Below are 144,179 nucleotides of genomic sequence, written 5' to 3'. Positions count from 1 at the left end.
GGAAGCAGCAGTCAAGAAATCCAATGGCGCACTGCATTGGGATAACCTGCAGCAAAAGATTCTTTTAAAGTGTTAAAAAGCAAAGATGTCACCCTGAAGACTAAAGTGCACCTGACCCAAGCCATGGTGTTTTCAATCACCTCATATGCATGCAAAAGCTGGGAAGATGAACAAGGAAGACCGAAGAAGAAGTGACACATTTGAATTATGGTGCTGGAGAAAAATATTGAATATACCATGAAATTCCAAAACAATGAAAAAATCCATCTTGGAAGAAGTACATCCAAACTGTTTTTAGAATCAAGGATGGCGAGATTATGTCTCCTATACTGTAGAGATGTTATTAGGCGGCATCAATCCCTGAAGAAGGACATCATGCTTGGTAAAGTAGAAGGTCAGCAAAAAAGAGGAAGATCCTCAAAGAGATGGATTGCCACAGTGGTTGCAACAATGGGCTCTAGCCTGACAACGATTGTGAGGATGGTGCAGGACCAGGCAGCATTTTTTTCTGTTGTGTACAGGGTAGCTATGAGTTGGAACCAACTGGATGGCACCTAACAACAACTACAACCATGGGAAAAGTTAAAAAGTCTTCGATCTTTTTTGGTAGTTGTAAAGAAAGGCTCTGAACCCTATGAGCCTGGTTTCTCACCTGCCAAATGGAGCACTAATGCCTAGGACTGTTAGGATAATTAAATGAGATAATGGTTGTTAAGAATTTAGCATATTCCTATGGCTTAGCAAGAGTTCAGTAATTAAAGTTGTGTTATTATTATTAGATATTGTAACGGGGTGAACAAAAGTCCTTAAATTCCTATGAGGCTAGAAAAATAAGAAAATCTCTTACACTTACTTGATTGATCCTTAGATAAAACAAGGAGAAAAAAAAGAATGACAAGAAAAACAACAGAATCAAAATCAAACACACAAGAAATCTTAGTTGAAAGTAATATAAGGCACCAGCAACAGACACTATACAATCTTCTTCCTAAGATTTTTTAAGGAATAGTATTAATAACCATCTGCTGTTATTATGTATTAGTCTTCCTGGAGGTTTCAGATGGCCCTGTGCTTTCTAGCAGTTTCATTTTTTATGAGTATTAAAATAATCTATTAGAGTAATTAAATGATTTGGAAAATTTGAGTGATTATACTACAAAAGAAGGTCAAATATTCTACTACAGGGTACCATCCAAGATGTTTTTGAGAAATGGACTTACAGAAATAAAGAGTGGTTCTTTCATAATTGTTTTGTCTTTAATTGCATGTTATTTATAAAACATTGTGTATCTTGACCAGCAATCTGTGTGTAAAAACTATTTAAGGAGACAGATAGGGGAGTGTGTGTGTGTAAATGGGAAATTAAGCCTTAATTCACAAATACAAAGCAAAGCAAATGGATTCCCCCCCCCCCCCGGAAGACCATACCTTACTATACATTGTTCTCATGAGTACTGCTACTGTTTTCATAGAAAATTACTGAACAAATATTAGTGCAGTCTGTGTTTCAGAGACTAAACATTAAATAGTCCCCCAAAGTATTTTCCAATTATCAATCAATATATTTAAAACAAGGACATCACACGCACACACACACACAAAGTTTTCTTCAGAGGTTAAGAAAAAATGACATATGTAATAACCAAAAGACAGGTTGCCTTTGAAAAGCGATTTATGACATTGGAGAATGTATAATTGATGTGTGTGGTTGTCTGGATGGTAAAATAACAATGGCATCCATTAGAGATGAGAGCTCTAACAACTCAGGCAGGGAGGCAGTATGTATTTTATAGGTCATCTGGGTTCCATTTGGATCTACAGGTTGCTGTTCCTTCTCCATACTTGAAAGCATTTAATGGATTATTATAAAAGGAAAAAGATGGTATGCAATAATGGTTTAAATTGAAGCTCTGTGTGTATATCACCACTGTGTGACTCCTAAATTAGAGCTTCGCTTTTAAAATTCTCATATGCCATGCTTGAAAGCTTGCCAGTGCATGAAGGAATCAAAACAATGAATTCAGCAGCAGGAAAGAAGGACACAGAGGACTGGGGAGAGGTGGGGTTTCTTACTTTCTTTCTCTCTCTGGCATCCAAGACTATAAATAGTGAAAGTTCATCAGAAATAAAATTGCAGGTACTTTTGAACTTCATATAGACCTTGCTTTTAGGAAACACATTGATTCAGAAAAGGGGGGGTGGGGGGACATAAGGACAAAGCTTAAAACTACCAAAAAAACAAGCTGGGGGAAAAAGATTTTGATAGTAATTGTGGGTGAAAATCAAATCAAACAGCAACTCATCTGGAAAATGCCTCCTCCTTTCTGAAACTGAGATAAGCTGCAGGGTGGAAACTCTTCTCTGCATTGTTAGCCATGAGAATAAAAGTTTATTTCTGTTTTTAATGAGTAGTTTTTTAGAAATGGAATGAAAGATAATTTTACTGGATTTCCCTGAAGAAAAGTCTTAGCCCAATTATATAGTCAGTCCCAGCCATTTTAGTATAATGTACACAATATACATGCATCGATATGGGTATTTTAAGTTAACAGAAAATGCAATGAAATTTGAATAATCGGAAGGCAATGAAAGCCCAGAAGATGGATCCGGGATGGTGAGATATTATTAAGATGCTTTCAGCTTATGGTTATGTATATTCTAAAACAAGAATCTCTTCAAGTTAACCACAAAAGGGTTGCCATTTCTAAACAAACTTACCATGTTGGGATTTGGAAGTAGATGGTAGGGGAAAGAGGGAGGAGTGTGCAGTATAATTAACAGTGTCCTTAGTTCATGGATGATCCAGGATCCGCTGAAAGCCTATTCTGTTACACCACGGAGTTGGCATACTTTGCATTTGTCAGTTATAAATTAGCAATTAATATTTAAGACCAAACCATGAAAGGCCAGTTCTTAGAATCCTAAGTAACTGTATGCCTTAATAGGTATTGTTAGCAGCTCTTAGATGATTATCGGTGGAAAAGCAAGCTATTTTTTTTTCCTTGGATGTGATGTTCATGAATTTAATTTTCTTTCCCCCAAAGTGTTTACTGATCTTAAACCCAGCACTAAGATACAAAAATGAGTAAGATAAGATCCATATCTTACACTCATGGAGTTCACAACCTAGAGAAGATTGACATGCTAACTACAACATTATGTGGTAAGTGATCCTATGTACAAGGTGTGGTAGAAGTATGAAAAAGCAGGTCCATCACTGTGCCAGGTTCTTCTACAAACACTGTGGAGTTCTGCGAGCTGAGTCTTAATGTGTAAATAGCCATTCATCAAGTGGGGTGGCAGAGACAGAACATTCAGACAGTGGAAAGCACAGGACACAAACACACCTGCGTGTGAGAGAGCATGGGGTGCACATGGAGCTGCAAGCAATCCAGAGTAGCAGGGATTTAGGGTTCCTGTGGGGAGTGAGGCAAAGCCTGAGTCTGGAGAAGCATGAGGAGGTTGAATGATGAAAGACCTTTGTAACTTGCTGTACCAAGTTGATACATACAGACATCAGAGAAGGGTTTTAAGCAAATAATCACATAGTTTTTTTTTTGTTGTTTAATAAAGGCAACCTTGTTCGGCAGTGCAGAGGAAGACAGAAGAGGGGGATGGTAAGGAATAGAGCAGCAGTGGAAAAAGGGGAAATGTAATTTAAAAGACTAACTGAGTATTGATGGTGAGAGGGACAAGGAATATAGAATGACTCATAGGATGGAAAAGACAAGAATCAAATTGACTACATCTATTTTTTTTATGGAAAGAGACAATGGAAAAGTTCAGTATTATCCGTTAGAACAAGGCCAGGACCAACTGAAGAACAGACCATCAATTGCTCATATGCAAGTTCAAGTTTAAGCTGAAGAATATCAGAACAAGCTTATGAGAACCAAAATATGACCTTCAGTATATCCCACCTGAATCTGAAGAACACCCCAAGAATAGGTGTTCTATTGAATAGATAGTCTTGAAGCATTGAATACTAAGGACCAAACACCAGATGAATTGTAGGATGACATCAAGACATCATACATAAAGAAAGCAAAAGGTCATTTAAAAAAAAAGGAAAGAAAGAAAAGACAAAAATGGATGTCAGAAAGACTCTGAAACTTGCTCTTTAACACAGAGTAGTTAAAGCGAATGGAAGAAATGATGAAGTAAAAGAGTTGAACAGAAAATTTTAAAGAGTGGCTTGTGAAGACAAAGTGAAGTATTATAATGGAATATGCAAAGACCTAGAGTTAGAAAAGCAAAACGGAATAACATGTTTAGCATTCCTCAAGCTGAAAGAACTGAAAAAAAAAAAAAAATTCAAGCCTCAAGTTTCAATATTGAAGGATCTTTTTTTATGGGCAAAGTTTTTGAACGACACAAGAAGCATCAAAAGAAAATGGAGGGAATACATAGATTCACTGTCCCAAAAAGAACTGGTCAGTGTTCAACCATTTCAGGAGGTAGCATATGATCAAAAGCCAATTGTATTGAAGGAAGAAGTCCAAGCTGCACTGCAGATATTGGCAAAAAAACAAGACACCAGGAATTGATGGGATACCAGTTGGTATGTTTCCATAAATGAATGCAGCACTGGAAGTGCTCACCTGTCTATACTAACAAATTTGGAAGCCAGTTACCTGGCCAACCAAATGCAAGAGATCAATTTTTGTGCCCATTCCAAAGAAAAGTGATCCAACAGAATGTGGAAATTATCAAACAACATCATTACTATCACACACAAGTAAAATGCTGCTAAAGACAGGTCAAAAATGGTTGCAGCAGTACATCAACAGGAAACTGCTAGAAATTCAAACCTGATTCAAAAGAGGACATGGAAGGAGGTATATCATTGCTGATGTGAGATGGATCTTGGCTGAAAGCAGAGAATACCAGAAAGATGTTTACCTGAATTTTATTGACTATGCAAAGGCATTTGACTGTGAATCATAATAAATTATGGACTACATTGTGAAGAATGAGAATTTCAGAACAGTTAATTATGCTCATGCTGAACATGTACACAGACCAAGAAGCAGTCATTTGAACAGAACAAGGGGATACTGTATGGTTTAAAATCAGGAATGGTCTACATCAAGGTTGTATCCTTGTACCATACTTGTTGAATCTGTTTGCTGAGCAAATAATCTGACAAGCTGGACTATGTGAAGAAAAATGTGGCATCAGGATTGGAGGAAGACTCATTAACAACCTGCATTACGCGGATAACACATCGTGCTTGCTGAAAGCGAAGAGGACTTGAAGCACTTACTTACGAAGATCAAAAACCACAGACTTCAGTATGGATTACACCTCAATATAAAACAAAAATCTTCACAACTGGGCCAATAAGCAACATCATGATAAATGGAGAGGAGTTTGAGGTTGTCAAGGATTTCATTTTATTTGGATCCAAAATCAACGCCCATGAAAGCAGAGATAAGAAATCAAACAAAGCATTGCATTGGGCAAATCTACTGCAAAAGAGCCCTTTAAAGTGTAAAAGGAAAAGGTGTCATTTTGAAGATGAAGGTGTGCCTGACCCAAGGCATGGTATTTTCAATTGCCTCGCGTATACAGCGAATAAGAAAGACCGAAGAAGAATTGATGCCTTGGAATTAGGGTGTTGGTGAAGAATATTAAATATACTGTGGACTGACAGAAGAACAAACAAATCTGAGACTACTCACGTACTTTGGACATGTTATCAAAAGGAACCAGCCCCTGGAGAAGGGCGTCATACTTTGGTAAAATAGAGAGGTCAATGAAAAGAGGGAGGCCCTCAACAAGATGAATTGATTCAGTGGCTGCAACAATAGACTCAAACATAGCAACAATTGTTAAGATGGTGCAGGACCTGGCAGTGTTTCGTTGTTATACATGGAGTAACTATGGGTCAGAACTGTCTCAATGGCACCTAACAACAATTTAATTTGGCATCTAAACCTGTAAGGTTTAGTGTAAGTGCGTATGTGTGGGTTTGTGCACAGGTGCACGCACGTACACAATTTTCCCAATTGCTATACATCAGAATTGCTAGTTCTTAAATTAACTCAGGGCTCTTGAAGTACAGATTCCATAAGAATGGCAAATGATATTCAGGATGAACCCACGCTTCCCTGAAATAAAATGTGCTCTGACTGGCCACCCTATCTCTTTTCATGTATATGTAGACTTTTGATTCTACTCCTTTCAGATTTGCTTTGAAACGAATGAATGTCCTGGGAACAAGATAGACGCCTACTAGATTATTCTGTAAGATGGCATCCAATTGTCTCATTTTTTATTAATCTAGCCTTAAAGAAAAAATTCTATTGAGGATTCTATTCAGACTGATAAGAGTTGAATGTGCTGTAGCATAAATCTCTAAGATTTAAGGTTCCCCCCCACCACTATGATGCATTTGAAAGTATATAGAGAGAAGGTTGAAATAAAGTATGACATTCAGATGCTCATGTGATCGTATCACTAACTTCTCACAGTTCTGTGTCTATGTTCAGCAGAGACTGGCTTAAAGAAATGGTTCTGTGTAATTTTAAAATAGTCTTATCTCCAGATATTTTTGGCGATAGAACTGCAGAAAAGCCTTCATATTCCTCTTTCTTTGCAATATTGAATGGATGGCAACAAAATAGAAATATCCTTTTCATTTTCTGTTTCAGTCCCCACAATGAATTTAAATTTGGCGATTCTACTTATCCATCTGACTCTCCAAGTGAACTTTAGTGCTGAAGCCTGAACTCACGGAATTGTGGCAGGTGAAGGCCAAAAGGAAGTTGTTTCACAAACTTCCAGGAGAAAGCTAGTGTTTGAGGAGTCTCCTCTTCTCTCTTCTATATTCCGCAAGTGCTTTATCAGACATTTCTTGTCCAAAGTTGTAGATGATATTGAGGAACCAACTGAGGATTCCACTTCTTTAAGGAGCCTGGTTATTCATTTCTGTTCTCCTGAGAGGTAAGAGAATACGGAATGACAGGAGTAATTAAGAGAGAGAGCATACATCCAAATACTACATAATGTAGTCATTTAACATTGTTCAGCCAGCTAGAGTTCATTCCCTCCTTTCCTCTCTTATCTCCCAGTTTTACTCACTACCATCCTTTATAGGAGTTCCAGAGGATTGCCTCTCTTCTTCTGGTTAGAAGTCAAAGTGAGTACATTTATTGATTAAAAATGGGATATAATTGGACATTTTGCTCTGGACTATTGTTGACCTTGCACATATATTTTGTGAATATACATTACATATAGCTAAATAATCACTACGTAATTTCTTTTCTGCTAGAGGAGTATTTTTCAGGCATGTTAATTTTAATATGCCTAAATCCTATTGTTTACAATATTTGGAAGTTTTAGTCATTAGTCCACACATGTATACACACACACACCTGTGTGTGTGTATATATACATATATATATTTACTTATTATTACCAATGAAATGGAAAGTTTAGAAATCCTCTAGATAATCCCTGATTATATTTCATGCAGTTTCAGCTTTCTCTTCTGCCAAGGCAAGGATGAAGTTTTTCTTTTACTTCTCCTACATTCCCAGTGCCAGAATCAGACTTGAGAATGAATTTACCAAAAGGAAATATTATGATTTCTGTCTATGAGGATACTGATCACAAAATCTCCCTGAGCAGGCTTCACATGCAGGAGGCACTTAATAAATGCCAGAGATAGTGACGCATTCAGCAATAGAGCTCAGATTTTTTGACTCTGAGAAATTGTTCTGCCCAGATATTTTCAGACCAGTACCTTGTAACTGAATCCATACCAGGTCCGTTCATTTCCCCTGCGCAGTGATAACTGAAAATGGAATGGTTGGATTATATACAGGCGCGACCGCAGCAAATACTACACTATGGGATAGGAATTCTTTTCTGAGAGGCACACATTCTTCTTTTCCTGTGGACGCTCACACTCTAGGGCGGCGTTTCTGATGTTTGTCACCTGTAGGAGTTAATGCAGTCAACACTTAAGAAGGTACTGTATTTTGTACTGATTTGCACACGTCAGCTAGAGCTTCAATTAGATCCCAAGACACATTTAGAGAAGTGGTTGACGATCTTTAATGTATGTAAGAATAAACTGATTTGCTTGCTAAAAATGCCCCTTAGGCCCCACCTAGGCACGAACTCGGATCCACAGCAGAAATTCCGATTCTCTGAATTTGCAGCCACCTTAACATTTGCATTTTAATAGACATCTCCAGGTAATTCTGATATAGCTTGCCCCTGGGTAATACTCCGTGAAAGACTGCTTTAGACCTTGCTTGCTACAAATAATCATTTGTTTCTTTATCCTTTCAACAGGGTTTTTCATATTTATATTTGAATGTCTACATACATATATATATATAACAAACACACCCCTACATAATGGAGGCGTGATAGGCCTCTGGAAACAAATAAGTCACCTTCGCTCCGATGGGCATACGACGACTGTTCAAGTCTAAACCGTTATTTAAGTTTTTGTGTTTATTTCAAAAGGACGACTATCCACCCTACACCAGGGATTCCTAAACTACTGATACCATTTTTAGAAAGCAGACAGCTGTAGTCAGTGCCCACCAAAAAGAGTTACTGTATTGGTTTTGCTCTCCTTGGGGGACAAGAACTTCACTTTTCTACTCTTTGCTCGGGGATGGGCAATAATCTTGTTTGTGATTTAATAAAAACGCCCTCACATCAAAACGTTAGAGGATGTAATCATGCATTTCACTTGATTCATTCATTAGTTTTCACCTGAGAGCCTCGGGTTGTATAATTCCCCAGGCGAGAGAACTGTGTTGCTTTCTTTTTGCATCTTCCCCCTCCCTCAGCCCAGAAAACTCAGTTTTATCAGCTCAGGCTGACTCAGAAGGAGTATTTCCTGTAAGATGCTTTGCAAGATTATCCTTCTGGCTTTGAAATATCCTCTAACCTTTCTTCTCCTTTTCTTACTCTCTTCTCTGATTGCTCTCTTCCTTTTCCCCCACCGTTCTCACTTCAGAAGCTATATTTGAAAAAAATACAGAAAGAAAGATGAAAACAAAAAGTCCTGTAAATTCGACCACAGAGTATTCTCTATTTCACAGTCAGTAGTTTTCACCAAATGTAGCTGGGTACCTTTGTGAGTATTGTCCTCTTTTTATCATAAGCAGAGGTTCGCACATCTAGCTTTGAGGTAAGGAATACCAGTGAGCTTTTGAGGTTGTTCCCAGACAGATGAAGAAAGCCCCCACCAAAATCTTCTTCACAGGTACAAACCAAAGGAGGATTATTTTAAAATAAATCAAAGAAGAATTCAAAATGGGGGAAATTGACCCTATTACTTAATGACTTTTTGAAAACTAATTTTCAATGCTAATATTAAAATTCAAAAATTCTTTACTAGAGACTGAATTACTATACAATTTCTATTTACAGAGATGGCAACAAGCTGAGAAAGGATAGGAGAGAAAGAGACAACTTCTAAACAATAGAATTTTTTACTACAAGGTACACACACATTTTTTTTTTTTTTTTAATAAAGAACAACTGTTCTCTCTGTAACCACAAAGGCTTTGCATTCTTGAGAGAGAGGATGTAAGATCCCCTACATCAGTCACACCACAGTGAACAGACATGAAGGCACTAAACTTTCCCTGTGCTTTACCAATGGCACTTGTCTTAGGCTGGGTTCTCTAGAGAAGCAAAACCAGTAAAGCGTATAAATACATATATAAAGATTTACATGAAGGAAATGGCTTAAGCAGTTGTAGGGGCTGTAATGTCCCAAGTCCATGAATCAGGATAGAGGCTTCTCCTGATTCATGTAGCTGCAGGGCTGGCAAACCCAGGATCTGCAGATCAGAGAGCAGGGGGTTCTTGCTCACAGGCTGCCAAGATTGATGAATCCCAAGATCAGCAGGCTAGGTCAAGTCCCAAGAACCAGAGGTTAGATGAACAGGAGCCAGCTGCAGGATCCAGCAGGAGTCTTGCCAGAATGTCCGCTTATAGTTGATGCAGGTCACTTGCCCAAGGAAACTCCCTTTAAGCTGATTGGCTACTTACAGCAGATCCTGTCATGGAGGTGATCACATATGGAATCTAAACAGGGAAGTGATCACAATGTTATATGACTGCCAAAACACTGAGAATCATGACCCAGCCAAGTTAACACACAATCTCAACCATCACAGTACTTGTTCATGGATGCCAAGTTTATGGCTTCCTATCTTCATTGTGTCTCTTGAAGAAGTGCCCAGAATTTTCAAGGAGCAAGATAGCAATCTAAAGACAATTAATTCTATTTTATAATTAAATTAGGTTGTTTCCTGGGGAGCTTAAAAAGTTCAAAATCACATTTTATTTTACTGAAAATCATATGTCTTTAGTATAAACTAGCTACCCTTTCAGGTAGAGTTAATCATTCTCAAAGCATTTTTCTGAAATTCTTACGTAAGTCTCACAATAATTTAGTAAGGCAGTTATTTATATCCTCATAGGTTTGGGAAAACTAAGGTTCAGAGAATTTAAGTGATTTATCCGAGGTTACAAAATGGATTTATGGCACAATCTAAACCATAAGTAGGACTACTGACTTCCAGTCTAAAACTTGCCATATCATAAGCAGAGAGCAAGAAAGGCTAAAGGGAAGGGAGAAGGCTATAAGTGGCAGACGTTTTGCTATCCTAGAAATAAGAAAGAAAACATTCTCATGAGAATAAAAAGCGCACACGGTCTCCCAATCACATGAATGTGCTTTTGAAAATTTGTTTGGATTTTGGTAATTCAGAGTTGCAAGAGAGACATTTGTGTTATAAGGCAGTGTCTTGTTCTAGGAAATGATAGCATGATGCACAAAGTTACAATTATGATTTCTCTTGGAAATACCTTCTTTGGTTCCTGGAAACTTATGGCCCTGGCCTTCCTGCAGTGCTCTTATGGGCCTGGAAAAGTCCAGAGAAGTTGTTTTGGAAAAACTGAAGGACAGCCCCAATTTTTAAACCTTTCTTCCAGGAGACTTAATTACGTGGAGCACAGGATGTGAGTAGACTTTTAAAGTCTCTTCTGGAGTTTACCATCAGCCTCTCCACACTGCCTACAAAAAAACTGAGGATAATGAGGACTTCAGAGGTTGGAGCAGCACAGTGGCATCTATCGGGACTGAGACGGGGCCTTGTAGGGAAGCTCATGGACTCCAGCTATCCACTGACTTACAGACGAGCAGGACTCATGACCAGCCCATGCTGTGTGAGCAGTCACATCTGCAAAACTCCCTCCCTTATTGTTACCTCAAGCATATAAGCCAGAAAGTAACACCATGATGTGGATCAACACCATCATTGATTAGGTGATGAATAAAAGATCCAATGTGATGTAAGAAGTGTGGTTTATGGATGTCACTTACTCTGCTGCCTATTGTCCTCCAGCCTACTCCTGCCTTTGCCATCGGATATTACTTCTGCTTAGAATGCTCCTCTCCCACATATCCTCTGGGCTATTCAGCCCTCACCTTCTCAATGAGACCTAAAGGACCATGCTACTTAAAATTGCGATCTACCCACTTGGCTACTTCAAGACTCTGAGTCCTCCTTACCTTGATCTACTTTCTTGCTTTCTTTTTTTCTATAGTACTGACAAACACCTATCATACTGTGTGTACCTATTTTTTAAATGTTGCTGTTAATGTCTGTATCTTCCTAGGAAATAAACTAAATGATTATGGGGATTATTGGTTTGTATTGTTCATTTCTGCATTCTAAATACAATTGTTGTTGTTAGTTGCCATTCAGTCAGCCCCCACTCACTGTGATCCCATGCAAAACAGAATGAAATGCTGGTCCTGTGCCATCCCCATGACGTGTTGTGGATCAGACATTGTGATCCATATGGTGATCATTGGCTGACTTTAGAAGTAGATCACCAGGCCTTTCATCTAGTCCATCTTAGTCTGGAAGCTCCACTGAAAACTGTTCAGCATAATAGCAACATGCAAGCCTCTAATGACAGACAAACAGGTGATGGCTGCACAGGAGATACATTGGCCAGAATTGATCCCAGGTCTCCCACATGCAGGGCGAGAATTATACCACTGAACCGGCCTCCTGAGTACCATGTTGTTGTTGTTGTGTGCCATGGAGTTAATTTCAACTCATAGCAACTCTATAGGACAGAGTAGAACTGTCCTATAGGGTTTCCAAGGCTGCAATCTTTACCAAAGCAGATCGCCACATCTTTTTTCCCTTGGAGCAGCTGGTGAGTTCAAACCGCTGACTTTTAGGTTACCAGCTGGGGACTTAACCACTTTGCTACCAGAGCTCCTTTCACAAAAAACTGATGCTATTAATTAATCATTCTACCAACCATTGACTTATGAATGAATGAAATTTAGTACCATACTGCTCAATAAATATTTTGTTGAATGAAAGAATGAATCCGTGAATGAAGCTATTTGCCAGTTGTACAACAATCGAATGTTTGAAAGACTAGGCTCACCTGTATGTAGTATGTAGCAGTAACTGATGCTCACAATAATTCTAAAGCATGCACATATTAAATATATTTTGTAAGTACTTTGTTTCTTAAAACAGTTAACATTTTAAAGTGGCATTTCAATTTACCTGGAAAAATATATTTTCTGTCATATTGGAGCTTTTCCTTTGACATTGATATTGGTTTATAAAAACACATTGACAATGTGATATAACGGAACATGAATTGAACTTAAAGGCATAACTGCATTCAAATTGGTCCTCTATCACTTTACAGGTACCCGACCTTGGGCAAAACTTTTCCCTTTTCTTTCTTTCTCTATTCTCCCTGCCTCTGTCCTCCCCTCGCCCCAAACTTTTTTTTCCTAACCTATTTACTGTTTTTGAAGATGCTTTAATCACTTACGAAAATACATAGAATTCAATAATATTGTAGATCACTATATCAATAGAGAGACTGATAAACAAATCAGGACAAGAAATTTTATTAAAAAGCAAAGAAAAAAAATTAGGGTAGTAAGGCAAGACAAGACAGAAACTAATTACATAAAAGGTAGGTTTTATGGTCCTACTCAGACTACGGTGGGGCATCGCAGATGGGTTTGAGTTTCAAAAGCTAGAAGCAGCATCAGATTTACATTGTCCATTTGCTAAAAGCAGGCCCAACTCTAACATTTGTGGAGCCCAGGGCAAGGCTACATATGGAAGGCCATACACCATACACCTAAATATTTAAACATTAAAATTAATCCAGCAAAATTTTAAGTAAGTTATGCCCCATTACTTTGGCAAAAATACCTTGAAAATGACAAAATTAAAAAAAAAATGTAAATGTTACATCTAGACATACGTACATACACATTTAAGAGCGTATGAATTATGTATATTTAATACTTAAAAATGTTCTTGAATCAGCAGATGCAACAGTTGTGAATATTCTGTGAATTCATGCATCTCTCCAGAACCCATGAATTGGAACATGAAGATAAAGAAGAAAATGGATTCTTGGCATTACTGGGAAAAGTTATTTTGTGATGCAAGCCTAAGGCTTAAGGATATCTAAAGGAAAGGCATTTAAAAGTTAGTTAATTAGTCTTTTCTTTTGTGTAAGTGCCTCCACCATGCAAATCCTTTCCACGCTTTTTTTTTAATTGTGCTTTAAGTGAAAGTTTACAATTCAAATCAGTTTCTCATATAAAAAGTTATACTTACATTGTTATGTGACCCTAGTTATTCTCCCTACAATGTAATAGCACCTTCCTCCTCTCCACCCTGTATTTCCTGAGTCCATTCAACCAGCTCCTGTCCCCCCTCTGCCTTCTCATCTCGCCTCCAGACAGGAGCTGCCCACATAGTCTCATGTGTCTCCTTGAGCTAAGAGGCACACTCCTCACCAGTATCATTTTATGTCTTATAGTCCAGTCCAATGTTTGTCTGAACAGTTGGCATTGGGAAAGGTGTTGGTTTTGGGCTAACAGAGAGTCTGGGGCCATGACCTCTGGGGTCCCTCCAGTCTCAGCAGACCATTAAGTCAGGTCTTTTATGAGAATTTGAGGCCTACATCCCACTTTTCTCCTGCTCCATCAAGGATTCTCTGTTGTGTTCCCTGTCAGGGCAGTCATCGGAGGTAGCCAGGCACCATCTAGTTCTTCTAGTCTCAGACTGATGGAGTCTCTGGTTTATATGGCCCTTTCTTTCTCTTGGGCCCATATTTCCCTTGTGTCTTTGGTGTTCTTCATTTATTTCCTTTGCTCCAGGTGGGTTGAGAGCAATTGATGCATCTTAGATGTCCGCTTGCTAGTTTTTAAGACCCTAGGTGCCACTCACCAAAGTGGGATGCAGAACATTTTCTTGATACACTTTGTTATGCCAATTGACCTAGATGTTCCCTGAAACCATGGTCCCCAGACCCTCATGCCTGCTACTCTTCTTGGTTTAGTCCAGTTGTGCTGACTTCCCTGTATTGTGTGTTGTCCTTCCCTTCACCTAAAATAATTCTTGTCTGCTACCTAATTAGTAAACACCACTCTCCCTCCCTCCCACCCCACCCTCGTAACCATCAAAGAATGTTTTCTCTGTGTTTAAACCTTTTCTTGAGTTCATGTAATCATGGTCTTAAACAATATTTGTCCTTTTATGACTGATTAATTTCACTCAGCCTAATGCCTTCCAGATTCCTCCATGTTACGAGATGTTTCACAAATTCATTATTGTTCTTTATGGTTGCGTAGAATTCCATTGTGTGAATACATCATAAATTTTTTTATCCATTCATCCATTGATGGGCACCTTGGTTGTTTCCATCTTTATGCTATTGTAAACAGTGCTGCAATGAACATGGGTGTGCATATACCCATTCATGTTAGAGCTCTTATTTCTCTAGTATATATTCCAAGGAGCAGAATTGCTTGATGGTATGGCAGTTCTATTTTTAGCTTTTTAGAGACACTCCAAATCGATTTCCAAAGTAGTTGCACCATTTTACATTCCCACCAGCAGTGTATGTGTCCCAGCCTCTCCACAATCTGTCCAACATTCATTATTCTGTTGGGGTGAGATGGTATCTCATTGTAGTTTTGATTTGCATTTCTCTAATGGCTAATGATCATGAGCATTTCCTCATGTATCTGTTAGCCACCTGAATGTCTTCATTGGTGAAGTGCCTGTTCATATCCTTTGCCCATTTTTTAATTGGGTTATTTGTCTTTTTGTTGTTGTTGTTTTGCAGTATCTTGTAGATTTTAGAGATTAGACACTTATCAGATTTTTCATAGCCCCAATTTTTTTCCCAGTCTGTAGGTTGTCTTTTTACTCTTTTGGTGAAGTCTTTGGATGAGCATAAGTGTTTGATTTTTAGAAGCTCCCAGTTATGTAGTTTCTCTTCTGGTGTTTGTGCATTGTTAGTAATGTTTCGTATACTGTTTATGCCATGTATTAGGGCTCCTAGCATTGTCCCTATTTTTTCTTCCATGATCTTTATCGTTTTAGATTTTATATTTAGGTCTCTGATCCCCTTTCCACACTTTAAAACAGTGCTCAGCTCCACAAATTTGTGGTCTTCAGACAACTGCCTTTTGTTTTAAAGACATAAAACAAGAGATGTGGAGAAGTATTTCCCTGAGCCTGACTGGTGTTCTAGGTCCCTAAGTGGCACAAATGGCTTAAATTCAGCTACTAAACTACAGGTTCATAGTTCAAACCCACACAGTGGTAACATGGAAGAAAAATCTGGTGATCTGCTTCTGTTAAGATTGATTAAAAAAAAAAAAAAAACTATTGCCATTGAGTTGATTCTGACTCATAGCAACCTGTGAAGATTACAGCCAAGAAAATCCTAGGGAGTATGTTCTATTCTGTAACACATTGGGTCATCATTAGCTGACGTTAACTTGACAGTAACAGGTTTCATTTGGTTTTTCAGTCATAACAGCAGACATGCAGGGTTGAATACCCATTGTGGCAGGACTGGGCATGGGATCCAGAGTGACAAAAGCACAGAATGTTTTTTGATATATTTACTATTTGTATGTTGAGGTCCAAGAGCTGGGCTTCTCTTGCCAGATTTGAAGATCATACTTGCTTAAAGACAGCAATATCTCAGGAAAGGAATAGCTTAGTTGCAGGATAGCCCTGAGTGATACAGTCTTGGGATTCTCAAACCTAACTTCTTTATTAGAGTAGCCTGAAACATTCAGATTCAGTAGACCTATGGCGGGCCCTAGGAATCTATGATTTTAAACATCTTCAAAAATGATTCAGATAAACTGCTGATGTAGTAGTAGACAATATCCTCCATGATATTGTCATATAATAAATTTAATAGCTACTTCGATATAGTTTTTTTTTTTTTTGTCATTCAGAAATTCAGGGTAATAATGCCACCTCTAATGTAATTAAAAACAAACCAAAAACCAAACCCCTTGCTGATAAATCGATTCCAACTCCTGAAAACACCATGTGTTACAGAGTAGAACTTATTTATAGCGTTTCTTTGGCTGTGACCTTTACAGAAGCAGGTTACCCGGCCTTTCTTTTGTGGTGCCACTAAGTGAGTGAAAAATGTCAACTTTTAGGTTAGGAGTTGAGGGTAAAGCATTTACACCACCCCAGGCACTTTCTTATGTGATGTTGTTATTAGGCTCTGTCAAGTTGGTTCCAACTCATAGAGACTCTGTACAACAGAACAAAACACTGCTTGGTTCAGGGCCATCCTCACAACCATTGTCATGTTTCAGCCCATTGTGGCAGCCACTGTGTCAATCCACATCGTTGAGGGTCTTCCCCTTCTTTGATGATCTACTTTATCAAGCATGATGGCCTTCTCCAGGGACTGGTCCCTCCTGATAACATGTCTAAAGTATGTGAGATGAGGTCTCGCCATCTTTGCTTCTAAGTAGCACTCCGGCTGTACTGCTTCCAAGATAGATTTGTTCGTTCTTTTGGCAGTCCATGATGTATTCACTATTCTTCACCGACACCATAATTCAAAGGTGTCAATTCTTCTTCAGTCTTCCTTATCCATTGCCCAGCTTTCGCATGCATAAATGGGGCAATTGAAAACACCATGGCTTGGGTCAGAGCACCTTAGCCCTTAAAGTGACATTTTTGCTTTTTAATGCTTTAAAGAGGTCTTTTGTAGAAAATTTACCCAATGCAATTTGTCATTTGATTTCTTATGTGATGGGGACTCTTAAATAAGAATGTGCTCATGAAAGATGTGTGTGCAACAAAGAGTAGGCACTCCATGAAAGTTATTTTAATTTCTGTATGTGAAGCATGTGAATCTCGTTAGATTTTAGGATATAGATTATTTATGCTTCACCTTTTCTTTTAGTGACTGATGAAAATTAGTTTTAGATCCTTGCTTACATCTCCTGCTTACAGGAAAAATTTCCTCTTTTGAAAAATTGGAATAGAACATTGGAACATCTTTTATATATAGCTTTTTTATTATTGTTTAATCCTCACTACTTGCTCCTACATATAACTTCATAACTTATCTGAATCTAATATGTCTAATGAAAAAATATTTTTCTTATTACAAATCCCATAGGTACTTGTTGCAGAAACATTAGATGATACAATCAAAAAGAAGAAAGAACATATCATGAATAATCTCACTTTTCCAAGATAATCACTGATATATTTTGGATAAACCATTTCTTTTTGTAAAATATTCATTACATAGACGTGTTTATTTTATTTTTTAAAGGATAATATACATATTTTTCAAAAACGTCTTCCGCTTAACAGCGTATCCAGCTATCTATGTGTATTCATGTAGCAGTGTTCATAATTTTAATGGCTACATGATAATCAATATACAGATATTCTTAATTAATTCAACTAATCCCAACTGTTTATAAATCACCCTTATATTTTTCCTTTTGTAAATTAACTCTGATCTCTTTAGTCCATTAAAAAAAGTTGTTCTTCATTGTTTTCTTTTTTATTTCTAAGATCGTTTTATATATTAAGATGTCTGCCCATTATCAGGAGACCCTGGTGGCATAGTGGTTAAGTGCTACGGCTGCTGACAAAAAGGATTGCAATTTGAATCCACCAAGCGCTCCTTGGAAACTCTATGAGGGAGCTCTACTCTGTCCTATAGAGCCACTATGAGTTGGAATTGAGTTGACGGCTATGGGTTTGGCTTTGTTTTGGGTCCCTTATCATGGATGTGAAACCATAGGTAGATATTTAAGTATCAAGAGCCCAAGCAGTATGTAGTTCAGGGCCTCTTATTTTAGTTCACTGGCCTCCCAAAAAACCCACCCATTGCTTACCTAGCCACACAAATCTTTTGGCCATCTAGTTCTCCTAGTATAGCAAGATCTACTCAAGTATCCCTTAACTTGGGCTTGGTTTGTTTTTCTTTGGACACTGCCGGCATTTCACACTGAGATTAGAATCTAAAATGAGCTCCCTGATGAACAGCTTACAGGAAAAAGTTTATATGACAGTAAAGCAAAATTTATATTTAAGACTTGTTTCACGGAGTACACCTCCTGATGGGATTAATAGACAAGCTAACCCGAGTCCATTTGGTCATTGCTGAAAAATTTGTTAGTTCTGATTGGTCGAGGACTGCCAGCACACACATCTCGTGAGTAGTGGGTCCAGTGCTCCATGTCTTCACTGCATGATTTGGTCAGATAAATCTGACAGGAACAATATTTCAGTAGTAATACAATCCAATCCAACATGAGCCCCAAAGTTAAATTTCAAGACAAGGAAATTTAAATCAACTTTAAATTAGACAATAATTTTTAGCCAAGTAGATATTAACCGAATATGTCCTTGAAACTTACTATTCTTATTGTTATTTAATAATCATTTTAATTCAAGCACATTAACTAACCTTGCTCAGCCTCAGTTTTCTTATCTGTAATATGAGGCTAATAAAATTTAACTAATATAGCATTTTGCAATATTATATTAGCTTATGTATTTAACATGCTTCACACCATGCCTAGTTCATACTTTTTTTTCAATAAATGGAAGCTGTCTCCAATGAATTTTAGGATCTAATATAAAGCATAAAGTGACTGATGTATTTTTAGAGCTTTTTCTGATGCCTTCAGTAGAGACAGGAGATTGGAGTATTTATCAAAATTTCTTAAATATGTTCTCTATCATTTTTCTGTACAAGAACTTTCCACATGGCTTTGTGTTAGAATGGAGGTACAGATAAACAGGAAAATCTTGCCCTTTAATTCCTAAAATTCTCTGCCATATTAAATGAGTCATAAACAAAGTGAAACTAAGCGAAATATTGTTTCACCACCTGAGTAAACAAAGGACTCTCAGGAAGATTTTTTTCCACTGAATTGAATGCTTTTTCTCCAGAACATTCTGCTCCAACGTGTGTAAAAACTGTCGGGAGGCTAAAATAAGATTAATACACACCCAAACAATTTAAAAAGTATAAATTCACACATTTAAGATGGCATATAAGGTTCAACCAACCACTGGTAACATAATATAAAAAAAAAAGAGTAACATTTTTAATGAATGATTTTAAATAGAACATTTATCTTACTGAAACTTGTAGTTATGACTATCTAGAATTTAGGAAACTCAGTTTTAATTAGTTACTTTTTTTGCTTTTCTATTTTGTCTCAGCCTCCCCTTTCTTCCACATTTGACATTCCCATAACTTATTCAGCTATATGGTGGTTCTGCTGATTCAGTACCACCCTCAGCAGTCCTTGCTGCCAATCATAGACACTTCCAAATAAAAGCCGACCTCGTGGAAGATAAAAATGCTTCTTAAGATGGTTAGATCTCACTATAGTATGAAGGCGGGTAATGAAATCCATTAGACAAATGTGCATGACATAAAATGAAAGCAATGAGAACTAAAAGAGTCATGGAAAGAGAAAATCTGCAGTCTTCAGAGGAGAGCTAAGAGGTGGGGTCTGATTAAAAAAACTATGAAAATAAAATACAAAAAAATAACTAGGATGATGAAAGGAACAAAACACAGGAAAGAAGAAATCCTATAGGCACCCTACAAGGTGGAATAGGGAAGACTGTATTTCTTTTTGTAGGGAAAAGGAAAGTAACATTGATGAGGCTTTTTATTTGCCTATAAAGAAATAAAGTTTACTGAGCTACTTTGTTAAGTCAAAATAGCATGAAAAGGTTGTAACCTCTTTGATCAATAGAATACTAGTTTTCCATAAAACTAGTTTTCTATAGATTGGTGACATCATTCTCATTAATGAATAAGCAGAATGTTTACTCAATGTGCATCAATACGCACTCACAGTAGTTTTGTTCCATGGTGGACACTCTTGGCCCTTGGGTAAAAATAGAACTATGAAATAACTCATTCTCATTTGCTTCAACAAGTCCCAGAGGAAAAACGGTTGTCCCGTAAAGCCCCAGAATATAGTTAGTACTCAAGAATGAACGTTCGTAATTATAGTATCAAATAAATGTTTCCAGTTTGGTCTAGGATAAATTACGCTCGGTGTAACAAAAATCCCTTCCCTTTGTCTCTGGCTTTCATTCTAGAAAATGTGAACATTTGTACAATGACCCACTGCGTGGCATGTCTGTGATCAGCGTAAAAATAACGTATTCCTTTTTCACATAGTAAGGCTGCTTTTGTGTTTATGCTTCTAGGTAACTGACACCACACAGCAGACAGGACTTGTATAACAATTGATAGCATCGATACTTGGTAAAATAATAATTATTAGTGATTTTTGTTGAAAAATACAACAAAATATACACAACGTTTACCATTTATTTAAGCATAATGCCTGGTGACATAGAGGTTTCTTTGCAGCACTGCTCATCTAATAGAAATGTGGGGAACAAAGGCAGCCAAAGCGGTATGTTACAGAAAGCCTGGTGTACGCATGCTCCAATGCTGTGTGCTTTGCTTTTAAAATGGCAACTTTTATGATATGTTGTACATTTCCTTCTAAACTGGAAAGTTCTCTGCTATAGGATTATTTTAGATGAAGTGAACCAAATGTGGAAGTCCCCTGTTGTGGGCTTAACTTCCAATGCTATTCAACACATTGCATGAATCCAGTACAGGGAGCTGGCAGCAAATATTCACTTGCAAATTTAATAATGTGTTTTATCGACCAAATACATTCATTACTTCTAAACAATTAGAGGAGAAATGGCTTTTAAGCAGTTTTATAAAATGACTTTAGATCCCAACTATATTTGTATAATGCTGCAGTTTCTTTCTGAAATTTGCATTGATATTGTCATATTTGTTGCTGAGGCCATCTTCAATGATTCACTTTTAATCTACAAAATACTATGAAAATAGAGTTCCCGAAGTAAGTAGCCAAGTTTTTTTTTTTTTTTTTGTCAGATATTACTTATTTAAAGTGTTTTGTTTCAGTCTTTTGTTGACAGGAAAATTTTCACTGTAAATACACTCTAGACCTTCAAGAGACTAAGCTTCTCTGTGAATTCAAATGGGAGAAACCAAGCTGGACGGAGGTACCCCACTCCAGAGGGTCTGGGATAAAGGCAGCAACAAAAATGGATGTGCCCAAAATTGTTGCAGTCCCTCTCACTTACACGGACCACTTTCAAAGACTGGGTGAGGGTGGCGTCTTAACATTGCATTTGCATAATCACACGGCAAATTTGCAAGGGTAATTTTTTTTTTGTATTCTTTTCTCTAAAGAAGGTTCAAGTTTTAAGCCTCACAAACCTGTATCCATCCATCTACAGGCAGAAGTAAATTTTCTTCTTTCTGTGCCGGGAAAGATAGTTTACTTAGTAGGCTTACAAGGGAAATGAAATAAACTGATACCATGATTTAGCAAACCTTCAGAAATGTGCTAGTTGTTTCCAGATGAGTTTTCAAGCTTTAGGCAATGTCATCTTTAAGAGCTAGCTGAGTCATCTGTTTTTAACCTTCAGTTTCATTTATTATTTTCTATTTTCACATGATTATTTCTGACTTAATGGAATATTTGGTATCATTTATGTCTTAGTGATAGTCATATTCTTTAGTTGAATCAGCTTAGAAATTTTGTTAATGATGAGCTTGTCTTAAATGTTTATTATGCCTTAAGATATCTGTGAATGATATTAATACATGTAAATAATTTAGAAAATGCATGCATACACACTGGAGATTAATTTTATTATATATATATAGAAGAAGGGAGGCTGCTGGTGCAGTGGTTAAGAGCTACAGTTGCTAACCAAAAGGTCAAAGTTCAATTCCACCAGCTGCTCCTTGAAAACCCTGTTCTACTCTGTCCTACAGGATCGTTATGAGTTGCAATCGATATATTCCACCACATGTCTATCAGTTTGTCGGTGTTGGAGAAGAATATTGAATATACCATGTACTGCCAGAAGAATGAACAAATCTGTCTGGGAAGAAGTACAGCCAAAAAGGGCTCATTAGAAGCAAGGATGATGAGACTTTGTCTCACATAATTTGGATATGTTATCAGAAGGGACCAGTCCTTGGAGAAGGACATCATGTTTGGTAGAGGATGAGTCAAAAAGAGGAAGACCCTCAACGAGATGGATTGACACAGTGCCTGCAACAATGGGTTCAAGCATAACAATAATTGTGAGGATGGCACAGAGCCAGGAATTGTTTTGCTTAGTTGTATGTAGGATCACTATGAGCTGGAACCGACTCAATGGCACCTAACAACAATATATATCATTTATTTATTTAGTACTGTGACCCTATAGGACTGAGTAGAACTGTCCCATGGGGTTTCCAAGGAGTGGCTGGTGGATTCAAACTGCCAGTATTTTGGTTAGCAGCTGTAGCTCTTAACCACTGCTCCGCCAGGGCTCCTTAGTACTGCTAAGAATGTATAATCAAAGTTGAAAAACATTGAAATCCTGAGTAGAGTCCAAGTACTTTCCCATGATGTGCCAGTTTAGAGTCCAGGCACTTTCCCATGATGGGCCAGTTTTTCCATACTCTAGCTTCGGTTTGCCTCTTCAGCCTCAACTTTCGTTACTGCTTTCCTTATATTTTACGTATCAGGAATATTGAACTGTGTCTAATTACCTGAAAATGCCAAGATATTTTATACCTCTGTTACTTTACTATGCAGTTTTTCTTTGCCTCAAATACCCTTTTTTCTCTTATTTGTGGGATAATCTTCCATTCATTGTTGAAAATCCTGCTTTCTGACATGTTCTCTGATTTCTTCGGCCCTCAGGGCAGATTTAATAACTTCTGTGTGTTCCTTCTATTTTTCTTATATGCTTCTAACACTGCCAATATTGCAATTATTTATGGATGTACTCTCCACTTGTAGACTGCAAACTCCTTGAGGACAGGGTCAGTGTATCAACTTCCCCTGGCACAGAGCTGGGCACTTCAATGAAAGCTATTGAGATGAATTACTTGGATCAAGGTATTCATAAAAAAAAAAAAAAGAGGAAAGAAATAATGAAAGAAGAGAAACATCTGTTCTGTCTTGTTCTCTCTCCCCCTCTCTGGTTCTTCACTTCAGAAACTAGGATCTGAAGCCTTCAGTGCCAGGAGAAGAGTGAACTGATTCTTATTGCCCTTTAGACATTACCTGTCTAGTTTGAGCTTAGACGGGTGTCTTCCTTCACTATTGACTGAATGGTATTTGGAAAGCTTTTCCCCACATCTAAATAAATATTAGAAATTCTGTTAACATAAGATGAAGACATTTATAAGAAAGGATATGACTCCATTTATTGATGTTCGACTGCTGACAATTTTTAAGCACTACCACGCCTTCTTCTTCTGCTACATATTTGGGCAAGCTGATAAGAAAGTCTGGGTCTTTTTCTTTGGCAATGGCTGGGAGTTTGAACAATATGTGGGAACCTTTAATCTGACCCCACCCTCTATCCACCATAAAAACCCCAAACTAGTCTCTTTTCTCTGATCTCTCAAGTCATTTTCATACCTGCTTGGGAGCCACCCTGCTTTCCCCAGAAATCCTCATTATGTGAGTAATTAACCTTTTCATACCCTCTTGTTCTGTGTGTGGCATTATGAGTCTTGACATCTAAACTGAGTTTTGGGTGGCACTCCGTCCTGCTTTTGCTGATTGGTTACCCAACAGCATCTCTCAAGGCTAAAATGAATTTCAAGGGCAAAGGCATTTAATAATAAATTACAGATGCTATTTTTCATCTCCTTTTTTTTTTTTTTTTTTGCATTTCTGTTGAGCACTGTAATAGGATTGTATTTTTCAGATGCAGTTCAAAATGGTGAAGTGGATTATAACAACTTCCTGTTTATCAAGCAGGGTCACACAATTAACCACACGTTCTTGAATTAAGTCATGTGATCTTGTTGCCACACAAAACAACTTTCAGTTACAGCTGGTAATTGTCTGTCACAGTCAGCTTTATTTTCAGAGAAAGGAAATATATTATAAATGAATAACCTCTCTACTAAATATTTTCATGTTTCTATTTATTAGCCTCCGTAAAATAATGTGATTTTTGGTAAAATCCTAACATCTTAGTATTTTATATTAAAATAGATATATAAAATAAACCACTCTTTCCCATTTTCATATTTTCATAAGAAAGCAATATACACTTTGAATACTTCAGCTAATGTTTGAAATATATATTTTTCCTGAGGTTAATTTTTTTCCCAAATTAAAATTCTTTATCTGATATTTCAATTGCTTGGATTTGATTCAAGCCTCATTCACATTTATTGAGTGCTGACTCTCCTTGTACTGGGCTCTATCACAAGTGTATTATTTTATTAATTTCCTTATTCAAAATTGAGTTCAATATGATGTGGATATTAAGCAGTGATATGAATTATTCTCTATATCCATCTCCAAAATGTCCTCTTCTTTCCACTGCCCTTTCTTTCTGAGAGATATGAGCCTACAGTGGGATTTCTGAATATTACATATTTTCCTTAAGAGGGCAATCTTTTAAATTTAAATGATTTTGTGTGTGTGCGTGTGGCTAGTATTAGATCTTCTTAAGGTCAAAGAGGCTATGTAATTTGGAGGAAAAAATGTGGCCAGGAAGCTAGAATTGGTAGTCCAAATCTACAAGCTACCAACCTACCTTTTTTCAAATTAGGAGACAATCCTATTAGGTAGGCACTCCAATCAGGACCAGAACAGCAGGAATTGCTCTGAACTTTCCAAATAGAAAATTATAAACCAGCAGCAGAGAGCAGTATGGAGCTATTTTTAAAGCCAGAGAACCAGGAAGGAGAGCCAAAGAGCCCAGAAAGGGCTGGGGGAAGGGGAAGAAAAGGTCCAAAGCTGTCCAAGGTCTTGAATGTTTTTTCTTTGCATATGGTTTTCTCCTACATAGATAGCCGGTCCATGCTTTGGAAGAAAATTCCTATTATTATTTTCATCCTGTTCCTATTGCTTTCTTTTATTTGTTTTTTAGTAGGTTTTTTTTTTTTTTTTTTTGGAAAAACAATATATATGTGTGTCTGTGTATATGTGTATGTATATGTATATATATATATACACATACATACATATGAATGTTATTTATTTATTTTTACTAGTCCTCAACCCTGTTTAGGAAGAATGAGTTTAGCACTAACTTGTGTTGGCTGCAGTGCAATTCCATGCAGGATATATTAATCTACATTTCTTATGCAGCCTGGCTATCCAAAGCTTTCATATTCTTAGACAAGCTTATAGATTCCGTGTATCTACGCCCTGATTTCCTTCTAATATTTTCTCTTCAATTCCCCTTGGTAACTCTTTGAGTTAGAGAATGTTATTATATTGTTGATCTCAGTTTGGTTGAATTTCTATCCAATTTAAGTCAGAATCAAATGTGATGTTTGAAGAGTAAGCAGAGCATGTGCACACAGAAAGCACTCTCTCTGGCCCGTCTTATTGTCTGTAGATGAGTGTGCCTTCATTTAATTAAATGTTCTTCTTCTTTTTTTTTATACACAGAAACATTTATTTATGCCAGTGCCCTGTCTCCAAATGACACAATCTGCCGCCCTTGTTTCCCCCACTCCCTCATCATGAAATGCCAACCTTTGAGTCATGCTAGCCTTGGGCAACCAATACAGGTGATCCTTTCAGAAAAGCAGAGGTTTTTCTTTCCTGTGTTCAGTCTGCTTGTGTGATTGCCTCTGAGCGTGTGTGCGCGCATGGACAGGGAGGTTAGTGTCGAAAGAAATGGGGGCTCTGAGAAACGAGATTTAGCATTTTTCATAATAGAACTCTCCTGTCTGGTGCTCGATTTATTGCTCTCTTGATTGTTGGGGATTGTTTGGTAAGGAGTGGGTCAGAAGAGTTGCTGGGCTCGTCATTTCTGCGGAAGAATCTTAACAGGCCGAATTTCTCGGTGGTGGGAGTGGATGAAAAGGTTATCCCACTCCTTAAGGCTACCTCTGACCCTGTGAGCACTGGACTGCTTTTCCAACAAGTGAATTTTTAGAACAAAAACGGATCATCTCCTAAGGCACAGATACTTGGATTTTAAAGAAAGGTGCCTTGGTATTTTCTATCAGGAAGGTTAAACTCATAGGATTGTATGAAAAACACCCATTTTACCCCTGCTAACCTGTAAATATTTCATTCCGCTTCATTTATCTTCTCTCTTACCCTATGCTAAACCATCCCTGGCTTCGATGAAAGGATCATGTCTCCATTCATTTCCTATCTTGCTGAATTGCCTTCACATTTCCTATCATCTCTGCACATAATCCTATTCTCTCCATTATTGTCTTAATACCAAGAACAGCACAAGATAATGGATAGGCACTGTCATAACAGCGTGGCCTGTAGGAGCCCCTCGAGGGAAATATCTTTGATGCTGGTGGAATATTAATGCATCCTAGGTCCCTGATCTTCCTCTTTCACTTCATCTTCTGTTTTCTAAACTACATAATGACTTTCATATACATGACAAAAGCATTAGAACAGAAAAAGCCTCACTGATGAGCAGCAGGGCTATGTGATATTAAGGAGTCCTATTCTTACTTCTTTGTACAATTTTTGACCACCATCCCAGACTCTATGTGCAGGTAATTTCCGATTTGAATAGATACGAGTGTAAAGAAGCATAATACCATTGTGTTAATGCAAATGCCCATCAAAAGCACTGCATGATGATAAATTAAAATATAATTCTTCAATAATGCATTTGTCCATAGGATGACTTTGGACAGATTAAAAACAAACACCTTGATATCACTTCAACAAGGGAGTGGATTGTTCCCAGGGAGGCTAATCATCAGGAGATTATGAATGGGACAGTAAATCAAAGCTGCCTACATTAAACCATGTAGATTGGGTTAGAGTTACAATTTGTTGTACATAATTTTTCAATAAAAGGCCAAGAATTGATTTTTTTTTCCCCTAAGCATAAATACACGGCCAAAGGAAATACAGTAACGAATAAGTAAAAAAATATAATTGTGCGGGGGAAAGTGACTTGGTAGCATAGAAGCAAAAGCTGTCATTGCCTTGGGTAAGGTGAGTGTCCTCAACAAACTACAATAAACACAAAGCTTTTAGAATTCCAACTTCTTTCCCATTTTGCTTACTCCTGCCCTTTTGTGCAAGTGGTCATTATATTAGCTTTAAAAGTGTTTACGTGTACACTAAGATGCTTATTCATAAGTGTGCCCAGGGAAGTTCTCTTGCAAAGGGATAAGCAGAAAATGCCCCTGACATTTCCTTGTGTCTTTAAAAGAAATATCACAAGGTTTATATTTCTGTATGAAGAAAACCAAAAAAGTTGTTTGTGGAGGCTTTTCTATTGTAAGTGATTTTCTTCCGACTTAAATGACATAAGAATGGCTGAGTTCTGAGTTTCTGTGGATTGAGCATACTGTTTTTAGTAATTTTAGAAAAAGGCCACTAGGCAAAGTTGCAGTTACTTTTTTGAGTCGGCAAACATTTATTCAGTGTTTGTTATGTTCCAGGCTCAGTGTTAGGCAGCTGGTTGAAAAGATGATCAGTATAGACTTGTTTCTCCTGCCTTCAGGTTGTTCACAGTCTACTATCTAATGGACAAAAGCTACGTTTGTTTATCTGCAGGACAGAAAATCTATCGCAAGCCGAGGACTGTGTTAGACACGGCAGAGAAGGACATGGAGAAAGACATGATTCCTGCACCCAAAGAATTTTCAGTTGGTGGAATACGCACATGTTTACACCCAAAGTCTTAATATGAAGTCGAAACTAAGATCTGCTATAAAGAATAGCAAAGAAAGTTTCATTAAAAAAAGAAAAGATGATACTGGAAAGATTGGCAGAATTTAATCTAAAGGCACTTGGGGGATGGGGGTGGAAGATGACTTAGGTAAAAGAAGCAACATGAAAAACCTGCTTGGTAGCCATGAAAGAGGAATTATCTCCTGGGAATAAATATGAGTTAATCTCAAATTCTCAGCCCTAAGTAGAAAACAGCATGAACATGTTTTGTAAATTGATCTAAATGTTACGAAGATAGAAGATAGTAGGCAATATGATTGTTTTATGCCAGATGGTAGAATATTAAAGATTTGGTATATTGTTGGTCAGTAGGAAACCCTGGTGGCGTAGTGGTTAAAAGCTACGCTGCTAACCAAGAGGTCGGCAGTTCGAATCCACCAGGTGCTCCTTGGAAACTCTATGAGGCAGTTCTACTCTGTCCTATAGGGCCGCTATGAGTTGGAATCGACTCAACAGCAAAGGGTTCCATTTGGTTTTTTGGTTGGTCAGTAAAGGGGAACCACTGAAGTATTTTGTCCACTGAGGTGTGATTAGCAGATGATTAACCTGGCAATGCTATATAGACATGAGCTGGGATAATCAGTTAGAAACTCACCAAAATAATGCAGGTAAGAAATTCAAAGTAGCTCAAGTCACAGTGGTCTAGTAGAAGAGTTAAATGCAATACTGCCAAAATAACAGCAATCAAAGACAGTGATTCACTATTTTAGAATACAGACGTAGTAAATAAAAGCAAGGTCAACCAGAACTCTAGGAAAACGATGTTAAAAGCAATATTCTGGAATTTCTGTGGGAGTTGTGCTTGAAAGTTTAAAAATTGGCATTGGGATGGACAGATTTGAGCCTTCAGGGAGCACTAAGGCATTTTTTCTCATCAGTAGATTGTAAATATCTTGGCAAACGGGAGACTTTCCTTGTTTCTTTGCCCAAAAGTTCTAGTCTCAGAAAAGCTGTGTCTTAATTCAGTTGCAGGACTACATTCAAACCTGCTTGGTAGCCATGAAAGTGGCCCTATCTCCAAGGAGGAGACATGAGTTCATCTCTAATTCCCAGCCCCAAGTAGAAAACTAGTGTCTATACAAACCTATCACAGGGCTTTTACAACTTCATTTAAAAATAGTGCAGTGATTGCTCTTTAGAAGGATTGCAAGTGTGGAAGAGTCTAAAGATGGATCGGGATAATGTGGCCTCTTTAAACCCATCTTAAAGAAGAAAGATTATTTAACATGCAACTTCATGGCGCTGAACTCTAGAACTCGAGTCCATCACTTTAAAATCCATTAGGGACAATATTATTGCATTTACTTGATATTTTTCCCATTTACAAGTCTTGCCTTGTGACCTAGACAGATATCATTGTAAAGTGAGTGATAATGGAACTAAACATTTAAGACTATGCATGGTATTTTCAGCCTAGCTTGATAGCAAAATGCTCAGAAAATGTTTCATTTTCAATGTTAAATGCTTTTGTTTGTAGATAGCCTGGTTCCTTCTGCTTCCATAGTCTCAGAGCGGTAAGAAGGGCTGACCACTCCCTTTTGAGGTGAGTGACACTCAGCTTGTTCTCCCCCCCCTTTTTTTTTCCCCTCTTCTTGTACCATCTTTAGCTAGAAGAAGCGAGGCATAACCTACAGCCCGCTTCTGTGGGACAAGACGCTTTCTTTTCTATTTCTTTCCCTTGCTCTCTTTTTTGGTGGCACCCTCTTCTCTCACAAGGCTTTGCAATGTGCAAAATAGTCAGATAGTAGATTTTTTACTATTATCATAAATGCTAAAAGTTGAGTAAGGAGATAGTCAATAAGTGAAGTGTAGGTGTACTACTGTCCCAAACTGAGTCATTTCTATTTATTTCATGACCCACTCCAGAGTCATGGTCTACATTTTGATGAATAGTGACCTAGACTGTATTTAGGAAAGGGTGGCTGAGTTGATGAATGAGGTGATTTGAATCCACATGGTTTGGAGAATGACTGAAGGAACCAGTAGAATTTAGTCTGGAGAAGAGAAAGTAAGGAGTGATTTACAACCTTCTATAAATATTTCCCAAAGGCTGTTGGTGAGTAGAAGGTGTTTAGGTTTTTTTTTTTGTGTGTGTGTGGGCGGGAGGGGGAACATAGAAGGTAGGGCCAAAGCTACAAGTAGGAAAGGTCCAGAGAAGGTAGCATGTATTAACTTAGTATGGCAAAGAATTTAACCATTAACAACTGTCAAAAAGTAAAAGGGGTTCACTCATGAGGTAGTGAGTTCTCTTTTCATCAAACTAGAAGTAAGGCACTTTTCTAGGATATAGCCATGACTGAATAGATCAGACAAATCCTATGCTCTCATGGATTTTTCTATTATTCTAGTGGAGTCAGATAATAAATATAATTAAACATTATATTTATGTTTATAAATATAAACAACTTAGATAAAAAAAAAACCAATCACCATAAAGTCAATTCCAACTCTTAGCAACCCTATAGGACAGAGTAGAACTGCCCCATAGAGTTTCCAAGGAGTACCTGGTGGATTCAAACTGCCAACCTTTTGGTCAGCAGACGTAGCTCTTAACCACACATTACCAGGGTTTCCAATCTGGAAAATATATAATATTTATATTATATAATTTAAATAATATTGCAGACAGTGATAAATACTGCGAAGTAAAGAAACAATGTAATAGAGAGCTACTCAGGAGGTATGCTATATTTATGAAGAGTTCAATAAAATCTTCCTGAAAAGGTGACATTTGATCAGAATCTTTAAAAAATGTGAGGGACAGAGTCTTAAGTTATCAAGGAGGAGACTATTGCAGGCTAAGGGAACGGCAACAGCAAATGTCCTGAGGTACAAACACTCAGTGGGTTTGAGGAACATCAAATGGCTAACAGATGGGTCGGAGGATTTAAGAGGGAACGTGACAGAAGACGAGGTTAGGGAAATGAGGGGTAGAAAGAATTATCTAGGACCTTCTAGGCGTAGTAAGAATTTAAGATTAACTGAGAAAGGAAAGAATTTGAGCAGAGGGGTGATTTGATCTAACTTAACTTCAAAAAAATCACTCCGGCTGATATGTGGACAATTGATGTAGGGGAGAAGAGTAGATGTAATAGATTAGTTAGGATATTATTGCACTTCCAGAGATATGCAGGAAACCCTGGTGGCATAGTGGTTAAGTGCTATGGCTTCTAACCAAGAGGTCAGCAGTTCGAATCCACCAAGCACTCCTTGGAAACCCTATGGGACAGTTCTACTCTGTTCTATAGGGTCGCTATGAGTCAAAATCTACTGATGGCAATCGTTTTTAGAAGCATGCAGGGCCCTGGTGTGTAATGGTTAAAGCGCTCGTAACCAAAAAGTTAGCAGCTGGAACCCACCAGCAGCTCTGCAGGAGAAAAGACCTGATGATCTGCTCCCATAAAGATTACAGCCTAGAAAATGCTATGGGCAGTTCTACTCTGTCCTATAAGGTTATTGTGAGTTGAATCGACTAGAGGGCACCCAACAACAACAACAAGGTATATGGGAACAGCCTCAGATCACCAATTGTTTGGAATGGGATGAAGGAGATTCACTGCTTTATATCTTAAAAAATGGACTAGATCACTTCTAAGGTCTTTTCTGACTTTAGGATTTATGACCCTATATTTCATTTTACATTTCAAATTATTTCCAGTGCTATAAGGTCGTGTACATAATTTCAAATGATTTTAGAAAAATAATGGTAGACTTCATGGCAACAGAGCAAAAGGTAAGACTCTTAAAGATAAATTTTGTACATTGTAATCCAATATAGGAAACCCTGGTGGTGTAGTGGTTAAGGGCTAGAGCTGCTAACCAAAGGGTCAACAGTTCAAATTCTCCAGGTGCTCCGTGGCGAATTCTACTCTGGGGCAGTTCTACTCTGTCCTCTAGGGTCGCTGTGAGTCAGAATCGACTTGATGGCACTGGGTTTGGTTTTTGGTTTTTTGATAATCCGATATATGTAAATGAGTCTAAAAATGGATTGGAAATAACTTGTCATTACTATGTAATTTGAAAGAAACCCTGGTGGTGTAGTGGTTAAGCGCTATGGCTGCTTAACCAAAAGATTGGCAGTTTGAATCCACCAGGCGCTCCTTGGGAACCCCATGGAGCAGTTCTACTCTGTCCTTTGGGGTCACTATGAGTTGGAATCAACTCAATGGCAACTTTTTTTTTTGGCATGTAATTCAAAAGTGGTCAAGTCTCTGGAAAGGTTTAGATCTATCTCTTTAGTCACTATACCTCAGTCTCTACTGAAAAAAGAAAAATGGCTAAACTCTTGAGAGTCCATGTAGTTTAAAAATACATTTTAACTGAAAATGCTTTTTAGAATTTTCCATAAAAAGCATCTAATTAATTATGTAAACCCTGATTTGGTCATTATTGACTTTTATGTCTTCGAGTCCTTGTTGTTTAATTTCACTGTCCACCTCTACATCTGTATCTATTTGTAGGTACAGGAATTCAGTAAATTATATAAAAAGTGACATGATGTCAGAAATTATTTGAAAACTTATGAAGCTTGTAATTTTATGTTTTCAATTATTTTCATGTCATTTACTCTTCAGAGAAATACTATAGTTGGGCAGCTAACAGAACTCTCATTTTTAGAAAAGAACTAGGGAATCCTATCTTACATGATTTTTTTAATTTTTTTCCTTTATCTTTGTTTGCATTACGAATGTGTGAGTGCCTTAAGATCAAAAGCCATGTCTGAATATGTCTTCCACAGCCTTCGCAAAGTTAAAGAGCATGCTGTTGTTAGCTTCCGCCAAGCTGGCCCTGACACAACATGTACTGCAGAACGAAAGGCTGCTCAGTGCTGCACCATTCCCATGATCAGCTGAAGATCAGACTGTGGTGATCTACAGGGTTTTCACTGGCTGATTTGTAGAAGTAGGTTACCAGGACTTTCTTTATAGTTTGTCTTAGTCTGTGAGCTCTGCTGAAACCTGTTCAGCATCATAGCAACACGCACGCCTCCACTGATGGGTAGTGATAGCTCATGAGGTACATTGGCCAGAAATGGAACCTGGATATCCCACATGGAAGGTGAGAATTCTACCACTGAACCACCGCTGCCTTCAGAAAACATGTAGTAGGCATTTAATAAATACTGTTTGATAGGAGTCTAGGGAGTCTGAGCTTTTCTCCTGGTACCAGCCCGTTTTCTCATGATATTACTTATTTACTACCCCACATTTGTTAATCTGTGGTCTCCTGGCTGGGATACTAGAAATCAGCAGTAAATGTGTGAAAAAAAAAAAAAAATGTGAACCTTTTTCTATCTGAGGATGGGCAGATGGGGAGCCTGCAGGGGGAGATATCTCAGATTAGTTCATTGTAATGGAAGGTGATTCACTTATCCTAATAGTTACACAGATTCAATTGGGCATGTAAAGGACACTGGTAAGTGTAAAAATTTCTTGGAGGCCATAAATGGTTTGCACTTGGCTACTAATCAAAAGGTTGACAGTTCGAATCTACTCTGGGGACCACAAAAGAAAGGCTTAACATTCTACTTCCATAAGATCACAGCCACTGAAAACCCTATGGAAAACAGTTCTACTCTGAAACATGTGGGGTCTCCATGAGCCAGAATCTACTGGAGGACAGTGGCGTTTTTTTGGAGTTTGGGTAAATTTATTTATTTATTTTTTTCCCCAGTATTTAATGGTAGTTGTTATTCTTAGCCGTCATCAAGTCAATTTTCCACTCATAATGACCCCGTGTGACAGAGTAAAACTGCCCCCACAGGATTTTCTAGGCTGCAATCTTTATGGGGAAGCTGATCAGCAGGGCTTTCTCCCCAGAATTGGTGGGTTCAAATTGCCAGCCTTTCTGTTAGCAGCCAGGTGCTTAAATGCTGCAGCACTAGGGCTCCTTGTATAATGATAGGGAAACCCAAAAATACATAACATAGTTTCTTCCTACAAAGAACTTACATTCAAGTTAGGGAAATAAGATATGCGCACATGAAAGGTGGAGTGTGCCTTCAGTAGAGTGGGCGAGGAAGAAGCCAGAGTGGGCATGAATTGTGTAGAGGTTCACAAGTCCTTCAAGAGCCATTGACGGGAAAACCAGTGATGACAAAGGCTCAGGAATAAGTGCAGATTTTTTCACGACTGGAGAGGTCTGTCCTCATTCAAAATCAGAAGAGAAGGAATAGGGAGGTGTTGGAAAAGGAGAATATGGAGATAGGAGCAAGACAATTCCCAAACTGGAAAATACCTAGCTCTGTATGACACCTTGCAGGGGAAGAGGAGCGTGCTTCCCACTGAGAAGAGAAAATAGGAGACAGAAAAATGTGTACCCATCTAACTTTGCCCAGATGAAAACGACCCCCTGTCCCTTGAAAATACTTAATGTGAAACTGTGCTATCATAACAGGTAAAAACTACTTTTTCCTCTATCAGGCACATTCTTTTATGACTTTAAAGTACTTTAAATTTGACAGCCAAAAATTCTGTTTACAACCCATATTTCTCATATGTGTTTTCTTACCAAAAAAAAAACCTGCATTGATAGGTGAATCTGCCATTTGACTCCTTAGAGTTAGTACAGTCTGTTCTGCCCTGGGTGGCATAAATGGTTTGCACTTGGCCGTTCTGATTTTTCAAGAGACACAACCCTGTTTACCGAACTTCAGAAATAAACGTGACCTCTGTGGATAGCTTCAACGCATTCAAGTGTGATTTGGTTGAGGCAGATGGGATGAGAGAGAAGAGGCTCACAAGATAAAAGGTTACTTCTCACTCATATTTTGCGTTCGTCATGTCACTCTCCCTAATGAATTCACAGAACTCCTGCTGCATTCAGGAAAACTTCTAAAAATACCATATGTTTCTGATAACCCTACTAAACTTCTTAGTACTTTTAACAGATTTGCTTCCTAACTATTGCTGCAACACTTGAAGTTCATTGATGTGTTATTTAGCCAAAGCCTCCTCTATCTGCATCACAATATCACTGCCCATCCTCCATGAAGAAACTTCAGAGAAAACAAAAATTTAGCTTATGGAATTCTTTTATCAGAGCTAAGAAATAAGCTGATTATGGAGTATATTTCCCCCTAATAAATGCAATAATGTCATTAGAATTGGCATGAAAAGACTTAAAATTATATTTGTGCCAGCTGAATAGAAACATGGATTGAGAGTTCTCCACCTTTTCCAGGCTGCCTTAAAATGACTTCCCGCTATTTCTGTAGGTAGGTCACACATGAACTCATTTCACTTTTAGATGTGTAAAAAAATTATGCATGAACAAGTCCTCTCGGTTATAGATAATGTAACATAACGATTGGAAGATGGTGTATTTTAAACCAATAATGAAGTCTCTCTGCTTTCAAACTCTTCAACCATACAGTTTCACACTGCTGATAGAGGTCAGTACTAGAGTAGAGAATATTCAGCCAAGTGAATAAGCCTTGTCTTGACCTCTAATATTTTTCCAGTGTATATTCAGTCCATCAAGAAGTGTTTTTTAAAACATCTAGTTATCACCCAGCAACATGCTAGGTAACACAAAACATATCTAGGACACTAAAAACCTAGCTGAGAAGATACTGAATAATTCAATATATAACCAAGTCGTTGATGAGTGACACAAAATCGTGGATTTTCTAGAATGTATCAACTTTCTATTTCCTTACCCCCTTGCTTTATAGAAGAGGAAACTGAAGTTCCATGAGCTGATCTGACCTTCTCAAAGTCATACTTACTTAGAACTAGAACTAGAATTCGTTGTTTTTTTTAATCCATTGTATAATGCTTCCCTTTAAAAGTCAAAGAAAGGAAATATAGGTGTTGGCCAAGTTAGCCGGAAATGAATATATGAAAGTGCTGGGAGCTGAAATCAAGAACATGTATTGAATGCCTCAAACTAGAAAACGTATTTTATTCATGAATGCTTTCCAAGTTTCAACGACTCCATGATGCAAGGTTTTTGACAATTAAAGCATTTATCATATTGCTTTGATCATAATTGATGTCTTAATGCTCTTGTAGTTTTTTCACCTGAATTTGTATGAAAATGATGAGTGAGAAAGCAGCTCTGTGCTTTAGAGTGCTTTCGTTTATCATCCTAGAGATTTATCTTTGTGTTTCTGTTTCTCTTAACTTTTGGAAAAATAATCTTTCATACAAGTTATCTATGTTCTAAGGAAATTTGTCCTCCTTTGATTATTTTGCCCTCTCATTTTCTCTGGGGCATATTCAACTTCAGAGTGATCAGATATTTCTCTGATAATAGTTTTGTGATTTATGATGCTTGGTTTTTAAATTTCATATGGGAATATAATTCTAAAATTATTTTCGGGTAAAATACTAGCCTTTGAATTGTCCCATGTTTAATTTAACAACTACCTTTAAATATGAAATGCTTTCTACTGCATGTTCTTTACCCTTTTCCAGTCTGAGTTCTGAGTTAACACTTTGATTAGTTTACTTTAAATCCTAACTGTCAGATTGGGATTTATTTAGCATAATACACATATATTTGAATCCGTCATTGTCTAAACCAATCAAACCCACTGCCATCAAGTCGATTCCATTCATAGCGACTCTATAGGACATAGAAGAACTGCTCCATAGGATTTCCAAGGCTGTAAATCTTTACAGAGGCAGACTACCTCATCCTGTCTACTTTGTTAAAATACATTTACTGATTCTCCATATAAGGTCCTTCATGTTCAGTCTCATATTATAATATTGCCAATAAAATCCAAACTGTAAGTATAGACATATCCATAAACATATGATATGTGATGATGGCTATTTTCTTGGGCATAAGACTTTTCCATGAGCTTTTTCTCATGTCCTAAGTCTTTTAGACTCATGACTTCATTTATATAGCTCCAGAAATATTTTGCCATGAATAGCTCACATGTTAACTAACATGCATTTGACTTAATTATTTTAGCTTTTCCTCTAACATCATGTAGACATACAGTTTTAACATCTTTGAGAACTACTACTGAGGGACGATGCCTATTGTTTCATGACTGCTTTCAGCCGTTAAATCTGCCATTGTACCACTAGCTCATGTTCTGTAAAAATGGATTGTCAATACCTGTGCATTGGTCTTAGCCGTTAAAGATAACCTTTTTTTGACACTTCTTTGTTCCTTGTGATTAATATTCCCCTTTAAGAGAGTGCCTTGCTCCTTTGAACCTTTGTTCTTCTCCCTAAATAAGCTTTACATTCTCCCTTGAAGATCCTGCCAATTCAATCAAATGGTGTTCCAGTAGGATTTATCCCATGCCCAAAGAGGAAGACAATGGATCTCATCTGAAGGAAAGTTTAAAACTGGGTGTGTTATGGTGGGATGACCTTTAAAAAACACCTGTTGCCGTTGAGTCAATTCTGACTCATAGTGACCCTACAGGAAAGAGCAGAACCACCCCATACGGTTTCTAAGGAGCACCTGGTAGATTTGAACTGCCAACCTTTTGGTTAGCAGCCTAATGCTTAAACCACTGCTCCACCAGGGCATCACCTTAGTGCCACTGAACTGTTCTTTTCTTTACCCTCTGTTTTTGTTTTATACACACATACTCAAATCCAGTCATTACAAATATTATGTGTGGTACCAAAATTAGCATCTGAAAGGAGCTTGGTATTTTGAGTTAGGAGTTTTCATGTCTATATCTTGCCTGAGTTTCCTGAAGGTCATGAATTATGACATTTTCTACTACTTCTGTCACCACCAGCAAAGTACTTGGTAAATAATAGATGCTTTGTAACTATCACCATTCTTATTTGTTAACATAACTTTATGCAAGAGAGATAAGATTATTCTACAAATATCATCAATAGATCTGATAATATTTTGCAACAGTACTTAGAAAAAGAGGTTGCCCAATTGCCAAAATATTGCACAGGGATCTAAACTTAGCTAAAGTGTATAGTTCAATGAAAGAACATAGTACCCATTGTATCTGTTTTCTCTTCTCCCAATGTGTTTATCATTTATGCTAACTACTCTCAGAACTTTATGTAAAGAAAACCAAACCAAACTCATTGCCATTAAGTTGATTCTGACTCATAGTGACCCTCTAGGACAGAGTATAGCTGCCCCATGGATTTCCAAGGAGGGGCTGGTGGGTTCGAACTGCTGACCTTTTGGTTATCAGCCAGCTCTTAACCACTGCACTACCAGAGATGTTAATATCTCATTTGAAATCATTCTTCCTTATTTACCCAGTGCTGCCATAACAGAAATATATTTGGGTGGCTTTAGCCAACAGAGCTTTATTTTCTCCCGGTTTTAGAGGCTTAAAGTCCAAATCAGAGTCTCAGCCATGTCAACTCATTCTGTTGGCCTCCCTCCTAGTTTCTGGTGTCTGCTGGCAATCCTTGGTGTTCTTTTGCTTATAGATGGATCCTGGCATCTGTCTTCCCCCTGTGTATGTCTCTGTGTCTATTCTACTGTTTTTATAAGATACTATTCAGAATTGATTAGGTTTAGGACCTGGCATACTCTGGTATGGAACACTGTCAATGAGGTAGATTGACACAGAGGCTGCAACAATGGGCTCAAACACAGCAAAGACTGTGAGGATGGCGCAGGACCGGTTAGTGTTTCATTCTGTTGTACACTGGGTCACTATGAGTCAGAACAAACTCAATGGCACCTAACAACAACAATACTCTGGTATGACTTCATTGAGATAACAAAGTGAAAACTTTAATTCCAAACAGGATTGCATCCATAGGAGCAGGGGTGAGGACTTCAATACATGCTTTGAGGGAACACAGTTCAATCCATAACAGTCTCTAAACTTGACATGACCGAGCAGCCTTTTTAGTAATTAAGGTTAACTTTAAAAATCTTGATATAAGTTCTCCTGGAGCTAACTGCATATTCTGTTTGCTTTGGAAAAGATTCAGTGGGTCATGTTGAGGTGCCATGATAACTAATGTAGGAAAGTTTGCTTGTTTTGTCAAGGCTCTCTCGGTGACTCAGATTTCATCATATCGTATAGAAGGAACCAAAGCGTTGATAATGCTTAAAAAAAACAAAAAGAAAACTTGAAATCTGTGCCTTGATTAAGTGTTTTCATTTCATTTTGAGGGAAAAAAATATGAAAGCCAAGCAATATATTACTATCTAGAAACAATCATTACGATTTAGTGCTTCACTAATATTTGGAAAGGAATCTGGGATTAAAAAATATCTGTATATTCCAGGCAGGCAGAAATGGGGAACTGGTTTTCTAAAAAGCTGAACATGTATACTACACAGGCCTCTGAAGAACTCAAACTCTCATCTCTCTGTTTGGTGTCCTGCTGTTTGAGGCTTCAAATCTTCTTTTAAACATGTACTTGTGTGTTTTGCCCTCAAACCCTTCAAATCCAGTCACTATTCTCTTCTTGCACAAACACGGCAGTGCAATTTTTCTCCTGTTTCCTCCTTAATGTCCTCTTACCTAAAAATAAACTTCTTTCCCCCTTCAGATAAGGACTAGCACTGAGAAGAATTCAAATATTCATCTTTTGCCACTATGTTCCACCAAAATCTTTCTTACTCTGTCAAAAATTTCTCTTTTTCTTTTCCAGAATAAAACAGCGGAGGAGCACTCATTCAATGACCCCTGTAGACAATGAGTAAAGTAATTATCATTTCTAAAAGGAAGGAAAATCACATAAAAGTGATTTGGTGTATCAATTTAAAATAACAGAAAACCACTTGAATTCAGATATGGTTTAGTCCATATAATCTGTTTTAAATTTGTCCTGTTAGAGTACTAGTTGAACCCCCTTTTTATTTTGTTATTAATTTTTAGCATGTGTTGAATGAATAAAACAATGACTTTAAACACTGACATGAACATCCCTCCAGCGGTTAGGTATGAGGATCCATCTGTGAATTGCCCAATTGTTTTGTAAAAACAGGTTGACAAAAAGAGTATTATACTGTAAGACAGAAAACAAACCTATAGACCTATAAAGTGAATTACAAGATAAGCTTTCTGTATTCCTAAAGGCAAATGATACTGGGGAATTTTTCTCAGATCAAAGTTACCCTTAAATAATTCACATTACCTGCTTTTAGGGGACTAAGCACTGGTATAAAGTATTAACTTTTGATGCTTCAAGTTGTATTTCTATGTATCATATTGTGACATAAAATATTGTTTTCTGGCGTATCTGATGGATTCAGACTGTTTTAAAATATTCACTTAAATACAGAAGTTTCCTTAGTGATTTCTCACTTTATAATAATAAATACAGTATTTATTTATAGCCAATTAAAGATGTTCATACTGATAATTTATGCCATCACCAAATACACGACTTTCATGTATTTCACATTCTCTTTCTACCTTAAACACTGCTTTAAGGACATGTTTAAGAGGCCACAAAGGAGTATACAATATTATTGAGCTGGGGTCAGAAAACCTAGCTTCTATTCTAGATTCTTGCACTCATTGAAGAAACCAAAAGCATGTTATTTCTTTCTTTCTCAGTTGCATCATCTGAGATGAGAGTTAGAACAGACATTGTCAGATGTTGTTGAATTTTAAAACAATGTGGCTCAAAGAGTACTTCCCATTTCACTATACCATAAAAAAAAAATACAGTTAAAGCAGAGGGATTACTGTTTTTATCTAGATAATCCCAACCAGTTTTTTTCTTTCATTTTATCTGTCACTACTTAAAGCTCCTTAATCTTCAGGTCCTACAACATATTTAGAGCACCTCATCTCAAAAATTGCCTACCTCCAAAATACTTTTGCCAGATTCGTTTCCCTCTGCCAAATTCTTTTTTCAGTTCTTTCCAAAAGCAGAGGGTTGGGCTTTGGATCAAGTATCAACTGCTTTCCAGGGAATACTATTAATTTTAGTTTTGCAATTCATCTAAACATACATCTTATGCAAACCACTCCATTCAATTAAGCAACAATTTCCTGAGCCCTTTCCACGAATGTGACATTGCATCTTGCATTTATATCACTTTCTTTTTAAAGCATTGTCCTGTGCATTTTATTTTGTTCAAAAACCTACTACTTTTTCATGCAATGAAACTTCACAAATCCAGATGAATCAGACTTGTGTGTAAGGGGGTCACAGAAAAGTTATAGTAACCTTCTATGTATAAAAATGCATATACCACAAGGGACGGTGGCCATCTGTTTTGTTCACTACTTTAACCCTAGAGTCTGAGAGCTCAATATATAATTTTTAATGAATGAATCCAGAGATCAGTCTTTGAACATTTGTTTACAATCTTCATGAAATATCTTATCTCCCAGGGGAAACAGCAGTGTATACCTTCTCTGCCTTCATGGAGCTTATATTCTAGTAATGGGAACAGATAAATATTCTAGTGGAGGGGCAACTAACAAATGAGGAGGTGACAAGTACTTTGAAGGAAAATTTTGAAAGATAACTAGAAGAGAGAGTCTTAAAGATGAGTAAAGAGGAGGGTTAAAATATAACTTGGCAGAGAAGGTATCATTTTTCTAAATGTGACATCTGAATAGAGGATCTGGAGGAAGAGAGGGAGCTACTCATGAGGCTTGCTCAGGAAGAAGCCTTCCAGGCAGAGGTAACAACCTGTGAAAGGTCCTGAAATAAGGGTGGAACACAGAAAGTCTCACTACTGCGCTTGGTAGGTTCCAGAAATGGCAAGGAGGCCAGTAATAACGAATGAATCAGAGAGCTAGTGAGGGCTTTTATGACCTTGGTAATGACTTGATTTTCTTACCCTGAGTGAAATGGAAGCCATTAGAGGTTTTTGAACAGAGAAGGGAGATGATCTGACAAAAAGAGTGATATGACCTGATTCAGTTTTTGTGAAGCCTCAATTTCAGGTTATAGGAACTTAAAAAAACAATACATAAATATCTTACTTTTGGAAATACCATGAAAATTTATGATCATGTGAACATATTCCCCAGGCCTTGGCTGGAGCCTGTGGAGAAGAAAGACATTGGAGCTCAAGCTTCATCAGCTTCATGGTAAATCTACCTCTAGATCTCACTTGTTTTGACAGACTCCCTCTCTTACTGTTTTAAGAATAATTTATAGGGAGTAAAAAAAAAAAAAAAAAACAACTTTTTTTTTTTTTATAAGCCTAGAGACCAGGAATCCAAACGGGAGAATATTGCAATAATCTGAATGATGGTGATTCAAGCCAAGTGAGGGTGGTCATAGCGGAAGTTACTGAATGTTGGGTATATATACAAATGGCAGAGTAGAAATAGTTGGCTGATGGATGATTTAGGCTATGGGAGAAAAGGCAAAGACAAAGAGGACACTGAAGTTTAAGCCTGAGCAACTAGAAAATGGAGTAGCTTTTTACTTAGCAGGAGAGTAAAACAGCTAGGTAAATTTGTAGGACTGCCAGGCAGCCCTAAGAATCTCACTTGAGGTTGTTGTTGTTTTTAGATGCTGTCAGGTTGGTTCTGACTCATAGAGACCCTATGTACAACAGAATGAAACACTGTCCGGTCCTGCGTCATCCTTACAATCTTTTCTATGCTTGAACCTATCATTGCAGGCACTGTGTCAATCCATCTCATTGAGGATCTTCCTCTTTTCGCTAATCCTCTGCTTTACCAAGCATGATGTCCTTCTTGAGGGACTGGTCTCTCCTAATAATATGTCCAATATATGTGAGATGAAATCTCTCCATCCTTGCTTCTAAGGAGCATTCTGGCTATACTTCTTCCAAGACAGATTTGTCCATTCTTTTGGCAGGCCATGATATATTCAATATTCTTCACCAACTGTAACTCAAAGGTGTCATTTCTTCTTCTGACTTCCTTATTTGTTGCCTAGTTTTCACATGCATATGTGGCAGTTGAAACACCATAGCTTGGGTCAGGCGCACCTTAGTCCTTAAAGTGACATCTTTGTTTTTAACACTTTAAAGAGGTCTTTCTTAGCAAATCTGCCCATTGCAATACATGGTTTGATTTCTTGACTGCTGCTTCCATGGATGTTGATTGTGGATCCTAGTAAAATGAAATCCTTGACAACTTCAATCTTTTCCCCATTTATCATGATGCTGCTTATTGGTCCAGTTGTGAGGCTATATATAGTCTTTGATCTTCATTGGTAAGTGCTTCAAGTCTTCTTCACTTTCAGCAAGCAAGGTTGTGTCATCTTTATAATGCAGGCTGTTAATGAGTCTTCCTCCAATTCTGATGCTCCATATTTCTTCATATAGTCCAGTTTATTAAATTATTTGCTCAGCATATAGATTAAGTATGGTGAAAGGATACAACTGTGCCATATACCTTTCCTGACTTTACACCACACAGTCTCTCCTTGTTCTGTACAGACAACCACCTCTTGATCTATGTACAGGTTTCTCATGAGCAAAATTAAGTGTTCTGAAATTCCCACTCTTTGCAATGTTATCCATAATTTGTTATGATCCACACAGGTTAGTGGTCATGAGTTTTAAGTGAGAATAGACAATATGATTGTATTTTTTTTCCAATAATATTTAGCTTCCCCTAGTGCGTGCTCCGAGTTTGCAGAAAGCTTCATTGAATGATGTTTGGTATTCTTCTACATGAGTATAAAGGCAGAAGAAAGGGGGAAGGGCATTGATGGTTTATACAAAGGAGCAGTTATAATGAGAAACAAGGGGCTACAAGCTGGTAAAGGAGGGTAGCAAAGACTGGCTGGTGGTGTTGGTAAGGGACAATGGATTGGCAGTTCTAGTGAAAACAAAGAATGTCAGAGTCTGAATAGAAGAGGGGTAAAACTGGAACCTTAGGAAAGTTATTTAGACAGTGATTTGTTAAAATTTAAATCAACAGAGGAGGTGAATGTATTGGTGATGGCATGGTCCACTGTGAAACCCTAGACTTTGACATCACTGATACGTGCATCTACCCTGCTGTTGAAGTGGTGCTGAGTTAGGGTGGACAACTGCGGTACTGGAGAAGAGGTCAAGAAAATGAAAGGTCATCCTTAAAAGTAAAAATTTAATCACCTGAGTTTTGAATGTGTCCAGATTCTTCTTACATATGGCCTGTGTCTGTGGAGATAGAGTTAACCAAGTATTTATTATTAGTCACACTGTATCATTATTTTGGCATATAAAAGGAAGAACTACTGCGCTTAACTTGTGCTGATTATTTGTGGAAAAACAAAATAAGAAAATAATTTACAACCACATCAATAATGTGATATAGATTCATTTTTGGATAAAGAGAAAACTTGGGATTTAAGGAATATTTTAAAGACATGGAAAAGATCTAGCTCCAGTAGCAATGCATTTCTGCATGACTTGCCATATCTAAGCCTTAGATTATTTTAACCCATGGTATTCCCTGAATCCAGTACAGACTAGAGGATTTGATGCACAAGAATTGTACACAAGTGGTGGTCAAGATAAAGGACACTGAAATCAATCACTAGCATTCATTCATTCAATCATGCAGTACATTGGTTGAGCACCTGCTATCTGCCAGGAATTTTATTTTTTCTTACTTATTTAAAGATTCTACCCTTTTTTTTTTTACCCTTGAGAAATTACCAGGCCAATGGAGGCAATAGATCCTTTAACTCGTAACTGTTCTGGAAATCCAAAAAAGGATGTGCTAAACGTCCCAGAGCTCGGGAATACCTTCCCAAGGGAGGGATACTTGAATCAGATTTTAAAGGCATAGCAGCAGTTGCCCAGGTATAGAAAGTGATGCACACTCATTCTTAAGAGAACAAAAGCAGCATGTTCAAAGGCAGGGAGCATTATATGGCATGGCATGGAGGATAGAGATGAAGGGTCCTCAGGTGCTGTTGTTACATGCTGTCAAGTTCATTCTGACTCGTAGCGATCCTACATACAACAGGATGAAACACTGCCAGACCTGCGCCATTGTTGTTATGTTTGAGCCCATTGTTGCAGCCACTGTTTCAATCCATCTAGTCCAGGGTCTTCCTCTTCTTTGATGACCCTCTACTTTACCAAGCATGGTATGCTTCCCCAGGGACTGTTCCCTCCTGATAAGGTGTCCAAATATGTGAGAGGCAGCCTCATCATCCTCACTTCCAAGATGCATTTTGGATGTATTTTTTCCATGACAGCCCTGTTCATTCTTCTGGCAGTCCATGGCATATTAAATATTCTTTGCCAACACCATAATTCAAAGTCATCAGTTCTTCTTCAGTCTTCCTTATTCGTTGTTCAGCTTTCACATGAATATGAGGCAATTGAAAATACCATAGCTTGGGTCAGGTGCAACTTAGCCCTCAAAGTGACATCTTTGTTTTTTAATAATTTAAAGAAGTATTTTGCAGCAGACTTGCTCAATGAAAAAGTCATTTGATTTCCTGACTGCTGCTTCCGTGGGTGTTGACTGTGGATCTGGGTAAAATGAAATCCTTGACAACATTAATCTTTGCTCCATTTATCATGATATTGTTTATTGGTCCATTTGTGGGATTTTTGTTTTCGTTATGTTAAGATGTAATCCATATTGAAGGCTGGAGTCTTTGATCTTCATCAGTAAGTGCTTCAAGTTTTCTTCACTTTCAGCAAGCAGGGTTTTGTCATCTGCATATCACAGGTTGTTTATGAGTCTTCCTCCAATCTAAATGCCACACTCTTCTTCATACACCCAGTAAAACCCAGTGCCGTCGAGTTGATTTCGACTCATAGTGACCCTATAGGACAGAGTAGAACTGCCCGATAGAGCTATTTGCTCAGCATACAGATTGAATAAGTATGGTGAAAGGATAGAAGAACCCTGATTCACATTTTCTTGATTTTAAATCACTCAGTAACCCCTCACTGTGTTCAAAAGACTGCCTCTTGGTCTATGTACAGGTCCTGTATGAGCACAATAAAGTGTTCTGGAATTCTCATTCTTCACAATGTTATCCATAATATGTTATGATCCACACAGTCGAATGCCTTTGCAAAGTCGATAAAATACAGGTAAACATCTTTCTGGGTTTCTCTGCTGACATAAGCAATGATATCCCTTGTTCCACATCCTCTTCTGAATCAAGCTTGAATTTATGGCAATTCCCAGTTTTCTGGTGCAATAGTTTTTGAATGATCTTCAGGAAAATTTTATTTGCGTGTGATATTAATGATATTGTTTGATAATTTCCACATTCTATTCCTTTTTTTTTTTTTTTATTCCATCACCTTTCTTTGAAGGGGCACAAATATAGATCTTCTACTCATTTGTTCAAGTAGCTGTCTTCCAAATTTCTTGACACGGACAAGTGAGCCCCTCCAGCGCTGCATCCTTTTGCTGAAGTACTTCAATTGGTATTCCTTCAATTCCTGGAGCCTTGTTTTTCGCCAATGCCTCGAGTGAAGCTTGGACTTCTTCCTTCTATACTATTATTTCTTGATCACGTGCTACCTCCTGAAATGGTTGAATGTTGAGCAATTATTTTTAGTACAGTGAATTTGTGTATTCCTTCCATCTGCTTTTGATGCTTCCTGCATCATTCAAAGTTGTGCCCATAGAATCCTTCAAAATTGCAACTCGAGGCTTGAATTTTTTCTTCACTTCTCTCAGCTTCAGCATGCTCACCATGTCCCTCCCTTTTGGGTTTCTAACTCCAGATCTTTGGACATTTCATTATAATACTTTACTTTGTCTTCTCGAGCTGCCCTTTGAAATCTTCTCTTTAGCTTTTTTACTTCATCATTTCTTCTATTTGCTTTGGCTACTGTAGGTTCAAGAGCAAGTTTCAGAGTCTCTTCTAACATCCATTTTGGTCTTTTGTTTCTTTCCTGTCTTTTTAATGACTTTTTGCTTTCTTCATGTATGATGTCCTTGATATATTACCACAAGTTTTCTGTTCTTTGATCTTTAGTGTTCAAACCATCAAATCTGTTCTTGAGATGGTCTCTACATTCAGGTGGGATATACTCAAGGTCGTATTTTGGCTCATGTGGATTTGTTTTAATTTTCTTCAGCTTTAACTTGAACTAGCGTATGAGCGATTGATGGCCTGTTCCACAGCAGACCCCTGGCCTTGTTCCGACTAATGATATTGAGCTTTTCCGTGGTCTCTTTCTACAGATATAGTGGATTTGATTCCTGTGTTTTCCATCCAGTGAGGTTCATGCATATTGTTGCCATTTATGTTGTTAAAAAAAAAAGTATTTGCTATGAATAAGTCATTGGTCTTGCAAAATTCTATCATGTGATCTCTGGTGTTTTTTCTGTCACCAAGGCCGTATTTTCCAACTACTGATCTTTAGTCTTTGTTTCCAGTTTTCCCATTCCAATCATCAGTAATTATCAATCTATCTTGATTGCATGCTTCATCAATTTCAGACTGTAGAAGTTAGTAAAAATCTTCAATTTCTTCATCTTTGGCATTAGTAGTTGCTGTGTAAATTTGAATAATACTTGTATTAATTGGTCTTTCTTGTGGGAGTGTGGATATTATTCTATCACTGACAGCATTGTCCTTCAGAATAGATCTTGAAATGTTCTTTTTGGTGATGAATGCAACACCATTCCTCTTCAATTTGTCATTCCAGGCATAGTAGAGCATATCATTTTCTGATTCAAAATGGCCAGTATCAGTCCATTTCATTTCACTAATGCCGAAGATATCAATCGTTATGCATTGGATTTCATTTTTGACAGCTTTCAAATTTCCTGGATTCATACTATGTACGTTCCACATTCTGATTATTAGTGGATGTTTGCAGGTGTTTCTTCTCATTTTGAATCATACCACATGAACAGATGAAGGTTCTGAAAGCTTTACTCCATCCGTGTGATTAAGGTCACCTCTACTTTGAGGAGGCAGCTCTTCCCCAGTCATCTTTTCAGTGCCTTCCCATCTGAAGTGCTTATCTTCCAGCACCATATCTGACAGTGTTCTGCTACTATTCATAAGGTTTTCACTGGACAATTTTTTTCAGAAGTAGACTGCCAAGTCCTCCCTAGTCTGTCTTAGTCTGGAAGATCAGCTGCAACCTGTGTACCAATGACGGCCCTTCTGTTATTTGAAATACCAGTGGCAAAACTTCCAGTATCACAGCAACATGCAAGCCACTGCAGTACAACAAACTAACAGACACGTGGCGGCCAGGTGTAGAGGGAATGAATATAACAGTAGAAGGAAACAGATCAGAAGATGAGATTGGAAAGTACAGAGGGGCCAGATTGTGAACAGTCTGTGGTGTTCTGGGGTGTATTTTATTAAACATGCAAAGAATATGGTTTTTAAGAATGCAATTTTTGTGCAGTGCAGAGGAATGAAGAAGCTGAATAAAAACATGTTCTTGCTTCACTCCATTTTCATTTTAATTTTCCTATCTCCTTATTTAAGATGGAAACCTTGTTTGTAACTAAAATGCTGACACTGTCCTGGTTGCTTTGCTTCAAATGCTGCCTCTTCTCCAATTATTAATTGAGAAAAAGACTTCAATTCTTATTTCATTCACGCCTTCTATTTGGAAACGGTACTGCCCCCTGCAGTGGCCCCCATTGTCTGGTCAATATTTTTTGTTGCCTGATGGGAAATATGAATTTCAAGCCTACACAGCAGAAGGTAGCTATTAACAATCTAGAAACTGTTGAAGCAAGTGCTGATTGTGACAGCCATGCGTATCTCTGCATATTATTCTGTCACTGTTTCCCTGGAACTGAAGATTTCTCTTTCTCTAAAGAGGAAATCTTTGAAAGCTCACCAGTTTTCTGAGAGTCATTTCTTTGATGGCATTTGTTTTAGTCAGTGTAAAGAGCCGATTTCTCGCGCCTAAGAAAGTGTTCATTACATTCTCTGGTAGATCCTACGCTACCTCTAACTCCACATATTATTCATTAATAACAATTCCCCATCTCCCAAGAATGGAACGAAGAAAGGCTCACTAAGGGGACTGAACCATCAGAAGCTTTCTGTTTTGCATGATGGTCTGGCTTTGAGCATACTTGATAGCAAATGTGCTTTTGCTAAAAGAAATCAAAGTGATCTATAAAATTAAATTCAGAAGGGTCATGAATAGGGATGAAGGTGATTTTGATTCTCTGTTTTCCTTCTTCTGGGTATATTAGCAAAGGTTGTTGACAAAAAGTGAACACTTAAGCTGAAAAGGAAATTTAACATGAAGCTGTCTTAGGTGCAAAGGCACAAGAGTTGAATAACATCTGGCGAAGCCGTAAATCTTTTAATGTGATTCTCTTTATTGATAAGAATAGAGTCCTTTTCTCTAAGAATTTATATGTGGCAGGAATACTGTATTTTCTGGCATATTTAGTTCACACCAGAAATTACAGTTTTATCCTGAAAATAAAAACCAAACGAATCTCAGCTGGTCATTTGTATAAGAAGAAAACAAAGCATTATTATTATTTTTTTTAATCCTTTTAGTGGAGAGAGTCCCACCATCAATTTGTCTGCAGAATATATGAACTAGTTTATTACTCGTATGCTTCTGTGAGTATACGAGTGAGAGTAAGAGTTGATAACTCAGCTTTATGCGAACCAGTCTGCCTTGGCTGGACAGAGGGAAGAAGAGTTTTATAGGATTTTCCATGGGCTGCCACTGACTGGAGTCACTCAGGAACACTTTCTGACCTGCAATAATTTATGAAATTTATTGCTGCTTAAGCTTGTCTGAACAATTTTGGGCTGTCAGAAGAGTAAATAATTTATTTGAAGATTATAGCAAGGTCATCTTAAATACTTCATCAGAAGAGAAGCCGATGCAATTGCATCATGCTTTCTGAACAAACAGCACAGAGCCCTTAAGTGAGGCAGAGGGCTCCTTCCCAGAGAGACTCCAGACTCTAGCCAATTAGCTTAAATGGTGCAATTCCACTGGAGTAGACCAGGGAAGCCATTAACTAGCTGAGATCAGTGACTCTGCTAAGGTAGAGACTTCCTTGGTTGGAGAGCATTAGCTTCAAATTGTCTGTCGGGGAGAATTTAGATTTGGGTGAATCAAAACTCAGCCTCCCCCGTGACATAGCTTGGGGTAGACTTACAACATGTATGGCAGAGAGCAAAACCTGAAGAGGTAAAGAAGGAAAACCCCTAGCCAACTTGTAGACACTTCCTTCTGAAGGCAGAAAACAGACTGAGAATTAGAATCAAGGTTTCTGTCAGCGGGAGGTGAAACAGAAACTGCCTTAGAGATTCTGAGGCATGATGGGGTAGCAGCGTCTTTAAAATGAAAAGTGGAAAGCAGTAGTTGAGCAGGCAGCTGCAGTTGTTAGCAGCCCCCCCAGACCCCACAAGCAATTATAAGCTGGTTTCAGCAAATATTGGTGATGGTAGGCTTTATTTCTTTTGAAGGTAACTACATCTTTTGACATATCTTAAATCACAAGAGGGGTTTATGTCCTATCACATTTTCTATATCTCAGCAGTTCCCTAATGCTGGCATCTAGATACCGAAACACTTACGGTTCAGTGAATGTATGATTTACTTTTGGTAACAAGGTGTGGATTATTCTCCTGGTTCAGAGACAAATTTAATATTTTTCATTTGAACTTTTATATTTCTTTTTTACTCTTATTAAAGCTATAATCTAGGCTATAATTTTCATCACATTATTCGCAACACTTTCTACGCTGCACTTAAGGTAACATTACATTTCTTGAGGAGTAGAAACCCAGAAACTACAAGTATCACGTAATTAAAATCTAACTTCACTGCTGGAAAGCTATCTATCAATTGACAGTATATCAAACTTTAGTTTTAATTGAACTAAAATCAGTACAGTCCTATCTCTGGGTTCTAGAATAAGTTGTTAGAGTTGGAAACAGTTATTTTCACATTTGATCGAGACGTGACTGGCAATAAGAATCAGCAAATCCTGCTTGAAGCTATACACTACCATTTAATATGTATATATGATTAAATTCAGATGCATTTTAATTCATTTACTCAATGAGCATTTATTGGGCCCCTACTATATGCCTGGTAATCTGATAGGCTAAAACATATAAAAAATAAATTATGGTGACAAGACTTGAGCATAATTAGCTTTGAGACTAAGTAGAAAGTGGTATGTTATAAGCAAGTATCGGTAATTGCAATGGGGATCCAGAGAGACTATCTGCAGCCAGGGAAAGCTTCACAGGAGATGTAATTTTGAGCTGGATGTTTTAGGACGAATTAGGGAAAAGTCATTCCAGAGCAAAGACACAAGGGTGGGAAATTACAGGTTGTGTGAATAGCAGGGTTGGTAAGTAAGACAGATTTTTTTTTGTATACACTGTCTTCATGGTATGAGTTTTTTCAGCTTTTGACAAAATCTTTTTATTATGCAATTTAGAGATCGGACTTAAGGTGGTGATCACATACTAAATTAAATTCTCATTAAGATATTTGTTAGTGTAATGAGATCTTTTCCTGTGGAGTTTTGGTTTAGCCTTTTCTAGACTTTGGGTGTGTAAATGGATGGAGATAGAGCTATACTGAATGAAGGTAGAATATCACCTAATTAATAGGGAAAGAAAGTGTGATGGTGTGAATGGAGATACTTCTCCGTGGACAAACAATGCTGGGTGCCTATGTTGCTGTCTTTTTTGTGATATCGAGAAAATCTCGTGCATTTTAAATGAAAATTTAGTTCTGCTTTAGTGCTGACACTTTGTACTTGCTTGTTATGTTACCTTAGGTGGTCCTTTCTTTATAGGATTTCTTTTTATCTACTCAGCTTGGTAGCTCCATGAAGATTTCAGGCTTCAGAAAGTCCACCACCATCCCCTTTGAGCCAAGAAATAAATTTTGCTGGAAAAAGTGAAAATGCAGGCTGATTCAAATATTGTTCTTTTTTTTTTTCTTCAAAAGCACATGCTTCCTTTCACAGCTCTTACTAAATTAGGACAGAGATGGTTTACATCTCATCAGCCAGCTTTTGGGTAAATAAGTTGACCAAATCAGAGACAACTTGATACAGAATTTCTAAGACACTCACTGCACACACGTTTTGTAGTAAAAGCTTTCTTTGACATTAACATGTTGTATAACAGGAACCACCATCAACAACAGCAAATGCAATTTGTGTGATAAATTGGAATAAACAAATCGAAGCTATGAGGATATGTATTCTCACCAGAAAGGCAAAAATGGCCACTAATAAAAATTCTTAAAGAGAGGTTAGTGATGTAAAAACTGAGCAATATCTAGAAGGTATCCAGTTAGCTAAATGTGTTTTTAACCCTAAGGGAAATCTGACTGTCCAGGGTGAGGAAAGGGAATTAAATATTTCACTAGCCAAATATTACAGAAGAGTCTGAAAGAAAGAATCTACCTTTACTGCTGGAAAACCATCACATGCTGTATCAATATAATGCACGGGGTTAAGGACTAATAAGGTTCACTTCACTGGTTTTCTTACCAAAAATGTCCTAAATTTAGTGACCAAAGTTGACAGGTTTATTTGTCCATGTGATCTCAGCTTAAGTTAGCAAACCTGATTTTAACTTTTCTCTCCCATTTGTTTCCTTTCTCCTCTTACACACCTTTTTCTGTTCCTCTGTCTTCACTCTCTCTCCCCTAGTATCTATATTCATTTTCCTAGGTCTTCACTATTACAGAGGGAAATGGGTGAAAAACTCTATTTCATTCAATGTGTCTGAATACTTTCCCTATGAATATTTGCATTTTGCGTGTATAATAATATATATATATTACATATATATAATATCTGACACTGCAATATTATATATATATATAATATCTGGCTAAACATATATTGCATTGGGCAAATCTGCTTCAACAGACTTCTTTAAAGTGTTAAAAAGCAAAGATGTCACTTTGCTGACTAGGGTACACCTGACCCAAGCCATGGTATTTTCAATTGCCTCATATCTATATTCTATATATCTATATTCATATCTATATTCCTTAATTACATATTCTATATATATTCATATCTATATTCCCTAATATCTATATTCATTTTCCTAGGTCTTCACTATTACAGAGGAAAATAGGTGAAAAACTCTATTTCATTTAATGTGTCTGAATACTTTCTCTAGGAATATTTGCATTTTGTGTGTATAATAATATATATATAATATATATATTATATATATAATATATATAATATATATAATATCTGGCTAAACAGATATATTGCACTGGGCAAATCTGCTTCAACAGACTTCTTTATAGTGTTAAAAAGTAAAGATGTCACTTTGATGACTAGGGTACACCGGACCCAAGTCATGGTATTTTCAATTGCCTCATAGGTATTCAGAAGCTGGAAAATGAATATGGAAGACCAAAGAAGAATTGAAACATCTGAATTGTGGTGTTGGAGAATAATAGTGAGTATATCATGGAGTTCCAGAAAAATAAATAAATCTATCTTGGAGGAAGTACAGCCAAAATACTCCTTAGAGGTGAGGATGGTGAGACTTTGTCTTGCTTACTTTGGACATGTCCTTGGGCAGGACCAACTGCCAGAGAAAGACATCATGCTTGGTAAGGTACAGGGTTAGCAAAAAAGAGGGAGATCCCCAACGAGATGGATTGACACAGTGGCTTTAAAAATGGGCTTAAATATAGCAATGATTTTGAGGATGGCTCAAGACTGGGCAACATTTCATTCTGTTATACATGAGGTTGTTATTAGAGTCGACTTGATGGCATCTAACAACAAAAACTTGAACCGTTAATGATGCAACCATTTATCTAAAGGTAGTCTTACATGTATTTTCAGACAATCCTCATAGGTGGTGCCTTGCTGTTTTGATGGATGAGGCCAATTGCTCTGATGTGTAGCAATAATTTTTAGGATGACTAGTGAACACAGATAAAGTATCAATCAAGTAGAATTTTTCTTCAACATCTATCTATAAGGAAAATTCTAGATTTCCCCTAGGAAAAAGACACTATCCATCCTACACTTTATTCCTTTGAGGCTTCCATCAATAACAGCTTTCTCTAGGAAAACACAAATCTGAGCTGCATCGGCCACCAGTGAGGCTAATCTCACCTCAGCAGTCCAGAGAGTTGCAGGTACCTCAGCAGAGACGTAGAAGTGTCATCATTACTGGCTATGACACAATATCCAGGACCCAGTGCTGTGTGATCTGTCCCCCATGCTCTCATTCAAAGATCTTTTGATAAAACATTTGTGTTATTACCTGTGAGTTTTCAGCTTTTGTAATTAAAGCTTTGGCATTAGCCTTAGTTTAAAATGTGTAGTGTTTATGTATATATATACATATGATCAAAGACAAGTGAAATAGTAAGGGAATGGAGCTGACTCTGCATACTAGACCATGGAGTCCTGGATAGCAGTGAAGATCAATGCAATGTGAAAGTTATGAAAAGGAACTTCATTATTAGATTTGTGTTCTCATTGCCATTTATTAGCTGTGTTGACATTCAAAAAGTAGGATGCAGTGAGGATTAAATGAGGTAACACAAATCAGGCAGTACACTCTCTGATACATAGGAAAAAATAAAAGTTGCCATCAAGCTGATTCCAACTCATGGCAACGCCATGTGTGTCAGAATATAACTGTACTCCATTGTAGTTTCAATAACTGTGATATTTCAGAACATTTCAGCTCCAGGAGAAGGCTTTCCCTCTCTGTTCGCTCTGGGGGAAGGTCCTTGTCATCAGTCTTCCCTTAGTCTAGGAACTTGTTAATTCAGGGACCCCGTGTCCAAAGGATGAGCTTTTCTCCTGGTTCTTATTTCTTAGCTGTAAGAGGTCCCCATGTTTCTCTTCTTGCTTCTGTCTTATATCTCAAAAAAGATTGATTTAAAACACAGCCTTATTTTGTAGATTGAGTCCTGCTTCATTAATATAACTGCTGCTAATCCCACCTCAATAACATCATAGAGGTAGGATTTATAACACATAGGGAAATCACATCAAATGACAAAATGGTAGACAATCACAATACTGGGAATCACGGCCCAGAAAAGTTGACACACATTTTGGGGGGACACAGTTCAATCCATAAGAACTTTCCAGGGAGTTTGTGGATCTCAGCAAAGCATCTGCATGTAGAACCCTCTGGAGAGAATATTCTGAAAACAGTCTGGAAGGTTAAACTTTGCATCTCTCATGGAATGATTTCCTCCCTTCTCTAGTAGCTGATAATCGGGAGAAAGAAAGAGATCCATTCAATGTTAAAGTACAAAGTAAAACTTCAGGTAGATACTGAAATAATATTTCCCATTTTACTCTAATTCAAGTCCAGGGATTTTTAGGAAAGTCAATGATGTGACTGCGAAGATCTAATGATGAGCCTCCTAATCCCTTCACCTGCTGGTTGGGAAAATGTTCCTTTGGTTCTGCGTCTGAGATAGACCATTGTCTGGATAAGTAGGATGCTGACTTTGACCATCTCAGATGTACAGGTGAGAAGATCTTTTTAGAGCATTGGAAAGAAGTCTAAGTGAAGGAAATATAAAAATGAAATATTTCCTATCACGGAGACACCTTTTAAGGGTAGTCTGCTTGAATTTTTCATGTTTTCAGTAGGTTATGTGGCATTTTGCGAATATCAGGAAGAAATGTTTATAAATCCTTAGAAGGCACTATGCGCAAGAACCCCTAAAAACTTCAATAATAAAGAAAGAAAAAGAATAGGAAAGTTGCGAATTAACTATAGATGAAACTGCTGAGCACTGTCACCTGCAAGTTAGCTTAACACTTTCCTTGATGTTTATGCCAAGTATCTGTGAAACTTACACAATCTCCAGTGTAGGGACCTTGCTTAGAGGGAACTGTTGTCACTACCCTAGATAAGCAGATAAGTGGACGGTAACATCATCCATTGGTAAGCCCACTTTTACAGCCCTTTGGAAGGACTATTTCACTGAAACTGTTTATGCAGAAAGGAGTGGTCTCATCCACAGTGCCTTGGTCAGAGAAGAGAGTCCCCCACATACACATTCTCTCACACTTTTTGTAGCATTGCCTCTGACTTACTTCATGATCAATTTGTGACAGTTTTTTTTTTTTTTTTTATCTTCAAAGTGGAAATAATATCTGCTTTTCTCTCAGGAACATTGTGAAGATAAATGAGATAAATCATTTGAAGTGCTTTGGGCTCCACTGATGATAAGTGCTATGTTATTTCAAAGCATTATTATTTACTTCACAAGTGACTTGTCACCATTCCTAATCTGTGTAAAGCACTTTGAATTCCTTGGAGAAAGACTTGATATTGAGTGAAATTTTAATACAAGTGGATAATATGCAATGCATAGAATGCATTCTGTTAGAGGCCTGATTACTATTGTGGGGGAAAAATAATGCATGCTCTAGCATTGGAGATAAGAAGAAATGTCAGGGCATACTTGGTCCTTCGAACTTGCGTTCTGATCAGGTCTCCCAAACTAACCTAAGAAACTTACTTGTGTTAGAGACAAAGAGCTTGGGTGTGAATATTTGGTTTACATCCTTATCAAACATTTACTGAGCATTTACTATGGATCACTGGACTAAATTCTAGAGTTACAAAAATGACCAAAGTAAGAAAAAGCCTTTGTGAACAATGAAAACATATGTAAAGAAAAGTAGGGTATAACAATGTAATCAGTTAAAGCAGAAACATCAGTGTGACATCAAGACGGTTAAAATGACAGTTAAATGACTTGTTTTTCTTTTAGGCTTGACGTTACTAAAGGATCCCAATAAAAAAGAAGCAGCAGTAGAAGTAGAGCTTTTACCCATTGCAAATTCTTTTTTAATTTTACTTTAGATGAAGGTTTACAGAGCAAACCAGTTTCTCATTAAACCATTAGTAAATATATTGTCTTGTGACATTGGTTAACCACCCCACAACATGTCAGTTGTTCCTTCTCAACCTTAGATTCCCTATTACCAGCTTTCCTTCCCCTCCTGCCTTCTAGTCCTTGCCCCTGGGCTCGTGTGCCCCTTTATTCTCATTTTGTTTTATGGGCCTGTCCAATCTTTGGGTGACGGGTGAACCTTAGGAGTAACTTCAGTACTGAGCTGATAGGGTGTCTGGGAGCCATACTCTCAGGTTTTTTCTCCAGTTTCTGTTGGGCCAGCAAATCTGGTCCTTCTTTTTGAGTTAGAATTTTGTTCTACATTTTTCTCTAGCTCTGTCCAGGACACTCTATTGTGATCCCTGTCAGTGGCGGTAGCCGGGCACCGTCTAGCCAATTCTTCCGGACACCCCTAAGATGCAGATTTTAATCTCTGATACTGTCTTTCACTATAAAAAAAGCCAGGATTTCTTGGAGGAGAGCTAATCTCATGCTTCAGATCAGGAAAAAAATATCATAATGGGCTTGGACATTTGGCTGTTGCTGTTCATCAGGAGTGCTTTCAGGCATGACAGAGGCACTGCAAAAGGGCCAGAGAACGAAATTTAAAGGCTTTCCAGATGGCCATTTTAAAACAGTTTGGCTATGTAATAATAATAATATTATGGTTAGTTGGAACAAACCAAATTTGTTAAAAGTTAGGAATTCTTATTGGTTAAAATTTTATATAAATTTTAGTTATGGGCAGTCCTTCGTTTAAACCATATTTATTGAGTGCATACCCTGGAGCAGTCATAGAATTTCCATTCTAGTGGAGAAACACAAAGAAATAAGATAAACAAATAAATAAGCAAAACATACGTTAAATGGTGGTGAGTCCTACAGAGAAAAATAAGTCTGTCAAAGGCGTGCCAGAAATGAGACCCTGCAAAGACAAGGAGAGAACCAGAAGGTTATCTGAGGTAAGAGTGTTGCAGGCAGAGTATAAAATGTTGGAGCTGTGGTCAGAGAACAGAGAAGTACAATTGTGTAGAGCCTCCTAGGCCCCTGGGGAGAGTTTGGCTCCTCCCTGAGCAAATGGGAAGCCATTTGAGGCTGGTGTGGATAATAGCTTGCAGGTGGGGCAAAGCAGAAGTAAGGTCACCGCAGGGAGGCTACTGCGAAAATCCAGGGGAGGTAAATCATGTTGGCCTGAGAAATGCTCAGATTCTCAATATGTTTCATAGTTAACACTAACAGGGGATTTAAAAAGATTTGATGTGGGGTACGAGAGAAAGGCAGTTGTGGAGGGTGGTGCCAAAACTGTGGCTTGAAGAATCACAAGAAAGGAGTTGGCTCTTAAAGAGTTGAGGAAGAATGTGGGGAAACATTGAGGGAGGAAGACTAGAAGCACAGTGATACATGTAACAAGTTAGAGTTGTGTGTTTAGGCATTCAAGGAGAGAAGTAAAGCAGGCAGTGAATATACGAGGCTGGGGTTCTGGGAGAACTGAGCTAATGATATTGTTAGTTATTGTGTGTGTGTGTGTAGGCTAGGGCAAGTAAATGCACAGATTAGGAACAGGTAGAGCTGATTAAGAAAGATGATCTGAGAGAACCTTGAAAGTGTTATCCTGAAATTCAGGTGGGAGACAGGGTTTCAAATGTAGTTGTAACAAAAAGAAAAGTGAAATAAAATAAGAGCTGTATAATTTTTAGGGATTTTAACAAATTGTCAGCTTATTATTTTTTATTACATGTTTGTTTATAAAGTGTCTCTGTTGTAAGTCCAGTTGCACTGGTAAAAGTAGCTCTATTCCAAAAACAGGAGTGATGGGCACTGAGGATCACTCGTAACAACCAGGTGGAAAGGGCTTCAGTAATTGGCATGTGTAGCCATTGACAAAAACCAAATGGGAAGAAGGTTTAACAGTATTTCAAAATGAACAGTTCACCCAAGAACTGAAGAGGAGAGATAATAATGCAGACTCATTTCCTCATCTCTTAGGAGATGATAACTCTAGATGGCCTTTTGAATTACAATAAAATACTAGTGAGGAGTGCCTGTAATTTTTAAATCACAATATCAGACCAGGTTACTGTACTGCAGACAATTAAATGGGTTAAGTATTGCAGGCCATTTGAAAATTTATTGGAAAGACAACAACTTATAGAAACAAAAACATATACCAGAGAAAGACGTAATTGTCCCAAATACATGACAAGCAAAACACTATTATTAAAATGGATACAGCCAAATGAGTCATTAGGGTTTAATTCTCCTAAATTGGGGGTAGGAGGAGCCTCAGCAACTGCTGTTTTAAGACAATATTTCTTTATTTGAAGGGGAGGGAGGTTGGATAAGACCAGTGAAATTCTAGGGAGGGATCAAAGTAATACTTTCTGAAATCACAGAAAAATATCAAAATAAATACTGAAATAGCCTAGGAAGCTAATAAATCTGGTCAAGAGATAACAAATTAAAAAAGTAAGCACATGGAGTTGGTTATTTTAAGCTAGAGGTTAAGTGTAAATGTCATAAATTTTGTAATTATTGCATTTGTATAGATTTTATCTGTAGTTTAAAGTATTTTTGGCAATTTAGAAGAACAAGCCATAGTAAATTTGTAATGGTCATATGTATTATTTGAGAGAAATTAGTCAAAATTGTGACTGATGCTTGAACGTTTAAGAACAATTAGCTTTCATAGTTTATTTTTTAGATATGGGTTCAAAGCATTGAACATTAAAATCCAAAGAGGAGTGAGTATTCCTCACCCCCATAAATTCCCTTGGACACTGAGAATCAAGCACAGAGTTGAGTCAAAAACCATCCCAGTCTTCAGGACCTGACAGCATGATGATGGAGATAAATCAATGATACATTTATAAGGCCATTGGTACATAACTGAGGCCTGCTTTAGGGCAGTTTTTCTCAAATGTGTTGATCTCAGGACCTCTTTATACTTAAACATTATTGAGGACTCCAAACAGCTTGTGTTTAAATAAGTTAAATCTATTTGTTTTATTGTTTTTTATCAATATTTAGCATATTAAAATGAAAAGTGAGATGTTTAAAAATATTAATTCATTTTCACAAATATTAAAACCCATTTCATATTAACATAACACATTTTTTATGAAATATAGATAGTTAGCTCCATGTTCCCAGGGACTCCTGGTGGTGCAGTAGTTACAAGCTCAGATGCTAATCCAAAAGTTAGGAGTTCAAATCCTTGGAAACCCTATGGGACAGTTCTACTCAGTCCTATAGGGTTGCTAGGAGTTGGAATTAACTTGGCAGCAACGAATTTGGTTTGGGTATTTTTTTTTTTTTTTTTTATCTTCACAAACACAAATTTTAGTGAGAAGAGTTGTTTTAAATTTTTTTGGAAATCTGTTTTGTGTCTAGCTTAGGAGAAGGAAGATTTTCAGATCTGTTTTGGCATTTAATCTGTTGTAATATGTTCTTCTGGCTGTCATATATGAGGAATATCTGGACTACCACAGGTATGTATTTAGAAAAGGGAAGAGTATTTTAATAGTATTTTTAGATAATTCTCTGCTACTAAACCAAAACTCAACAGGTAGTAGTTTTTGAAAGGTTATGGTTAAAGGAGAATTTGAAATAACTTCAATAAAATTTTCTTATTCTATTACATAGATTCATTGGACTACTCACATTTTGAATGGATATTTTAGCATTATCTTATAAAATCATACATTGCTTATTTGAAAAACATTGGCTCAATGAGTTATACAGATCTTCCAAATACTGACACATTTCATTATGCAATATCAAAATTTCACATTCGTTAACAACACTACTGATTTCATCAGAGAAGTGTTTATATATTGGGAAGATATCAAGCTCACAATGGCATATAAAGGTTTTCCAAAATTCTAATTTTCCTTGACAGTTCGTTTTATCATAATAACAAATACTATTAGTTGTTTTTTCTGTGAAATAATAGGCTCATTTCATACATTTTTTTGAAAAATATCTGCAAAACGTGCAGGTCTGAATAAACATAGCTTTCTATTGTTCTTTCAAGCAAAAACGGCATTCCTTTAAAAAAAAAGTGGCTAATTCAGCTGGTAGCAAAAGTGCTTTATATGTGCTTCCCATTTCATTACATGAAATATTAAAAAGATGTGTACTCAAGTATCCAAATTAAATATATATAATTTTTACTTTATCAAGAAAATTCCTAAATCAAACTGGCTTTTTTTCCCTCCTCTCCAAGTGTCTGGCTATGAAATACTATACAGTGACTTCTAGGACCATTTAGTGTCCCCGCCCCTTGGCTTGTACTAAGATCCTTGCATGCAGTTTTACCCACTTGCTTTGGCACCATTTGTTTGAATATCGACACAGTGCAAAAGGCCCATGTCATCTTAGTATTATCGTGAAAATAGTTTTGAACTCACAGAGCCCCCAAAAATGCATTGGGATTCCCCTCAAATCTGTAAACCACATTTTGTGAACCACTGTTCACATTTTGTGAACCTAGTACCCCAGGAGAGGTACTAGGGATTATAGTTAGGGAAGACCTCTTTAAGAGAAAAGACACTTGAGCTGAGTCTAAAAGATAATTGGTATTAAAAAAAAACAAAACCAAGTGCCGTCGAGTTGATTCCAACTCATAGCGACCCTATAGGACAGAGTAGAACTGCCCCATAGAGTTTCCAAGGAGCGCCTGGCAGATTTGAACTGCCGACCTTTAGGTTAGCAGTAGTGGCACTTAACCACTACGCCACCAGGGTTTCCACCTGCCCCTAGTAACTACTAATAAACTTTGGTCTCTGTACGTTTGTAAATTCTAGACATTTCATGTAAGTGTGATCATACAGTATTTGACCATATGCGTCTGACTTATTTCACTCTGCATACTGTTTTCAAAGCTCATCCATGTTGTAGCATGTGTGAGAACTTTCTTAATATGGCTGAGTGGTATTCCATTGTATGTATATACCACATTTTGTTTATCCATTCATCGACTGATCACCCCCCAACCTCCATCAGGATATTAATTCAGCATACTTGTTTCCACCTTTGACTATTGTGAATAGCCTGAGGTAACCAATTTTACAGTTTGCTGTGTATCCATCAAAGGGTATTGTTTAGTTTTTTTGTGATTTTGAAACTGCTTAGTAGGCAGTTGGATATGAATTGAAGCTTATAGCATCACTCACATGTGGCAAGTGGTTAAAACCATGACTCTGAGTCAGATAACCTAGGAGATTATACGAGGACCACCACATGGAAGAAGCAGGCAAAGATCAGAAAGTCCACAGGGAAACAGAGAACGACAAGTTTTGAATGGAAATCCTGATGATAGTTTTAGTTTTAAAACATTGAGGATGTACCTTTTTATCAAGAGTATGGTGAATTAATATCCTGAAGGAGGTTGGTAGGCTGTAATAAAAATTGAAAATTGAATAATTTTCATGTGGTTCTGTACATTGAATGCAGTCCCTCTTCCGTCAGAATTTCAGGGACACTCTTGACAGCACTCAGAGAAATAATGAAGGACGGCGCTTATTGTAAATTTAGTATTAAACAAATGAGCAAACATCTGATGGCCAATTAGAAAAAAGTGGGGAGGGGAGAGAGGATTATTTCTTAATGCAGCCCTAAAATGTGAAGAAAATTGCAAATTTTCCAGAAAATATTAGAAAAAGGAAGACACTGAGAAAGCAATCCCTTCAGTTTGTGTAGGGGTGAAAAAATCTCTCAGAAAAAAAATCTAATACAGTTTGGAAGATGAAGAGAAGAAGGATAGGTGACTTTCTAATATTTAACCTGCAAAAATGTAATGAAAATCAAATTAAATTAGTACATAGCTTGGCAATTATAAGTATTGCTTTATTTTGGTTTTATTCAAGTGGAAATGAAGGACATTTTACAGCCCTCAGAATGGGACTAGAATCAGCGTGCATGCTTTTCTTATTTGAAATCTGCAAGCACTTACTATTGTCATAATGAGTAGACACTGATTTGAGTGTTTGTGTGCTTTCCCTATGTAATAATCTGCCCTCTTTAACACATTTAATGCAATTAAATATTTTTGAACATCTATATGTCAGATACTGTACTAGATACTGGGTATACTGTTTTTTCCCTTAAAGAATCACAGTCTCCCTAAGCAAACTTCTACCTAAGCCATTAAAATACACTGGGATAAGCATGATACAACCCACTGACGTCAAGTAATTTCCAAATCATAGCGACCCTATAGAACACAGTAGAACTGCCTTATCGAGTTTCCAAGGAGTGGTTAGTGGATTCCAACTGCTAACCTTTTGGTTAACAGCCAAGCTCTTAACTCCTGCATTCCAGGGCTCCCAATGATGGTGTAGGGATTGCTTTTTAAAAAGTCTAGTAAAACTAGACTTCTACAGCTTTTTGAAGTTTAGGAATTTTTTAAAATTTTTATCTCTTCTCTCTTCCCTGAGAGTAGGCCTTTAACAAAAGAAAGTAACCACTTTACATCTCATCTAAATATCTGGGGCCCACGCCCCCCGCCGGCCTCGGACCCTCGGGCCCCACGGCCGCGGAACCGGGGACGAGCGGGCACGGCGGCGACGGGGCGGGGTTGGATTTTTTTCTGTTTGTTTTTTCTCCCCCCCCACTCCCTTTTCTCTCTTTTTTTCTTGCTTCCCCCCCCCCCACCTGTGCCGCCGCGGCCCCGTCATCCTCCCTCCTCTCCGCGGACTCCAGGTCGACTAGGCCCTCTCTCTCTCTCTCTCTCTCCCTCTCTCTTTCTGTGTCCCCGTCTCTGTCTCCGTCTCCCCCCTCCCCCTCTCTCTCCCCGTCTCTCTCCCCCCCTCTGTCTCTGTCTCTGTCCCTCCCCCCTCCCCCTCCCCGTCTCTGTCTCTGTCCTCCCCCTCCCCCTTTCCCCCCCATCTCTGTCTCCGTCTCCCCCCTCCCCCTCTCTCTCCCCCTCTCTCTCCCCCCCTGTCTCTGTGTCTCTGTCCCTCCCCCCTCCCCTCCCCTCTCCCCGTCTCTGTCCTCCCCCTCCCCCCTTTCCCCCTCTGTCCCCATCTCTGTCTCCCCCCTCCCCCTCCCTCCCGCCTCCCCCTCCCTCCCCCTCCCTCCCTCCCTCCTCCTATGTAGGAAGTGTTGAAATTTGAGTTCTTTAAAAAAATCCAAAGATACATAGTACAATTGAGTATCCTATGTTTTTCTAATCTGTGAGATGGAACCTCAGTTAATTTAGCAGATTTGGCAACTTATACAGAAAAGTACTTAATTGTTAGGTAGCTTTACCAGTTGCCCTAGGGTCAACTCTGACTCGTGGAAATTCCCGTGTGTGTAACAGCAGAACTGTGCTCCATAGGGTTTTCAGTGGGTCATTTTTTGGAGATAGACTGCCAGGCCTTTCTTCTGAGGTGGCTCTGGGTAGACTTGAGGCTACAACATTTCAGTTAGTAGCTAAGTATGTTAACTGATTGCACCAAAAATGAAATAGAATGCTTGATGATCAATATTCAGGCATTAGTGAACTGAAATGGACTGGCACTGGCCATTTGAATCGGACAATCATATGGTCTACTATGACGGAAATGAAAAATTGAACAGAAATAGCGTCACATTCATTGTCAAAAAGAACATTTCAAAATCTATCCAAAAAAAATGAGAAGATGCAAATAACCAAAATGAGAAATGAGATGGGTGATGTTACAAACAGAACAAATTGAGATATAAAGAATCATAACAGAATATTATGAAAAATTGTACTCCATCAAATATGAAAACCCAGAAGAAATGAAAAAATTTCTACAGACACACTACTTACCTAATCTAACAGAAACAGAAGTAGAAAATTTGAACAGGCCCATCGCAAAAGAGGAAACCCTGGTGGCGTAGTGGTTAAGTGTTGTGGTTGCTAACCAAAGGGTCGGCAGTTCGAATCCGCCAGGTGCTCCTTGGAAACTCTATGGGGCAGTTCTACTCTGTCCTATAGGGTCACTATGAGTCAGAATTGGATCAACGGCACTGGGGTTTTTGATAGCAAAAGAAGAAATTGAAGAGGTCATAGAAAAAAACTCCCAGTGAGGCCCAGAAGGCTTCACTGGAGAATTCCATCAAACATTCAGAGAAGAGTTGACACCAATTCTACTCAAATTATTCCAGGACATAGAAAAGGAAAGAATGCTCCCTAATTCATTCTATGAAGCCGGCATAACCCTAATAGCAAAGACAGGCAAAGGCATCACAAAAAAAGAAAATTACAGACCAATATCTTTCATGAGGAGCCCTAGTGGCACAGTGGTTGAGAGCTTGGTTGCTAACCAAAAGGCTGGCAGTTTGAATCCAGCAATTGCTCCTTGGAAACCCTATGGGGCAGTTCTACTCTGTCCTATAGGGTCACTATGAGTCAGATTTGACAGGAAGGCAACAGTTTTGTTTTTTTTTTTTGGTTTATCCCTCATGAATTAAAAAAAAACAAAAAAAAATTCGTTGCCATAGAGTTGATTCCAACTCATAGTGACCCTATAGGACGGAGAAGAAATGCCCCATAGGGTTTCCAAGGAGAAGCTGCTGGCATCAAACTACTCACCCCTTGGTTAGCAGCCCAACATTTCACCACTGCACCACCAGAGTGCCTCCTTACGCATATAGATGCAAAAATTCTCAACAAAATTCTAGCCAACAGAATTCAACACATCTGAAAAAAAAAAAAAAAATACATCACGATCAAGTGGAATTTATACCAGGGTGCAAGGATGCTTCAACATTAGAAAATCAATCAGCGTAATTCACCACATAAATAAAACAAAGGAAAAGAATCACCTGATCATTTCAATGGACACAGAAAGGGCATTTGATAAAATCCAATACCCTTTTTGGATAAAAACTTTCAACAAAACAGGAATAGAAGGGAAATCCCTCAGCATAACTAAGAAGATATATGCAAAACCAACAGGCAACATCTATTCTCAGTAGAGAAAGATTGAGAGCATTCCTCTTGAGAATGGGAATGAGACAAGGATGCCCTTTACCACCACTATTATTCAATATTGTACTGGAAGTTCTAGCTAGAGCAATAAGGCAAGGGAGGGAAATAAAGCATGCCCAAATCGGGAAGAAAGAAATAAAACTATCCTTATTGAAAATGACATGATCCTATACACAGAAAATCCCAGAAACTCCATAAAAAAAAGTTATTGAAACTAATAGAAGGATTCAACAAAGTGGCTGGGTACAAGATCAACACACAAAAATCAGTTGTGTTCCTCTATTCTAAAAGGAAATCAAGAAATCAGTGCCATTTACAATAGCCCCCATAAGGATAAAATATCTAGGAATAAACATAGCCAGGGGTGTTAAAGACTTATACAAGGAAAATTATAAAACACTACTGCAGGAAACTAAAAGAGATCTGCATAAGTGGAAAAACATTCCATGCTCACAGATTGGGAGACTTAACATTGTGAAAATGTCAGTACTACCAAAGCCATCTAGATATATGCAATCCCCATTCAAATCCCAAAAACATTTCTTAATGAAATGGTAAAACTAATCTCCAAATTTATATGGAAATGAAGGAGATCCTGAAGAGCTAATGCAATATTAAAGAAGAACAAAGTAGGGCCTCTCACTTCCTGATCTCAAAACTTACTATATAGTCACTGTAATCAAAACAGCCTGGTGCTGGTTCAATGACTGACACAGAGACCAATGGAACAGGATTGAGAACCCAGAAGTAAATCCATTTATCTATGGGCAGCTGATCTTTGACAAAGGGTCAAAGTCTATTCAATGGAGAAAAAAATCTCTTTAACAAAGGGTGCTGGCAAAACTGGATATCCATATGCAGAAAAACAAAGAGGATTCATACCTCACACAACTCACAAAAACTAACTCAAAACAGACCAAAGAACTAAATGTTAAAGCTAATAGCTATAAGGTTACTGGAAGTTAATATAGGATCAACACCAGCGGACCTAATTTTCAGCATAAATAGTCTATCAAACAAAGCTAAAATGTATGAATGATAGAAGATAAATTAGATAACTGGGACCTTTTAAAAATTAGATACTTATGCTCATCAAAAGATTTTACCAAGAGATTATAAAGAGAATCTACAGACTAGAAAAAAGTCTTTGGCAATGACATATCTGATAAAGGTCTAATCTCTAAAATTTATAGAGAACTTTTAACACTCAAATATAAAAAGACAAACCATTCGATCAAAAAATGGGCAACAGACATGAACAGACACTTCACCAAAGAGGACATTCTGGTGGTCAACAAATACATGAAAAAATGCTTGCCATCATTAGCCATTAAAAAACCAAAAAAACCAAACCCAATGCTGTCGAGTCGATTCCGACTCATAGCGACCCTATAGGACAGCATAGAGCTGTGCCATAGAGTTTCCAAGGAGCGCCTGGCAGATTCGAACTGCTGATCATTAGCCATTACAGAGATGCAAATCAATACTACAGTGAGATATCACCTCACCCCTGCAAAAATGTCAATGATTTTAAAAAACAACAAATTCTGGTGAGGTTGTGGGAGAATTGAAACACTTATGCATTGCTGGTGGGATTGTAAAATGGGACAGCCACTATGGAAAACGGTATGGTGCTTTCTGAAAAAACTAGAAATAGAAATACCATGTGATATAGCAATCTCATTCCTAGGTATGTATCCTAGAGATATCTTAGTTATCTACTGCTGCTATAACAGAAATACCACAAGTGGATGGCTTTAACAAACAGAAATTTATTCTCTCACGATTTAGGAGGCTAGATGTCTGAATTCAGGGCACCAGCTTCAGGGGAAGGCTTTCTGTCTCTGATGGGTCTGGGGGAAGGTCCTTGTCATCAATCTTCCCCTGATCTAGGAGCTTCTCAGCACAGGGAAGCTGGGTCCAAAGAGTGCACTCTTATTCCAGCTTGGCTTTCTTGGTGATAGGAGGTCCCTCTACTTGATTCTTTCTTTTATATCTCGAAAGAGATTGACTCAAGATATAACCTAAATCTGTGGGTTGAGTCCTGCCTCATTAACATAACTGCCCCTAGTCCTGCCTCATTAACATAACTGCCCCTAATCCTACCTCATTAACATCATAGAGGTTAGGATTTACAGCACACAGGATAATCACATCAGATCACAAAATTGTGGACAACCACACAATACTGGGAAACATGGCCTAGCCAAGTTGGCACACATTTTGGGGGGACACAATTCAATCTATGTCAAGATATAAGGGCAGTGACATGAATAGACATATGTACCAAGCCAAAAACCAAACTCAGTGCCATCAAGTTGATTCTGACTCATAGCCACCCCACAGAGTTTCCAAGGCTGTAAATCTCTATGGAAGCAGACTGCCACATCTTTCTACTGCAGAGCTACTGGTAGTTTCAAACCACTGAAATTTTCCGTTAGCAGTCAGTCACTTTAACCACTGTGTCACCAGGGCTCCTCAGACATGTGCACGCCTGTGTTCAATGCAGCATTATTCACAACAGCAAAAAGACAGAAACAACCTAAATGCCCATCAACAGATGAATGGTTAAATAAATTATGGTACATACATGCAATGGAATACTACACAACTATAAAGGATAATGAGGAGTCCAGTAAACATCTTATAACATGGGTGAATCTGGAGGACATTATGGTGAGCAAAATAAGTCAATCACAAAAAGACAAATATTGTATCATCCCACTATTATAAAAAGTCAAGAATGAATATACACACAGAAAGCAAAGTTCTTTGCTGGTTATCGGGGATGGAGGGAGAGGGAGGGGAAATCACTTTCTAGATAGTACACATTGCTGTCGAGTCATTTCTGACTCACAGTGACCCTACAGGACAGAGTAGAAATGCCCCGTAGCATTTCCAAAGAGTGGCTGGTGGATTCGAACTGCCAACTTTTTGGTCAGCAGCAGAGCTCTTAACCACTGGACCATCAGGGTCCTTCTGTATAGTAGACACTTATTATTTCTGATGATGGGAAAGGCAGTACCCAATATGGGTGAAGTCTGCACAGCTTGTCCAAGGTAAGTGAAGACACTAAGAAGTACACAAGAATAAGGAACAATTTTGGTAAACGCCATAACATACAATTTTGCAACGACAATAATAACAACCAAAAAAAAGTATGTGTAGTTACATAGACATGCGTGCATATATGTGTATAGGAAAGCACATATGAGAATATGGGCGTGTATGTACAGGTGTATCTGTAGGCATATGTATATATGTGTTTATGTGCACTGCATATATATTCAAATATATATATATAATAAACCACATAGGGGGCATAGTTATGGATACTTCCTAGACATAACCAAAAACTTCATGGGATTGGATTACTGGGTTTGAAGGCTTGGGACCATAGTCTGGTAGGACAACTCAGTTATTGTTATAACATATTCATAAAGATAATGTTCTACATCCTAGTTTGGTGAGTAGAATCTGGGGTCTTAGAAGCTTGCAATTGGCCATCTAAGATACAACTATTGGTCCCTACTCGTCTGGAAAAAAAGAGAATGAAAGAAATCAAAGACTCAAAAAGGAACTTGTGCATATTGCCTCATCTAACCTGAGACTAGCAGAACAAGATGGTGCCTGGCTGCCACTACCAACCATTCTGACTAGGGACACAATAGAAGGTCCCAGACAGAAAGGGAGAAACAAGTAGAACGAAACTCAAATTCCTAAAAAAACAGCCAGACTTGCTGGAATGATACAGACTAGAGAAACCCCTGAGATTATCACACTAAGACACCCTCTGAACTTGGAAATGAAGCCACTCCCATTGGTCACCTTTCATTCAAAAAATAAAGTGGCTTATAAAATAAACAATATCACCCATGAACATTGTACTCCCTTAAATAATCAACCATCAGACACCAAACGGTCAACATTTACACTAAAACAAAGATGAGAAGCTAAGGAGGGGCAGGGAAGCAAGATTAATGGAAACAGAACAAAAAGAATGGAATTAATGAGAATGTTGACAATGAGAAAAATGTAAACAATGTCATGGAAAAAGTTGTATAAAAATTGTTAAATGGGAACCTAATTTCTATGTAAACTTTCATCTAAAACACAATAAAATATTTTTAAAAAAAGATTTATCTCGAAGTACAAGGCTGTCAGTGAAAGGATAAAAGAAAAAAATTAAGCTTCAAGTTGCAATATTGAAAGATTCTATGGGCAAAATATTAAAAGACCCAGGAAACATAAAAAGAAGATGGAAGAGATACACAGAGTCAGTGTCCCAGAAAAAATTGGTCAACTTTCAACCATTTCAGTAGGTAACATATGATCAAGAACCAATGGTATTGAAGGAAGAAGTCCAAGCTATACTGAGGCATTGGCAAAAAAAACAATGCTTCAGGACTTGATGGGATACCAATTGAAATGTTTCAACAAAGGGATGCAACGCTGGAATCACTCATTCTTTTATGCCAAGAAATTTGGAAGATAGCTCCCTGGCCAACTGACTGGAAGAAATTCGTATTTACTCCCATTCCAAAGAAAGGTGATCCACGAGAATATGGAAATTATTGAACAATATTATTAATATCACACACAAGCAAAATTTTGCTGAAGATAATTAAAAAATGATTGCAGTAGTACATGGACAGGGAACTGCCAGAAATTCAAGCCAGATTCAGAAGAGGACGTGGAAAGAGGGATATCACTGCTGATGTCAGATGGATCTTTGCTGAAAGCAGAGAATACCGGAAAGATATTTACCTGTGTTTTGTTGACTTTGCAAAGCTGTGTGGAGCATTACAAATTGAGGATAACATTGACAAGAATGAGAATTCCAGAACACTTTAATTGTGCTCATGCAGAACCTGCCCATAGGTGAAGGGACAGTTATTCAAACAGAACAAGGGGATAATGCTTAGTTTAAAATCAGGAAAGGTATGTGTCATGGTTATATCATTTCACCATACTAACTCAATCTGCATGCTGAGCAAGTAATCTTAGAAGCTGGACTGTATGAGGAAGAACAGGGTATCAGGATTAGAGGAAGACTCTTTAACAACCTGTGATACATAGATGACAGACACAACCTTGCTTGCAGAAAGTGAAGAGGATTTGACACACTTACTAGTGAAGATCAAAAACAACAGCCTTCGGTATGGATTGCACCTCAACATAAAGATAACAAAAATCCTCACAGCTAGACCAATAAGCAACATCATGATAAATGGAGAAAGGACTGAAGTTGTCAAGGATTTCATTTAACTTGGATCCAAAATCCATGCCCATGGTAGCAAGAGTCAAGAAATTAAAGAATGTATTGCACTGGGCAAATCTGCTGCAAAAGTTCCCTTTAAAGTGTTAAAAAGCAAAGATGTCATCTTGAGAGCTAAAGTGTACCTGAACCAAGCCATGGTATTCCCAATCACCTCATATGCATGGAAAAGCTGGACAACGAATATAGAAGACTGAAGAAGAAATTATGTATTTGAATTATGATCTTGGCAAAGAATACTGAATATACTATGGACTGCCAGAAGAATGAACAAGCCTGTATTAGAAGAAGCAAAACCACAATGTTCCTTAGATGCAAAGATGGCAAGATTTCATCTCACGTAGGTTGGGCAAGTTATCAGGAGGAACCAGTCCCTGGAGAAGCACATCATGCTTGGCAGAGGGTCTTCGAAAAAGAGGAAGAACCTCAATGAGATGGATTGACACAGTGGCTGCAACAATGGGCTGAAACATATCAACGATTGTTAGGATGTCACAGGAGCGGGCAGTGTTTTTTTCTTTCTACATAGGGTCACTATGAGTTGGAAGAAATTCGACGACACTGAACAACAACAACAGCAACAGTATTTATGGGAGCAGATTGCTAAATCTTTTCTCCCCCGGAGCTGCTGGTGAGTTTGAACTGCTGACCTTTCGGTTAGCAGCTGAGCACTTAACCATTGCATCACCAGGCCTCCTTGCAACTTATGGACATATTAACATCCTTGGACCTATATGCTAGTATTCCTGTGCTGCACTCTTTTGCATTTTTTCTTTTTTTAAGAAAAAGATATCATGTTAACTTCCACTCTGATAAGAAATGTGAAGGATAAAATGGAAATAAAAAGGAGAGTTAGACACAACAGAAAGGTGATTGAATCCAGAGACCTGTAACAAAGAATGACTTTGCCTAGAACACAATGTAAGCCAGGGCTGCAAATGTGGTGAGAATGAGAAACAGAATGTTAAACAGCTTTTCAAAAACTGTGAGGTATATGTCGCACTGAAAGAGAAGGCAGCCAATCACATGAAGGAAAAGTGTTAAAAGTACAGGAGATAGAGACTTTTGGCATGACAGCATGAGGCGATCTACAGACTTGCTCCCTACCAACATTAATAAAAAATTATTTTAGGAAAAGAAAACAGGAGGCGGAGTCAAGATGGCGGACTAGGCAGACGCTACCTCGGATCCCTCTTACAACAAAGACACGGAAAAACAAGTGAATCGATCACATACATGACAATCTACGAACCCTGAACAACAAACACAGATTTAGAGACGGAGAACGAACTAATACAGGGAAGCAGTGATTGTTTCCAGAGCCTGGAGCCAGCGTACCAGTCAGGTACGGCACAAGCACAGAGAGCTGCTCCACCCCCCTGAACTAACCCCGGGAGGGGGACCAGCCGGTTCCACGGGCGGCATGGGACGCAGCCGGTAGGAGAAGTCCCCGGGAGGCAGTGACTGGTCTTGGAGCAGAAAGAGCAGCGTCCGAGCTGGGGAACCGTCCTGCAGGGATTTGGACTGGACGCAGGTACGGCATAAACACGGAGAGCTGCTCCACCCCCCTGAACTAACCCCGGGAAGGGGCCCAGCCGGGTCGTGCGGTCGGCGTGGAACGCAGCCGGTAGGAGAAGTCCCCGGGAGGCAGCGACTGGTATTGGAGCGGGGAGAACAGCATCCCAGCCAGGACACTCGGTCACGGCACAAGCACGGGGAGCTGCTCCACCCATCTGAACTAACCCCGGGAGGAGGCCCAACTGGTTCTTGAGGGCGGCACGGCCACGTGGCTGGAGGGACGAGAAGTCCCCGGGAGGCAGCGACTGATTTTGGAGTCAAGAGTGCACCGTCCCAGTAGGGGAGCCTTGACGCTGGGCGTGGGGCTGGAAGCAGAGGATCTGACCGTGACTCCAGTGGGCCAGACCCCCCGGGGGCAATCTCCACACAGCCAGCACACATAGGCGAGGCGCCCGCGGGAATCTCAGATATAATAGTCATTACAAGCAAGACAAGCAACTCTGGCTATATTCTGAGGTGCTACTCTCCTATCTCTCTGTTCCCTCCCCCACCCTCCCCAGGCGGCTTCATTAACATCTGAATAGCCTGAGCCAGAGGGAGAACTCTGATAGGGATCTGACTGCATTTTTTTTTTAGCAGATTTTATGGAAAAACTAGTTTCTCAGTGATGGCTCGCAGACGACAATCCATATCAAACCACTTAAAGAAGCAGACCATGACAGCTTCTCCAACCCCCCAAACAAAAGAATCAAAATCTTTCCCAAATGAAGATACAATCTTGGAATTATCAGATACAGAATATAAAAAACTAATTTACAGAATGCTTAATGATATCACAAATGAAATTAGGATAACTGCAGAAAAAGCCAAGGAACACACTGATAAAACTGTTGAAGAACTCAAAAAGATTATTCAAGAACATACTGGAAAAATTAATAAGTTGCAAGAATCCATAGAGAGACAACATGTAGAAATCCAAAAGATTAACAATAAAATAACAGAATTAGACAACGCACTAGGAAGTCAGAGGAGCAGACTCGAGCAATTAGAATGCAGACTGGGACATCTGGAGGACCAGGGAATCAACACCAACATAGCTGAAAAAAAATCAGATAAAAGAATTAAAAAAAATGAAGAAACCCTAGGAATTATGTGGGACTCTATCAAGAAGGATAACCTGCGGGTGATTGGAGTCCCAGAACAGGGAGGGGGGACAGAAAACACAGAGAAAATAGTTGAAGAACTCCTCACACAAAACTTCCCTGACATCATGAAAGACGAAAGGATATCTATCCAAGATGCTCATCGAACCCCATTTAAGATTGATCCAAAAAGAAAAACACCAAGACATATTATCATCAAACTCACCAAAACCAAAGATAAACAGAACATTTTAAAAGCAGCCAGGGAGAAAAGAAAGGTTTCCTTCAAGGGAGAATCAATAAGAATATGTTCTGACTACTCAGCAGAAACCATGCAGGCAAGAAGGGAATGGGACGACATATACAGAACACTGAAGGAGAAAAACTGCCAGCCAAGGATCATATATCCAGCAAAACTCTCTCTGAAATATGAAGGCGAAATTAAGATATTTACAGACAAACACAAGTTTAGAGAATTTGCAAAAACCAAACCAAAGCTACAAGAAATACTAAAGGGTATTGTTTGGTCAGAGAACCAATAATATCAGATATCAGCACAACACAAGGTCACAAAACAGAACGTCCTGATATCAACTCAAATAGGGAAATCACAAAAACAAACAAATTAAGATTAATTAAAAAAAAATACACATAACAGGGAATCATGGAAGTCAATAGGTAAAAGATCACAATAATCAAAAAGAGGGACTAAATACAGGAGGCATTGAACTGCCATATGGAGAGTGATACAAGGCGATATAGAACAATACAAGTTAGGTTTTTACTTAGAAAAATAGGGGTAAATAATAAGGTAACCACAAAAAGGTATAACAACTCTATAACTCAAGATAAAAACCAAGAAAAACGTAACGACTCAACTAACATAAAGTCAAGCACTATGAAAATGAGGATCTCACAATTTACTAAGAAAAACGCCTCAGCACAAAAAAGTATGTGGAAAAATGAAATTGTCAACAACACACATAAAAAGGCATCAAAATGACAGCACTAAAAACTTATTTATCTATAATTACCCGGAATGTAAATGGACTAAATGCACCAATAAAGAGACAGAGAGTCACAGACTGGATAAAGAAACACGATCCATCTATATGCTGCCTACAAGAGACACACCTTAGACTTAGAGACACAAACAAACTAAAACTCAAAGGATGGAAAAAAGTATATCAAGCAAACAATCAGCAAAAAAGAAGAGGAGTAGCAATATTAATTTCTGACAAAATAGACTTTAGACTTAAATCCACCACAAAGGATAAAGAAGGACACTATATAATGATAAAAGGGACAATTGATCAGGAAGACATAACCATATTAAATATTTATGCACCCAATGACAGGGCTGCAAGATACATAAATCAAATTTTAACAGAATTGAAAAGCGAGATAGATACCTCCACAATTATAGTAGGAGACTTCAACACACCACTTTCGGAGAAGGACAGGACATCCAGTAAGAAGCTCAACAGAGACACGGAAGATCTAATTACAACAATCAACCAACTTGACCTCATTGACTTATACAGAACTCTCCACCCAACTGCTGCAAAATATACTTTTTTTTCTAGCGCACATGGAACATTCTCTAGAATAGACCACATATTAGGTCATAAAACAAACCTTTGCAGAGTCCAAAACATCGAAATATTACAAAGCATCTTCTCAGACCACAAGGCAATAAAACTAGAGATCAATAACAGAAAAACTAGGGAAAAGAAATCAAATACTTGGAAAATGAACAATACCCTCCTGAAAAAAGACTGGGTTATAGAAGACATCAAGGAGGGAATAAGGAAATTCTTAGAAAGCAACGAGAATGAAAATACTTCCTATCAAAACCTCTGGGACACAGCAAAAGCAGTGCTCAGAGGCCAATTTATATCAATAAATGCACACATACAAAAAGAAGAAAGAGCCAAAATCAGAGAATTGTGCCTACAACTTGAACAAATAGAAAGTGAGCAACAAAAGAATCCATCAGGCACCAGAAGAAAACAAATAATAAAAATTAGAGCTGAACTAAATGAATTAGAGAACAGAAAAACAATTGAAAGAATTAACAAAGCCAAAAGCTGGTTCTTTGAAAAAATTAACAAAATTGATAAACCATTGGCTAGACTGACTAAAGAAATACAGGAAAGGAAACAAATAACCCGAATAAGAAATGAGAAGGACCACATCACAACAGAACCAAATGAAATTAAAAGAATCATTTCAGATTATTATGAAAAATTGTACGCTAACAAATTTGAAAACCTAGAAGAAATGGATGAATTCCTGGAAAAACACTACCTACCTAAACTAACACATTCAGAAGTAGAACAACTAAATAGACCCATAACAAAAAAAGAGATTGAAACGGTAATCAAAAAACTCCCAACAAAAAAAGCCCTGGCCCGGACGGCTTCACTGCAGAGTTCTACCAAACCTTCAGAGAAGAGTTAACACCACTACTACTAAAGGTATTCCAAAGCATAGAAAATGACGGAATACTACCCAACTCATTCTATGAAGCCACCATCTCCCTGATACCAAAACCAGGTAAAGACATTACAAAAAAAGAAAATTATAGACCTATATCCCTCATGAACATTGATGCAAAAATCCTCAACAAAATTCTAGCCAACAGAATCCAACAACACATCAAAAAAATAATTCACCCTGATCAAGTGGGATTTATACCAGGTATGCAAGACTGGTTTAATAAATTACATTAACCATTAATGTAATCCATCACATAAATAAAACAAAAGACAAAAACCACATGATCTTATCAATTGATGCAGAAAAGGCATTTGACAAAGTCCAACACCCATTCATGATAAAAACTCTTACCAAAATAGGAATTGAAGGAAAATTCCTCAACATAATAAAGGGCATCTATGCAAAGCCAACAGCCAATATCACTCTAAATGGAGAGAACCTGAAAGCATTTCCCTTGAGAACGGGAACCAGACAAGGATGCCCTTTATCATTGCTCTTATTCAACATCGTGCTAGAAGTCCTAGCCAGGGCAATTAGGCTAGACAAAGAAATAAAAGGTATCCGGATTGGCAAGGAAGAAGTAAAGTTATCACTATTTGCAGATGACATGATTATATACACAGAAAACCCTAAGGAATCCTCCAGAAAACTACTGAAACTAATAGAAGAGTTTGGCAGAGTCTCAGGTTATAAAATAAACATACAAAAATCACTTGGATTCCTCTACATCAACAAAAAGAACACCGAAGAGGAAATCACCAAATCAATACCATTCACAGTAGCCCCCAAGAAGATAAGATACTTAGGAATAAATCTTACCAAGGGTGTAAAAGACCTATACAAAGAAAACTACAAAGCTCTACTACAAGAAATTCAAAAGGACATACTTAAGTGGAAAAACATAGCCTGCTCATGGATAGGAAGACTTAACATAGTAAAAATGTCTATTCTACCAAAAGCCATCTATACATTTAACGCACTTCCGATCCAAATTCCAATGTCATATTTTAAGGGGATAGAGAAACAAATCACCAATTTCATATGGAAGGGAAAGAAGCCCCGGATAAGCAAAGCACTACTGAAAAAGAAGAAGAAAGTGGGAGGCCTCACCTTACCTGACTTCAGAACCTACTATACAGCCACAGTAGTCAAAACAGCCTGGTATTGGTACAACAACAGACACATAGACCAATGGAACAGAATTGAGAACCCAGACATAGATCCATCCACGTATGAGCAGCTGATATTTGACAAAGGACCAGTGTCAATTAACTGGGGAAAAGATAGCCTTTTTAACAAATGGTGCTGGCATAACTGGATATCCATTTGCAAAAAAATGAAACAGGACCCATACCTCACACCATGCACAAAAACTAACTCCAAGTGGATCAAAGACCTAAACATAAAGACTAAAACGATAAAGATCATGGAAGAAAAAATTGGGACAACCCTAGGAGCCCTAATACAAGGTATAAACAGAATACAAAACATTACCAAAAATGATGAAGAGAAACCCGATAACTGGGAGCTCGTAAAAATCAAACACCTATGCTCATCTAAAGACTTCTCCAAAAGAGTAAAAAGACCACCTACAGACTGGGAAAGAATTTTCAGCTATGACACCTCAGACCAGCGCCTGATCTCTAAAATCTACATGATTCTGTCAAAACTCAACCACAAAAAGACAAACAACCCAATCAAGAAGTGGGCAAAGGACATGAACACACATTTCACTAAAGAAGATATTCAGGCAGCCAACAGATACATGAGAAAATGCTCCCGATCATTAGCCATTAGAGAAATGCAAGTTAAAACTACGATGAGATTCCATCTCACACCAGCAAGGCTGGCATTAATCCAAAAAACACAAAATAGTAAATGTTGGAGAGGCTGCGGAGAGATTGGAACTCTCATACACTGCTGGTGGGAATGTAAAATGGTACAACGACTTCGGAAATCCATCTGGCGTTATCTTAAACAGTTAGAAATAGAACTACCATACAACCCAGAAATCCCACTCCTAGGAATATACCCTGAAGATACAAGAGCCTTCATACAAACAGATATATGCACACCCATGTTTATTGCAGCTCTGTTTACAATAGCAAAAAGTTGGAAGCAACCAAGGTGTCCATCAACGGATGAATGGGTAAATAAATTGTGGTATATTCACACAATGGAATACTATGCATTGATAAAGAACAGTGACGAATCTCTGAAACATTTCATAACATGGAGGAACCTGGAAGGCATTATGCTGAGCGAAATTAGTCAGAGGCAGAAGGACAAATATTGTATAAGACCACTATTATAAGATCGTGAGAAATAGTAAACCTGAGAAGAACACATACTTTTGTGGTTACGAGGGGGGGAGGGAGGGAGGGTGGGAGAGGGTTTTTTATTGATTAATCAGTAGATAAGAACTGCTTTAGGTGAAGGGAAAGACAACACTCAATACATGGAAGGTCAGCTCAATTGGACTGGACCAAAAGCAAAGAAGTTTCCGGGATAAAATGAATGCTTCAAAGGTCAGGGGAGCAAGTGCGGGGGTCTGGGGAACATGGTTTGCGGGGACTTCTAAGTCAATTGGCAAAATAATTCTATTATGAAATCATTCTGCATCCCACTTTGAAATGTGGCGTCTGGGGTCTTAAATGCTAACAAGCGGCCATCTAAGATGCAGCAATTGGTCTCAACCCACCTGGAGCAAAGGAAAAGGAAGAACACCAAGGCCACACGACAACTAACAGCCCAAGAGACAGAAAGGGCCACATGAACCAGAGACCTACATCATTCTGAGACCAGAAGAACTAGTTGGTGCCCGGCCACAATCGATGACTGCCCTGACAGGGAGCACAGCAGAGGACCCCTGAGGGAGCAGGAGATCAGTGGGATACAGACCCCAAATTCTCATAGAAAGACCAAACTTAATGGTCTGACTGAGACTGGAGGAATCCCGGCGGCCATGCTCCCCAGACCTTCAGTTGACACAGGACAGGAACCATCCCCGAAGACAACTCATCAGAAATGAAAGGGACTGGTCAGCGGGTGGGAGAGAGACGCTGATGAAGAGTGAGCTAATGATATCAGGTGGACACTCGAGATTGTGTTGGCAACTCTTGTCTGGAGGGGGGATGGGAGGATAGAGAGAGAGGGAAGCCGGCAAAATTGTCAAGAAAGGAGAGACTGAAAGGGCTGACTCAATAGGGGGAGAGCAAGTGGGAGTAGGGAGTGAGATGTATGTAAACTTATATGTGACAGACTGATTGGATTTGTAAACGTTCACTTGAAGCTTAATAAAAGTTATTAAAAAAAAAAGAAAACAGCCATTTAAAATCACTGGACTATAGTCCTAGGGGCATCTGGTACCCGAAAAAACATCCATGTCTTCAAGAAAATCTGCTAAAGTTCAGTTAAGAACAATGAGGATCTGTCCTGTTTGAACCAAGCATGCTCCCTACCTCTCCGCTCTCAGCTCAGCAAGATATAAAGTGCAATCCAGACTGGTGCAGCCAAGAACACAGCCCCTATTTCTTTGTTACCTCAATTTCCAATCATAGGGCTATTTTCCTGGGAGGGGCAGAATGTCAGCATTTCTTATCCTGCCCCCAGGCACTTGTTGAGACCAGGTGAGTGAGGCCAAGAGGTAGCGGCTTCCTTCTTCAACTCAGTTCCTGCTGGTGAAATGGAGGCTCTACCTTGTGTGCCATTGAGAATACTGGAGCCTAATCAGCCTTGCCCTGATTCATAAGGTGATGGTTCCATGCCAGAAAAGGCAGGCAGAAAAGACCTGAGGCTACTGTCCACCTGCTCCACCTAGCATTCACTTCCTAAAGCTTCTGGTCAATAAATAAAAAAAAAAAAAAACATACCAAGATACACTATGAAGAATCCAAAATTCAAAAATGAATTTAAGAAAATAATTTCATTTATTTACAACAGCATCCAGGAGAATAAAATACTTAGAAATATTATTTGACCAAAAAGTGGAAAGCTTATACTCTAAAAGACTACAAAACATTGTTGAAAGAAATTGAAGAAGATTTAAATAGATGGAAAAACATCCCCTATTCATGCACTAGAAGACTTAATATTGTTAAGATGTCATCAAATTAATTTACAGATTCAATACAGTCTCTGTTAGAATTCCACTGACTTCTTTGTCGAAATTAACAAGCTGTTTCTAAAATTCTTATAGAATTGCAAGAGATCCAGAATATCCAAAACAACCTTGAAAAATAACAAAGTAGGAAGATTCACACATCCTGATTTCAAAACTTACTGTAAAGCAACGGTAAATAAGACAATGTCATATTGACATGATAGACATAGAGATCAGTGACTTACAATTAAGAGTCCAGAAATAAAACCACGTGTCTATGGTCAACTCATGTTCAACAAAGGTGCCAAAACCATTCAATTGAGAAAGAATAGTCTCTTCAACAAATGGCGCTGGGATAACTACAGTTAAATAGGCACATGCAAAAAATGAAGTTGGACCTATCTCACATAATATACAGAAACTAACTTAAAATGGATCAAGGACATAAGTGTCAGAAGCTAAAACTATAAAACTCTTAGGACAAAATGCAGGCTTAAATCTTCATGACCTCAGATTTGGCAATAGATTCTTAGGCATGACATCAAAACCATGAATAACAAAAGAAAAATTAGATAAAATGGACTTCATCAAAATGAAAAAAAATCTTGTGCTTCAAAGAACACTATTAAGAAAGTGAGAGAACAGCCCACAGAGTGGGAGAAGATATTTGCACATTATATATCTGGTAAAGGACTTGTAACTGTATATCTAAAACACTCATACAACTCAATAATGCAAGGGCGAATGACCCAATTAAAAAATGGGCAAAATATCTGAATATACATTGCTCCCAAGAGGGTATACAAATAGCCAATAAGCACAGGATAAGATTCTCAAAATCAAGAATTAGCCGTCAGAGAAGTACAAATCAAAACCACAATATACTTCATACCCACTAGGGTAGCCAGAACCCAAAAGTCAGATAATAACATGTGGTAGTAAGACTGTGAAGAAATTGGAACTCTATACACTGCTGGTGGGAGTGAAAATTGTGCAATGACTTCAGAGAACACTCTGGCAGCTCCTCTATGATTAAGCATAGAGTTACCATATGGTCCAATAACTCTACTCATAGGCATATACGGAAGTGCAATGAAAACATATGTGTACTTTACGTGCACTTGTACATTACTGTTTATAGTAGCATTATTCATAATGGACAAAATGTAGAAACAATCCAAGTGTCCATCAATTGAAGAATGGGCCAACAAAATGTGGTATATCCATACAATGGAATATTACTGGCCATAAAAAGTGATGAAGTACTGCTATAACATGGATGAAACTTGAAAATATTATGCTAAGTGAAAAAATAAACAAACAGTTAACCAAACCGGTTGCTGTTAAATTAACTCCGACTCATAGTGACTCTATAGACCAGAGTAGAACTACCCAATAGGGTTTCCAAGGGAGGACTGGTGGATTCAAACTACTGACCTTTTGGTTAGCAGCCAAGCTCTTAACTACAGTGCCACCCACAAAAGACCACATATCACACGACTCCATTTATATAAAACATGTAGAATAGGCAACTCTCTAAAGACAAAAAGTAAATGAGTGGTTGATTAAGATTGGAGGGATGGGGGTGGGGGAATTGGGAAACCCCTCCCAACAGGTGCAGGGTTTCTTTCTGAGGCGATGAAAATGTTCTAACATTAACTGTGAATATACTAAAAACAATTGAATTGAACATTTTAAATTGGTGAATTATATATGTGAATTGTATCTCAATAAAACTATTTTTTTGGGTTTAAAGCTATTTTTAAAAGTACAAGATATAAATTGGAAAAAAAAGTTCACTTCCAGTGAATGATTTGCAGGATCGTTTATAATTCATTTCTCCACACTGTGTAGTTCATACTCGCCATCTGCCTGCACTGGGATAGATGGATAGGCACTCCCGAAGAAAAGAGAAAATCCATAGTCCCCAAATGAAGTAGCAAGAGTGTAGTTAGTGAAACAGATATTAGGGTCATATGAAAAATAAAGACAAATGTTACAGAAATACAGAAAAGGGAGAAATCTACAAGTAGAATATGGATGACATTTGAGATGGGTCTTGAAGAGTATGTAGGATTTTAACTGGAGAAAAGTAACTGGGGAGAGAGAAACCATTATTGACAGAGGGAACAGCCTGAACAAAATCAGAGACAATGATCTGAAAATGGTGAATGGTTATTTACATACTAAAAAAAAAAAATGCCTAGAGTTATCAGAGTGCTTCAGGAAGAAAGAGAGAGGAAGGAAGATTTCCACACTGAACACTATTGCAGAGTCTGAACGGTATTCTTCAAGCAATACAGTAAAGGGATTAAGCCACCAAATGATTGCTTTAGGAAAGGACAGTTAATGCTCACTTGCTTCTAAGACCCAAACATTAGAGTACTGACATGCATGTATCATTAAAAGTGGTTCTCAAACGAGGAAGCTGGTCAGAATCAGAGGAGGTGCCTTTCAAAAAAACACGTCTTTTCCTGGTGAGAACTACTTCCTTAGAAAAATCCTCAGCAAATCCTACAAAACATGGTGCCTGTAGCAAAGGGCATTTTAATAAAGACAGGCATGATATTTACTTTACCAAATATTAATTGATCATCTACTATGCAATGTGGAAGAGAAATAATAAATAAATAAGATACTGTTTCTTGCCTCCAAGGGTCTTCTTCTAATCTATCCTATAGTTAAAAAAAATTAAAATTACACAATGCAACGGTCGTAAGTGGTGAGGGCTGCTGAGCGAAGTCAAGCAAGCAGGGGATGAGTCTCTAAACCGTAGGTCAGCAAATTATAGCCAAAACTGGCCAGCAGCCTTTTGTGTACAGCTGTAGGAGTGATTTTATATTTTTAAATAGTTGAAAAAAATTGACAGAAAAAAATCTCATAGTATGCAAAAATTATATGAAAGTCAGATTTCGGTGTCCATAAATTAAGCTTTACCAGAATCCAGTCATGCCCATACATTTACATATTATCTGTGGCTGCTTTCCCGTTCCAATAGCTGAGTTCAGTAGTTGTGTTAGAACCCTTATGGTCTGCACAGTTTAAAATATTTACTATCTAACCCCTTACAGAAAAAGTTTTATGACCTTCCTAGTTCTAGACTGAAAATTGGAAAGGCTGGTTGAGATGGCCTACTTACCTCTACTTTGTCTTGGAGAACTATTCCTAATAGAGAAGAGGTCAACGCAGGCGTGATTTAATATTCCATCCCAGCAGCAGCACATTCAGTGTAACAGCATGTTTGTTTTGTTTTCCCAAAACCACTCAACAGAAATGACTTCTAAAATAACTAGTAGTGAGATGTTTATTTGGGGAGGTAGTCATTATATTAGCATAAGGAGGGAAATTTGGAAGTACTTACGAAAGGGATGATATCTACATAATAACTTTGTGTTTATAGAAAAGCTAGCTTCCTTGGTTTGTAATGTAGGGGTCTGTTGTTTTTGCTCTTAGATCAGTCGGGTCAGTTCCAAATGATAATGACCCCATACACAACAAAACCAAACGCTGCCCAGTCCTGCACCATCTCCATAATTGTTATGCTTGAGCCCATCGTTTCAGGAACTGTGTCAATCCATGTCATTGAAGGTCTTCTTTTTTGATGACCCTCTACTTTTCCAAACATGCTATCCTTCTCCAGGGACTAGTCCCTCCTGACAACATGTCCAAGACAAAGTTTCACCATCCTTGCTTCTAAGGAGCATTCTGGGTGTACTTACTTCAAGATTTATTCATTATTCTGGCAGTCCATGCATATTCAATATTTTTCACCAACACTATATTTCAAAGACATCTATTCTTCTTCAGTCTTCCTTATTCATTGTGCATCTTTTGCATGCATATAAGATGTTTGAAAATGCCATGGCTTAGGTCATGCTCACCTTAGTCCTCAAAGTGATGTCTTTGCTTTTCAACACTTTGAAGAGGCATTTTGCAGCAGATTTGCTCAATGCAAAACATTGTTTGATTTCCTGATTGCTGTTCCCAGGAGTGTTGACTGTGAATCCAAGTAAAATGAAATCCTTGACAACTTCAATCTTTTCTCCGTTTATCATAATGTTGCTTATTGGTCCAGTTATGAGGATTTTTGTTTTCTTTACGTTGAGGTGCAATCCAAACCTAAGGCTGTAGTCTTTGATCTTTATCAGTTAAGTGCTTCAAATCCTCTTTACTTTCTGCAAGCAAGGTTGTGTCATCTACATATCACAGGTTGTTAATGAGTCTTCCTCCAATCCTGATGCTCCATTCTTCTTCATACAGTCCAACGTCTCAAATTATTTGCTCAGCGTACAGATCAAATAAGTATGGTGAAATGATACAAGCCCGATGCAAACCCTTCCTGACTTCAAAACATGCAGCATCCCCTTGTTCTGTTCGAATGCCTGCCTCTTGATCTAAGTATGGTTTCTTCAAGAGCACAATTAAGTGTTCTGGAATTTCCATTCTTCACAATGTTAACCATAATTTTTCATAATCCACACAATCAAATGCCTTTGTATAGTCAATAAAACACAGGTAAACATTTTTCTTGTATTCTCTGCTTTCAGCCAAGATCGATCTGACACCAGCAATGATATCCCTCCTTCCATATCCTCTTCTGAATCTGGCTTGAATTTCTGGCAGTTCTTTGTCCATGTACTGCTGCAACTGCTTTTGAATGATCTTCAGCAATATTTTGCTTGTGTGTGATATTAATCATACTGTTCGATAATTTCCACATTCTGTTGGATCACCTTTCTTTGGAATGGGCACAAATATGGATCTCCTCCAATCAGTTGGCCAAGTAGCTGTTTTCCAAATTTCTTGGCATAGGTGAGTGAGTGCTCCCAGAATTGCATCCATTTGCTGAAACAGTTCAATTGGTATTCCATCAATTCCTGGAGCCTTGTTTTTGCCAGTTCCTTAAGTACAGCTTAGACTTCTTCCTCCAGTACCATCAGTTCTTGATCATATCCTACCTCCTGAAATGGTTGAACATCAACCAACTCCTTTTTGGTGCAGTGATTCTATGTATTTCTCCCATCTTCTTTTAATGGCTCCTGTATTGTTCAATATTTTCCCCATAGAATCCTTTAGTATTGCAATTAGAGGCTTGAATTTTTTCTTCAGTTCCTTCAGCTTGAGAAATGCAGACCATAATCTTCCCTTTTGGTTTTCTAACTCCAGGTCTTTTCATATGTCATTACAATATTTTACTTTGTCTTCTCAAGCTGCCCTTGGAAATCTGTTCAGCTATGTTACTTCATCATTTGCTTTTAGCTGCTCTAAATTCAAGAGCAAGTTTCAGAATCTCTTCTGACATTCATTTCAACCTTTTCTTTCTTTCCTGTCTTTTTAATGACCTTTTGCTTTCTTTGTTTATGATGTCCTTGATGTCTTTCCACCTGATGTCATTCCACAACTTGTTTTGTCTTGGGTCATTAGTGTTCAATGTGTCAAATCTATTCTTGAGATGGTCTCTAAATTCAGGCGAGATATACTAGAGGTAGTATTTTGGTCCTTGTGGACTTGTTTAAATTTCTTCAAAAAAAAAATTTTTTTTTTTAACATGTATTTGCTTATGAGCAATATTGATGGTCTGTTCCACAGTCAGCCACTGGCCTTGTAATGATATTGAGGTTTTCCTTGGTCTCTTTCCACAGATACAGTCAATTTGACTCCTGTGTATTCCATCTGGAGAGGTCCACATACATAGTTGTTGTTCCTGTTGTATTCACAAAGTCGTTGGTCTTACAAAATTCTATCATGTGATCTCCAGGGTTGTTTTTATCACCAAGGCCATATTTTCCAACTATGGACCCTTCTTTGTTTCCAACTTTTGCATTCTAATCACCAGTCATTATCAATGCATCCTGATTGCATGTTTGATCAACTTCAGACTGCAGCAGTTTGTTAGTGGTTGGTGTGTAAATTTGAATAATGTTCTTATTAACTGATCCTCCTAGTAAACATATGGATATTATCCTATCACTGACAACATAGTAGTTCAAGACAGACCTGGAAATGTTCTTTTTGGTGATGAATGTGAAGCCATTTCTCTTCAACCTGTCATTCCTGGCATATTAGACCATATGATTGTCTGATTAAAACGGCCCATAGCAGTCCATTTCAGCTCACTAATGCTTAGGATATCGATCTGTATGCAGTCCATTTCATTTTTGATGACTTCTAATTTTCTGAGATTCATACTTCATACATTTCATGTTCCAATTATTTATGGATGTTTGCAGCTGTTTCTTCTCATTTTGAGTTGTGCTACCTCAGCAAATGAAGGTCCTGAAAGCTTTACTCCATCCACATCATTACGGTTGACTCTAATGTAGGGGTCTAGGAAGTAGGAAAGGACCCTGATTAAAGAGTAACAGAGTGAATTGAAATATTTTTTACAACCAATGAGACTGATGTTTATTCTCAAGCTAACCTCTCGGGACAAGATGGCCACAACTACTTTTTTGATTAACAGCTAGTTATTTTCATAGTGATCTAACACAACACCTTATAATGTCTTGTTATCCTTATTTTGCAGAAGATATTAAAGAAATTCAGAGAGTGTCTGTGCTAAACTTGAGAGAAAGCAGAACAGCCTTGGCTTAGCTAGGGTTTGAACTTTGCACAAGCAGCTTTTCCAAAAAACCCTTTTCCTCAAATCTTCTGGTTAACCTGAAGGAAGGCTTACTTGAGTGCTTGGCGAAGATTTCTTTACCCTCTAACTGTTCCCTGCTTTGCCTATGCCAGAATATGGCGGAAATGCAAACTTTCCACCTTGTCTTTTTCTTTAGTAACTTTGCTAAGGGAGTAAGAGCTTAGAGTTGCTTATTTTTGGAGTGAGTGTTAACAATTTTGGAAACCCTGGTTGTAGTGGTTAAGTGCTATGGCTGCTAACCAAAGGGTAGGCAGTTCAAATCTGCCAGGCACTCCTTGGAGACTCTGTGGGGCAGTTCTACTCTATCCTATAGGGTCGCTATGAGTCAGAATAGACTCGATGGCACTGGGTTGGGTTAACGATTTTAGATTTTTTTCCTTCTGTATACACTATTCTGGCAGTGACCAGATTCTGAACAAATCTCCAAAGTAAACTAATTTACTGAAGCTTGCTTTTATTTGTCATTTTGAAAAATGAATAAACATCAGTAAAAGAAGCAATCCAAGTTCTTATGCCAAATATGTGTATGTCCAAGACCAGAATATCTTCAAATTTGATTATGGATATGAAGTCTGAAGTGATAGGTGTTTTTAATTTTCTTTCTATGTTTTTTTCCCTATCACTTCATTCACATCCTCCAGTATTGATGGGCCTTGGAAGTAGGGCTGCTTGCTGCTTAAGGAAATATCTGTTCTAGCAGGTTGGAGGCTGGGTTATCTTCAGTTTTATCTGGAAGAAGACTTGATTTCAGACCAGTGTATTACTGATCATGGCTCAGAGAATCTTTTCCAGATGGCTGTAGGTTGTTCCAAAACACAAAATACCCAATTGGTCTGAAGCCTGGATGAGAGTCCCAGGGAGCATCGGATAAAGGTTGGAAGCGATTATTTCTGTTGCTGGAAACTCATCTTTAGTATCTATGTTGTTGTTGCTGCTAGGTGCCCTTGAGTTGGTTCCGACTCCGAGTGACCCTATACGACAGAGTAAAACTGCCCCACAGGATTTCCAAGGAGTGGCTAGTGGATTTGAACTGCTGACCTTTTGGTTAGCTGCTGAACTGTTAACCATTGTGCCACCAGTGCTCCATGGTATCTATAGAACTAGGCCAAACTGAGCAAGAGAAGAGGAGGACAGAGTGCATCCTGGCTTCCTTCTCCCTTCTTTCCATGCTTATTTTAAGGGAAAGGTACATAAGACTTTTGTTTTTTTTTGCATAAGAATTTTTACTCTCTTTTTTTCACTATTATGTTTTATTAATAGAGACATGTTGTTGGTCACCTTCTGGGTTGCTTCCCTGTCATCCTCTCCATGTCTATGTGCTTTCCCATATTTTCTCCATCCCGCCCCATTTTTTTTTTTTCTAATTGTACTTTAGATGAAGATTTACAGAACAAACTATTTTCTCATCAAACAGGCAGTACACACATTGTTCTATGACATTGGTTAACAATCCCACAACATCTCAGCACTCTCCCCTCTCAACCCTGGGTTCCCCATTGCCAGCTTTCCTGCTCCCTCTGGCCATCCAGTCCCTGCCCCAGAGCTGGTGCACCCCAGCTTTGTTACATGGGCCTGTTGAATCTTTGGCTGAAGGAGTGACCTCATTACTGAATGAGTGACCTCATTACTGAGTTGAAAGGGTGTCTGGGAGCCATACTCTAAGGATTTCTCCAGTCTCTGTCAGGCCAGCAAGTCTGGTCTTTCTTTTTGAGTTGGAATTTTGCTCTACATTTTTCTCCAGCTCTGTCCAGGACCCTCTATTGTGATCCCTGTCTGAGCAGTCAGTGGTGGTAGCCGGGCACCATCTTCTTGTTCTGGACTCAGTCTGGTGGAGGTCATGGTAGATGTGGTCTATTAGTCGTTTGGACTAATCTTTCCCTTGTATCTTTAGTTTTCTTCATTCTTCTTTGCTCCTGAAAGAGTGAGACCAGTGAAGTATACTGGATGGCTGCTCAAATGCTTTTAAGACCTCAGATGCTTCTCACCAAAGTAGAATGTAGAACGTATTCTTTATAAACTGTTATGCCACTTGAGCTAGATATTCTCCAAGATCATGGTCCCCACAGGCCTCAGCCCTGCAATTTGGTCCCTCAGGGAGTTTGGATGTGTCTGTGAAGCTACCATAATCTTGCCTTGTACAGATTGTACTGGCTTCCCCAGTATTGTGTACTGTCTTACCCTTCACAAAGTTTCCACTTATCTATTGTCTACCTGGTGTTTTTCCATCCCTGCCCCTCCCCTCCCTCCTAACCATCAAAGATTGTCTCTTTTTGTATGTAAAACTTTTCATGAGTATTTACAGTAGTGGTCTCACACAATATTTGTCCTTTTGTGATTGACTTATTTCACTCATCGTAATGTCTTCCAGATTCATCCATGTTATGAGATGCTGCACAGATTCATTGCTGTTCTTTATCATTGTTGAATACTCCATTGTGTGTTTGTACCTCAGTTTGTTTATCTGTTCATCTGTTGATGGGCATCTAGGTTGTTTGCATCTTTTTGCTATCGTGAACAATGCTGCAGTGAACACGGGTGTGCATATGTTTGTCATTTGTGATGACTCTTATTTCTGTAGAACATATTCTTAGGAGTGGGATTGCCGGATCATATGGTATTTCTATTTTCTAGCTTTCTAAGGAAGCTCCTTAATCCTTTTCCAAAATGGTTGTATCATTTTGGATTCCCACAAGCAGTGCATAAGAGTTTCAATCTCCCCACAGCCTCTCCAACGTCTGTTATTTCCTATTTCATTGATTTGTGCCAGTAATGCTGGGGTGAGATGGTGTCTCATTGTGGTTTTGATTTGCATTTCTCTAATGGCTAGAGACTGTGAGCATTTCATCATGTGTCTGTTGGCTGCTTGAATGTCTTCCTTGGTGAAGCGTCTGTTCATTTCCTTTGCTCATTTTTAATTGGATTATTTGTCTTTTTGTTGTAGAAGTGTTGGATTTTCTTATAGATTTTAGAAGTTAGACCTTTGTCTGATTCGTAATAGCCCAAGTTTTTTTCCCAGTCTGTAGGTTCTCTTAACTCTTTTGGTGAAGTCTTTTGATGAGCATAAGTATTTAATTTTTAGAAGATCCCAGTTATCTAGCCTATCCTCTGATTGTGGTTTGTATCTTGTTAATGCTGTGCATTAGAGTCTCTAGTGTTGATCCTATTTTTTCTTCTATGAACTTCATGGTTTTTGGCTTTATATTTAGGTCTTTGATCCATTTTGAGTTAGTTTTTGTATATGGTATGAGGTCTGGGTCCTGTTTCATTTTTTCGCAGATGGACATCCAGTTTTGCCAGCACCATTTGTTACAGACTGTCTTTTCCCCATTAGATGGACTTTGGGCACTTGTCAAAGATCAGGTGACCATAGGTGGATGGATTTACATCTGGGTTCTCAATTCTATTCCATTGGTCAATGTACCTGTCATTGTACCAGTACCAGGCTGTTTCTGAGGTCAGGTGCTGTGAGTCCTCCTGCTATATTCTTCTTTGGTAATGCTTACTTATCCGGGGCTTCTAACCTTTCCACCCTCCCCATTTTTAAACTCTCTGAATTTTCTATTTTCATTGATCTCTCATTTCAACCTTTTCTTTCATTTTCTTCGTAGAAAACCCCAATACTTTCAGAGGCCAGACAGGTAATATAAATATGTGAAGCGGCAGGGTTGTACATCGGGAAGTAGTGAAGACTAGGCAAACTGAAATGCAAGATATTTTGACTAATAAAGGAGTTTCTGGGTAAAACAAATGATTAAGCCCTTGGCTACTAACCAAAAAAATTGGAGGTTCAAATCCACCCAGAGGCACTGTGGAAGAAAGGCCTGGTGATCTACTTCTGAAAAATCAGCCTTTGAAAATCCTATGGGGTCCAGTTCTATTCATGGCATCTCCCTGAGTCAGAATAGGCTCCATGGCAACTGGTATTGACCGATAAACAAAACTAGAGTGCCAGATTCCAACCCCTGGTTATCACTTTGCTATTGATTCTCTGTTTCATTCCAGCTTTCTAAAAAATGCACAGGATATGAGTGGGCTTTACAGTCTTCAAATTCTGGCTCTGCTACTTACTTGCTCTGTGAATTGGGTGAGTTAATCTCTCTGTACCTCTTTCCTCATCTGAAAAATGGGATAATAATGACAATTATCTATTGAGCGGTTACAAAGATTACATGAATTAATAATTATAAAGAACTCAGATGGCACATAGAACTCAGATGTACTATATAAATGTTTTAAATAAATATTAGATTTTATTATTGCCAGCAAGCCTGTATGAATCTTTTCCTAAATTTCATTTTTCTCCTATTCTCCCTGCCTTCCTCCACCTCTGTGTTCTTGAGGGAAACACAAACAAGGAATCAATATATACAAGGAGAAAAATAAGGCACAGATAACCATTTGATTATTAGCTGAGCCAGTACTAATTACCCAAAAGCTGGCTGTCTGATTAAAGCAAGCTACTTAGACTTGACACTAAACGGTTTTCTCACTACCTTTAAAGCCCAAATTTGAATCTTATTACCAGATTCAGATGTCAGGTCTTGGAAGGCACCTAGTAGTATCTTTGCAGAAGTATAAATATTTTAACAACAGCAATTAAGACTATTGTCTCTTTCCTTACTGACCCTCTGTCCTATCTCTTATTGAACCCTGGTGACCCACTGGTTAAACAATGGGCTGCTAACCAGGAGGTCAGCAGTTGGAACTCACTAGTCTCTTTGTGGGAGAAAGATGTGCAGTCTGCTTCTGTAAAGACTTACAGCCTTGGAAACCCTATGGGGCAGTTTACTCGGTACTATAGGGCCACTATGAGTTGCAATTAACAGCGATGAGATTTTTTTTTAATCCCACCCAGGCCCACTCTGCCTCTTATTGCCCCCTCTTCACATTCACGTTGTTGTGTGCCATGGAGTCAATTCTGGCTCATAGTGACTCAATGTGACAGAGTAGAACTGCTCCTATAGGGTTTCCTAGGCTGTAGTCATTAAGGGAACAGATCATCAGGCCTTTACTCTCACGGAGCCACTGGTGGATTCAAACCAACAACTTTTCAGCTAGAACTTAACCATTGCACCACCAGGGCTCCTCTGCACATTCTTAGAGAGGCATCAACGCCTCTGTGTTTTGGGATCTGACAAGAGGAAAACGGAGAAAACCTTCAGTTTGGTTTTGTGGGGAGGTACTTACACAGTTTTTAGTCACTTCCTTGTATAGTTCAATTATTGCTACCTGTCCCAGGGTAGAAGTGGCTTCTAAAAATGCTTCTAACACTGATAAATTTGAATTTTAAATGCTTACAAGAGTATTTAAGATTAGTCATGGCACAAGAATGATTGAAATGCCCTGAAATCTTACAGCTCATATATAAAAGAACTTGAAAGAGATTTTTGAAATCTTGACAACAATCTTGGAACAATATACGACAGTACAAATAACAGGTTGTGAAATTAAAAAAATATATTAACTTCCTAAAGTAACAATAATGAAAAAAATTCAACCAACTCTGCTGGAAGAAAGACTGAATTATTGTCCTTTTTTCTCTATAGACACTAATGCTACAAAGGCAGACTTATGGAGCAGTGAAGCAGACAGGAATGGCAGGAAAATAAGTGCAGGCAGGTTCTGGCTCTCATATTCAATTTGGCACATGAAATGGACAAGAATAGATAACTCATGGATTTGCATGACCAATTAACAATGACTCTCCTGTCTAGTAAATATGGCTCAGTCGACATCTAGCCCACTCTGCGGAGGTGGTGGGTGGTGATGGGGCGGGGGTTAAGTTCCAGCTCCTAATGGGACTTAATATTTAGGAAAATTAAGGTTAATTGTTTGCAATTCTTCTGTAAGGAAGAGTGGTCTTCAATCATTTGTTTATATCAGTATTCACTGAAGAATATTTATTTTGTACTATGCTATTTATTTTGTTGCTCAAAATGTCTCATAATTTGCCATTGGGAGCTCTTTCATGTTGACTTCTGTGTCCCTTTTATATGCACCCATTCTTTTGTCTTTTGAGCACTTCCTTAATTTCATCCTTAGTCCAGGCTCATCTTGTATTTTTTTCTGCCTCCAGCCCTAGAACCAGCCATTATTCCGAAGAGTCCTGGTTCCTTTAATTGGAGAACAGTATTTAGAAACCAAAATCTGAGTGCTGGGTAAGCTTATTGTTACTGGGATATATTGCTTCCAGAATCTCTCAGCAAACAGATCTTAATAATATACGTGTACATATTAATTTACATATATACACATCTCAATAATTGTTTCTGTACGTATCCATCTGTATCTATATAAAACTAAACATGAGTTCATACGGATGTGTCCAACTCTAATCTAGTACCACAAAGTTCATTCTAGCCTTCCTTTCTCAATCATCTGTAACTTCCCTCTCCAACAGTGAGAAAACTGGTACCCATCATTCATCATCCATTTAATATTTATTCAACTCCAACCTACATGTAAAGCCCTTTCAAAATTGCTAAACTGTATTTCCATGAGAAACAAATTTAGCTGACTATAGTACAGTGTTTATGTGTGGTTCATTTTGTCTTTAGCCTTACAATTTGTGGTCAAACATCATTTGCCAAAGTTACATAGGTCAGGTGCTTTTTTTCCCCACCTCCTTCCATGCAGGTATGTATTCATTTGTAATGTAGTCCTAGTCATTTGCCCTCCAGCATTCTGGATGATGCCTTTTCTATTCTTTTTTAACTTTAATACAATAAACTTCGTTTTTTTCTTTTTGATGTATAGTTGTATGAGTTTTGGCAAATGTATAGAGTCCTGTATCTCCTACCCAGTTCAACTCCTTTTTGAACTCAGTAAGGTAAGTTCATATCCTGATCTCCACACAAAAGTCCTGCCATCACTGATCATCTCTTTAATATCTCCTAGCCACACATCAAATGCCTTTGATATGTTCACTCAATATTCTCCAAAAACTGAAATGAAAGTGGTTCTTCCTTTACTTGTACTGCAAAGCTGTTGAGTGCTTTTGCTACCAAGACCTGAAATTTTGGAGAAAATTACATAATAAGAATGTTATGTATATCTCTGAAATATTTCAGGAGTATAATAGAAAAAAAGCAACAACTAATCTTAACATTAATATTGTGAGTATTTGTTCCATCTTTGTCTTTTCTATTTTCCTATTGACAAGTATAACATATTTATCAGATTAGGATAAGTAATATATCCTAAATTATTCCCACGATTGTAATCTACATTTCTTTACAGGCAATTTAGCTATGAAATTTTGAAAATTCAAAAAACACACCATTAATAGGGCATCTCATTTATTATCTGTATAAACCACTTAAATATCTTATAGTATTGTCTTGACCAATCTTTTTATCATGTAATTATCCTGTTAATTCAGCATATTTTTCTGCTAATAATATTTTTCAAATTGTTTAATTTTATCTTGGTTTCTATAACATGTTTTGAATCTGAGTAATTATCACCCTTCATTTAATTTGTTCCCTTGGAGATGTACAGTATATGGTTGTAACACCTTACAAATCTCTTTTTAAATTGATGAAGTTTATTTCTTCCTGGCTTTTTATCAAGATTAACAGAAGATGCTTGAAAACATATTTTCCAAAAGCCTACCTGGAACACTGAGCTCTCAGGTCTGCACACTGGAGTATTTTGCTTTGCATTCGAGGTTGTCAGCATGTTGTGTGGGCTCTGCTTTTGCAATTATTTTAAATGTGGTTATTAAATCCCTTCAGAAAATTGTTCTCCAGTTCTTGCATTTTCTTATTTCCCCCTCCTTTCTTTTGCCCAGGTGCTAGAAGTATGTTTTTTTTTTTTTTTGAGAAATACACTTGATTTTCATTAAGATATCAAAAGAGGTGAGGAGTGCAGAGAGGCTGACAGAAGTCAGAAAACAGTGCTCAGAGAAGAGAAAAACGATTATGGTAAGTGAAACTTTCAATTTTAGATGGAGGTTTGAAGGCCAGAAGAAAGAAATTAGTAGTTCACTCCAAAGTAAAATTTAAGGTAAATACAGCTTTAACTCAGAACAAATGTTTAGTCATTTAATCACATAATTATTTTCTAGTTTCAAAATAAAAATTGAAGCAAATGTTTCCAAATATTTTACTGGAAGATGGAACTATTATATACATAGTGCTTTCAATCAAATAACCTCTGAGTGAAATGAAATATTTACATTTTTGTTTTTAATTGTCAATTTAATGGTAATCAGCAATATGATTAAAGGCTTTTAATTGAGTTGTCATAAAGGATATAAATCATGGTTGGCAAATATCTAGCACAAACAGCACCACTCTGTAATGACATTCCCATGCCAGACATCACCAATCAACCACAGCGCTCTTTCCCACATGTCAGCGTAAGTCTCAGAATATTTCTCATTATAACACTTCTAGGCATTCAGTGCCAAGCATTCAAAGGCAAAATAAAATTTAAACTTATTTTACTATTGATTGTATAAACTTTTACCTCTCACCTCCCTGAGGTACAAAATGCATGGGAAATATTCTATGTGCAGGTAGTTATATAAGAATATAGGTTAGATTATTTCTTGATTGATCCCCCAAAAATCTCTTATTAAATATCATGTAATTTCTTAAAGCTTTATCACAGCAGATGTTCTTTCTACATACATGATGTTATAAATTAGCAAAGAATTCCCTACTCCAGAACAGGAAAAAATTATGAAAGATCCACTATAGATACATTCTTTCCACATATAGAGCATGCTTAGAGCCCCAGACATGAAGAGTAATTGATAAAGTCACTTAACAAAATAGTCAAATACATAACATGTGTTTTAATGAAACTCAGAATATGAGGATTTTGAGTGGAATTAATACAGTAAAATAATGAGCAGGATTTACATTTACTGGGAGCTAGAGAAAAAACAACAACAAATCAATCTTTACTAAGTTCATTTAGCCTCAGTTTTACACTTCCTAGAACGGGAATTGTATAGCCTACAAAACAATTTATATTTTATCTGTACCATCTAATTAATTAAATGGCCCCAGAGTACCAGACTCACAAATCTCGTTAATAGCTGAATACTGAAATAAAGGCTGTTCACCCCTACTAGAATAATATTTGCATATCCCCACCTGTGATGGGTAATAAGTACCTGCCACAAATCAGAATTATGAATTTTGTACGCCTAACAAAACCGCAGGGGAAATTATACCTCAGACATTCCATAATAATTGCAGCTAAGCTGTTTAGTGCCATCCACTTATTCTGCCTGAAGTGTTTAAAGCACCAACAGTTGTAAATGAATTCAGGCACATATTCAAGAGAGTGTTGTTTTTTTTTTTTTTCAAAAAGTTTTTCTGTCTTGCCATATGTAATTATCTTAACCAAAGTATTCAGCTGTATGTTATAATGCGTTCACAGTTAAAGCAGCAAATTTAAAAAGAAGAGACAGAGAGAATTCCTTCCATCAGCCTATTAGGTGTATTTTAGAATTCTGTTGTTGAAACTTTGCAATAGCTCATGATGGGTTTGGAGGCATTGACACTCTGAAACTTAGATTGACTAGCTGGGGTAGGATTCTAACGGTGCAATCTGTAAATTGGTAAATGACAGAGTATGTAGCCCAGGAAACCAAGGTGTTAGAGGGAGCAAATATTGGACTAGCAACCCCGGTTTCAAGATGACATAACATGGTCTATCCCTAAAATAGCTTGTCTGAGCTTCAGGATTGGGCTGTGAAGTCCATAGGGCCCCTGGGAGTAATCCAGCCTGAGACCACCACAATTCCAGATCCTTGGCTGGGAACAGTAAGAGTTGCAAGGGACATATCTCTTCTTAGTGTTAAGCGCCTATAGGGAAAGTATCATGGCAGTGCCTAGCCTAGAGGATCACAGAGGAAGAAAAAGCAGATAACTTAGCATTAACTAGTAGATAGCAATAACCATGTTCTGGTATAACCCCAAAAGAGACAAGATTTTTCCTGTTTAGGAGGTATGGAAGTTACTTAACATTTTTTGTGGTAGTGAGGTATAGTGGATAGACAAGTTAACTATGTAAATACCAGAAGGCCCAATGTCAACTATTGCCAAGAATTGGCTTTGAGATCTTGAGCAACATGCTTAGTTTCTCTGAGTTCTCTCCACCCACCTAGAAAATGTCAACAAAAAATAGTTTCATCTATCTATCAACTGGTCAATTTACTGCTTGGGATGGTGGTGTGCCCCAGTGGCTGCACTGTATATACCTTAGCATCACACAGGTAAGTAATTGTCACTATTTATTTCCCCCATTAGGGACATGGCTATCGGCTGCCTGCCTGAGGCCAACTACTCTGTTGAAGAGAATTTACCACATGCATAAAGGAGCAATACAGGGGAGAAAACATGAAAGAAATTCAATTCTTCAGTGACAAAGAATGTCTTTCTACCTATTTGGTTTTTCTTTGTGTGCTTTGCCTGTGTGTGTGTGTGCGCGCGCGTGTCTGTGCATGCACGCACGCGAGCACAAAAAATAAATAAACCTCATATTCTAGAAAAGGGCTTTAAAAATAATTAGGATTTATATATTTTCAAAAGAGTGGGCAGGGTGCAGTGAGTCACTAAGAGGTGATTAAGTCAGGTTGTTTGAGGCTCCCTAAGGTGACAGGATGGTCTGCGGGCTTTAGAGAGAAAGCTTATATAGCCTATTACCATGATGAAGTGAAATTTAAAATTAAATTTCATATTTGTAAAGGACTAACAGGCAAGGTCCCTATGGATTGTCAAATACTACATAAAATGCTATAAAAACCAGACCATAATCTCTCACTAACTTACACATTAGCCTCAGGCAGTAAAGATGGTTTTTATTGGAAGCAGATTTTGTGAGGAGAAAAAAAAGTTATGCGCAGTTTATCCTGGCTTTTCAGGCACTTTGCTTCTTCCCTGAGTTAACATGATGTATTCCAAGTGATTAAATAAACGTGTCTAGCAGCTCTTCTCATGCACTTGAAAGGAGGCAAAGTAAAGAAGGATTTACTCTGGGAAAAAAAAAAAAAAACTCTGAAGAGAGGTCTTAATTCTATCACTGAAAAGTCTCCCTGTTTATTCCAATCACCATTACAGAAACCAAGAAAGGCAAGAAGAAAAAAAAAAAGATAAAGCTTCCAAAACAGCCTCTTGTAGAAACCCACTTGTACACCATGTACTATTTCAGTTACTGCCTTACACCTTTAAAAAGCAAAAGTAGTAAGTGTGGGAAGAATGCAGGGGACAGAGGAGGTATCGTTTTCAGCACCATGAGTACACATGACCCAGGGAGATAATAGTTTGGGTTTTAATTCATTTATTATCATGGAGTTGCTGAGAAAGGCTAGCCTAACATTTTGACGGACTGGTAATTTTTGTCTTCAAGTGTAATTGATTTTCAACAGTTTATGCTCAGATTTACAACATGTGGCAGATTTATACATGATATCTAGATTCAACAGTCAAGCAGTGAGCGTATCTGTGTCTTTTGTTTTGTTCTCCTTTTAAGAGTTAGGGATTTGCAGGGGTCTGGAAGCCAGTCTAAGCTTTTATGTGGGGACTTACTGCTGGCTATTTAAATTTGGGTTGTCCACCTCTCGATTTAATATCTGTAAATGTGAGCTATTTTCAGAGCTAACTTGAGCAGAAATTCAAAGTTCTGCCTTCCTCCAGTGCCCATGGATCTGTCAATTGAGGACCACGCTACCATGACTTACGTAGTTGAAATGGAGAGGGTAGTGGCTAGCCTGTGTTCTGAAAATCCCAAATTAAGTGGCCCATGTATAATCACATACTTTATGAGTTCCTAAAACTTTGTTGTGCCAGAAAGCAAATACAGACTTTCAGAGTGTCAAACTGACCTTGTCCGAATCCTATACTTATCACTTACTAGTTGTGTGACCTTAGGCAGCTAAGCTACTTCCTCTGAGATTTTATCACTCATAAAACAGAGACAATGATATCTGCCTCAAAATATTACCGGAAAGATGAAATAAGATCTCATATAGGGCTTGTTTAAATCACATTATTGGACCATGGCTTCAGGGTACCCTAGATCACTAACATCTGAAGTATCAACAGCAAAAGAGGAGTCTTCAGATTCTGGGGGCATAAGAAAGAGAACGGTCAAAGAAAGAAAATGCTTTTACAAAGGAAGATGAGGTTAAGTGTTAATTGCTGTAGATAAAGCTAATAAAATAAGGACTAAAACAATCCCTTCCCCAAAAATGACACTTTTTTCCAACCACTGTATAGGGTTGCTATGAATTGAAATTGGCTCGACTTCAGTGGGTTTGGTTTTCTGGTTTTTGATCTCCGTTATCTGGTCCACGAGCATCTTCCTTCACTTTATTAAACTGCTCTCTCCAGGGTCACCAATGAATTCCTTGTTGCTAAACTCAGTCATCACTTTTTAGTCCTTATCTTATTAGATCTAAAACCTGGTACGGTTTGGGTATTTGAAAAGGAAGCACCATAGATAGGTAGAAAGAGCTTGGGCTTAGTAACCATGTGCCTTGGGCAAGCTACTCGACAATTCTGAGATCATTTTCCTTCTCATATCAGGAAAAAAAAAATGCTTAGAAGCGTGTGATAACAATACAGAGAAGCGTCTAGCACAGCGTTTGACATGTGATGGATGCTTAATAAAGGTTAGTTTGCTTTCCCTTCTCTCTCATGCAAAATGGCACCACAAAGGAGCTTCAATTATTTTCTTCGGACACTTTGGCATGCAAGGTCCTTCAAGTTATGAAATGTATTTTAATTATCTGTATATCCACAATGCCTAGTGCAGTGTTAATTGTAATCACCATGCTTTGTGCCTATCTCCTCCCGAATGCATGTTCTGAATATCTGACAAGGCCATCCACGATGTGACCACTGGCTAGCTCTGCAGGCTTTTCACCTGTACCTCTTCCCCTCTATGTTCCAGACACAGTACCCCTTTTTCATTCTTTAACATTCAGTGATCTTTCTCACCATTGGAGCTTTCCATGACATTTCTTCAACTCTTTCCATTAAAGCCCCTCTACCTGAGCTATCTTGAATATTTCATTGACACAGTGGCTACAACAATGGACTCAAGCATAACAATGATTGTGAGGATGGCACAGGACCTGGCAGTGTTTCGTTCTGTTGTACATAAGGTCACTGTGAGTTGGAACCTGGCAACGACAACAACCTGCACTATCTTGAGTGTGTTTCTTCTCCTTACAATGGAACCACCCCTGATTGCTATCCTTTAGATTAGAGGCAGTGTGTTGATGGTTTAGACAGAACACGAGCTTTATTGATGGTTTAGAGGGAACATACAGGTTACAATATGTATGACTTCAGACAAGTCATTAAGTCTTTTGGAAAAGGTAATAACAGTATGTACTTCACAAGATTGTTTTAAGGACAAAGTGAGATCATTCAAGTAAAGCACTTATTATAGTAAGCACTTAATAAGTGACATCTATTATTAGAGTGATGAATACTTTTATTCTAGTCTCAAGATTCCTTACTGAAATCATGATCTAAAAGTTTTACAAACCTTTTTAATTTTAATTTCAGTTATACCTAAAACAAATGTTCATTAGTATATTTCTTTAGAATATTGAAGCTTCAAAAGAGAAGCAAGACAGTAATTGAATTTGTTATGTGCATGGGGCTTAGAAGGGGAAAGTGTACACATGAAGCATTGGTTTTTTTGCTATTGTCAAAGGCCAGAGAAATAAGGCAATAACATCAAAATAGATATTAAATTGTGCTTGAGCACAATTTTGACCTGGGACTAAAATCATTTTAATGTTCCAGTTTTAATTTGGGTCTAATTCAAATTTGACAATATATTTCTCTAATTGCTATTTAAATTACTGACAAATTGCATATATTTTGTGTATTTGTAGATATATAACGTGTGTATTATTAAGCTTTGGAGAAAAATTGAATTCAAGATGGAGATTACTTTTTAAATTAGAGTAAAAATATTTTCTATTCCCCAAACTTACAGCTTACGAAATTTGATTGTTTTAATAAATGTTAGAGTTCTTTCAGACCTTTTTGGTGATTTGGTTACCAAAGGTTTTTATATGTTGATGGCTGAATCAGGAATTGCTAAAGGCAGGCCAAACCTAAGCAAAGCAAACGAAAAAACCTTTTATGTCCTACCAGACTATACACCTTCTATCTAGATGCCTTAGATTTCTCCAAGTTTATCAACGGACATTCTCACAGCTATGTTTAAAGCAGACAATGAAGTACGCGAGAGATGACTTTTATGTCTGTGTGCAGGCTTAGCGACACAGTGGTTAAGAGCTCGGTTGCTAACCAAAACATCGGCAGTTTCAATCCACCAGCTGCTCCTTGGAAACCCTATGGGGCAGTTCTACTCTGTCCCATAAAGTCACTATGAGTCAGAATTGACTTGACGGCAACGGGTGTGGTTTTTGGTAGGCTTAGTTGAGCTTCAGAAGACAAATCCTGTGTTAAAACTAACGTGTTCTCTATACCTTTACAAAATGTTCCTTCTGCTCTCCTTTTCGTTTCCCAAAATTCATTCTCAATGATATTATTTCCATTCTCAAAGGTCTTACTGTTTATTTAAGGTTTACCAAATTAAGTAATTAGTACAAACTGCTAGTCTTGGCATTTAAGAACACCCAAGTCCCTTTTTATGAGGATGACACCAAAAGTGAAGAATCAAAATATGGTGAAACCATATGAAATTGTGCACTATAGATTAGTAAGTAAACACAAGTAAGCCCCTGTGTACCTTGCTTACCGTAAGCCTGTGTGTACCTTGTTTACTGGTTAATCCACCCCTACAGGGAATAGTGTCCCAGGAGAAATAACCTTGATCACTGTGCCCTCATCAAGTTCTGCAACCACTGAGTCGACTATGAAGATCAAAGATAACAACACACTTGTGTTCATTGTGGATGTCAAAGCCAACAAACACCAGATGATACAGGCTGTGAAGAAGCTCTATGACATGGATGTGGCCAAGGTCAACACCTTGATTGGACCTGATGGAGAGAAGAAGGCATAAGTTCAACTGGTTCCTGACTATAATGCCTGTTGTTGGCTGTTGCCAACAAAATTGGAATCACTTAAACTGAGTCCAGGCTAGCTGATTCTAAATATAAATTTCTTTACCACATGTTAAAAGAACAAAACAAAACAAACAAACAAACAAATCCATCCAGTTTATCCTGCAACATGCTATACCAACTTGGATAAGTAATTTTATATTCCTGAGCCTTTGTTTTCTCAACTATAGAACAAAGCAGTTAAACTACAGAATTCTTAAGGTCTGCTATATGTCTAGAAGTCCATGTGTTTCTGATTTAACCCTTCTACACATATTTTTGGGTGGTGCAAACAGTTAAGTGCTTTACTACCAACCAAAAGTTTGGAGGTTCTAGTCTACTCGAGGTGCCTCAGAAGAAAGGCTCAGCAATCTAGAAAAATCAGCCACTGAAAACCCTATGGAGCACAGTTCTACTCTGACACACATGGGGTGACCATGAGTCAGAATCAACTCAATGGCAACTGGTTATACACATTTTCTATGAGTCCCCTACGTGTTCCATTGTTTCCGGCCAAACTGGCCTGTGTACTCATTTGTGCACTTGCCCATCTGCTTTCCAACTTCTATTTCCTTGTCAATACTGGTGTCTTCTTAAAAAAAGTTCTTTCATTTTTGTCACATCAGATTCTTCCAGTTCTTCAGAATTCCTTTCACACTACACTCTCCATCATACCCTCCCTGATACCTTCCAGCCAGCAGTGATATTGTTTCGGATATTTGTTTGAAACTCTTATATGTATATCGTACAGGAGTTTTACTTTATTGTAGCTTATTTTATCTACTAGATTTAGAATAAAGACACTCTGTTACTGACTTCCATGTTCTTCTGGAGCATCTGACAGTACATGGCACATAGTAGGCACTCAGGAAAGTAAGTGCCTGTTGGATGGAAAATCTGGCCTATTATTCTGACACATGGTAAATGGTAAAATCGTTTGCTGTTACCAAAAAAAAAAAAAAAGATTGTTGGCTTTTTATTCCAGATTCCATTTTGTGTGTTATTTTTGAATGTGAAAAGATGCAGTTGAATACTTTTCTTTATTATACTATATGAGTATTAGCTCTCCCTTGACAGCATGACAGGCAGAAAGATGATGTTGGTTGGTGCTTTCTTTTCTCCAAGCCATTATGCAGAGAATAAGCTCTGAGTGATGAGGTCAGACCCCTGTATCTAACAAAGAAACAGGTTGCTTCTTAACATGAAACATCTCAGACCATTCCCTGTAATCAGTTAACAATTTCTGCTTGATTAAAACGTGCAGTTTTCCATTTGCTTAATTCTTTTAATTTAAAAATTTTTTAGATCAGGCTTTCTAAGGAATTTTTGCATCTCCCTTCTTTTCCTCAATCAAAAACATTTTTCTCAATATAAATGAACCCAATATTGTAATTAAAAAGTCATTTTCCAGTGATAAATACCATCGATGTGGCCATTAAAGCATTGAGAGCACACATCTCCTACTCTCCATTTACCCTCGTTACTATAATGAAGGCTCCATAGATCTGATGGAATTTGGCAGGTAAAGGGATCTAGCTGAATCATCTCAAAGCTCTGGAGTTTTGGGCCCCCAGCTATTAGGCTGAGCAGCTATGAGGATGCAGAAATTAGACCTTGTTTTCCTCAATTCCTGAGCCATCTGCACCACACAGAAAGCACTGTGATCTCAGTCACTCAAAATGAATATTTGAAGTTTCACTTTTGATGTGTTTTAATTTTTATTATTTTTTTGTTCGTAGCTTCTCGAATCTCTTGATCCCAGCCGTACTGTCTCTCATTCTGCAGGCGTCATTCTGCATTCCACTTTCTAGGATCAGAGATTATAGATAATCAAATAGGAGCCCTTTTTTAACCCTTTAATGATTTTCATGGCAAACAATCAGGACGGTCCCAAATCTCTTCAGGATTTGCCCATTTATGTTTAATAGAAAAATATTGAAACTGGAGTTAAGTATACAGAAGACATTTTATGTTATCTTCTTCTTGTTGCTTTCATTGTTTAGTGTGATTTAAACCACCTAATTTCTCAGGTGAATGGTAGCCAAGTTAAGAGTTTAAATTAGTGTCCTTTCTTAGACTGCTTAATAACTGTGTATATTGCATGGTAAAAATGACCGCAGAGGTGGTATGCCTTAACCCTCTGTATAGATCCTTTGGAGTGGAGATCTTTGTGACAATGTAATACCTACAAGCAATTTTCACTAAGATCAGTGGATGTTGCTGTTCCTCATGTTGGGAAAGCCTTAGGAACTAGTCTCCATTTATAGTGAAAATTAAGGATACTGCAATCTTTTCATTTTTATAAATTAAAATCCAGAATTTAGAATCCTAGGCTTCCCTAACGTGGTAAAAGACCAATAGGGAGATGACAGAGACAACTGTCCATACTTTTGAATACCATACAAGACTTCATGATCTGGTCTTGCCTTCATAAAGAGTATAACCTTCCACTCACAATCCCTTCAAAACTTCAATTAACACAGATTTCTTCAACCTCTCCATTATTGACATTTGGGTTGGATAATTTTTTCTGCTCCAGCTTTTCATGTGCATTATAGGATGCTATAAACATCAAGCTATAGTGTTTTCAATTGCCTCATATGTATGTGAAAGCTGGACAACAAATAAGGAAGACTGAAGAACTGATGCCTTTGAATAATGGCTTGGCAAAGAATATTGACTATACCATGGACTGCCAGAAGAACAAAAAAAATCTGTCTTAGAAGAAGTATAGCCAGAATCCTCATTAGAAGCAAGGGTGGCGAGACTTCATCTCAATACTTTGGACATGTTATCGGGGGGACCAGTCCCTGGAGAAGGACATCATGCTTGGTAAAGCAGAGGATCCGTGAAAAAGAGGAAGACCCTCAACGAGATGGATTGACACACTGGCTGCAACAATGGGCTGAAACACAGCAACAATTATGAGGATGGCACAGGACATGGCAGTATTTTGTTCTGTTGTACACACGGTCGCTATGAGTCAGAATCAACTCAATGGCACCTAATAACGACAACAGCATGGATGTTTCGCAGCATCTCTAAGGAGCCCTTGTACTGCAGTGGTTACGTGATCAGCTACTAACTGACAGGTCTGCAGCTCCAACCCACCAGCCACTCCGTGAAAGAAAGGTGTGGCGGTCTGCTTCCGTAAAGGTTATAGCCTTGGAAACCCATGGGGCTGTTCTACTTTGTCCTACAGGTCCCTATGAGTCAGAATGGACTTGACAGCAATGGGTTTATTTATTTATTTATTTTTGGTTTAGTTTCATTTAACAGGTAGAGGCCAGAAATGTTGCTAACCCACTGAGTTAATTCCAACTCATGGCCCCCATAGGACAGAGTAGAACTGCCCCATAGGGTTTCCAAGGAGTAGCTGATGGATTTGAACTGCTGACCTTTTGGTCAGCAGCCAAGCCTCTTAACCACTGCATCACTAGGGCTCCATTAAATGTCACTAACAACTCAAAATGTCAATATAAATAAATAAGTCTGCGGACATTGCCAAATGTTCCCTGAACAACATAATCATCCTCCTCCCATTAAGAAAATCTGCGTTAGAACAACATTTACCTATTTCTAAGCCCCTGCATATACCACATATACCAGTCAGGGTTCAGTGCAGGCAACAGAAAGTTTTTAGGTGTTTTCAGCAGGAAGGGAATATGTGGGACTCCATGCTTACAGCACTGTTGGAAGGACTAGAGAAAGAGAATTCAGGCAAACCCCACTGGACTATGGAATTTTAAAGATGTGCCACTTTAAACTGTGAGCCAGAGTGAGGAAGCTGCTACTAAGCCCACCATTGCCACAGCTTTCTCTCAGACCCATAAAGCTTCTCACCAGACTCCGAAATTCATAGCATTCCCCAACCTGAATTGCCCAGACCTTCAGAAGCAAGAATATGCCAAACCTAACTTCAACCTTTCCAGCCTCACATCCATACATATGTTGACCAAAAATCATTCACAGCCACACTTCTAGCTTTGAGGGAGTTTGGGAAATGTTTATGGTTTTCTGGCCCCTGCAATACACATACATTAAAAAAAAAAATTAAAGGTTTGGGAATGGATGCTGTCTTAGTCACCTAGTGCTGTCATAACAGAAATACTACAATCAGATGGCTTTAACAAAGAGAAATTTATTTCCTCACAGTAAAGTAGGCTAAAAGTCCAAATTCAAGGTGTCAGCTCCAGAGGAAGGCTTTCTCTCTTTGTCAGCTCTGGAAGAAGGTCCTTGTCCTCAATCTTCCCATGGTCGAGGACCTTCTCAGGCACAGGGACCCCGGGCCCAAAGGACGCGCTCTGCTACTGGTGCTGCTTTCTTGGTTGTACGAGGTCCCCAGCTCTCTGCTTGCTTTTCTTTCCTTTTATCTTTGGAGAGATAAAATGTGGTACACGCCACACCTCAGGAAAACTCTCTTCACCTTGGATCAGGGAAGTGACCTGAGTAAGGGTGGTTTTACAACCCCACCCTAATCCTCTCAACATAAAATTACGATCACGAAATGGAAAACAACCACACAATACTGGGAATCACGGCCTAACCAAGTTGACACATATTTCTGGGGAGACAAAATATCCATGACATGCCACCCTTTGGACCCCAAAAAATCATGTCCTTGAAACGTGTAAAACATATTCACTCCATCATAGCATAGCAAAAGTCTTAACTCCAAGTTCAAAATCCAAAAATTCTTCTTCATTTGTGAAATCTAGAGTACAAGTTATCCGCTTCCAAGGGTAGATTGGCAGAACAGGCACAAGCTAGACATTTCCATTACAAATGGGAGAAACTGGAGGAGAAAAAGGGATAACAGGTACCAAGCAAGTCAGCGGAGCACATTAGATTAGTCCTCAAAGCTTTGAAAATAATCCTCTTCCTGAGACAGTTTGTACAAATAGCTCTGCCCTCCAGACTCTAGGTATTTGCCGCATTTTCCGGATTCTGAGTGGAGGCCCCTTGGCCCTGGGCATCAGCTCCGCCTTCTAGACCCAATGGGACAGCAACTCCACTCCCTTGGCTTTAGGAGCACAATTCTCCTAGTCCATCTGAGTGGGAACTCCACCCTTAGAAACACCAGAGGCCATGGATCCACCCTTTGAAATCCTTGAGGTCATGACCATGCCTTGTGAAACTAAGGTAGCTCAGCTTCTTGTGTTCCTTGTCTCTTCAGCTTCTGTTTCCTGGTTTCTTGGCCTCTTGGCTCCTCAGGTTTCATACCCGCATCTGCCCTGCTGGGGCAAGTGTTCCAAAGCTCTGTAGTTCTACTGATAAGTGCCTGGAGGCACCCCACTCCACCAGGAAGCCTTAGGCGCACAGGCACTCAGCTCTCTCGCTCCAAGGGTCGGCTCCAGCACCATCTTGCACTGGTCTTCTGGTTCTGCTGCTTCTGGTTCTCTGCTGTTGCCACTTCTCTTCCTCTGCAGGTTCTCAACTGCACCGGTCCTCTGCCACTGTTGCAACTCTATCCATTCAGTTTCAAAACTGCTTCCACATTTTTGGTATCTGTTAGAACAGCACCCCACTCTCTCAGTACCAAATTCTCTCTTAGTCATCTAGTGCTGCCATAACAGAAATACCACAAGTGGATGGCTTTAACAAATAGAAATTTATTTCTTCCCAGTAAGGTAGGCTAAAAAGTCCAAATTCAAGGTGTCAGCTCCAGGGGAAGGCTTTCTCTCTCTGTCAGCTCTGGAAGAAGGTCCTTGTCCTCAATCTTCCCCTGGTCGAGGACCCCAGGCCCAAAGGACGTGCTCTGCTACTGGTGCTGCTTTCTCGGTCGTTTGAGATCCCCAGCTCTCTGCTTGCTTCCCTTTCCTTTTACCTTTTGAGAGATAAAAGGTGGTACAGACCATATCCCAGGAAAACTTCACCTTGGATCAGGAAGAAGCCCACCCTAATCCTCTTAACATAAAATTACAATCACAAAATGGAAGACAACTACATATTACTGGGAATCATGGCCTAACCATGTTGACATATATTCCTGGGGGGACACAATTCAATCCATGACAGATGCTGTGGACCAAAAGACCATATTGAGCCTGCCATGCTTTGACACATCTTCTTGGTTTGGGCTTGCTATTCCCTCTGCAGAGAATTGTTTCATTCATTCGCTCATCCATCCACTCATCAGTCATACAGTCTTTCAACAAGTAATTATTAAATAATGTGTCAGGACTCTCCCAGCTGCCAGTAACTTGAATTATTTCACCGAAACATTTAGTGGGGAAGGGGAGAAGTTGAGTTGGTGTTAAAAAAAAAAAAGCCTTTTGCCATCCCGTTGGTTCCAACTCATAGTGACCCTATAGGACAGAGTAGAACTACCCGATAGATTTTCCAAGAAGTGTCTGGCGGATTTGAACTGCAACCCCCTTGGCTAGCAGCCATAGCACTTAACCACTACACCACCAGAGTTGGTGTTAGGAATGGTAAAACCAAAAACTAATCCATTTGAGTCGATTCCAACTCATAGCCATCCTATAGGATGGAGCAGAACTGCCCCATAGGATTTCCAAGAAGTGGCTGGTGGATTCGAACTGCAGACCTCTTGGTTAGCTCTTAACCACTGTGTCATCAGGGCTTCAGGGAAGGTAGAACAGGGTCCTAAATTACTTTGGGACTCTCTCTCTCTATCCTTCATCAGGCTTTTTCTCTACTTCTCATCATTCTTTTCCTAGAAAGTAATTTTCCATGAGGTGGGGACCTAATTACTGGAAGTCTCAGATTTACACTGTAACAGTTCCACACCATACATTCATGTTTTCAACAAATACATATTTAAGAACCTACCAAATATTTCTCACTGTGCTTGGTGCTGGGTATGGACTGTGAGTAACCTGAAAGAAAAGGATCTCTTATTCCAATTAAAATAAACAAATGAATGAATAATAGGGAATAACAATTTTTCTGGCTTAGGCTATGTGCTTCTACCTGGACCAGGCTCAGTGGGTAGTAGATAAGGTTTTCTGATTATCCCAGTAGGTTCAAATGTCTATACATTTCAATCAATCAGCTAAGGAAGAAAATAGGAGATAGGAGAAATGCATGATGTGGCTATTAGGGGGATCAGTGCCAGAAAGGAACCTGCCATAATTTGTGCTGACTACAACTGCCAGCTATATATGAAACACTATGCTAGGTACCAAGGCTGCTACAATAACTAAGATAAAGTTCCTGGGAAGACTCCTCTGTAAAACCTAACCCAGAGGCCATTCTCCCATTACCAACAGAGGTGACCACTCCCTCCTCTGCCTTACTAGTGGTTTACATATACTACTAATGTTGCCATTATTTGTTTCTGTTCTCCACAGTAGACTATGAAAACCTTGGAAATGGAGCCTCTAACACCTTACTCTAGCACCACAGCTGCCATATAGATGTTACTTCATGAATGTTTGTTAGCTAGATGTTGAAAGAGTGAAATAACAAATGATTGATCATTTAAATAAACAAATGAATGTTTTCCTTTCACACTGAGACAACTGTGGATGAGGGCCTAACTTTCTCCTTTCCTAAAATAACTCAATTGGAGAAGAAAGTCTGGCTCACACAGAGGGTGATGGAGGGGCATCTGATCTACACTGACATATTTCAATTTAAGCTTATCCTTCCCTTGGTCCTTTGCTGTAAGTCTATCTTCTTGGCTATGGGATTTTTATTGAATTTCTGATATGTGAATGAATCACCATATAAAATGTAAGCTCCCTCTTGAATAAAATTACACAAACAAAATACTCCTGGAAAAATGAGGCAAATAAGTCTCTTCAGTGCTGGCTATTTATAAGAAGCCCCACCTTTCAAATGTTCTTATTTCAATAGCCTTAAATGTTTCTAGTTGGAATTTTAGTGAGAAAGACATATGATCAATGAGAAGTGACACTTTATCTTGGTTGGCTATGAAAGCATTAAAAAACTTATAATGACTAAAAGTATTTTAAGTCACCATATAAAATGACTTCAGATTTCTTTTATCTCTTTATGGGGGTGCACAGGGGACAGTGAGGTGGGTATGACTAAGATTAAAATCAATAAAGACCATTGCTAGTTTTAATACATGATGACAATATTGTACACCACAGTGGCACATAAAATGATACCACCCATAAATCCTTTGCCCTTTTCTTATGCTTCTAAGAAAACACATGAAATCATTTTGACTGATTAACAAGGCTATGCTCCACAAGCTCTACTGACCCTGAAGTTATTGGTATTACCTAAAGTACTTGAAGCCATAATTCAGGGGTGGTTTGCATTGTTAGCAGCAGGAAGATGTTTTCTAGGGAGAAAGAGAAAGACAACAATTATTTAGGATAATTTGTAGTGTATTTCCACAGTATCATGATTAGGACAATATAAGAAACTCTCTAACCTTCAAATGTGTGCAAATGGGGTTACTGAAAATTAAATGTGACCATCCAGATTCCAAGGAGGGCAAACAGCTCTTCATAGAATAGGATTTAACTTTTGGACAGGTAATGTACAGTTGCTTAGATAGAACCAAACCAAAACAAACCCAGTTCCATCGAGTCAATTCCGACTCATAGCAACCCTATAGGACAGAGTAGAACTGCCCCATGGAGTTTCCAAGGAGTGCCTGGCAGATTTGAACTGCCGACCCTTTGGTTAGCAGCCGTAGCACTTAACCACTACGCCACCAGGGTTTCCTTAGATAGAACAGGTGGGATTAAATAGGATTATTGCTTTTCTACACTTCCCATTCTAACTTAGTTACCTATCTTGCTTCTTATCCCAGAGTTAAAATGGCTGGCTTTTGAATATGGATTTGTGGTCGAGGTAGAGTACCAGGATGAAGGGAGAAAAATTAAATAACTTGTGGATTAAGCATGGAAAATAAAATGACTAAAAATCAGCAACAATTACACACATCAGGTAGATGTGTAGAGTCACAGAATAAACAAGAGATTCCAAGTTATATTAATTGGAGTGTAGGGCTACCCATTCTAACAAACAGTATGAACCGCTTCAGAGTATTTCTTATCACTGCCAGAACTCTCCCCTGAAAGAAGCAAAGGTCAGGTACAGAGTGACATTAAGGAGGAACTCATGCTTGTGGTCCTAACACCATAATATATCAGGAAGGGGAGGGATCAAGGTGGCGGTGGGGACCCAAGTGAAAGGAGTGACTGAAATTCTATAAGAACTAAGCTCTGAAAAATTTAGGGTGCTGGTCCCCCTGTATATGATTTAACATAAGGAGGCTCAGTGAAGTTCTCATTTTTCATATTACTACCTTGTTTTTTAGAAATATAAAAATTTCAAAGATTTAATGTTATTGATTTTGATGTGTAATATCACAAATTTTGCCATTTTTTAATACCTCTGTTTTGATGATACTTTAAGCAGATGCTTAGTCTATCACCAGGCACTGCCATTAATATGATTCAATTCCCATGACTTCCAGATTCTATTTTTCTACATTCATGTTTCAAATACGTCACTGAGAAGATTCAAATAGCTCATCTTGGGTCAGTTACCTATCCTCACATACCAAGAAGTTTGGGATTATGTAGCATAGGCATGGCTGCTGATGACCCATCCTGTACACCAAGTCCATTTTCAAAGAAGTGTAAATCACTGTGAGCTGGAAATCCATCACTTTCTCTGTTTATCTGTGTTTTTCTTTTCTTTTTTTTTTTTTTTTGCTACCTATTTTATGTTTTATCTGCAAGCTGAGGCCATCCATGGCCTCATCCCCAATAACTGGGTTTTTCATTACTCCCAGTTAATAGAGAGTTCTTTGCTATGGCTTCCTACTTAAAACTGAAATAACAAAATATTTAATAATGCAACAAATGAAGTGAAAATTAGATGTGATAATTAATTCTGCTGCATGGTTAGTGTGAAAGTTTATTGAAAAAAATTCATGGAAAGGAAAAGGAAAAACTTTACCCAGTATATACAATACACCAGGATATTCCTTAATCTCTAAGATTTTGGTGTAACCTCTACTCAAGTGTTAAGTCAGGACCCCAGCTCCCTGAAAAGGGAATATTTAGATAATACTGCCAAAAGGGAGCCTTACCAGGTTCTTCTTGACATCACCAATTTCTTCTCTTTATCTTCTGCAAGAGCCCTAGTGATGTCTCTTTTCAAGTCCTCTGATATGACCACAGTATGAAGATTCTTCACTTCTTTCCCTGGTGCTCACACATTAGCCTTATTTGCTAGTACTATCTCCCACTGGGTGAGAGATACACACATACATCTATTGCTGTCGAGTTGATTCCGACTCATTGCAACCCTATAAGACGGAGTAGAACTGCCCCATAGGGTTTCCAAGGAGCTCCTGGTGGATTCAAACTGCTGACCTTTTGGTTAGTTAGCAGCTGTAGCTCTTAACCACTATGCCACCAGGGTTTCCGGCTGGGAGATAGTAGTACACAGTACATAGTGAATAAGGCTTCTCGTGGTGCAGTGGTTAAAAGCCCAGCTGCTAATCAAAAAGCCAGCAGCTGGAATACACCAGCCACTCCTTGGAAACCAGTTGTGGCAGTTCTACTCTGTCCTATAGGGTCTCTATGAGTTAGAATCGACTCCATGGCCTTTTTTTTTTTTTAATTATCTCCCACTGAACACAGACATTAAAATAGGTATCATAAAATGTTAAGATATTGGAGGAATACATTAAAATAGATAAAAATGATGGAGAATTTGAATGAGTAATTGAATCTAAAAAAAAAGGGGGGGAACAAAATGTACATTCTGTAACTGGAAAATAGAAAAATTAAAAAATTATTGGATTGTTGCACTTCTGGGAAAGTGAAGTATACATACATTTTCCAATTTTTCCCACTAAATACAACTAAAAATGCTGGGCATTATATAAAACACAAACATAAGAAGACTCTGAAATATGGAGGAAATAAGGCAAACTGGCTAGAAACTTCAGGACCCAAACAATAACACAGTGCTAAGTTCCTTGGGTTTTCTTTTGCCTCACATATCCTATAATTGGAAAAGCTGGCAACTGAAAACATCAATGGGCACAGCCAAAAAAAAAAAAAAAAACCTCCAACAATGACTTTCTCTCTCTCTCTCTCTAGCCCAAGAACCATAAAAGGCACAGCCTAGCAAGACAATAACCACTCTACCCAGTCAAACACCTCAGAAAAAAGTGGGATCACCACCCCTCCCATGCCAGAAAAGGTCAAGTGGAGAGTGTGATTATAACAATGTACTCCAACACCCTTATCAAGGTGGTGTCAAAGAAGGAAAAGTAGGAAGCCAGGACTTTCCATCCCGCTGACAGTTAGTGAGACTGCCATGCACAGTGTGAATGGAGAGTACATTGGGAGCCTGGACTTCCATTCTCATGTGGCGTTAATGAGGCACCCCTTACCCTCCTCTCTTGGTATCAGAAAAGGCCTAGTGGAGAATCAAGACTGTCACCGCTGCCCAGTAGTAATGAGATAACACATACCACAGTGTCAATGGAGACAATGTGGGGAGCCAGAACTTCTATCCCTGCCCAGCAATAACAAGGAACCCTCTCCCTGTGTCATGGGAGTCAACTGAGGCCCAGTGGGGAACTTGGACAACTATCTTCACCTGGAAGTAACAAGGCAGTGCCCCCACCTCTTCCCCTGCTTGAGCAGTATTGTAGAAGGCTAGCTGTAACAGAAGGTTTAAATGATAAGATACTACAAAAATGTCCAGGTTTCTGTAGAAAACGGGTACTCATACCAAGAACCAAAATGATCTCAAACTGAATTTAAAAAAGGCAGTTAATAAATGCTAAAAATGAGATGCCAGAGATGCTTGATTTAGCTTTAAAAAATCATTTTAACAGAGTCATAATAAAAAAAAAAAAACTCAATAAACAATTATGAACACACTTGAAACAAACAAAAAACAGGAAGCTTCAGCAAAGGAATAGCAGTTATAAAGAAGAACCAAAAGGAATCTTTTAAAATAAAAACTCCAATAACCATATATATGCATATATTTTTTAATCAGACAATCATATGGTCTACTATGCCAGGAATGAAAAGTTGAAGTGGAATGGCATTGTATGCATCATCAAAAAGAACATTTCAAGATCTAGACTGAAGTACAAGGCTGTCAGTGATAGGATAATATCCATACACCTACAAAGAAGACCAGTTAATATGACTATTATTCAAATTTACACATCAACCACTAAGGCCAAAGATGAAGAAATTGAAGATTTTTACCAAAAGACTTTCTCCAGAAGTTGGAAACAAAGAAGGATCAGCAGTTAGAAAATATGACCTTGGTAATAGAAAAAAATGCCAGAGATAGGATTTTGCAAGACCAATGACTTATTCATTGCAAATACCTCTTTTCAACAACATAAATGGGGACTATACTTTTTTTTTTTTTCATACATATAGACCTCACCGGATGGAATACGCTGGAATCAAATCTACTACATCTGTGGAAAGAGACCATGGAAAAGCTCAATATCATCAGTCAGGACAAGACCAGGGGCCAACTGCAGAACATACCATCAATTACTGATATGCAAGTTGAAGTTGAAGAAAATTAGAACAAGTCCACGAGAGCCAAAGTACAACCTTGAGTATATCCGACCTGAATTTAGAGAACGTCTCAGGAATAGATTTGATATGTTGAACACTAATAACCAAAGACCAGATGAGTTACGGAATGACATCAAGGACATTATTCATTATTCATACACAAAGAAAACAAGAGGTCATTAAAAACACAGGAAAGAAAGAACTGACCAAAACAGATGTCAGAAGAGACTCTGAAACTTGCCCTTGAATGTGGAGTAGCTAGAGCAAATGGAGGAAATGATGAAATAAAAGAGCAGAAGAAAAGATTTCAAAGGTTGTCTCAAGGCAAAGACGTGGACTTAGAAAACCAATAGGGAAGAATATGCTTGGCAATTCTCAAGCTGAAAGAACTGAAGAAAAAAATTCAAGCCTCGAGTCACAATAATGAAGGATTCAACTGGGATAATATTGAATGACCCAGGAAGCATAAAAATTAGATGAAAGGAATATGCAGAGTCACTATACCAAAAAGACTTGGTCAATGTTCAATCATTTCAGGAGGCAGGATTTGACCATTAACCTATGGTAGTAAAGGAAGAAGTTCAACCTACACTGAAGGCATTGGTGAAAAAGAAGTCTCCAGGAATTGATGGAATACCACTTGAGCTGTTTCAGCAAAGAGATGCTGTGCTAGAAGTACTCACTCATCCATGCGAAGAAATTTGGAAGACAGCTACCTGGCCAACTGATAGGAAGAGATTCATATATGTGCCCAATCCAAAGAAAGATGATCCAATACAATGCAGAAATTATCGAACAATATTAATTTCACATGCAAGAAAAATTTTGCTGAAGATCATTCAAAAGCACTTGCAGCATTACATGGGCAGGGAACTGCCAGAAGTTCAAGCCAGATTCAGAAGAGAACATGGAAGGAGGGATATCATTGCTGATGTCAGAAGGATCTTGGATAAAAGCAGAGAATACCAGAAAGATGTTCACCTGTGTTTTATTAACTACGCAAAGACATTTGAGTGTGTGGATCATAACAAATCACAGATAACATTGTGGAAAATGGGAATTCCAGAACTCTTAATTCTGCTCTTACAGAAACTGTACATAGACCAAGAGGCAGTGGTTCGAACAGAACAAGGGAATACTGTGTTGTTTAAAGTCAGGAAAGGTGTACATCGGGGTTGTATCCTTTCACCAAACTTATGCAAAGAAGAACAGGGCATCAGGATTGGAGGAAGACTCATTAACAATCTGCAATATGCAGATGACACAAACTTGCTTGCTCAAACTGAAGAGGACTTGAAGCACTTACTGATGAAGATCAAGGACCTCAGCCTCCAGTATGGGTTACACTTCAACATAAAGAAAACAAAAGCCTCACAACTAGACCAATAAGTGACATCACGATAAGTGGAGAAAAGTTTGAAGTTTTCAAGGATTTTATTTTACTTGGGTCCACAATCAACACCCATGGAAGCCGCATTCAAGAATTCAAAATCTGCTGCAAAAGACTTCTTTAAAGCTTTAAAAAGCAAAAATGTCATTTTGAGGACTGAGGTGCACTTGACCCAAGCCATGGTATTTTCAATCACCTCATATGAATGTGAAAACTGGACAATGAATAAGAAACACTGAAGAAGAATTGACACCGTTGAAGTATGGTGTTGGTGAAGAATATTGAATATACAATGGACTTCCAAAAGAACAAACAAATCTGTCTTGGAAGAAGTATAGCCAAAATGCTCCTTAGAGGCAAGGATGGAAAGACGTTGTCTAACATACTTTGGACATGTTATAAGGAGGGACCACTCCCTGGAGAAGGACATCGTGGTTGGTAAGCCAGACTGTCAGCAAAAGAGTGGAAGACCCTCAGTGAAATGGATTGACACAGTCGCTGCAACGATGAGCTCAAGCATATCTATGATTATGACGATGGCGTAGTACTGGGCAGTGTTTCGTTCTGTTGTACATAGGGTCACCGTGAGTCTGATCTGACTCAACAGCACTTAACAACAACAATAATCATATTAAGAGCTTAGTGGATGGGTTAAACAAAAGAATGAAAGGAACAGTGAAAAGAATCATTGAACTGGAAGATTAAAAAGAAAAAAAGCCCATTGCCGTCAAATCGATTTCAACTCATAGCAACCCTATAGAACAGAGTTGAACTGCCCCATAGTGTTTCCAAGGAGCACCTGGTGGATTTGAACAGCTGACCCTTTGGTTAGTAGCCGTAGCACTTAACCACTATGCCACCAGGACTTCTAAACTGGAAGACAGAACATTAGAAATTACCCAACCTGAACAGTGAAGAGAATATAGACTAAGAAGAAGGGATATAGCCTGAGGAACCCGTGGGACCATTGAAAAGATCTAACATGTATGTTGTCAAAATCCCAAAAGGAGAGTAGAAAGAGGATGTCGTTGCTGTTTGTTGCCATCAAGTTGATTCTGATAAGGCTGAAAAATACTTGAAGAAATAATGGCTGAAAACTTCTCAAACTTGGCAAGACACATAAACCTACAGATTCAAGAAGCTGAGCAAACCCCAAACAGGGTAAAGCTGAAAGTATCCATATCAAGTCAAGGCATAATTAAACTTCTGAAAACTAAAAACAAATAAAATATCTTGAAAGTAGCTCCTTCCCCCAAATGTAACCTTACTTATTTGGGGAAAAACAATTTAAATAATGGTGGCTTTTTTTTTTTTTTTTTCCTCATTACAAATCATGGAGGCCAAAACAAAGTGGCATAATACTTTTTTAAAAGAACTGTCAATCTCGAATTCTACATCTACTGAAAGTACGTTTTAGAAATGAAGGGGAAATCAAGGCCTTCTCAGAAGAAGGAACGCTAAGAGAATTTGTCATCAACACATCTATCCTAAAACAATGGCTAAAAGAGTTCTCCAAAGAGAAAAGAAACAATAAAATAAGGAACCTTGGGACATCAGAGGGAACAAAAAACACTAAATAAAAATGCAGGCAAGTACCTTAGACTTCTCTTCTCTTCTTGAGTTTTCTAAATTACACTTGATAGTTGAAGCAGAAATTGTAACACCATGTTGTGTGACTCTAATAGTTTTTAGAGGAAATATTTAAGACAATTATAAACAGAGAAGGGTAAAGGGACATAAAAGGAGATAAGATTTATTTTTTTTTAATTGTTCTTTAGATGAAAGTTTACAGAAGAAACTAGCTTCTCTTTAAACAGTTAGTGCACATATTGTTTTATGACATTGTTAACAACCCCATGACATGTCAACACTCTCCCTTCTCAACCTTGGGTTCCCTATTACCAGCTTTCCTGTCCCCTCCTGCCTTCTAGTCCTTGCCCCTGGGCTGTGGTGCCCCTTTAGTCTCATTTTGTTTTATGGGCCTGCCTAATCTTTGGCTGAAGGGTGAACCTCAGGAGTGACTTCATTACTGAACTAAAAGGATGTCTGGAGGCCATACTCTTGGGGTTTCTACAGTCTCTGCCAGGCCAGTAAGTCTAGTCTTTTTTTTGTGAGTTAGAATTTTGTTCTACGTTTTTCTCCAGCTCTGTCCAGGACCCCCCTATTGTGCTCCCTGTTGGAGCAGTCAGTGGTGGTAGCTGGGCACCATCTAGTTGTACTGGACTCTGTCTAGTGGAGGCCATGGTACATATGGTCCATTAGCTCTCTGCACTAATCTTTCCATTGTATCTTTAGTTTTCTTCATTCTGCCTTGCTCCCGAAGAGGTGAGATCAGTGGAGTATCTTAAATGGCTGCTTAGACCCCAGACACTACTCACCAAAATGGAATGTAGAGCATTTACTTAATAAACTGTTATGCCAACGGAGCTAGATGTTCCCTGAGACCACGGTCCCCACAGCCCACAGACCAACAATTTGGTGGCATAGTGGTTAAGATTTCAGCTGCTAACCAAAACATCGGCAGTTTGAATCCACCAGGTGCTCCTTGGAAACCCCGTGGGGTAGTTCTATTCTGTTCTATAGGGTTACTGTGAGTCAGAATTGACTTGATAGCAATGGGTTTATGGAGCTTCCATGGCCTTCCTTGCCTTGTACAAGTTGTGCTGTCTTCCCCAGAATTGTGTACTGTCTTTCCCTTCACCAAAGTTACCACTGGAGATAAGATTTTTATACTTCATTCAAACTGGTTCAATGATGGCACCTATAATAAGTTATTTAGATATAATGCAATACTTATAGGGAATACTAAAAATGTTACCAAAAGAAATATACTCAAAAACACTATTGATAAAATGGCATCCTAAAAAATGTTCAAGTAACCCACAGGAAGTCAGGGAAAGGAAAGCAGAGAAATAATAACAGAAAGAAAAATCAGCTAACAAAAATCAAATAATAGACTTAAGACCTAACATATCAATAATTAAATGCAAATCATCTAAACACACCAATTATAAGACAGAGATTGGCAGAGTGGATAAAGAGATAAATAACTACACACTTACAAGAAACTTCAGATGTAACAATATAGGCAGGTTGAAAGTAAAAAACAGAAAAAGATATCATGCAAACATTAATAAAAAATGCCTATATTAATATAAGATACAGTAGGCTCTAGAGCAAAGAAAATTATCAGAGAGGGAAATTATATAATGCTAAATGGGCCAATCCAACAAGAAAATATAGCAATACTAAATGTATATGCACCAAGCAATAGAGCTACAGGGGAATCAAAAACTTATACAACTGAAAAGAGAAACATAATTATAATTGTAGTTGGAGACTATTATGGATTAAATTGTTCCCCCAAAATATATGTTGATGTCCTAGCCTCTGTACCTGTGAATGTGGTTCTGTTTGGAAATAGGGTTTTTCTTTTGGTATGTTAGTGAGGTCATAATGGAGTGTGGTTGGCATTGAGCCTAATCACTTCTAAATGATGTCTTATTAAAAAAAGGGCAGGATAGTTATAGATACACACATACAGAGGAGATGCCACCTTATAGATGCATTTTACAGAAGCAAGGCAGGTGCATCTATTACAGCAAAGGAAAGACAAGGATTGCAACAGCCACAAGAAACTAGGAGAGAAGCCCATGGAAGGAATCAAGACGGCCAAGGCCTATCTAAAGCTGAAAGAAATTGGTAGAATAGGAAGAAAAACCCGAAATGATAAAGATTAAGAGGAATTACTCTGCACAGTAGAATTGGGAGTAGGGAGGGGTCAGGTAAAAGACTGTTATTTTATTATATTGTTCTAATTCTTTGTACGTCTTACATCAATAGGGAGCTGCCAGAAGTTCAAGCCAGATTCAGAAGAGGTCCTGGAACAAAGGATAGCATTGCTGATATCAGATGGATTCTGCCCGAAAGCAGAGAATACCAGAAAGATGTTTTTCTGTGTTTTCTTAACTATGCAAAGGAATTCAACTGTGTGGATCACAACCAATTTAGATAATATTACAAAGAATGGGGATTTCAGAGCACTTAATTGTGCTCATGTGGAACCTGTACATAGGCCAAGAGGAGTCATTCGAAGAGAACAAGGGGATACTGCATGGTTTAAAATTGGAAAAAGTATGTGGCAGGGTTGTATCCTTTCACCTTACTTATTCAATCTGTATGCTGAGCAAATAATCCAAGAAACTGGGCTATATGAAGAACACAGTATTAGGACTGGAGCAAGACTCATTACAACATGAGATATGCAGATGACACCCCTTGCAGGTTCAAAAAGAGGGTAACTTGAAGCACTTACTGATGAATGTTAAAGACTACAGCCTACACTGTGGATTACACTTGTATGTGAAAAACAAAAATACAACTGGGCCCATAAACAACAACATTACAAACAGTAAAGAAATTGAAGTTATCAAGGATTTCATTCTAGTTAACTCAACAATCAATGGCCATGGAAGCAGCAGTCAGGAAATCAAAGATATATTGCATTGGGAAAATATGCAGAAAAAAAAACTTCTTCAAAATTCTTAAAAAGCCAAAATGCCACTTTTATGACTAAGGTACACCTGACCCAAGCCATGGCATTTTTCAGTCTCCTCATATGCATGCAAAAGCTACACACACACACACACACACACACTGAAGAAGAACTGATACATCTAATTTGTGGTGTTGGTGAAGAATATTAAATATACCATGGGCTTTCAGAAGAATGAACAAATCAGTCTTGGAGACGGTATAGGCAAAATTTCCTTAGAAGTGGTGACGGTGAGACTCCACCTCACTTACTTTGGACATGTCATCAGGAGGGACCAATCACTGGAGAAGGACATCATGCTTAGAAAAGTAGAGGACCAGCGAAAAAAGAGGGAGATCCACAGTGAGATGGATTGACACAATGGCTGCAACAATGGGCTCAAACATAGCAACGATTTTGAGGATGACTCAGGACTGGGTGTTTCATTCTGTCGTACATAAGGTCACTATGAGTCAGAGCCTATTTGGCAGCACCTAAAAATGACATGTCTGACTATGATAAAATATTTTTAAGATATTAATTGAAAAATTTAAAAGAAAATTATGTTTTTTGTGGATAATGTGCATTTAAGATCAGCTATATCATGGAATTAAAGAAGCCAATGGCCAATTAAATCATCTTTTAAAAAAAAAAAAACATAAAACCAAACCCGTTGAGTGAATTCCGACTCCATAGTGACCCTATAGGACAGGGTAGAAATGCTCCATAGGGTTTCTAAGGAGCGGGTGGTGGACTTGAACAGCTGACCTTTTGGTTAGCAGCTATAGCTTATCCTAGGTCTTAACCACTGTGCCACGAAGGCTCCAGGTCATCTTTGAATGTAGAGTTTTCCCTGAGGTTCCCTAGGTCCTGATTTTGATATTCAGGAACAATTGTGGAGCTCCTAATATTTATTTATTTTCTTCTTCTCTTTTTTTTTCTTTTTTACAGAAGTGTGACTATATTGGTTTAATAAAGATGACATATTTATTACAAAGAATCAAGCAATAAAAGATCACAGAGGAAAAAGTAAAATATGTCTCCCAATTCCATCTTTTTCCGTTAAAAAGCATTATCCTTAGCCAAGAGCTCTATGAGCTATCAGCAGACAGTTAGATGAATGAGTGGCCAGGTAAACAAACAAAGAGAAAATGTTTTTAAAAGGGCATCAAAAGGGCATCAAACCATACTACTATTTTAAACAAAATAATTAAATTTTATTTTATTTGAATTTAACAAAGAAAAAAAAATTCCTAAAAAATAAAACCAAAAACTGTAGGAACTTCAAAAAAAAATGCTTCTTTATCCCAGAAGATATTATATCATAGTAGAGCCCTCTAAGGCTAAGAAATTGGGAAAAATATTGTATTTGATTTGTCGTTTTTAACTACATATTTCAAATTTAGGTTGCATTAACTGATCTCCACTAGGAGAGAGAAGATATTTTTGTTGTAACCATAATTGTTGCCAAAAATGAGCTTGATTTTATTTCAATGGTTCCTGTTCAGTTCTTTTACAGTGGCTTCTCCATTCTGAGACATTTGTTTTGTATTCACTCTTGAGGTTTGAGTAGTTTTTACAAGAAGTGTTCTTCAGATCTGTATGGAGAATATGTGAGCTCCTTTTGTTGTTTTTGCTTTTAACAAGAAATATGGAAGATGTTTGAGAATATTTTCTGTTGCCTTTCTACTTGACTGACATCTTGTTTGAGTATAATATTTTGGGTCCTGAATTCCCTCAAAACCTCCTGGAAATCACTCTATTGTCTTCTAACATTGTACCTGGCATTGAAGAAACCTAAAACCAGCCCAAACTTCTTCCTGCTCAAATTTACTGTGCCGCTTTATGTCAGCACAGAAGACTTGTTTTTGGGTTTCAGTGACAATTAGAATCTGCCTCCAGTGCAGGTTCTTTGTCAAGAATTTGTCTTGGTAAAAATGGTCATTTCAGCTGCATTTCTATCAGGATTATCTGCCTACCTTCCACTCTCCACTCAGCCATTTACTTTTTTTTTCTTTCTTTCTTTCATCAAAATTAGGATTATCTGCCTACCTTCCACTCTCCACTCAGCCATTTACTTTTTTTTTCTTTCTTTCTTTCATCAAAATTAGGCCATACACATCTACAAACTCAGAAGAGCAGCTTTACAGCCTTAATCACCAAAAAAGAGAAAGAGGAAAACTATTAATCCTGCCTGTGGAAATAAATATTAGCAGAGAATTGTGCATGTAGAACAGAATAGGGAACAGTATTCCTAGGGGACACCACAAGTTTGAAAATAAACACATAAATCAGTGGCTATTTTCATCTGTAGCAGCCTCTTAGAAGCACAGCCTCTGAGGCATTGTGTTTAGGTTATGCAGGAAGCTTGTCTAATTTTGAGATATACTGTTGCCCTCTGACTATCATCTAGTAGTTAGGAGGATTTCAATAGTGAATTAAGGCTAATCTATTCAGATTTCCAAAGGAGAAAAAAATACAAGTCTCTTACAATGTGCTGGATGGTTTATTTAATCATTTATTTAATTCATTGAAATTAATGGTGCTGATCTTTTGTTTAAGAAAACTTCTTTGATGTTTATGATTTAACATCCCACCCTACATTGACCATGCATGTGCTGGCATAAATTTAGTGCAAAATTGCCAGTTACTTTAATTTATGAACTACTAGTACTAGCAGAATGCATAGCACAGCTGTTACTCAATATTAGAAGCACAATTTAAACATAAATTTCTATAGGATTAAAGACTATTGTAGAAGCTTAAAAAAGTCAGTTCTACAAGCTATTGTGTATCCTTATTGTTAAGATATGATATTTGAAAAAAAGGCTAGGCGAAGGTGTAAGGTTAGGGTATAAGTTTCCCCTCTTAAAAACAATCTTGCAGTCTAAGATACTGTGGACGTTGTTTACCTTTTTCGTTTTGAAATATTTGCCACGGATCCAGTGCAATGACAAAAACATATTACACATCTATTTTGTCCTCAGAACTAGACTGGACATTGGTATCACAAATAATTCTGTCATCTTCTAACTCATTTATTTAGAAGGAGAGTTCAGTTGATTTTTAAGAGATACCATGAAATCCCAGAAAAAATCCCTAGGTGGCACAAATGGGTAGCACTTGGTTGGTAATCGAAAGACTGGTTGTTCAAATTACCCAGCAGCACCACAGAAGAAAAGACCTGGTAATCTGTTTTCCATAATGATTACAGCCAAGAAGACCCTAGGGAGCAGCTCTAATCTGTATCACATGGGGTCGCCATGATAACAACGCTACTCTACCCAACATGGGGCCTTGTACATGATTTGTAAATAAAACCCAAGAAGATATTTAGATAAGGAAAGTAAATCTAGTACAGCTCCCTTATTTTAGCAAAATGGAAATGTTTTTCTCCACGCCGTGGAAAACCTAATACAATTTTTTTAAAAAATAGAGCATAAGCAATGACTTAATGAGTGCTTTCTTCAATAAGTAGAAAATAAAGATTAATTGGGCTTGCAACAGGATAGTACCCTAGCTCCTTATTCCAATTTCTTTTTATTTTACACTTAAGTTTCTACATCTGTAGCTTATGATAGCTTTTATCAGAAGCTTGATGCAAATGATGTTTTAGCAAGCAATCTTGATGTTGTCCCCTGTAGTACAGGCTGATTATACCAACCACTGATTTAATGGAATGCATTATATCATAAAACATGTCATCAACTTTTACAGGTTCATGTAGAGGCCAAATTTGAGCTTGGTTTCTTCATTTACGGGGATTTTCTTAGGAATGTCCATTCCAGTAATGAATCAAGGAAATTATTTCCCAACACTGTTGCTTTATGTTGTTTTTTGTTTTAAAGAGAAAAAGTTAGGGCAATTTCTAGAAGTCAGAAAGGACTAAAATGATAGTTCCCTCCAGGATCTCAATTCTCTTCATTGTAGTTTGAGTGAAAAGAAGGGTCCTTACTCTGCTGTTTGGAAATATATATGTGTACACACACACAGAGTAACATTTTCAGGCTGAAGGGTGATTCCACCAGAGAGGTTTTTGACACATAAAACACGGGAATACATCTTTCTGGTATTCTCTGCTTTCAGCCAAGATTCATCTGACATCAGCAATGATATCCCTTGTTCCACATTCTCTTCTGAATCTGGCTTGAATTTTCTGGCAGTTCCCTGTCAATGTACTGCTGCTACAGCTTTTGAATTATCGTCAGCAAAATTTTACTTGGTTGTGATAGTAATGATATTGTTCCATAATTTCCACATTCTGGTGAATCACCTTTCTTTGGAATGGGCACAAATATGGATCTCTTCCAGTCAGCTGGCCAGGTAGCTGTCTTCCAAATTTCTTGGCATAGATGAGTGAGCACTTCTAACGCTGCATCTGTTTATTGAAACATCTCAGGTGGTATTACATTAATTCCTGAAGTCTTGTTTTTCACTAATGACTTCAGTACAGTTTGGACTTCTTCCTTCAATGCCATTAGTTCTTGATCATATGCTGCCTCCTGAAATGGTTGAGCTTGGACCAATTCTTTTTGGTATAGTGACTCTGTATTCCTTCCATCTTATTTGATGCTTCCTGCGTTTTTCAGTATTTTGCCCATAGAATCTTTTCATATTGCAATTTGAGGCTTGAATTTTTTCTTCAATTCTTTCTGGACAAGAAATGCAGCTTGTTGTACTTTGGTGGCTTGTGTATTGCTGTGATCCTGGAAGCTATGCCACTGGTATTTCAAATGCCAGCAGGATCACCCATGGTGAACAGGTTTCTGTGGAGTTTCCAGACTAAAACAGACTAGAAGGACCTGGTAATCTACTTCTGAAAAAACTGGCCAGTGAAAACCTTTTGAATAGCAGTGGAACATTGTCTGACATAGTACCAGAGCATGAGCCCTTCAAGTTGGGAGACATTCAAAATATGGCTGGAGAAGTAGAGTTAACCTTAATGACATGGATGGAGTAAAGTTTTTGGGACCTTCATTTGTTGATGTGGCACAACTCAAAATGAGAAGAAACAGCTATAAATATCCATTAATAATTGGAATGTGTGATGTATGAAGTATGAATATATATATATAGTTTCTACATGCAGCTTATTGACAGATAAGTATAAGTAGACCAATCTCATTTGAACTGCAAGCTTTGTAAGGACTGGGGAAAGGATCCCTAATTTGCAAGATAATAAAATGATGGCTAAAGGTAAGGAGCTTTGGTAAAATACCAAATCTGACAAGTTCTTAGAACCATGATTTCTACAAGCCCTTTCAAATCAAATATTTCAAGGATAAATAAATATATTTGTTCAAATGCATCATTGTCCATAAACAATCTTGACCATTAAATAATAATAATAATCTTGATTCTGTTTCTAGGACAGTGCAAGTTAAATTCTTCTAAGTGTTTTTCTTCAAAGGGAGATACCGGCTACTGTTTATACTACATCTCTTTCCCCCCGCTTTTCATTCCCAAGATGCTATTTTCAACAAAAATATTAATTTGGGGAGACAGGAAGATATAGCATTAATTCTCGGTTCTTTCAACACTTATTGATTGCTTGCTATTCACCAGACACATTTAATATAAATGAATAAGATACATTGCTTGCACTCAAGTAGCTCATAGTCTAGTCTTGAACAAGGTGCATGTAATTACTTCCAAGGCATAGGCACCAAGAGAATCTTTTTAAAAGTACTCTTTATCTTGACTCTGTATGATCTTTGTAGTATGAAGCCCCAAAATAGTGACAGTCTTTGATCTGTCTTAGAAGAGGAAGTGGGAAGTTGTTCATCCTTTCTAGTCCTTTAAAATACTGGGCACTTTATAGGTTTCTGTAAAGTTCTGAGTGAACACTAAGGATGTACAGAAGTTAATTCAGTTTCCGGTAGTGCCTAACTAGCTCCCATGTGAGTAAGGCTTGCATCCTGGGAGGCATCTACATGAGTGAGATTCACCACAAGGAAAAAAAAAAAAAACACTACGCAAATCCTCAATTCCAAACTTGTTTTAAAGTCAAGAAGAACAAAAAAAAAAATTACCTTGGCCATTGCTGTCAGGTACACACTCTGCTCTGGCAGAAACTCATAAAACCAATTCAGCAACTCAATTAACCCCTCACAGGGGATCACCTCCAAACTAAGACATTTTGGGAAGGCGGGATTTCCTTCTCTGTTGAGTCCTAACTCGCTTCAATGTCTTAGACGACTTAGTAGCAGGAGATGAAAATTTAGTATTTTTGGTTCCCCTTTAAGTGTTTTCAGCAGACAGCAAAGTGAGGTAGCTATTTTTTAAAAGTCATTTCCAGAAGAGACAAAAGAAAAATTGTCACTTCTCAAAATGTCTAAAATGAAGTCTGCTAACACAGGGTTTTTGAGAGAGAGAAAAAACATCCATGAGGAGAAAGAATTCTGGGATTACTGTTTGAGTGAAATGTTCTGATTAACACTGAAAAAGTAATTCACTATCCAGTAACATTTCAGACTGAAGTGTGATTTCACCGGGGAGGTTTAGGAGGCATGGAGTAAGGCAATCAAACATTTTTTTTTTTTTTTTAATTCTCTAAATATGAAAAGAAATTTTAATCTGGAAGTTTATTATCTCTCTAGAATTTCACAGCACAACAGAAGCAGCCTTGTGCCTCAAATTGCTCAGATGCAGTTACACCACCAGTGAAATTTCCGTCTTGTCCCCAAACTCTGCTTTTGCCCTTCAGCATCATTAATTCAAACCAGCCTACGTTTGCATGCAACTCCTTAATTTAGCAATTGCAGTGCCAGCCTTCGTTTTGTTCTGCTGTCAAATATTCTACTACGATATCTTCTTTACTGAAGGATTTCCACATTACGGGGCCCAGAAGAAGCCTATTTTGTATGCGTAGGAACTCACTTCAGGACTTTAAACTATTTTCTATTCTACAGTGCTTAATTTTTCATTTATGTGGCTCCTTACTAAAACATAGTCAACACAGTTAACAATAGATTGTGCAACAATAAATATTTTACTGGATATATAATCTCCACAATTTAAAAGTTTTATTTTCTGGGGGAGTCTGTGTAAAACTCAAATGGTTAACATTTTCTGAATTGTGCTTTTTTAAAAATATGTCCTACAATCACTGTCAAACAAATGACCTGCCCTTTAATAGGGGTTCTAGACATTGGCTGTCATTTCTGCCAAACTCAGTAAACTCTAATAAAGGTATCTTATGAGTTTTTTTTTTGTTTCTTTTTTAAGGATGATATATTACATAGATTTTATCAGCACATAAAAATGTTGTCCTGGGAACACTGGATAATTCACATATTTCTAAATTACAGCACATTCCTGTCACTTTCACATGAGATCATTCTAATTTTTTTTTTTTTTTAAATATAACAGCTTGGATTAGGTCATGTTTCACACTTTACCTATTTGAATTAATGCTGTTATTTTCCTGGAACTTGATTGTATAGTTGCCTCACATTCTACGAGGTACTTCATAAAAGGCAGCAACATAATAAAGAAAGAAAATGTTATTTACTCTCCCAATTCTCAGGAGCTTAGTATAAATTCCACCCAATAAAACGTGTTTAGTTTGTTTCTGTATTCCTTTAAGGCTCAATATACAGGAGGAGGCAGCAGCGGGGCTCAGAGTCACAGCCTTTGTAGGATTTTACTCCTGAGTACCTGTAGTGCTTGCCCGTGATCTGGGAAACAAACGTATTCTCAGCTCTGGAGCTCCTTGATCTCAGAAACAAAACTGTCTCCTACCACGAAACTTCAGCTTCAGGAGTTCAGCTTTTGCCTCCCTAGCCCCAGGAGGGGCCAATAATATCAGGTAGCAAGAACTTAAGCGAGTTTTATACAATAAATATCTCCTCAGATCAACTACATGCATTATTTGCAATGTATGTACCAAAAAAATAAATAAAACTCTCATTCTTCTGGAAATACTTAAATTAGTAGCTATCACCTGAATCTTGGCCTGAACAATAGCCTACTGCGAGGCTAAGTTACCTGCATTTTTGCTGAGAGTGGCTGTGTTATCCAAAGGATGAGGAAGGAAAAGAAAGCCTGGCTTCAGACTCAAGGGAGTAAGGGAGAATCAAGCGTCTCCTCATTTCAATCTTAAGAGCTCCTCACAATGTTTTGCCATCACAGGAAACACTGTGGAATTCAGCAACAAGGCTAGCATGCCAGAATCCTCAGGCCACGATTATTTAAATTGTCAATAATCTTGTGGATCTATGGTTGTCATGATTTGTGTCAAAGGGAGACAGTATCCTAGCACCCTTTGTTAGTTTGTCATACTGTGGTGGGTATGAGGCTAGAAGCTATGTCACCTCTTTTTCAAATATCGGCAGGGTCACCTATGGTGGACAGATTTCAGCAGAACTTCTTGACTAATACAGACTAGGAAGAAAGGCCTTGTGATCTACCTCTGAAAATTAGACAATAAAAATCTTATGGATTACAACAAAACCTTGTCCAACTCACTTTGGACACATCATCAGGAGGGATCTATCACTGAAGGAGGATATCATGTTTGGTGAAATAGAGGGCCAGTAAGGCGCATGGAAAGCCGGCTTGGTGAGACAGATTGGCACAATAGCCTGAACCATGGAATCAAACTTGCCAGTGATTATGAAGATGATGCAGAACGAGACAATGCTTTATTCTGTTGTACATAAAGTCCCCATGTGTCAGAGTGGACTCCATGGTAGCCATCCATCTATTAGCGTTTTAAGCCAGCATTTTAAATGTCTATGAGCCACACATATGCGGGGAGCCATACTCCAAAGGCTGCAGCCGACCAATGTGAGGTTTGAAATTAGCTTCTTATAACTGGGAAAGACCATGACAATGACCAAGTCTGAATTGTGGCTCTGTCACTAACATGCTGGGCAACTCTAGGTAAGCCACTTGAACACTATGGATCTCAGTTCCCCCATTTTATATAACCCAGACAAAAATAGTACTCTAATATTTAGGATTCAAATAAAAAGTGGTCAAATATGCCTCAACTAGGCATGTGTTCCTATTATTCTTTCTTGAAATTTTGAGGATAGGGTAGCTTCATAGGGGAAAGATGTAGCAGTCTGCTCCTGTAAAAATTTCAGAATTGGAAACACTATAGGGCAGTTCTATTCTGTCTTATAGGGTTGCTATGAGTCGAAACTGACTCTGTGGCAGTAAAAAAAATTGGTTTTTTGGGTGTTAGGGTAGCTCACATTTTCCTTCAAATTCTACTTAACCTGTTGTCTATTACCATCCACCTCCAGTTACGCAGTCACTGTAGTATATGGAACCTGACATGGAACTCAGTCCCTTTGCATTTTTATACACAAAATAACTGCAGCTTCAGTCCAATAACAACAACAAAATAAAAATGGTTAAACAAATACCTCTCCCCCAAAATAAAAATTGCAAATAAACACAAACAAAAAGAAACTATCTAAGACCATTTTGTGTAGAGTACAATTCAGTGACTGCTTTGGCAGATAAAGAAGCCTTATGTTTCAGCAACACAGACCACTTAAGATTGATTATTAGACCTTGCTGTTCTTAAGAAATCCCTCAGCGGTCTTTTGTGCCAATCTGAGCTTCAGCGCTTGGCAATATTGCGCTTCCTATCTTTCACCTTCCTTGTCCCGGCCTGCTCCATAGGCCAAAACATTTTTTTTTTTTAAATGCAGTCCTACATATAACCCAAGCTCAGTCTCCTGTGACCTATCCAAAACTCTGTAATATTTTCTTACTAACAATGGTCCATGTATTTCAGGTCTCTGTATTCCTTCCTCCTCAACTTGGAAAGAATGAAGTATTTTTTCTTTCTTTCTCCAACAGCGTGGATTTAAATACTATGGCTACCCTCCTTCCCTTTTACGTGTAATATGAGGTTACCAAATGGAATTATTTTTAAGGTTCTCACTGATTCTAGAAATTAATGAAATGCTTCAAGATTGCATAGATTTGAAATATTAAGAACCGACCAACTGTTTGTGCTGATATAACTCAATGGGAATGGGTCCTGCCTGGTACGACTCCTTGAGTCAATTGAGAGATACCAGGCCTTTGAGAAAGAGAAAGTAGATTTTACTGCAAGCCGGTCAAGCAAGGAGCTGGAGACTAAGTCTCAAATCAAGCTTCCTGAGGTTGAGGATTCTAGAACAGTTATAGGGTTTGGGATAGGGAACTTATGCATAGTTCATGAAGCTTCTGGGAATAGGCAGGCAATTTCAGGAGCTAATTAACATGCATGGGGGTGCATTATGGCAGCTGGCGGTATGACACATGAAGTTTATCTAAGGACAGCTTCGCGGCTTATTGCTTATGTCCGAATGGAGGGGTGATTGAGTTTATGATTCCGAGTTTTGTAAATTTTGAGATAGAAACACTCAGGATAGCACAATCTAATTCACAAGAATCTGAAGCGGGCACAGTACCACAGAGTGGGCGGCTTTAAACAACCGAAATTTATCATCTCACTTACACTTCTGGAGGCTAGTAGTCCAAATTTGGGACATGTGCAGCCATGTGTTCTCTCCGAAGGCTCTAGGGGAAGATCCTTTCTTGTCTCGGCTTCCGGTAGCTGCCAGATTCCCTTGGCTTGCAGCTGCAATATAACTCCTTGTCACATGGCCTCTTTCTTCTGTCTATTCTCGTCTTTTCTAGAACAGTCCTTAGATTGAATTAGGACGCCACTTCTACTCCTGTATGACCTAATGTTAATTTAACTGATAGCGTCTTTGAAGACCTTGTCTCTAAACAAGGTCACACTCACTGGTACTGGGGGTTAGGACTTTACAACATATTTTTTTTTGGCAGGGGGGCACAGTTCAAACCATAACATGCTGCAAGTGCTAATTTGTGAATTAACGATGGAAATTAATTTTGTGTCTTCAGGTGCCATGTGGGTATTTGCTCTGAGCTGTCATGTATTGGTTTTAAAATCTTTTTATCAGAAGCAACATTATTTTTCTTCTTTGTAATTACTTCAGGGCCACCTCAGTGTAGCCCCTATTTTATGAAAGGAAAAAAATCTAATATACAGGGAGATATTTTATAGTCGTCAGATTTGAATTAGGTATACAGACTACAAGCTTATCTCTCTTTTCATTATACCAAACTGCAAATATTGAACACAGAAAAATAAATATAACAAATTCTTACATTGTAACATGATAGAATGCTATGCTTTTATAAGTATTTTGTTCCACCTGTTATAAAACAGAAACTAAATGCCTAAAAATAGTTTTAAATATAATAAACTCTAAGTACCTCTCTATTATATTTTTCATTTAGAATACACTTTTGAAAGTAACTAACTTTGGCACTATAATGCCTGCACTTTGAAATTAGTATTTGTTTGCATACAATACTTATTCAAAGTCAATGAAACCATTGGAACTGAGCATTATAAGTACAAATGATCCTTGAAAGCAATCTGACATATAGTAGGTCATTTCTTAATATAACACAAATTCCAAAAATTTAGAATTTGACCATTAATGGCACTGAATATGATCATTAAGGACAGCAAGGATTTATTTTATGTCATTCAGTCTACCTTCTCAATTTTGCCGAATCATTTCTTATAATAAACTGCCAAGTTCATTTTCTCCCTTGTTTTAAATGTCTCAAGGGATAGCACTTCCTCGGACTTTGTCATAGGAGACACTTCCACAGGCTAATAGATTTCGTTGTGGGGAATTTTTTTTTTTTTTTGTAAATAAAATTTAGCCTGGATTTCCTTTCTCTTAATTTCATTCCATTACTCATAGTCACATCATCCTGTATCTTGCTGAATAATTCCTCTTCTGCCTTGTTGTTTACACCATCAGATATCAGGAGACAGTTGCCTTGTCTTTTCTTAGTCTTTGCTCCACCAGCCCATACATATTTTATGCTATTAATCTCTGCTCATGAATCAATCCCCTCAGACATTCATCATTCCTGTTGCATGTCTTTTAGCACTTTGCCATGTGTCTATATCACTCTGATAATGGGACATCCAAAATGAAATGCTATTTCATTGTGTCTTAAGTTGTCATAAAGAGAATCATTTATTTTTGGCCTTATACAATATACTTTCACTTTATATAAGTAAATGAATTCCTGCTAAATTGAGTAGAAATCCAACAGTTGTACATTAAATAGTATTTTAAATGTACTTTTTCTATGGAAAATTTTCAGGGTTTTTTTGTAAAGCCAAGAATCATAATTTGCTTTTTATGTGTGTGTGGAGGGGAAAGGGCTGGAAAGCACCCTTATTTAAATATTTCGGAAACCAGATGTGGTTCATGCTAGTGAACAACATCCACGATCCATTATAATATCTAATATTTGTAGAATTTTCTAAGTATTTTTATACATTTCATCTAATTTTATCTTTTCTGCCCTATATGAGGTATGCAGTGCTATTTCTATTTTACAAACAAAAAAAGCAAATCTCAGAGAGTTTCGTAGACTTGCTTTAGATGATACAGGAGCAATTATAGAGCCAGGTTTGGAAGATCTGCTGCTTCCAAATTCAGCAATTTTATTTTTTTTTTAGTAGAAAGCCTAGGAACAGAATTTGCGGTCCTATAGAACTCTTTGGAATCTTGGGTTCTCCCAGTAACTATTTGGGCTTCCATGAACAAATTGAATAAATCTTCATGAACCTGAATTTTCTTATTTGGAAAATAGACAGAATTGTCCTAGCTTTTTTTTTTCAAAGGAGGATGTGAGAGGTTAGAAAACATAGCCAGTGAAAATTTTAACTAAGTACCAGCACACATCAGTAAGCTCTCCACTTAAGTCCCCACTCCCTACTATAGTGAAAATATAAACTTAGATTTTCTAAAACACGGTCATAGCTGTCATCTAAAGTCTTGATATAGTCTAGCAGAGAGGTTTTCACTGTATAATATATATCTTCATTGCCCCATGAGTTCTTATTAGGTGTTCCTTAAGAGAGGAAGACATGGTTATAATAAAGATATTTATTATTGCTTATTGTATCGTTGGAAACCCTGGTGGCTAGTGGTTAAGAGCTATGGCTGCTAACCAAAAGGTTGGCAGTTTGAATCTATCAGGCACTCCTTGGAAACCCTATGGGGCAGTTCTACTCTGCCCCTTAGGGTTGCTGTAAATTGGAATTGACTTGACAGCAATGGGTTTGGTTTTTTTTTTTTGGTTGCATCATTTGATGCTTTTGTAATTTAAACAATAACAAAAAAAAATTAGCTATATTTTCCTTAGTAAAAATTGCTGGTAGTCTAAAACTGAGGTGTTTACTATTAGAGGTAGTTAGACAAAGGCTTTTTCCATGTGTACCCCAGGCATGAATATCTTTAATTAATTCTCTCACTTTACAAAAGAAAGGCAGAGCCCTCATCCATTCCAGATATTACTATGATGCATTGTCCAGGGGTGTGAAGCATTTCAGAACCCCAAACAAAGAGATATAGGAAAAGAGTGGTTAGGGGGTGACTGTTTAATATAACTCAAGAAACCTTAAACACATAAGACTTCCTGTCTTTTCCTTACAAAATGTTGGCCCATATTGAGATGCACTAAATTCAGAATATGCAGAGAATACAGATTAGTGACATGTTCTTAAAAATGTAAAAGGAATATTTTACAGAAAATGTTTAACTTTATCAGAGTCCTACAATCTTGAAAAACAGCTATGGTTAAAGGAACTCTTTGTGTTCTAAAATCAGTTTACTGCAAAGAATTATTCTTCCCCAGATGACTTAAATAAGCCTTTTTTTTTTTTTTACCTAGGACAAAGTCAGAAGCAAACTCTCCTAATTCCCTTTTTTTTTTTTTTTGCCTCATAAATGAGAAGCTGAATCATTTGTCTTCACTGATCAGTTGGAACAAAATACTTGCTAACTTGACCAAATTTTATGTAAGCATTTCTTCTCCCCAAGAGACCCTGGACTTTGTCCCTTTGATCCACTCTCAGCTTTAGCCAGCATGGGAAAGAGCGGCTCCTCCTTAACAACCCCTCGTGAAAAGTGGCTGACCACAGAGACATTCCCTGATCAGCGGTTGGAGCCCACATATTTTTCTCCTTATTTCCTCCTCCCTGTGAAAGAAAAGCCCTTTTCTGCATGACCCTATAAGACAGTTGCAGATCTTGTGGTCAGAGCATTTTCTCTATCACAATAGTCTTTTCAAATAAAATCTCTCCTAAGACTGAATTTGTCTTTATTTGACCACACATTGGATAAATCACATACAATTTTTAAAAATTTCTGTCAGATTAAATGAGCTTTATTTAGTGAGATAGTTAATATATATTTTATCAAATTACATTAAGAATGATCGATTTCAGTTACAGTAAATTATGATTATTCTTAAGAAATAGCCTTATTTAAAACTTACAGTGAAAAATTTTCTATTGCAGTTTAGAATGTGCAAGACAGTATACAGTTTTTCAAAATCACTTTAGGATCTACATGAGCAAATGAGGACTTCTGGTCTAATGAACAGAACCAAGGAAAGTAAATTGTTGAGAAGATATGGCTGGATTTCAGGTTTGCCCCCATGAGATCATTTGATTTACCATTTGTCTCAGAGAGATGGAAAGAAAAAAATTGCATCTATATATTTTGAAGGTCGCTTCTGGGTAAGTAGTTAGTTTGTATGTGGGGGGGTATCTTGCATACTACTATAAGTTGAGGTTCTAGGTGCTAGGACTGGATCTGGGAAGGATCAGGATAGTCTTACAGCTTCAGAGTACAGAGAAAAATAGGACTTAAACAGAGATCTAAATCACACAGTTGTGGTCAACTGATTTTCACCAAGGATGTCAAGATCATCTAATGGAAAAAGAACAATATTTTCAACAAATGACTTCAAGACAACTGCATAGTCATACCATATGCAAAAATTAACTCAAATGGATCAACAACTTAAATGTAAGAGAAAAAAATTATAAAACTCTTAGGACAAAACATTGGATAGATGTTGACAAAGAATTCTTAGATATAACACCAAAAGCATGAGCAACAAGATAAAGGGTACATCAGATCTCATCAAAATTAAAACTTTTTTGCTTCTGAGGACACCTTCAAGAAAGTAAATAGATAACCCACAAAAAGGGAGAAAATATTTGAAATTATACACTTGATAAGAGACTTGTATGCAGAGTATATAAAGAACTCTTCTAACTCAATAATAAAAGTAACCCAATTTAAAAAATGGGCAAAGGGTTTGAATAAACATTTTTCCAAAGAAGATACACAAATGACCAATAAGCACAAGAAAAGATGCTCAAAGTAATGAATTAGCCATCAAATCCACGATACCACTTCATATCCACTCTGATGGCTAGAATCAAAAAGTCAAAAAACAAGTTTTAGCCAGGATGTGAAGAAACTGGAACCCTCATACACTGCAGATGGGAATGTAAAATGATGCAGCCACTTTAGAAAGCAGTCACACAATTTCTCAAATAATTAAACATAGGGTTACCATATGACCCAAAAACTTCACTCCTAGGTATATCCCTAAGTGAAATCAAAACTTATATCCACGCGAAAACTTGTAAATAAGTTTTTATAGTAGATTCTTTATAATAGCCAAAAGGTGGAAATAACCTAAATGTCTAACAAGTGATGAATGCATAAACAAAATGTGTTATACAGATATACCAAAAAAACAAACAAACTTAATGCTGCCAAGTCGATTCCGACTCATAGCGACCCTATAGGACAGAGTAGAAGTGCCCCATAGAGCTTCTAAGGAGCACCTGGGGGATTCCAACTGCTGACCTTTTGGTTACCAGCTGTAACACTTAACTACTATGCCACCAGGGTTTCTGTTATAAAGATATAAGGGAATATGAGTCATCCATAAAAATGTGTAAAGTAATGATACATGCTACAACACAGATGAACCCTGAAAGCATTATGCTAAGTGAAAGAAGACAGTTGCAAAAGACCACATATTATATGACTTTTTTCACATAAAATGTCCAGAAGAGGGAAATTTCTAGAAAGTATAGATTAGTGGTTGCTTAGGGCTGGGATGGGGGATAGAGCTCTAGAGGAGTGATAGCTAAAGGGTACAGAGTTTTTTTAGAGGTAATGAAAATGTTGTGAAAATAGGTAGTGATGCTGGTTGTCAAGGAGCCCTGATAGCGTAGTGGTTAAGCGCTGGGCTGATAACTGAAAGGTCAGAAGTTCACACTCACCAGCTGCTCCTCGGGAGAAAGATGTGGCAGTCTGTTTCCATAGAGATTTACAGCCTTGGAAACCCTATGGGGAAGTTCTACTTTGTCCCATAGGGTCGCTATGAATTGGAATCAACTTGATGGCTGTGTGTTTGGCTGGTTGCACATATCTGTGAATATACTAAAAACCACTGGATTTTGCATTTTTAATGGATGAATTTTATACTAACAAAGCTGTAAATAAATAAAAGAGACCTATGCAAAGGCGGCCTGGGGAAGACTAGGTACAGCCTAAAAATGATATGATGTCAGGCCCATGGTAGAAATACTCACCAGAGATAACGTAAAGCCAGGAAAAAGAGATCAGCAGGAGAGAGCCAGGATTTAGTGGGAACCTGGGGTCATGTCCAATGACAGAAACAGCTTTATTAAGGGGTTTGAGCTGAATATGATGTGTCTGAGACTAAATAGTAGAGTAAAATATTTAGAAATTGACTTTATGTATCAGCTCTTACATTTAAAATGATTCTTCTTGCTTATCCAAGCCCTGTAGCTTCAGTTTACCAATGATATAAACTGCTTTCCAGGTTTTTTGTTTCAGTTTTGTTTACCAATTCCATTATTTCCCCAGATCAATATTTTGCAGCATATTAGCTTGAAATATATTTAGTTAATGTTGATTATCTTCTTATCTCTCTCTAAATATTACTTTTGCTAAAATACTGATATCCCTAGGAGATCTTTCTTGTATTAGAGATAGGAGATGTTGGCAAAAGGCTACAGAGCCATGGGCAGGGTAAGGGAACAAACAAGGAATGCTGAAGTGTAAAGAGACTAGAAACAATAGGAAGCTTTTACTATCCTGAGGCATGAAAGGGCAAGGGAGTGGGAGAGCCCACTGAGACCAGAGCCATGGACTTGGGGGTTTGGGGCTGTAGCTATACCTGTGAAGGAACACAGGATCTACCAGAGATGCCCCTCCCTAAAAGGTGGGGGTGACAAAAACACTCTGGCCCCTTTCTCCTGCCACTCTGTGGCCTCCCATTGGTGCCTCCCATTGGCTCAGCAAACTGGAAGCTAGTAGGCAAAGGAGCCCAGGGGAAGCAGTCTACAAGAGGCTGACTTCCCCAGTCACACACCATGGCAGAGAAGAGTGGAGAATGTTTGGAAAGGCAAGCAAAGGGAACCTAACCCATCAGCCTACTTCTTAAGGTTGGATGTTCCATACATTTAACTAATACGTATTGTTCTACTTTTGTGTATAAGTAAGCATAAAGAAATGAGAACAAATCACTTTTAAAAATCCCAGGCCTTCTTCACTGATAGCGATTTGAACATTCTCCTCAGTTTATTTCCCTTTTAGTAGCAAGCTTTAATATATACTGGTTTGTATTAATTTGGTGAGACATAATGCTGAAAATAAGTAATAACTATGGTAAAATATAAAACATTTGATTAAAATCAAGATAGAAATTGATTTGGTAGAACTGCTCATCCACTAATCTTTTAAATTTTATTAAATAATCAAAAATTCTGGCATTGATTTGTTCTTTTAAAACTGCATTTATTACTTCTGATTGGATTAACTCATTGGTATTTCAATTTTTTACAAAATGATAAATTTTCAACATTGTCTTGGCTTATTTCCATGAAATTAAGCCCTGGCTTTTTCTACCTCCTGTATTCCCTTTCATGTCTATATTCTCTGTCTTTTCAAAAATGGTTTTTATTGTTCAAAATGATAATAGTCAAATTTGTATAGATATTTAGATTTTCAGAATGTCTTTATTAAGACGTATTTTAATAAAAATATTTTCATGTTCAAATATATTCAAATGATATTGAATCTATTAAGCATAAACTTGAAGCATGAATTTAATATTTTCCTGTGTATTCATTCAACAAACATCTATTGCACACCCATGCTATGCAAGGTATTAATAAAAAGAAACCAAACCCATTGCCATTGAGTCAATTCCAACTCATAGTGACCCTATAGGACAAAGTAGACCTGACCCATAGGATTTCCAAGACTGTAAAGCTTTATGGAAGTGTGCTGCCACATCTTTCTCCTGTGGAGCAGCTAGTGGGCTTGAACTGCTGACCTTTTGATTTGCAGCTGAGCACTTAACCACTGCACCACCAGGGCTCCTCCTTGACATGTGCTAGGCACTGTAAGGTGTATTAAATGGGTTCTCTCACCTGACCTTTGCAATAACTTCATGAAACCGATTCCATTATTATCATAGTTTCTCATGAGGAAACTGAGGCGCCGAGCAGTTAAATGATTTGTCCAGGGTCTCAGAGCTAGTGAGTGATAGTAGATATTTTAACCTAAACAGTCTGAGTTCAGAGACCATGTTACTTAATCATTATGTACTTGATACGGTTTACAAAGAATAGTGAAGAACAGCTCTGCCCTCAATGAGCGTACAGCCTATTGGCTTAGAACAAGGTTCAACAAGCTATGGCCTATGGGCCGAATCTGGCCACCACCTATTTTCACAAATATTGTTTTCTGGAACACAATCATTCACTTGTTTATATATTGTCTGTTGTTGCCTTTTTGCTACAATGCCAGAGTTGAGTAGTTATGACAAAAACCATATACCCAGCAAAAAATATTTACTATCTGGCCCTTTACAGAAAAAGTTTGCAGACCCCTGGCATAGATGTCTACAAAATTAACTATGATGAAAAGCAGCATGTGTTAAAAATGAAAATCTAAACACATTGCCATTGAGTTGATTCCGACTCATAGTGACCCTATAGGACAGGGTAGAACTGCCCCATAGAGTTTCCAAGGCTGTAATCTTTATGGAAGAGCCCTGGTGGTGCAGTGGTTAAGAGCTCGGCTGCTAACCAAAAGTTGGCAGTTTGAATTCACCAGCCTTGGAAACCCTATGGGGCAACTCTACTGTGTCCTATAGGGTCGTTATGAGTAGGAATCGACTCAATGCCAACGGGTTTGTTTGTTTGCTTGTTTTTTAAGCAGACTGCCACATCTTTCTCCTCCTCATCCCACCCCATCAGCAGCTGGTGGGTTCAAACTGCCAACCTTTCAGTTAGTTGTACTTAACCACTGTACCCCCAGGGCTCCTTAGTACGTGTTAAGCATTATTTAAAAAAAAAAAAAATGCAGTTGCACTACAGTGGGTGAGTGATTACAGTTTTAAAACATGAGAGGTAAGAACTCTTCATGAAGGTGACGTTATGAATTGAGCCTTTAAAAGTGAGTGGAACCCTGAAACATTTATATTTACCTAAGCCAGTGCCCTGGGGTGAAGAACAGGTACCTTGACTCTCTTCTCCTATGGTAAGAAAATTAGGACAACTTTTTTTTTTTATTCCCTTCATATAACCACCCTTGCCAGACCAACAGTCCCAAGGTATTTGTAGACCTCTCTCTCAGAAGACCAATAAATTCTACTAATAAAATGTTTCATTGTCATCATCAGAGTGTTCCAGAAATGGGCAGGCAAATAGGGCTCTTTTTCCTCTACCGCAGATCTCTGTAATATCAGCATGGAGGTGGAACAACCCTACTTTCTCAAGGTTATGTCTTTGTTGAAACCATACATTGCTGATTGTACTTCTAGGCCATGTACACTTTCTGCTTCTGACTATGCTGCAGCTTGGTACCCTCCTGTGGCTAAACTTCAAAATGATCTTCCCATTTCTCGTGAAAATTAGTGGCAGTCCAATTGGTTTTGGTTACCAGAAAACGCCTTTTTAAATTCCGATTGTTTCTTAAGGAATACATGTCTTTGGAGAACTTTCAAACAGCCATAAACATACAATGCAACATAAAATGGACAGAGGACACGCTTGGAAATATCATCACAGAGTCATTCCTACTGAATAATCTCCAAGTCCAAGACAGTCAAATGTCAGAACAAGAAGGAAACAAAGCAGGAGTCCACAGAGACTGGGAAAGGGATGAATCTTTGTAATCCTTTAAATTCTTCCTTGGTGTGTTACTTGGTCTGAGAGAATACTTCCGTTACGCACTTTTGATCTCCTCTGTTTGTTTTACTTCTTATATATTTCCAGTTCATCAGAGGTTACTATACAGGCAAACATGGCTTTGATTCCCTAAAGGGAGATATTACTTTTCATCTTAAAGCAGAGCTATGTGAAACCCCAAAAGAAATTCTTCGTTGAGCAGGGATGAGAATCAGCAGGAACCAGAAGGTGAAGAAGAAAGCTTAATAGTTAAGAGGAGGGGCACCTTAGCTCTAAGTTCAATCAAATCTTATTTCTGTGGAAACAGATGAGGGGCTGGCAGGAAGACAGTTTCAATTAGGAATAAAGCATAGAAAATTGTGGTATAAATTTGGATTCCTGCCATGACGTAAAAGATTTGGGGAATTAGAACATACTTTCTTGACTTACGTGTACTCATTTCATAAATCAGGTAAACCTAAGTAACTGATTGGCACTATGGAAGTGTAAATATAATTGTAATTCTCAAATTTATTACTTGTTAGTCCTTGCTATAGGACTGGTTTTGATCCTTAGTCATTAATTATATACAAGTCAATGAAAGATGACTTTTATTGCAGGCATCAGAGTTTAAATCAAAGAGGAGAAATAGAGAAAGAACCACATGCCTGGCACAGACTGACTGGGAAAATAAGAGCCAATTCTAGAAGTACAGGTAAAAGACCCAGGCTTTCTCCTTTGACTCCAGGGTAACTTCTGATCAAAGAGTGGGTAATGAAATAGGTTGCCCTCCACCAGTTGCCTTTCTATCCCATCTCCATTTCTCTCTACCACCTTCTAACCTAACTCTGAAAAACCTGAGAAAAGGGAGAAAGCACAAGTCTTAGTCATCTCAAAATGTGGAAGCCCAAATTTACATTTCTGTTTATAACTTCAATGTTTTGGTGTTGTTGTTAGGTGTCCTAGAGTTGGCTCTGACTCATAGTGACCCTATGTATAACAGAATGAAACACTGCCCAGTCCTGCCTATTTTCACAAACTTTGCTATGTTTCAGCCTATTGTTGAAGCCAGTGTGTCAATCCATCTTGTTGAGGGTCTTCCTCTTTTTCACTGACCCTCTACATTACCAAGCATGATGCCTTTAAGGGACTAGTCCCCCCTAATAACATGTCCAAAGTATGTGAGATGAAGTCTTGTCACCCTTGTTTTTTAAGGAGCATTCTGGCTGTACTTCTTCTAAGATAGATTTTTTCATTCTTCTGGCAGTCCTTGATATATTCAATATTCTTCGACAACACCATAATTCAAAGTCATTAATTCTTCTTCCATCTTCCTTATTCACAGTCTGGCTTATTCATTGAAAAAACCATGGCTTGGGTCAGGGCACCAATCCTCAAAGTGACATCTTTCTTTTTAACAAACAAAAAAAAGAGGTCTCTTGCAGCAGATTTGCCTAAATCCAATGCATCATTTGATTTTCTGACTTCTACTTCCATGTGCTTTGATTGTGGATCTAAGTAAAATAAAATCCTTGACAACTTCAATCTTTTCTCTGTTTATCATGCTGTTTTGATGGCATCTTTATAAAGATCTATTTAGAGGTAAATGTTTACCTATAATATTTAATCCCTATATCTGTGGAAACTCTGGAAACCATCCTGGCTGCTAACCAAAAGGTCAGCTGTTCAAATCTACTGGGCTCTCCTTGGAAACCAGGAGGGGCAGTTCTACTCTGTCCTTCAGGGTCACTATGATGAATTGGATCAACCCGACAGCAACAGGTTAGTTCAGGTTAGGTGGAAACTTAGGTGTTTACCAAATTTCCATCTTTCCATCTTCTATGGCAGTAGAGTTAACTGCTCAGGTAGGGACTGATTTTTTCAGCTGGAAAAGTGTATAGTTCAGTGGCATTAATTACACTCATAATGCTGTGCAGCCATCACAATTACCTGTTTTCTAAATTTGTGAGTAATGCAAGGAAGAACATTCATACAAGTATCTATTTGAATCCCTGTTTTTAATTCTTTTGAATACATACCTAGCAGTGCTAAGTCATATGGTAATTCTGTATCTTTTTGAGGAACCAATAGAATGTTTTATACAGTGGCTGCACCATTTTATATTCCCACCAGCAAGGTACAAGGGTTCCAATTTTACCGTATCCTTGCTAACACTTATTTTCTAGGTTTTTTTTTTATTATTATTATTATTATAGTCATTCTAGTAGGTGTGAAGTGGCACCTCACGGTGGTTTTGATTTTTATTTTCCTAATAACTAATGATACTGAGCATCTTAAAAAAAAAAAAAATCTTACCACGTGCTTATTGGCCATTTTCACACCATGTTTGGAGAAATGCCTATTTAAATCTTTTGCTCATTTTTAAGGTAGCTGTTTGTCTTTTTGTTGTTGTGTTTTAGGAGTTCTTAATATATCCTGAATACTAAAACCTTATCACATACATGATTTGCAAATATTTTCTCCCAATCTGTAGGTCGAATTTTTATTTTCTTGATAATTTCCTTGTACATCCAAAAACTTTTAATTTTGATAAAGTCCAATTTTTATATTTGTTTCTTTTGTTGCTTGTGCTTTTGATGTTATATCTAAGAATTCATTGCTAAATCCAAGGTCCTAAAGATTTCCTTCTGTTTTGTTCTAAAAGTTCCATGATTTTAGCTCTTATTTTGAGTTAATCTTTGTATTTGTTGCGAGGTGAGTCAAACTTCATTCTTTTGCATGTGCATATCCAATTGTCCCAGCACCATTTGTTGAAGGAACTATTATTTTCCCATTGAATGGACATAGCAACCTTGTGGACAATCAATTGGCCGTAAATGTATGGGTTTATTTCTGGACTCTCAATTCTATTCCATTTTTCTACGTATCTATCCTTATGTCACTACCAACCTGTTTTGATTATTGCATCTTTGTCATAAGATTTTAAATCAGGAAATGTGAGTCCTCCAACTTTGTTCTTCTTTTTTCAAGATTGTTTTGGCTATTTGCAATGCCTGTCAATTTCATATGAATTTGAGGTTTGGTTTTTCCATTTCTCCAAGAAAAAAGCTGTTGGAGTTCTGGTAGAGATTGCACTTAGTCTGTAGTGCGCTCTGCATAGCATCTTTTCAATAACATCTTAACAATATTGTCTTCCAATCCATGAACATGAGGTGGCTTTCTATTTATTTAGGTCTTTTTACATTTCTCTCAGTAATGTTTTGTAGTTTTAACTATAGAAATCTTCTACCTCTTCGGTTAAATTTATTTCTTGGTATTTTATTCTTTTAGATGCTATTGTAGATGGAATTGCTTTCTTATTTCATTCTTGAGTTGTTCATATTGGTGCATAGAAACACAACTGATTCTCTTTTTTTGGTCTTTATGTGTTTTTATTGTTCCTTTTATTTTTTTCCCTGACATTTATTCCCAGCCCAGAGCTGCTTTTTTGTTTTTCCATTTCCACTTCTCCCCTGCCCCAGGTAACCACTAATTTACTTTTACCTCAGTGGATTTGCCTATTCTAGATTTTTCATATAAGTATTACTTTTTTGAGCTCATGGATATATAGATCATTGTCTTTTATCAAATATTGGAAGTTTTTGGCTGTTATTTCTTCAAATACTTTCCTTTCTCTCTTTCCTTC

Source organism: Loxodonta africana, chromosome 3 (assembly GCF_030014295.1).
Source record: "Loxodonta africana isolate mLoxAfr1 chromosome 3, mLoxAfr1.hap2, whole genome shotgun sequence".
NCBI lineage: Eukaryota > Metazoa > Chordata > Mammalia > Proboscidea > Elephantidae > Loxodonta > Loxodonta africana.
Note: the sequence above shows the minus strand (reverse complement) of the source record.